This window comes from Schistocerca gregaria, chromosome 8 (genome assembly GCF_023897955.1).
Source record: "Schistocerca gregaria isolate iqSchGreg1 chromosome 8, iqSchGreg1.2, whole genome shotgun sequence".
Classification (NCBI taxonomy): domain Eukaryota; kingdom Metazoa; phylum Arthropoda; class Insecta; order Orthoptera; family Acrididae; genus Schistocerca; species Schistocerca gregaria.
This window is the reverse complement of record NC_064927.1, coordinates 406,045,376-406,189,554: the sequence shown is the minus strand read 5'-3', so window position 1 is coordinate 406,189,554 and position 144,179 is coordinate 406,045,376.

Below are 144,179 nucleotides of genomic sequence, written 5' to 3'. Positions count from 1 at the left end.
TGACGAAAATTTAATAGTCATGGGTGACTGGAATTCGGTAGTAGGAAAAGGGAGAGAAGGAAACGTAGTAGGTGAATATGGACTAGGTCAAAAAAATAAAAGAGGAAGCCGTCTGGTAGAATTTTGCACAGAGCACAACTTAATCATAGCTAACACTTGGTTCAAGAATCATAAAAGAAGGCTGTAAACATGGAAGAAGCCTAGAGATATTGACAGGTTTCAGATAGATAATGGTGAGACAGAGATTTAGGAACCAGGTTTTAAATTGTAAGACATTTCCAGGGGCAGATGTGGACTCTGACCACAATCTATTGGTTATGACCTGTAGATTGAAACTGAAGAAACTGCAAAAAGGTGGGAATTTAAAGAGATGGGACCTGGATAAACTGAAAGAACCAGAGGTTGTACAGAGTTTCAGGGAGAGCATAAGGGAACAATTGGCAGGAATGGGGAAAGAAATACAGTAGAAGAAGAATGGGTAGCTTTGAGGGATGAAGTAGTGAAGGCAGCAGAGGATCAAGTAGGTAAAAAGAAGAGGGATAGTAGAAATCCTTGGGTAACAGAAGAAATATTGAATTTAATTGATCAAAGGAGAAAATATAAAAACGCAATAAATGAAGCAGGCAAAAAGGAATACAAACGTCTCAAAAATGACATCGACATAAAGTGCAAAATGGCTAAGCAGGGATGGCTAGAGGACAAATGTAAGGATGTAGAGGCTTATCTCACTAGGGGTAAGATAGATACTGCCTACAGGAAAATTAAAGAGACCTTTGGAGATAAGATAACCACTTTTATGACCATCAAGAGCTCAGATGGAAACCCAGTTCTAAGCACAGAAAGGAGAAAGGTGGAAGGAGTATATAGAGGGTCTATACAAGGGTTATGTACTTGAGGACAATATTATGGAAATGGAAGAGGATGTAGATGAAGATGAAATGGGAGATACGATACTGCGTGAAGAGTTTGACAGAGCACTGAAAGACCTGAGTCGAAACAAGGCCCCTGGAGTAGACAACATTCCATTGTAACTACTAACGGCCTTGGGGGAGCCAGTCCTGACAAAACTCTACCACCTGGTGAGCAAGATGTATGAGACAGGCGAAATACCCTCAGACTTCAAGAAGAATATAATAATTCCAATCCCAAAGAAAGCAAGTGTTGACAGATGTGAAAGTTATCGAACTATAAGTTTAATGAGCCACAGCTGCAAAATACTAACATGAATTCTTTACAGACGAATGGAAAAACTAGTAGAAGCGGACCTCTGGGAAGATCAGTTTGGATTCCGTAGAAACACAGGAACACGTGAGGCAATACTAACCTTACGACTTATCTTAGAAGAAAGATTAAGGAATGGCAAACCTACGTTTCTAGCATTTGTAGACTTAGAGAAAGCTTTTTACAATGTTGACTGGAATACTCTCTTTCAAATTCAAAATCTGGCAGGGGTAAAATACTGGGAGCGAAAGGCTATTTACAATTTGTACAGAAACCAGGTGGAAGTTATAAGAGTCGAGGGACATGAAAGGGAAGCAGTGGTTAGGAAGGGAGTAAGACAGGGTTGTAGCCTCTCCACGATGTTATTCAATCTGTATATTGAGCAAACAGTAAAGGAAACATAAGAAAAATACGGAGTAGGTATTAAAATCCATGGAGAAGAAATAAAAACTTTGAGGTTCGCCGATGACATTGTAATTCTGTCAGAGACAGCAAAGGACTTGGAAGAGCAGTTGAATGGAATGGACAGTGTCTTGAAAGGAGGATATAAGATGAACATCAACAAAAGCAAAACGAGGATAATGGAATGTAGTCGAATTAAGTCGGGTGATGCTGAGGAATTAGATTAGGAAATGAGACACTTAAAGCAGTAAAGGAGTTTTGCTATTTGAGGAGCAAAATAACTGATGATGGTCGAAGTAGAGAGGATATAAAATGTAGACTGGCAATGGCAAGGAAAGCGTTTCTGAAGAAGAGAAATTTGTTAACATCGAGTATAGATTTAAGTGTCAGGAAGTCATTTCTGAAAGTATTTGTAAGGAGTGTAGCCATGTATGGAAGTGAAACATGGACGATAAATAGTTTGGACAAGAAGAGAATAGAAGCTTTCGAAACGTGGTGCTACAGAAGAATGCTGAGGATTAGATGGGTAGATCACATAACTAATTAGGAAGTGTTGAACAGGATTGGGGAGAAGAGAAGTTTGTGGCACAACTTGACCAGAAGAAGGGATCGGTTGGTAGGACATGTTCTGAGGTATCAAGGGATCACCAATTTAGTATTGGAGGGCAGCGTGGAGGGTAAAAATCGTAGAGGGAGACCAAGAGATGAATACACTAAGCAGATTCAGAAGGATGTAGTTTGCAGTAGGTACTGGGAGATGAAGAAGGTTGCACAGGATAGAGTAGCATGGAGAGCTGCATCAAACCCGTCTCAGGACTTAAGACCACCACAACAACAAACGCTTTTGAATACAGCTTGACCAGAATGTCTCTAGGAATATTTTTTCGAACTGCTCTTGTGTATCAATAGTCTCTGCCATCTGTGTGGTCCATAATGCTTATTCACTTTGACTGTGAGACAAAATAAATTGGATTTCCTACCTCTCACTCCAGACAGTAGGTAATATATTTTTAAACCTTGAATGAAGACAATGGAGTGAATAGAATTCTTTCCATTAGTATTAGGGTGAGACCGTTTATGTTTAATTAAGCTCTCTTCAAGCAATAAGTCAGAAAACGGAAGCACTGCCTCCCCCTCACACCCCCCCCCCCCCACCCCTCCCCACCATTGCAACTGATGCCTATTGATTGGACGCGACTATCCGCAGTGCATGCACGGAAAATTGCGCTCGTTACCATACATATTTTCATGTGTCACTTCACAGTTCACAATACGTCCGTTAATGTATACTGGACTGCGATTCGTGTCAAACAGTCTGGAGCGCTTCGCTGCTGGAGGTGTTGCTACGTTTGTTTTTATGCGCTGGCTCAGAGCGGGACCCGTTTTGCCAACATTATTGCTTTGTATTTCGCTTAATAGGCGCTGTCTCACACACTTTACTTGAGCTTCTACTCGATCGGTAATCTCGTTACCTTTGTTACGTAACCATTTGTTGAAATATGATTCTCTGTTCGTTCCTTCCTCAGCAAAATTTTGTTCGATATTCTTATTTGCGTCGACTGCAAGATTCTCAAACCGTTCAGTTAGTGACGCTAGTTCTCCCTCTACAGCCAAGTGACCGGCTTGTGAAGTTTCTAGTTGCGTGTATAAGGACTTTACCAATTCTGGTAAACCTTTGGACGTCCTTTATTTCTTTCGTTTCAGCGACTAATTGCCTAGCATGCTCTATCTCACGTTCTACTTGTAAGTGATCGCGTTCTTTTTCACATTCGACTAATTCACTTAGGTAGTCTTTCCCAGTCAGGGTTACAGTATTTTACCTTGAGCAATGTCGTACGTATTTCATGAAAATGGTTATACTAGCTTCCCGAGCAGTTGCGAATTGTAAAGAGAACTATTAAAATTCTAATTTGCGGCGTCATGGCGGCTGTTGTCTTGTAGCTTCTACGATGCTACGTTGTCTCGATTCCCCAGAGTGCTAGGATTGCAGTAAATGCTTCGTTTTTTGATGCTTGGCGATTACAACTAAGAAATAAATGCATTAAGTAACAGTTTAAGTTAAAAAGCTATTTCACAATTAATTACATATTATTCGGTCATACAGACCTGGAAGACACAGAGCGATAATATGAGAAAGACAGAGTTAGAGAAAGAGCGCCAGAGAGAAAATGTCAAGGAGAGAGACGCTATAACAATGGCGCTTCTACACATATACTACATTATAGCTGTCACAGATATAAATATACTGCTTCGTAGCACATTATATCAAGTCTCTGTTGTCAAGTAACATTTCGTATAATTAACAAACTTATATTCCATGTCCATTGATTTTATTTTTCACTGGTTGTTATACAAAGTTCCTTGTATTAAAGCCACTCACTTCATTAATACGTTGCAAATAGAAAAATGTTTGCGGCAGATACATTGGAGACGCTATACACTTGCGGTACTGCTCGCAAATTTCAGGCTTCATCGCCGATGAAGGGCACTCAGCATGGATGTACGAAACAGGAGTCTGTGCGGAGGCCCATACACAGCAACTTTCGCTGAACCGTCATAGAGGAGTCTGTGCGGAGGCCCATACACAGCAACTTTCGCTGAACCGTCATAGAGGAGAACTGTTGGTAGACCCTTGGTACACCTGAGCGGTCAGTTGTTCGGCAGTTGTACACATCTCCACAGCCATCGTATAGAAGCCACAACAATATCAGGCACAGACTTCACTTGGGAAAAACCAAATTAGTAATGTACATAAACTTAGGCATTTAAAAGACTGAATGTCAAGAGCTCAAAAAATTTTACATAGGACAGACAGCGCGAGACTTCAGTATGAGATATCAAGAGCGCATGAGAACAAGCGAAAGTAATCCGATTAAAGAATGATAAACACAACGCAGAACGGATGGAGCCAGCAATGAAAATGTTACGTTTGTTACCTAAAGGTTTAACAAGGAAAGTAAGGTCCAATCGGTCGCAAAATGAAAATCGCAGCGAAAATCAAAAATGTTTTATTTCCAAGAGTTAGTTACACCTTTCAACTAATTTTCTACACAGTCACCGCTCTAACTGAGACATTTGTCGTAGCATTCTACCAACTTTCCAATAACCTCGTCACAGAAGGTGCTTGCTACCAATTCTCTATGTTGATCTGTAGCTTGTTCTCTGTGCCAAACTGTTGTCTTCATATGCAGGCGGTTCATGTGAGCAGAGAGGGAACTCTGAGGGAGCCAAATCCAGGTTGTCTGGTGGGTGACGTTACGCTTCCCATCGAAATCGCTGCAGGAGCCACCTCACAGCCCCTGCAGTGTGCGGCTGAGGATCGCCTCGAAGAAGGCAATGCATGACAGTTACGTTGAGTGGGCTGCATGAAATCAGGCGAAATCTCTCACAGGCACTCAAACTTGGTGGTGCAGACCGTTTTCCAGGCTTCTTTGCGTGTTCACTATGCGATCAGAATTGAAAAGAGCGATGTGATGCGATCAGTGGTCATACTGCAGACACTGTCCAACGCATCTGCGTGAAGCTTCACCGGGTTTTCACTGTGGTCTCCATTTCGCGATTAATCGGACCTTGCATTCTGAGTATCCCTAGTACCTGAACAGACAAAAATCTATATACATACATCAGAACGCCCTGATGACATTTTAAATGAACAAACGGATTTAAAACAAGCGTTTCAAAAAAAATAAAAAAATGATGAGTTCCTAACTGAAGGTAGTGGATAGACACAGACAACTATCCACAAAAGCATCAATTACAAAGATCATACATACAGCAGGAAATAAAATCAACAGACCATTGGAAATGTAACCATACAGCATGTCTGGTGTGCGAGATTAGCCGAGCGGTCTCGGGTGCTGCAGTCATGGACTGTGCGGTTGGTCCTCGCGGAGGTTGGAGTCCTCCCTCGGGCGTGGGTGTGTGTGTTTGTCCTTAGGATAATTTAGGTTTAGTAGTGTGTAAGTTTAGGGGCTGATGACCTTAGCAATTAAGTCCCACAAGATTTCACACACATCTGAACATTTTTTATAGCATCTCTGGCCAGCAGTCAAAACTGTGAGTCTGTCAAATCTCTGTATGAAATGTCGAATTACAAGAATTAGAAGAAAGGTGCGTTAACGACAGGAGCAAACTTTAAAACACCTAATGGCATAAGAGTCCTAAACCTACACCATGTTGTAATACAATACAGAGTGATAGTAACCACTGATGATGTATGTACGTAAGTATGAAATCTGTATGCCCAGAAGTGTGGTTAACCAACCTTATGCCGAAATCGATCCATCACAATAACTACATCACTAAACTACTATACCTGAAATATGTATTTTATTACGTCATATCTCTGAGAAATATCTTCTGTGCTTGGGCCCATTGGATCGTACATACCGATTAACTTCACAAATGCTGAAGGTGAGATCTGAAACAGAAAGGGACGAAGTGTCGAAGCGATTTGTGATTTTCGTGAACATATACGTACTTCGGTTTTACGCACAGTCAGGATCTCGCCATGCTGAGCTTCCATAGCGACGCAGAGGTTCAGTTTCACACTTTCCTGCAGTGAGGGCATCCAGGCGACATCCAAATGTCGCCAAATTAAACCTTACATTCCTTCACCAATACTTATATACGACCTATTGCTTGTAGCTTCACGAAGGCTTAACGTCTCGTCACCGGTGAGGTCTCTAGAGGTGGATCATTGGCTCGTATTGGGAGAGTATTGGGAAAGAAATGGGCCATGTCTTTATCAAAGGAGCTATATCGGCATTCCCTACAACAGATTTAAAGCAGCCCCAGAAAATTAAATAGGACACGGTTTGAACCTCACTCCTCCTGAACGCAAATCCACTGCCTTAAGAACTGCGCTCCGTCGCAGGGTAAGGAGATACTCGTACACACCACCAATGCCTGTTCATCTTAGCAAGTAAGGTAAATTACGCAGCTGTGGATAAATTTCCGAATGGCTGTTAGATGGAATAAGGCTCTGCTGAGTGACTTGGGCCCATTCACTTAGCCACGGGGCCACAGTGTGTCTGCAGCGGCGGCCACCGCTCTGCCCTGCACGCCATGCCAGGCCTCGCGGTGCGAGATGCGGAGAGAAGAGACGGCCGCTCCGAGCCACGTCGGTGGCCTTTCTTCGCCGAGGACCACTCTGCTGATTACGGCCCCCCACCTGTGTTTTTTTGCCAACAGTTGCAGAAGGACGAGTGCAGCTCCTGCGTACGTGTTCTCTGCTCCGTCGACAGGACCTCTGCTTCCATCCTTGTACAGCAGCAGCGCCCAGCACTGCTACTGAAAATGTTACGTCTCGTATTCCTGTCTCGTCTTCCGCCGAAACACCAGCCGCGTCCGACGAAAAATACTGGTTTCCGAGACGCTTTTTCATTTATCAAGCAATATATATTATTACACTGCAAGAGAATATGAACCAAATGGATAGTGGCCCGAGGACAGGTTATAAAATGAACATCAAAGAAAGTAAAACAGAAGCAATGGAATGTTGTCGACTTATGCTATGCTGAGAGAATTAGATTGGGAAACGAAGCACTAAAACAAGTCTCTACATTTTGCTATTTAGGCAGGAAAATAATTGATGGTGGCCGAAGTAGAGACAATACGAAATTCAGACTGGCAGTAGCAAGAAAAGTCTTTCTCGAAAAGAAAACTATCTTAATACTGGATATAAGTTTACATGTTTGGAAGTCTTCTCTAAAGGTATTTGTGTGGAGTGCAACCTTGTATAGTAGTAAAACGTGGATGATAAACAATTCAGAGAAGAAGAGAATAGAATCTTTAAAAATGTGGTGCTGCAGAAGAAAGCCGAAGATTGTATGGCTAGATCGATTAAATAATGCGGAGGTATTGAATCGAAGGGGCGAGAAAAGAAATTTATAGCACAGATTGATTAAAATATGTGACTACTTAATAGGACACCGGTATTTGGTATCAGAATGACATAAGGGGGGGGGGGGAGGAGGGGGAAGGGGGAGATCATACAGTGAGAGAGATTACGAGTCGAATAAATGGGCGACTTGCTCAGGTGGAGAGTTAAATCAAACCAGTGTTCACAGTAATGACCAAGAAACCACGTCAGAAACAGCATGACATTTTTCATCGACCAGGCAAAACAAAATTTCTGGCCACAGTGAAATATGCTGCATGGATTTGTACAAACGGGTTAACTTCCTTTGTCATAATACCGGTTCCCGTAGATATCTAACAGCCACAGTTAAACAGATCGTACTTTTTAGGGGAAGGTGTGGAGGTACGCAGTATCAAAAATATTGAAGTGTTACACATTACAGCACAGTGGCTTATAAGCACCATCGCTACAACACAAGTCTGAAAGCTGCGTCTGGAAATAACATCCTAAGGAAGACAATAGGCAGTACACAGGGCTCTCGGCCACGAACTTAAAGAACAATGGCATTATCAGCCGCTTACTGCTTGGTAGAATGTGTGTACTCCGTCTGTTACAGGTCTGCCGTCGCCAGAGGAGTTGCCAAGGCTCTGGATGAGACCTGCAAGTTTATTACTGGATGTGTCCAGACTATACCACTTGTATAGGTATATCCTCTGGACGGTACTGATCCCTCAGGATGATCCCTGAGGATACTGCTAATTTGGGAAAGGCAGACCTAGCCACTAAGGCTAGTCGTCCATTACACGGGCGTACAGAACCGCCCAGAGTATGAGATCCAGGAAAAACAATCAACATCTTGCAAGTGACCCCATCCAAAGCAAATGTGGAAAGCACAAGCTGTGAAAGATTTTTATTGGCTTCAACCTTCAGAAAGTCTCCCTCCTCACCACCAGCACAAACGAACTACTCGTATGTCTCGTTCTCGCAGTCACTTAGGTTTCGGAATCGGTAAATGCATTTATAATCTAGGGAAATGGTACTTCCAGACGTCGCTACCAACTGCAACCGCATTGTTGTGTAATCTTGAAACGCTTGCTCTGCTGCCGTCTGTGTTCCGTGTCGTTTACCGAGGATTCAAATGGTCCAAATGGCTCTGAGCACTATGGGACTTAACATCTGAGGTCATCAGACCCCTAGAACTTAGAACTGCTTAAACCTAACTAACCTAAGGACATCACACAAGTTTACCGAGGGAAATCAGCTTCAGGCGGCTGTGAATGCTCTGAGGTTGCATGTGTTTGCTCTTCCGTGGTCCATTCTTCCGCACACTTACACACGGGCATGTTCACTCTAAGCTATTTTTTATGAATTGTTATTTTCTTGTGTTTATTTGTATTCATGTTTCTGACAACAATAAAGAAACGATGGCTGTGCATATTAACCAAGAATTGGCGAGACTAGTATAGCGGAGAGAATTCATGGTTAGAAAAAAGGTCTGCTCTGCACTTTTACATACATTATGGGACTTTTCAGATTTGTGAAAATTGTTCACTGAACAGAACAAAAGTAATTACACAAGAAAAGACACCTTATGTCTACATTTTATTTTAGACGTCGCATGCTGCATATTGTACGTGCAATTTTTCTGTTTCAGTTATGTTATTCATGTTTTATCATAAACCGTTAGAAACAGTAATTACGATTAAAACTATCTGGTCTTAGTTTCTCCCAGGATACACAATGTTCAAATAACTTACCGGAATGCAGCCGGGTGACTTCGTCGATGACCACTGATATTTCGACAGGTGTACACCCTGTCATATTCATGGCAAAAATGCAGCAAGTGCATAAAATTTATTTACGCCAGTTTTGCCGTGAAAATGACAAGGTGTGAACGTGTCGAAATATCGGCAATTGTCAATTGCCTCACCCGGCTACATATTCGTAAGTTATTTGAATACTATCAAAACTGTATTCCTGACTGGAACACAGAACCAGAACATTCCCCTTAGCGGACGTTGCCTGCAGAAGAGAACGTTTTGCGTTCGAGTCATGGTCCAGCACACAATTTCAGTCTGCCAGCAAGTTTCAGAACAGCGTAAATTCCGCTGCAGAATGGAAGATTCGTTCTGGAAAGTAAAGCTGAGTTAGCAATGCGAGAAACACAACGCTTAAAATGAACTTTAATGAACATAGGCCGAAAACTATGTTGATTGAGAAATTATTTGCAATGTTCCACCGTGGACCCTTCCTCAAGTGAATTAAATTGTAGAAGAAAAGCAATTAGTATTTTATTTCCCTTATTGTTACAGTTTTAAACATAGCCGTTTCTCAGCAACCGTACACTAGTTTCAATATAGTATTATAGGCTACAGCCATCCGGTTGCAAATAACTGTTCGGTACGGTGACCTACGTTTCGACACCTACTAACGATGTCTTCATCAGAATGAAATTTTGAGAAACCCTATAAAATAATACATAGAAAATTAACAATGACAAAAGTATATTAACCAAGATGACAATTGTCAAGACGTACAAAGTTTACTTAGGTAAAATTATATTGCGAGAAAGCAATGGTCAGAATTTAGAGCAGCTACGCTACAGTCAAAAACAAAATGAAACGCGTTCCAGGCTTTGCTACGTGTGCCCAGCTAGGAAGAACGTCAGACCGATAGGCCCAGTGGCTTACGTTGCTGCCATGAAAACAATACAAATTACGCCGCCTATCGCGCGCGAAAAGAGACATGTGCCCATTCGAAACATTATAACAGAAATAACTGAAAAAAAGACACTTGATTTTAAAAACAAAGAACAAAAGAACAGAGCTTCATGTATTTTTGAAAATACACAGTCAAGCAGATTAAGAGCCATCTATTAGGCTTTACAGAAATCACTGTTACGTAAGAGACAGAATAATATAGAAAAAAATATACAAATAGCTGTAGAATCCACCAAACATCTGCACGAAGGAAACTCCAACAGCGCACATCTATGAGATTGGAAGAAAATGATGTTTCGGAACCAGAGGTAGGAAAATACAGTAAAAATACAGGAATCAAAATTCTGCGAGTAATGCATTAAAACCACCGAAAAAATTTTGTTATGTGGTTATAACTATTCATTGAGGCTGAGGCAAGTGTTCTTGGAAATCTGCTTGAAAGTCTCCAACTCTTGAAGGACGTCGAACCTATGACTTTTCTTTTATCTATATAAAATGGCAATTCTTGAACCCATTACAGTTTGTGTCCATAAATTAGTAGTGTAACTGGGTAACCTCTTTTGATGCTAGTCAATTGTCAGGATGAGCATTACTGCAAAGGGCATTTGATTCTAAAGCATTATGTCAGGGTGAAAAAACTAAATAAATTACATTTTCTCTCTTAACAACATGTGGGCAGGGCGGGTTCTTCCTTGGTTCAGGTATGAGGTAGAATGAAACAGCAATTTACATAAGAAAACTTTTATTGAAAGATTTGTACAATGGTTTCCTTACTGGGTTGTTCTGGCTGGGAGAGCGGCAGCTGTGTCGTTTGCGAAGCCTCTGCTGCGTGAGAGGCGGCGTCTGATTACGCGTGGCAGTGTATATCTCGTGTCGCTGTGTCTCCCAGTTGACTGGAGACGCACATCGTGAGATGGCCCGTTTAATTATTGAGAACGAAGTCGTGAATTGGGTGGTGATACCTTGGATGTGGCGTCCCAGTGTTTCTCTTCTCTATGCGGCCGCGTCTGTCCGTGTTGTGCGTCGGCCAGCGGAGCGGCGCGGCGGGGGAAGGCCAGTGTCCTGGACTCGAACAACGGACTCCAGCTTGCCAGTCTTCTTCTGTCAGATCTCCATCACCACAGGTGACTGCTTTCTCTTCTTTAGACCAATGGCTGGATTGGTGAATCCAGTTAGCATCGCATGTGGGGTGCAGGGATAGCTTACTATTTGTGGTGTCATACCCAGAGGTTAGAGGAACCCCTTGTTGCAATTGGTGATGAATTGCCCCTCAAAATCAAATGCACATCAACTACATTTCTCTAAGAAATTTCTTTCTTGTAGATCGAATGAAGGAAATGTTAACATGATATTAGTAAACTGCAGAATGATTTGTTGTGGTAGAGTCCCAAAATTAGTATCACAAATTGGAGGTAATAATGCCCAGAAAGTATTAGGAACAGGACATGAATAGTAGCAAAATCCTGAATTCAGAGTGGAGTACATATTGCAAAGCTAAGTTGGATGCCAAGGATAGCAATTTATTTGGTAACGTAAAGAATTCTATAGTATCTAGTAAAGTTATTACAGATTACAAAATTGAAATAATCTTGGTGAAGTTAAGTATCAAAGTTGGTTCAAATCTCTGCAGGAGAGACACTCAGTAGCCCGGTACGGGCTTTTGTTAAAGTTACGAGAACATACCTTCACCGAAGAGTCAAGCAGTATATTGCTCCCTCCTAGGTATATCTCGCGAAGAGACCATGAGGATAAAATCAGAGAGATTAGAGCCCACACAGAAGCATATTGTCGATCCTTCTTTCCACGTACAATACGAGACTGGAATAGATGGGAGAACCGATAGAGGTACTCAGGGTACCCTCCGCCACACACCGTCAGGTGGCCTGCGGAGTATGGATGTAGATGTAGATGTAGATGTGTGGCCGTCTCCTTCCCGTTCTCACGAGTCACCCGGGTACATAAAAATCAAATACCGTCTAACTTCAATCTTCTGGCGGCGAGGCTGCTGCTTGCTATTCCATTATAGCATCGGACTTGGTGCTTCTGTGTACGATGTAGTCTATTCCTGCATGACGGTCTTGAGCACTGAAAATGAGCTCAAAACTATCGTCGGACCCACTGCGTCTCGCGTATTTATTTACTTCAGTTCACTGGAGGCGAACGACTTCACGGTCATTGCCTCTTCTGTCACGTTGAAAAGCTCCTCGAAGAATCTTCTTAACGTCGGTCATTGGCTCTAGAAATGTAGGCGAGGACCTTTGATCACATGTGACAATTGAAAGACACGTGAGCCGGTCGGGCGATGCCCTGACGGATGAATCGACAGCTTCCGCTTCTGTGGGGAGGGCAAAGGTTTCTCCTGAACGTGCTGACTTGCAAGCGCATGCGGTTCCCACTGCTGCTCTGCCCGCTGTTTGCCAGTATTTTAAGAACCACTCATCAGTAGATGATAAGCAAAAGTGGAATTGTGTACTTTAGTGTCTCTTTTCCCAAGTAAATGTTCCTTGTACCTGACATAAAAAGACCTTCCAGTTTGTCATATATAATAATAAGCGGTACACGTTTTTATAATCTCCAGAATTGTTTATAAAAACAACTGTGGAGCTGAAATTGTGAATCAGATTTTTTTTGCAAGTTATTGTTAGTGGGAAAGCTAACTTTGAATCCATGATTTTTAATCAGAAGACGATGAATTTTATACGAAATAGGGCCTGAAATGAAATCGAGAAAACATTTTTTGTTCTCTTTACTGACAGGATTAGCACTGCTGCACAAAGTGGTCACTTTAGCGTCAGTTTTAACTTTGAAGATCTTGTCAACTGACGTGGGATGATAGCCGTTACTAACTGCAATATTTTTCATTATATTCATCTCTTCATTAAGCTTGTCAGGTGACAAAAGTACAAAAACTGCGTGATGAATGGCTGAATGGAACATTGCTTTCTTATGGGAATAAGGGTGCACAGGCACAATTTGATCTGTATTAGTTGCTATTCGAAAAATACCGAAGCATAGTCATGTGTAGTCGTCCATCCCTTGTCTCCTGGAGCCTCCCAATTGTGCCTGTGAACTAGTTGTGCACCATTCATGTGAGCGCCCTGGTGAAAATCGCCTGCCGGGCTGTTGCCTGGCTGACCTTTACCACGGTTACAGTCAGCTGGCGTGGGTCTGCTGCTCGCCCCTCTGTTTTTGGGCCGTGTTATGTGTTGAGTCCCTCTGGGCATGGCCCTGCCACACAGTGCTCCCATATGTCGGCCATCAGCATGCCGCAAGCCTTCATTGGGTCTCCACGGCTTGTGCCCATGTGCCTCTGAACAGTTGGCAAGACCTGGCTCAGTACAAAGTTATTTTACAATGTTAAGTACATCCTGATATTATCTCCATACAAACTTATACAAAATGCAGTGGCTCTAATAGTAAATACAAACGACATAGTGCCCACAAGGATGGGCCCAAGTGAAATCAAGTGTGAATAAAAAGAACGCACAAGTCTTTGCAACATCAAGTATTATATGGTGTACACTATAGTTTGCCTTTCATAGCAGTGCTCATAATGGCACTGATGACAACTTGACATTTGTATTTTTTGTCCCTGTGATACTCTCATAATTTGATAATGAATTACCATCTGATTAACAAACCTTTTAGTAAATTAGATTATTCCCCATGCCTTAGGAGTATTGGGCACAGTTAATGTGCATGTGTTGTAAATCTTGTTTTTCCTATAGAAGGTACTAGAAAGCATCATGGATAGTGAAATAAAACCAAGACACTTGTATACAGACTGGAGTTTCTGCCGTTCGATTGCCCATCCTTCCGTATCTACATAACTGGCCTTTACTTTTGAGGATTTTCTTCATTATCTTCATGTGCTACGAGACTTTCTTGGAGACAAAATATCACAGACAAAACAAGATCTTATCTATCTATGCATCGAATTATCTTTCAATAATGACTAGTATGTGAAAAGCTGAAATGGGAGGCTCATCACGTTATCTTAAGCACCACATGAAATTATGTACCTGTATTTGTATGACTTTAATATACTTTAGGTGGTGTGCGTACTGTAAGAACTGCAGTACATACACCATCAGATTATTTGACTTGTCGCGGTAACGAAGTAGGCGAGTGTCAGCAGTATGTCTCGTGATTTTATCGTGGCGTGTTTATCTTCTACCGTTAGGTCAGACTAAATAAATGCCACTTGCACGCTTAGAGTAGCAGATTGATGGTGATCAACTTTAAACAGAACTTGATAAATTTTCACACACATTTATTAAAATAATAACAAGCATAAAAATTACTTTACTTGGTTCTGGATGCTACTTACAATTGACAATCTAAAGTTCCTTTGGTATTGGTACGTTAATCTTATTCTCACATATACACTCCTGGAAAGTGAAGTAAGAACACCATGAATTCATTGTCCCAGGAAGGGGAAACTTTATTGACACATTCCTGGGGTCAGATACATCACATGATCACACTGACAGAATCACAGGCACATAGACACAGGCAACAGAGCATGCACAATGTCGGCACTAGTACAGTGTATATCCACCTTTCGCAGCAACGCAGGCTGCTATTCTTCCATGGAGACGATCGTAGAGATGCTGGATGTAGTCCTGTGGAACGGCTTCCCATGCCATTTCCACCTGGCGCCTCAGTTGGACCAGCGTTCGTGCTGGACGTGCAGACCGCGTGAGACGACGCTTCATCCAGTCCCAAACATGCTCAATGGGGGACAGATCCGGAGATCTTGCTGGCCAGGGTAGTTGACTTACACCTTCTAGAGCACGTTGGGTGGCACGGGATACATGCGGACGTGCATTGTCCTGTTGGAACAGCAAGTTCCCTTGCCGGTCTAGGAATGGTAGAACGATGGGTTCGATGACGGTTTGGATGTACCGTGCACTATTCAGTGTCCCCTCGACGATCACCAGAGGTGTACGGCCAGTGTAGGAGATCGCTCCCCACACCATGATGCCGGGTGTTGGCCCTGTGTGCCTCGGTCGTATGCAGTCCTGATTGTGACGCTCACCTGCATGGCGCCAAACACGCATACGACCATCATTGGCACCAAGGCACAAGCGACTCTCATCGCTGAAGACGACACGTCTCCATTCACGCCTGTCGCGACACCACTGGAGGCGGGCTGCACGATGTTGGGGCGTGAGCGGAATACGGCCTAACGGTGTGCGGGACCGTAGCCCAGCTTCATGGAGACGGTTGCGAATGGTCCTCGCCGATACCCCAGGAGCAACAGTGTCCCTAATTTGCTGGGAAGTGGCGGTGCGGTCCCCTACGGCACTGCGTAGGATAGGATCCTACGGTCTTGGCGTGCATCCGTGCGTCGCTGTGGTCCGGTCCCAGGTCGACGGGCACGTGCACCTTCCGCCGACCACTGGCGACAACATCGATGTACTGTGGAGACCTCACGCCCCACGTGTTGAGCAATTCGGCGGTACGTCCACCCGGCCCCCCTCATGCCCACTATACGCCCTCGCTCAAAGTCCGTCAACTGCACATATGGTTCACGTCCACGCTGTCGCGGCATGCTACCAGTGTTAAAGACTGCGATGGAGCTCCGTATGCCACGGCAAACTGGCTGACACTGACGGCGGCGGTGCACAAATGCTGCGCAGTTAGCGCCATTCGACGGCCAACACCACGGTTCCTGGTGTGTCCGCTGTGCCGTGCGTGTGATCATTGCTTGTACAGCCCTCTCACAGTGTCCGGAGCAAGTATGGTGGGTCTGACACACCGGTGTCAATGTGTTCTTTTTTCCATTTCCAGGAGTGTATCTCTGATACTTGACAAAAATGTCTATACATTTATCTTCATGGTTATGTACAGGAGTATGGTAATCTTATTAGGCGCAGACTGAATCTTGACTATAGACTGGGAGAGACAATTGTATAACTTGTACAGACTAATGCAGACTGGTACAGACTAGTGCAGACGAATGCAGACTGACAAATCGGAGGTCTGTTCACTCGTTAAATTACCTCGCGCGTTCATGTATCACTGCGCGAGTGTGATCTGCGAGTTGAAAAGGTTCTACATTAGCAGCAATCTCATTGGCTGCGTTACATATTAATACGCGGATCGGCGGAAGCAGTACTTTGTCCGTCTCTATGCGCCATCTTGTAGTGTGGAGACGGACGAGCGCTGCGCCTGCACTGTTGTGCTTAGAGGGGCGCTCTCTAGTGGGAAAGTTGGGTACGCGCTGACTACGCGGAACTATGTACACAACACTTCACCATTACTGCGCAATTACAAAACACCCAACATTCCCTATGTGACTATCCTTCTCCTTGATAGTCCTTTTATCCATCGAGATTCCCGTCTCCCGCAAGCTTTAAACAAATAAAACAACTTTAAGAAGTCCTATACGCCATATTTCATCACATAATGTCGCTGGAGACCAGACTATCGGATTGGTGAACAGGTGAAGGTTGTGCGGCGCAACACGTATTACCATAGCTATCGATTTTCCATTTTGTCCATCACTCCACAAACAACTTTGTTTGCTGCGTCATCATGTAACACTCATGCTCCTATAAAAACACACACAACTGTTCACAGAGAACGACATGTCGTTGGACGACCTCTGACGTCGAACGACTACAGAAACATAAAACTCGCTTAGCACCTTTCTGTTTGCTTTACTTTTACTTTACCGTTGTAACAGGCGATTAGTACATCATTTTAGGGTGGTGGACCATCTAACTATTAAAACCAGGGCTGGTGTCTGACGTGGGCATCCGGCCTGGGTGGCAAGGCGGTTCTAGGCGCTACAGTCTGGAATCGCGCGACGTCTACGGTATAGCAGGTTCGAATCCTGCCTCGGACATGGATGTGTGTGATGTCCCAAGGTTAGTTAGGTTTAAGTAGTTCTAAGTTCTAGGGGGCTGCTGACCTTAGAAGTTAAGGCCCATAGTGCTCAAAGCTATTTGAACCATTTTTTGATATCTGCATCTACATCTACATTTATACTCCGCAAGCCAACCGACGGTGTGTGGCGGAGGGCACTTTACGTGCCACTGTCATCACCTCCCTTTCCTGTTCCAGTCGCGTATGGTTCGAAGGAAGAACGACTGTCTGAAAGCCTCCGTGCGCCCTCTAATCTCCTTAATTTTTCATTCGTGATCTCCTAGGGAGGTATAAGTAGGGGGAAGCAATATATTCTATACCTCATCCAGAAACGCACCCTCTCGAAACCTGGCGAGCAAGCTACACCGCGATGCAAAGCGCCTCTCTTGCAGAGTCTGCCACTTGAATTTGCTAAACATCTCCGTAACGCTATCACACTTGCCAAACAACCCTGTGACGAAACGCGCCGCTCTTCTTTGGATCTTCTCTATCTCCTCCGTCAACCCGATCTGGTACGGATCCCACACTGATGAGCAATACTCAAGTATAGGTCGAACGAGTGTTTTGTAAGCCACCTCCTTTGTCGATGGACTACATTTTCTAAGGACTCTCCCAATGAATCTCAACCTGGTACCCGCCTTACCAACAATTAATTTTATATGATTATTCCACTTCAAATCGTTCCGCACGCATACTCCCAGATATTTTACAGAAGTAACTGCTACCAGTGTTTGTTCCGCTATCATATAATCATACAATAAAGGATCCTTCTTTCTATGTATTCGCAATACATTACATTTGTCTATGTCAAGGGTCAGTTGGCACTCCCTGCACCAAGTGCCTATCCGCTGCAGATCTTCCTGCATTTCGCTACAATTTTCTAATGCTGCAACTTCTCTGTATACTGCAGCATCATCCGCGACGTTGGCAAATGTCGCAGCATCAGTGGTCGAAGACAAGTGAGCGAATTATTTGTAACATTTCTTGCTTGAAATGAATGCAAGCTACGTTAAGATGATTGACATTTAATCTCAGGGCAGCTGATTGCTGTGAGAAAAGACAAATTAATGAATGAACACAATACGTGTTCGGGCGTTATGTCTCTTCAACGTGATCTGCGACCTCGCTGGTTCCAGTCTGTAACTTACTATACAAGAGAGAAAGACGTAACTATTCTGAATGTGACTAGGATTATTGAAAGTAATTACAACAGTTCTAATCAGATATCACACTTAATTGCTTTAAGCCAGCGAACGACATATTTTACACACAACTTACATAGCATATCTGTTCGACACTGACGGTCGTGGCAATCAGTCGCGTTCACTGAATAACAAACAACATTTCGAAAAGTTCAACCTAATGTCTGTCAGCGGGAATACAACTCCTCGAAGTCTGTCGTAACAATTCTGGGACAACCTGTATAGTCAACTGTTTGCTGGGGACCAACTGATTGTAGCCGAGGATGAAGAAGATATAAGTTACATGTTTAGAGAATTAGTGCAGAATTATGAGTACTGGGTTATGGAGATAACTGTTCGTAAAACACAATATCAGTGACACATTGTAGAGTGTGTTGCAAAACAAATTAATCACTACCTTAGGTAATAAAGACATCAAGCGAATGATGGGAACAGATTGAACATTGGCACAGTGGACAGAAAGCAAACAAGTAAAATAGTGTGGACCTATGATAGACGCAGATGGTAAGAGACAATGTGGTCTTGGAGAGACGGCGGGAAAGAGGTAGACCTAGGAAGGAATGGAATGCAGATATTGTACAGACGTTGCAGTAAAGACAGCTGGCAGGAGATACTAGTAAAGCTGAAAAGGTAGGAGGATTAGGTTGATGTAGACGACCGTGGATGCTATAAAAATTACCGCTGCGATCACAGGGAGTTTCTTTTTAACGTGAGGTAACTGATAATCTCGAAAACGATGCATCACACGAAAAAATGTTCTACAAAAAAACAGAATGTCAGTAAAGAGGACATCTGTCTTTGCTGCAACTGGCCACCTCCCAAGTACCCCTCGTTGGTGGACGGGGTCAAATTCGTGTTTTCAAATGAAGAACGGCCATTTTATTCCATATTCGAATTCTACCCCGCCCCCCTTTCCTCCCCATCCAAAAAAGAAAATAACAATGTTTACTCAAGCCATTGTTTTCCATTCGTTGTAGATGCCTTTGTAATCGACAGATGTCAAGTGTGCCTGTTTCTGCAATTAAGAACGCACGCATTTTATTCTGCATATTTTCATTTACGATGTCAATATAAAATATATATCTGTCAGATAAGCTACTTGTATGGTACAGCTTTCTGTTCTCTACGTGGTTGAGAACACAAAGTTTAATATTTACAATGTAAATAAAATGTATAATTCAATGTGTAGGTTCTTAATTTTCAAAAGCAGCCACTCTCGATATAGGTTGATTACGGCGCCATGTATCACGAATGGAAAACAATCGTTTGCGTAAACTGTTCATATTTTTGGGCGTATAATTCGAGTACGCAGTACAGTTGCTGGGGATTCCCATTAGAAAGTACACGCCTGATCCCGTCCACGCAGTAGGGGTGGTCAGGACGTGGCCAGTTAATAGCACAAAAAATTTACAAACGCTTGTGAATTTCTAAGGGACCAAACTGATCAGGTCATCGGTCCCTAGACTTAAATACTATTTAAACTAACTTATACTAAAAACAACATACACACCCATGCCCGAGGGAGGACTCGAAACGCCGGCGAATTGTAGCATAGACGGACGTTTCCTCTACTGGTACTAACATTTGATCTAGAACATATTTTTCGTACGACATGTTTAGTTGTCTCAAGTTGAAACAAACACTGTGACGGTACGTCACATAAATATTGACATTTCTAGCGGTTGTACAGCGTAGTTTACGTATTTTATGAATATAATTAGTGTAAAACATATAGTTAATGTTCTTGAAACAACTGATATGAAGCGATAGCATCTTTATTTAATGTCTATGAAAATAAAAAAGAATCGAAAGAGACGCAGTTGTACGGCCGAGGAGGAAGGACGTATTTTGTGGTACACACACTTTTGTTTCGCTATACGGAAGGCAGCCATTGAGCGGCTACACATATTTTATGTAAATTATTCGTATTTTGTTTAAATTATTATTACAAAATGAATTTCTTTGTAATAGTTGTCACCTCAAATTCTCGCAGTGGCTAATTATTTTTAATAAGCATTTTTTCAGTAATTTGCGCTGCGAGAAGCTCATCTTCCGATGCAGCCTCTCGTCGGCCATTACGCGCCGAAGTATTAATTTATTTTTCAGTGTTAACAGTAAGTGTAAATGCGAGACATTTCGTTATAAGAACCTTTTTAAATTGCAACAGATAATTTACGTTAAAGTTCATGTTTTTAAAGTATACAGATTCCATGAGTTCAGTAAGTTTAATCTTGGCCGCTCCACGGCAACAATCGAAATTCTCTCAAGCCTTGCTTTGCAATCAATAAATAGGAATTAACAAAATTACATTCAATTAAGTTAACGGGAACTATATTTTAGTCATCACGTTCAAAATCTAAAGTTGGTACATGAATAACTGAGGCCCTTCAAGAACCCGTTTCATATATACTTGTGCACATAAATAAAAGTGATAAGAAAAGACAATATCCCTGAGAGAAAAAATCATGCAGATAAATTAAAAATAAATATATATAAAATATATATGTAATTTTTTGTATGTGACGTAAATAAATGACAACGACGTTACAAGTGACGTCACAACACCCTTTATACACCGGTTATAACCGTAAAGATACCATAGCGATAAATTTTTCTCTAAATCGAAATTATTTTAAAAGCTATTTCTTGCTATAGTAAATTTGTTTATGCGTCTTGCGCTCACTAATATGACAGAATTGCGTTGTATAGTGTTAATCTTTACCATGCAGACCACTATGGCAAAACAGAAAACGTGGTCAGCTCTTTAACGTAATGCAGGACGTTAACGAGCATCTTGATGCACATTCTTCGCTATCATAGGTTCACCTGAGCTTTTCTCATTCTTTGTAAATGTGTGACAGGCGTCTTGTTTTTACTGCTTAATTCAGGTATTATAAGGCTTGTTGCATGACGAGCAGCACCGTAACTTTCGTATTGAAAATCTCAACAAACTAATGCGATCTCTAAGTAGAGTTACTTTTCGTAGTCTTAAACTGTGCGTTTACAAAACGTGGTGGCTGCTATCCCCGCTCTCCTGGAGCTCTGGCTGACTTCCAGTACTTTCAGAGCTGTACCCAGACTCGTTTATGTTTGTTCGGGCACTGTGGGAGACTGGGGTAGTGTGTGACCGCGGGCGCGCGCGCCTGCCTAGAGCAATGAGCGTAAATCTTCCAGCTCCAGTGGCTGGAGGCCCAGCTGGAGGAAGGCGTCCTCTCCGGGGACAGGAGCACCCTTGAAGTCGCTATTCGCAAAGTGCCTTCTAGTCAGGCCTGCTCCAGTGACTACTGTTACTATAGTGCAAACTGCAGACTTTACTCAGTTCTGTAATGTGTGCTCGTCTAAGTCTCAGAAACACTTCCAAGCAGTTACGTTGCAGTAGGTCTTTCATTTTTCTTTCGTTCGTCGCGTTGAAGGACTCATGTGTTACAGGATGTTACAAAAAGATACGGCCAAACTTTCAGGAAACATTCCTCACGCACAAATAAAGAGAAGATGTTATGTGGACATGTGTCCGGAAACGCTTCATTTCCATGTTAGAGCTCATTTTAGTTTCGTCAGTATGGAGCACGTTATCACGATTTCATATGGGATACTCTACCTGTGCTGCTAGAACATGTGCCTTTACAAGTACGACACAACATGTGGTTCATGCACGATGGAGCTCCTGCACATTTCAGTTGAAATGTTCGTACGCTTCTCAACAACAGATTCGGTGACCGATGGATTGGTAGAGGCGGACCAATTCCATTGCCTCCACGCTCTCCTGACCTCAATCCTCTTGACTTTCATTTATGGGGGCATTTGAAAGCTCTTGTCTACGCAACCCCGGTACCAAATCTAGAGACTCTTCGTGCTCGTATTGTGGACGGCTGTGATACAATACGCCATTCTCCAGGGCTGCATCAGCGCAACAGGGATTCCATGCGAAGGAGGGTGGATGCATGTATCCTCGCTAACGGAGGACATTTTGGACATTCCCTGTAACAAAGTGTTTGAAGTCACGCTAGAACGATCTGTTGCTGTGTGTTTCCATTCCATGATTAATGTGACTAGAAGAGAAGTAATAAAATGAGCTCTAACATGGAAAGTAAGCGTTTCCGGACACATGTCCACATAACATATTTTCTTCCTTTGTGTGTGAGGAATGTTTCCTGAGAGTTTGGCCGTACCTTTTTGTAACACCCTGTATAGACCATTCACTGCAGTAATCGCACAATAAAAAAAATATTTTTGTGTTAGGACCGTAGGTAAAATCATCCCGCCGGCCGGTGTGGCCGAGCGGTTCTAGGCGCTACAGTCTGGAACCGCGCGACCGCTACGGTCACAGCTTCGAATCCTGCCTCGGGCATGGATGTGTGTGATGTCCTTAGGTTACTTACGTCCTAAGTCTAGGGGACTGATGACCTTAGAAGTTAAGTCACATAGTGCTCAGAGCCATTTGAATCATTTTTAAAATCATTCTCATACTCACTTTTGGCCTGTTTAATCTCATGAGTAAAGCCCAAGTTTTATTAAATCGATGAACATGCATGCACTCACGCAGTGTCGTGTCACTATACATACAATATGAGGTAACAAAACAATAAAAACATGCGGTATCGAAATTCAGTTCCAGAGTTATTTTTGTTTTCTTAAACGGTATGAAACAACCAATTTCTCCAAATTTTCACTTCGACTATTGCGTTTGTCTGATAGAACATGTCTGTACACAGAACACTGCTCAAGAGCGCTCGTTAACACCTTCAGTTTCATTATAAGCACCACAATATCGTGGCGCACCAGTGTTCCTGACTTTCCAACCGTGGAAAGGCTCTGGTCGAAAATGACTTGGTGAAAAACTGGATGACCGAAAGTGTAACGGTTCCTGCGGCACCTAGAAAAGGGTCGGAGAGGCCATGGTTCGAATACGGAGGCGTCACGCCGCTATAGGACCCAAAAGAAAATGGCACAGGGGTAATTCGTTTTCGGCAGCAGCGAAAGTATTGCAGATGTGACTTGGCAATCCAGACGACCGCGAAAAAATTAATTAGCTAATTTTTTCGAGATGATAATTAACACTTTATGACTATCCCTTACACATATGTAGAAACAAACTGCCGAAATATCTCAGATTTTCTTTACTATTAAATGGGCTTCGGCTTTAGCCATTTATTCAGAGAAACGAGTACTGAAAGCACTGTTATACAATATCATATGTACAACATAGTTATCTTAAATTACTTTCTCTTACAGAGATTACAAACCGAATAAATTTCAAAGAATAATGTAGAGGAAATACACGATGAAAAATTTAAGGACCAGCAATTTTTTGACAATGAATCTAAATTTTGCTCTACTTCTACTACCATGGCAAGTGAATATTCCTGATTGTGAAATAATCTAAATATTTTTCATTTTATGCATATTTTGTATCTCTATTTAATCTCATGTTTCTCCATATTTCACAGAATGAGAACAATGAACCTAAATGTCATAACTATGCTACTTGTTTGTGTACCGCTGAAGAAATAGTAATTTTCATTTGTTGTTGTTGTGGTCTTCAGTCCTGAGACTAGTTTGATGCAGCTCTTCATGCTACTCCGTCCTGTGCAAGCTTCTTCATCTCCCAGTACCTACTGCAACATACATCCTTCTGAATCTGCTTAGTGTAGTCATCTCTTGGTCTCCCTCTACGATTTTTACCCTCCACGCTGCCCTCCAATACTAAATCGGTGATCCCTTGATCTCAGTACATGTCCTACCAACCGATCCTTTCTTCTGGTCAAGTTATGCCACAAACTTCTCTTCTCCCCAATCCTATTCAATACATCCTCATTAGTTATGTGATCTACCCATCTAATCCTCAGCATTCTTATATAGCACCACATTTCGAAAGCTTCTATTCTCTTCCTGTCCAAACTATTTATCGTCCATGTTTCACTTCCATACATCTCTACACTCCATACAAATTCTTTCACAAATGACTTCCTGACACTTAAATCTATACTCGATGTTAACAAATTTCTCTTCTCTTTCGTTGCCATTGCCAGTCTACGTTTCATATCCTCTCTACTTCCACCATACTCAGTAATTTTGCTCCCCAAATAGCAAAACTCCTTTAATACTTTAAGCGTCTCATTTCCTAATCTAATTCCCTCAGTATCCCCCGACTTAATTCGACTACATTCCATTATCCTCGTTTTGCTTTTGTTGATGTTCATCTTATATCCTCCTTTCAAGACGCTATCCATTCCATTCAACTGCTCTTCCAAGTTCTTTGCTGTCTCTGACAGGATTACAATGTCATCGGCGAACCTCAAAGTTTTTATTTCTTCTCCATGGATTTTAATACCTACTCCGAATTTTTCTTTTGTTTCCTTTACTGCTTGCTCAATATACAGATTGAATAACATCGGGGAGAGGCTGCAATCCTGTCTTACTCCCTTCGCAACAACTGCTTCCCTTTCATGTCCCTCTTGGTGTGTAAAGTAGATGTTTACTAGTATAGTGGATTTTGTGGAGGGAAGGTTTAAGGAGGGGGAAAGAGGGAAGTAATAAGCTGAAGTGCATTCATGTACAGAGGAAGGCATTACTGTTGCTTAAGTAGATACGTCATTAACTGTTTTTTGAAGCCGGACATGTTTTTAAGTTCTCTAACATAACGAGGGAGGTTATTCCGGAGTCTGTTTCCCGCTGCTGTAAAGGATTTGGAGAAGGTGACTGAGCGATACAGTGGAACGGAGAGGATTTTATTATAATGGGAACGTGTGTTTCTGTCATGTTGTTCCAACATGTGCGTTAGGGACGAGGAGAGATATGAGGGACAGTGTACATTTATAAGGCAGTAGATGAGACAGAGTGTATGGAAATCTCTGCTTTTGTCTGCACGCAGCCAGGACAATTTTGCATATGCTGGTGAAATGTGATCAAAAAGTCGAACGTCACAGATATATCGGACGCAGGTATTCATGACCAGTTCTAGACGTCGAGAATTTTCCTGAGAGAGGCCTTGTAGGATAATGTCGCTGTAGTCAATGATTGGTAGTATAGGCGTTTGTACTAATTTCTTTTTCAAATCGATAGGGAAGAGTTTTTTATATTTTTGTAGGACATGAAGGGATGCTGATGCTCTTTTGCACACTGCAGTTACGTGTTCTGTCCAATTTAGATTTTTATCTACACTCCTGGAAATGGAAAAAAGAACACATTGACACCGGTGTGTCAGACCCACCATACTTGCTCCGGACACTGCGAGAGGGCTGTACAAGCAATGATCACACGCACGGCACAGCGGACACACCAGGAACCGCGGTGTTGGCCGTCGAATGGTGCTAGCTGCGCAGCATTTGTGCACCGCCGCCGTCAGTGTCAGCCAGTTTGCCGTGGCACACGGAGCTCCATCGCAGTCTTTAACACTGGTAGCATGCCGCGACAGCGTGGACGTGAACCGTATGTGCAGTTGACGGACTTTGAGCGAGGGCGTATAGTGGGCATGCGGGAGGCCGGGTGGACGTACCGCCGAATTGCTCAACACGTGGGGCGTGAGGTCTCCACAGTACATCGATGTTGTCGCCAGTGGTCGGCGGAAGGTGCACGTGCCCGTCGACCTGGGACCGGACCGCAGCGACGCACGGATGCACGCCAAGACCATAGGATCCTACGCAGTGCCGTAGGGGACCGCACCGCCACTTCCCAGCAAATTAGGGACACTGTTGCTCCTGGGGTATCGGCGAGGACCATTCGCAACCGTCTCCATGAAGCTGGGCTACGGTCCCGCACACCGTTAGGCCGTATTCCGCTCACGCCCCAACATCGTGCAGCCCGCCTCCAGTGGTGTCGCGACAGGCGTGAATGGAGGGACGAATGGAGACGTGTCGTCTTCAGCGATGAGAGTCGTTTCTGCCTTGGTGCCAATGATGGTCGTATGCGTGTTTGGCGCCGTGCAGGTGAGCGCCACAATCAGGACTGCATACGACCGAGGCACACATGGCCAACACCCGGCATCATGGTGTGGGGAGCGATCTCCTAACTGGCCGTACAACTCTGGTGATCGTCGAGGGAACACTGAATAGTGCACGGTACATCCAAACCGTCATCGAACCCATTGTTCTACCATTCCTAGACCGGCAAGGGAACTTGCTGTTCCAACAGGACAATGCACGTCCGCATGTATCCCGTGCCACCCAACGTGCTCTAGAAGGTGTAAGTCAACTACCCTGGCCAGCAAGATCTCCGGATCTGTCCCCCATTGAGCATGTTTGGGACTGGATGAAGCGTCGTCTCACGCAGTCTGCACGTCCAGCACGAACGCTGGTCCAACTGAGGCGCCAGGTGGAAATGGCATGGCAAGCCGTTCCACAGGACTACATCCAGCATCTCTACGATCGTCTCCATGGGAGAATAGCAGCCTGCATTGCTGCGAAAGGTGGATATACACTGTACTAGTGCCGACATTGTGCATGCTCTGTTGCCTGTGTCTATGTGCCTGTGGTTCTGTCAGTGTGATCATGTGATGTATCTCACCCCAGGAATTTGTCAATAACGTTTCCCCTTCCTGGGACAATGAATTCACGGTGTTCTTATTTCAATTTCCAGGAGTGTATTATTACTTCCAAACTCTTTGCTGAGGGAGAGAAGTTAATATTTGTTCCATTTAGGATAAGAGGTGGTACGGATTCCTGATGTTTTGGGCTAATGAGCTTAGAGTGACCAACAAGTACCGCTTGGGTTTTAGATGGGTTTAGTTTTAGACCTATGTCCTGTGCCCATTTTGACAGTGCATTGAGGTCAGTATTGAAATTTTCAATAGCTTTCTTGAGATTGCTTGGTTTTGCTTTTAGATACAACTGAAGGTCATCAGCATACATATGATATTTGCAATAGTTCAGAACCGATGACACATCACTGACATACAGAGAGAAGAGTATAGGACCTAATACTGAGCCTTGGGGAGCTCCTGACACTACCTGCCGCCGTTGTGATTTTATATTCCCGGACAGTACGCGTTGCTGACGAGACGTCACGTATGAGCGAAACCATTGCACTGCACTTGGTGAGAAATTTAGACTGTTAAGTTTGGCTAGTAAGATATCGAAGTCGACACTATCAAATGCTTTGCAAAATCTAAGAAGCAAATAATAGTCGCTTGTCTGTCCATGGCAAGTTTCAAGTCATCAGTCACCTTTATCAGTGCGGATGTTGTGCTCCGATGTTTACGGAAACCTGATTGGTATTCGTCTAGTATGTTGTTAGTAGTCAGGTAGTTGGTGAGCTGGTCATGGACTATATATTCTAAGGCCTTTGATAGTGCAGGAAGAAGGCAGATGAGGCGGTAGTTAGAGGGTGCTGTGGCGATGTCCTTTTTTGGCAGTGGCTTAATTTGTCCCAGTTTCCAGGCTTTAGGGAAAATACTTGTGATTAATGCATCGCTGAAAATTTCTGTTATATAGGCAGTAGGTGATCAATAATAAGTTTTACCATCTGGATAGTGATGCCATCATGTCCAGTACATGCTGATCTATCTGCATTATGGCTTTCTTGACAGTATTGCAAGTGACGTGCTGTAGATATTTTTCTTTACTACAGTCGTTCATCCCCATGAAGTAGTCAATGATTTTTTTTTAGGTTCAGTTGTGGTTGTAGGTAATGTGAAGAATCGGTTTAGTTCTTCAGCTGAGACCATGGGATTTTCTGCAACTTTTATTTTGCCTAAACCGAGACTATGGAGATTTTTCCACAGAATATTTGGTCTACATCTATTGTCGGCTAATGTACGAGCACGCCTGAGCTTAGTGTTTCTCACCGCTTGACTGACTACGTTTCGTTTCTGCTTGTATATAGTTTGATTTTCAGGTGTAGGGTGTATCTTGTATGCTCGATGTGCAGCGTCTCTGAGATTCATGAGCTGTTTTAGTTCAGTAGTCAGCCAAGGCGTAGGTTTCCTTTTTACTTTTCTGGTCTTTTTTTGGAGAATATTTGTTATATAGTTGAGTAATTTTGTTAGTGAAATCCTAGAGTTTGTCGTTTATGTCCATGAGGGGAGTAGAGGTCATCCCCCAAACTATTTCTTGTGCCTCAGTTTCGAGTTCAGGCAAATTTATGCGTTTGAAATCCCGGTATGTAGACATTCTAGTGAATACGTAATGAAAATGCAGATATTTGAGAGGTGCGGATTATTCTGTTTGCGAATATATCTATGAAAGTGTGACTGGTAGTAGTGTGATGAGTAGGTGCCAGCTGAAGTAGCGTCATATTTGAGGACTAAAGCATCCTCTAAAATATCCCAGTGGAAGTACTATTGCGCAGAAAATTAATGTTAGTATCGCCTGCTATAATTACATGTTCATATGACGATTCGAGCCTAGAGAGGGCAGTTTCGAAGCAGGCGAACCCACCTACTTTAGGAGGTTTGTAAAGGATACATATTAAACACTTTCTGTTAAGGGGTCTCTATGAATATATATTCCTCTTGTTTATCTACATTGTTGTCGGATGTATGTAGTGCAGCAAGTGACAAATCAGAGCGTATGTACGCCCCTACTCCGCCCCCTCGTCTGTTGCATCTGTCGTGCCTGAGAAAGATATAGCCATCTAGGTTTACGGAAGGTGTGGGAATACTTGGTTTGAGCCAAGCCTCTGACAAAAGTATTACGTGAATATCAGTAGTTTGAAATATATATTTCAACTCGTCGAAATGAGCTGGCAGAGATTGGACATTTGTATGTGCAATATGCAGCGTGCTGCGTTCGGGTGTTGATTACCCGAGGAGGCTGCCGACAGATGTTTGCTGGTCGTGGTTAGCGGTGACCAGAGGGTCTGGCATGAGGGATGCGGAAGGCTTACGAAGGAGTGTTGGTGGAGGGGGGGGGGGGGGGGTGAGGGAGTGTCCTCCAGTTCTGTGCAGTGAAAGCGGCCGGGAGGGGGTGGGTCCCCGGGGAGGCAACGGGATCTGCGGCCAAGGTCAGCGAGGTCTGCTACGGTTCTGGAAGTAACTGTGGGCTGGCAGGGGATTTTCTGTCATACACTGTAATGTTAAAAGAGATTATCCTGTAACTACGAGATATGATCTGAAGGTGAGATGTCATTGCCAGTAACCAGTAATTTTAAGATAAAAACAGCGATCGTCAGACAGAAAATAAGCCTTTTTTTTTGTATAAATAAGGATCATGGATATCTCACTGTGACAAGTACGTATAGTTTTGGTAAAGGAATTAACTTTTCCTCTATTCTCATAGTTTACTATTTTTCTTTCTACTTATTTGGCATTAGTTTCAGTGGAAAGTCCTCCCCTTTGATAAAATGTATTAGTTTCTCGCAGTATTCTTCAACACATCTTAAGAAATGATAATAATACTGTTTTACAAGCTTATCACTCAGAACGCGAAATTCCACTTTTCATTCAGACCTGTATCTCTTTCACTAATGACATAACTGTAGATAGGAAAGATTGTTGTTTTGATCTCTCTTCTTTTTTAACAGCGACACATTTCATTTCCTGCTCTGACTGAAAAAAATGCCGTTAGACTGTCATAATACACACTAATACACACTAAAAGAGCTTTTTGGGTTAAGATAGGCTGCAAATGTTATTATCTAATATTAGATACTTTATATGATGTGCTTTCAAGCAAATTTAGTGAGAAACAATTTCGGACTGTTGCGTCAAGTTATTACAAAATAAATTTTTGAATTGGTCCTCTTCAAAAATCGTCGTTACTTGACGGAGAGTGCATAATGTATCAGAATAATTCTGGTTGAATTCGAGAACGACGCATAAGAAGAAGTACTTCCGGTACGTATCTGCGTAAACCAATATCAAAATTCTTTATGAACATCACATATCTGGACTATAGTTCTTACGTGTCTACTATAATAGCGTCTTATTAGCTGAGGATGAAACAATCGTGCATCAGCTTCCTATACCGTTTACTCGAGTCACGACTTTCAGGCGGAGAGGCCGTGGCTGATACATAAAATTATTCTTTGGCGTTTCGTCTCCAAATGCAGGAGACATTTCGGACGTAAAACCGCAGCTGAATGAAGGGCTTGAGTGCTCTCCAAATTTATAAAGATATATAGTGCGCACTACCATTCATCACGTGCTACAAAATACGCGATTATCTCTGGCCGGCACCTTCTTTCTCGATTAAAAGTAATCGACTTTTATTCTGCTGGCGCAAAGTGGGCATCCACGTTATATTAACGGTGGACTCCATGGTGGAAACCATGAAATTTAATTTATGAGAGTAATGCTTTGGCAAATACAACGCATTAGCTTCTGCGCATGTATAGAAAGGTCATAAAGATTTACAAAAAACTGTAATAATTTTAACAGAAAAGAAGAGGGAGCTTCGATAAATGAAATATGACTGCCAACTTCGCGCCAACAGAAGGACTATCGATCACTTTCCATCGAGGACGATGGCGCTAGCCGGAGATAATCACGTATTCGGGATCACCTGATGAAAGACAGGAGAGGTCCAAAACGATATTGTGGACATTATTTACGAACGTTACAAACAATGTGAGTTTTTTCAGATTTTTTGACGCAGTACAATTTTCGCTATGAAGACTATTTCGCGAATTTGTTCACAATACACTCTCGTTGTCGAACATACGAAGCAAAGATGCAGTGAATGTAACAACCATATTCCAATGATTTATTATAAGACGACGATTTCATTAGTGACGGGTATGCAATGCTGGAACTGTGATATTCAGCTTAGAGAACCCAGTATTCACAACTTGGAGGTACAGTCAAAAGTCGTTGTACGGGGCGTGTGTTAGGATAATTTAATTTTCATCTCGATCACTATTACATAAGCAAAAATTCACAACATGCACGCTATGGACTCTGTGTAGTGACAAATACCGCTAGGTCCTATTTGTATCCTTGGCTTTGATGGTCAGGCGCTCTACGTAACAACAGGAACTTTTACGACTTCCAGTTACTATGAGGAAGAGTATTGTAGGTTTTGCTGTGGATAGTGGCTTGAGGGAATTGCTAGTATGGAAAGTTGCTAATATGGATAGGTTGTAACTCTCAGTTCTGATTAATGAGCAGAGAGTTTGAGTTCGCACAAATGGGCGTTTGTGTAGAGTAGGGCTCACTATAAATTCGCTTACAGGAGAATGATAAAGGTTAGGGGAACTGATGAGGCAGTAAGAATACTTACAGTCAGGTTGTGTAGGCGAGTTCTAGTCTTTTGAGGGACATGGACCATTAGCAACCTTCGGAGTCAACTTCTGACACTCAACGTTTAAGTCTGTTATGGGGAAACAGGAAACCATCAGATTACTTGACATGGATGAAACGCAAAGGAAGTTAAGGGCGCCGGCCGGGGTGGCCAAGCGGTTCTAGGCGCTACAGTCTGGAACCGCGAGACCGCTACGGTCGCAGGTTCGAATCCTGCCGTGGGCATGGATGTGTGTGACGTCCTTAGGTTAGTTAGGTTTAAGTAGTTCTAAGTTCTAAGGGACTGATGACCTCAGCATTAAGTCCCATAGTGCACAGAGCCATTTGAACCATTTGAAGTTAAGGACAAGGCTGGTGACCGAGGACCGTAATTGATATGCTGTTTAACGTACTTTCAGCTAGAGAACGGAACTCATTTCTGCTTCAGTATACTATATGACTATGTAAGAGCCTTTAGTGACAACATATACACTAATGGCCATTAAAATTGCTACTCCAAGAAGAAATGCAGATGATAAACGGGTATTCATTGGACAAATATATTATACTAGAACTGACATGTGATTACATTTTCACACAATTTGGGTGCATAGATCCTGAGAAATCAGTACCCAGAACAACCACCTCTGGCCGTAATAATGGCCTTGATAAGCCTGGGCATTGAGTCAAACGCAGCTTGGATGGCGTGTACAGGTACAGCTGCCCATGCAGCTTCAACACGATACCACAGTTCATCAAAAGTAGTGACTGGCGTAATGTGACGAGCCAGTTGCTCAGCCACCATTGACCAGACGTTTTCAAATGGTAAGAGATCTGGAGAATGTGCTAGCCAAGGCAGCAGTCGAACATTTTCTGTATCCAGAAAGGCCCGCACAGAACTTGCAACATGAGGTCGTGCATTGTCCTGCTGAAATGTAAGATTCGCAGGGATAGAATGAACGGTAGAGGCACGCGTCGTAACACCGCGATGTCGCCAAACACTGATGCGACCATCATGGTGCTGTAATCAGAACCTGGATTCATCCGAAAAAATGTAGCTTTGCCATTCGTGCACCCAGATTCGTCGTTGAGTACACCACCGCAGGCGCTCCTGTCTGTGACGCCGCGTCAAGGGTAACCGCAGCCATGGTCTCCGAGCTGATAGTCCATGCTGCTGCAAACGTCGTCGAACTGTTCGTGCAGATGGTTGTTGTCTTGCAAGCGTCCCCATCTGTTGACTCAGGGATCAAGACGTGGCTGGACGATGCGTTACAGCCATGCGTATAAGATGACTGTCATCTCCACTGCTAGTGATACAAGGCCGTTGGGATCCAGCACGGCGTTCCGTGTTACCCTCCTGAAGCCACCGATTCCATATTCTGTTAACAGTCATTGGATCTCGACCAACGCGAGCAGCAGTGTCACGATACGATAAACTGCAATCGCGATGGGCTACAATCCGACCTGTATCAAATGCGGAAACGTGATGGTACGCGTTTATCCTCCTTACACGAGGCATCACAACACCTTTTCTCCAGGCAACGCGGGTCAACCTCTGTTTGTGTATGAGAAATCGGTGGAAACTTTCCTCATGTCAGCACGTTGTAGGTGTCGCCACCGGCGCCAACCTTCTGTGAATGCTTTGCATATCACAGCATCTTCTTCCTACCGGTTAAATAGCACGTCATCTTCGTGGTGTAGCAATTTTAATGGCCAGTAGTGTAGGTAGGTAGGCGGTAATGGTGGTTTAGTAGTAGGCCTATTTTCCACGGTTGCTAATAATTCTACTCTCTGGTCGTGTAATAGAGATCATCGGTATGTAGCGTAAAGACTAAGAAGCAGTTGCGTATTGTTTTACTTGTCATTACAGTTTGAATTACCTTACACAGTAGAATAATAACAAAAAGGGAAGAGAGGAGAAAAAGAAGATAATATATGTTTATGCCAAAGGTGGGGTTATATCACTTGCCACGCATCTTACGTGCCTTATTTTCCATTGATCACCATGTGATACATATATGTCATGTGTTACACGCTGTAAAAATCTAGGACGTTGTCGCAATAATGACCCTTTTACAGGTGAGGTATGACCACATAGTTCTTCAAAAATGTTCAGATGTGTGTGAAATCTTATGGGGCTTAATTGCTAAGGTCATCAGTCCCTAAGCTTACACACTACATAACCTAAATTATCCTAAGGACAAACACACACACACCCATGCCCGAGGGAGGACTCGAACCTCCGCCGGGATGAGCCGCACAGCACGTAGTTCTTACCCGTCCGGTCCCGGAAGGGCATAAACAAAACAAAAAGTCGTTCACGCTCACCAAGTTGTTGAAACAGGAAAACATATTGATACAGACAGTGAAATTGCCGCGCTCATTTTCAGCTTCTCTAGACCATTATGCGAGGCGAGAGAACAGAAGAAGGCTGAGGAAACAGGCAGTCGGCAGACCTCTCAAGATGGCGGTGGTAACGCAGCAGCTGCGCCACGGAGAGCCGCAGAGAACTGGTTGCATTCGTTGTCAAGACGGTCTCGCCTCCACGCAAAAATATGGGCGAGGGCCTTCAGAGAATCCCTAGCTATTAGCGGTTATGGCGAAGCACTTTGCCTTTCCCTTGCTCCGTCTTCAGCCTTTCTGGTTACACAGTATAAAAAGCAGACGGCAGGACGGAATGGTCTCCAGAACGTTGTTACCTCAGTGCTTGTGCTAGAGACTTGAATACATCTGCTCGATAGTGATGAGACCATTTGCGTAAATGTGTACGCGTGGCAGTAACAATTCTAAAGGGCTTAAGACCAAAAACAAGCTTCTTCTAGCCTATATACGAGCGGTAACTGTCTCTCCTAAGAGTTATCAGGCGCACTGTCTGAAACCTGGTAGTCAAGGGAAGGCAGGATTCGATTACGATTGTGGATGGGGCCGTAATCAGTTACTATTAGTTGCCTTTTACAGTTACACACGTTTATTTTTAAAACAGTAATTCCAGACTCAACAATAAATAAAAAAATACCACACGTTATTAATGAAGGAATAAACAACTGGGTAAATAATAGTGTTTTCAGAGTGTTACAATTCAGCAAATCACCATAAGATACAGATAACATTTTTTAAAACAATAAACAAGCCACTGTGATCACGGCTGAAGGCCTTACACGCCAAGAATGGCAGTAAATTAAGAATGTTTAAGAACTCGCTGCAGTTACAACTTACTGGTATTGAAATATTAAAAGAAAGTTGCCACAAACACAGCAGAAGGTATCAGACGCCAGGAATGGCAGTAAATAAGATTTTAAGGCTTACTGCTAAAATACAAATATCATTTTTTAATCAAAATATTCACGGGTGTACTGCCGGTCTACAGTGTCCAACGGGCTCAATATTTCGGCGATCATACATGTCACCATCATCAGGTGAACTGACGGACTGAGCTCCTGTGAACGTGCCGGCACAGAGATCCGTACGCTATGGATGCTCAGAGGGAACTGGGTTCGGTCGCGGCGACGGCCGATTTAAATACCCTCCGCCAGCGGCGCGCTCCGTCAGCAGTCTGCGCCCCGCGCCACGATCGCGCGGTGGAACAGATTGCGACGGCGTCTTAGATGACGTCGGTGTGATGGCTCTGTCCGCAGTGGTCGTCACAACTATACGTTTGCCCGATTTACTCTTGATTAACCCAATCGCTGGTTCCCAAGCCTGGCTAAGATTATAGCCACAGTCACGGTTTATAAGGTCGTCATTGGTGCGAATTTCGATGGCCTCTCTAACAACGCTGTCCCATTATCTCGACGTCTGTACCAGAATCCTCGTGCGTTCATACTCCATAGCGTGATTTTCCGACAAACAATGTTCAGCGACCGGCGACTTGCTCGGATACATCAGTCGAGTGTGCGTCTAGTGTTCGTGGCATCGATCCTCGACGGTACGCATCGTCTGACCAATATACGACTTGCCACATTGACACGGAATCTGGTACACGCCGGCCTTCCTCAAACCGAGGTCATCTTTGGCGCTCCCCACCAGTGCACGAGTTTTATTCCGAGGACAAAACACAGTTACAACCCAGTGTTTCTTCAAAATGCGGGCGATTTTCCCCGAGAGTGCGCCTGTATATGGAATAAACGCACTGCCTAACTCCTCCCTCGTGATTTCATCCATCTCCACAGGTTGTGCTATAGTGGTTGGGCGGAGAGCACGTTGAGTCTGCCACTTTGAGTACCCATTTTTTCCGAAATACAGTTCTCACATGTTCCAACCCCTGGGGTAGACTTCTGCGTCAGAGATAGTGCGCGCCCTATGTAGTAGAGTTTTAAGTACCCCATTCCTCTGTGAAGGGTCGTGGCAGCTGTCTGCGTGCAAATACAGATCAGTTTGCGTTGTCTTCCGATACACCCCATGACCTAGGGTCCCGTCATCCCTTCTCTTGACCAAAACGTCAAGGAAAGGTAATTTACCCTCTGTTTCAGTCTCCATAGTGAATTTGATGTTGGGGTGTATGGAGTTTAGATGTGTAAGGAAGTCAAGGAGCTTATCCATACCATGTGGCCAGATGACGAACGTGGCGTCCAAGTAACGGAAAAAGCAAGAAGGTTTCCATTCGGATGACGACAGGGCTTCCTCCTCGAAGTTCTCCATGTACAAATTCGCTACCACCGGTGAGAGTGGGTTACCCATGGCCCCTCCGTTTGTTCGTAGTATTCTCCATTAAAAAGAAAATACGTGGAAGTTGAGGCATGCCTAAAAAGTTCAGTGGTCTTCTCGTCAAACTTCTGGCTAATCAGATCAATTTTTTAATGATCCTTCCGCAGGATCTGGTTTACGACGAGGTCATGCATCCTCGTGACCACAGCCCTTCCATCCGGCAGTCCATGCTCGCCTTCAGTGGTTCCGGTGTGTTCTCGTACTGTGCGGACCAGGCTGTTCCTGAGTCCCCAACCTAACTTCCTCACTCACACGACCTGGAAAAACAATGACATCGCCCCAAAGATAGGGCAACGGTTACTACATATCGATAACCGCCGCTGCTGCCACTAGCGGAAAGGCAAGAGTGGCAAAACGAGTGGCGCCAGTCAAGACGAGAACAAGACAAACAACCACAACCATGCCAACTATAGGATACGGTCTGGCCTCCAACAGAGGGCGAAAACCTACAAACAGCACCAACGCGAGCTGCACCACGGCTCATTGTCGCTCGTGTTTAGATAAGTATTTGGAGTTTCGGTTTTGTAATGTGTAGTTGGAGCCAGCCGAACTAAATGCTGCTCATCGTCGGCCGTGGTGCCTAAGCCGTTCTAGGCGCTCCAGTCTGGAACCACGCTGCTGCTACGGTCGCAGTTTCGAATCCTGCCTCGGGCATGGATGTGCGTGATGTCCTTAGGTTTAGATAGTTCTAAGTCTAGGGGACTGATGAACTCAGATGTTGAGTCCCATAGTGCTCAGAGCCATTTTTTGCTCATCAGTCCCTTCACGTGACGCCCACTGTTGAAGGAAAGTTTCGGTTTGTTTCTCATTACGAATAAAATGATTTTTAAGCGGAATTTTAATAGCCCGTTCGACTGAGCGGTTTCGACTTGGTGTAGCGCGATATTCGTTTTATCGATATGTATTAACAGGGACCCTACTACACGAAGAATAACTGGTACTCCAGCAGCAGCTGGAAAGCGCTGCTGCATTGCAGTGGCAGATAGCGTGGGCATGGGTGATGCTGCCAGTTCTGGAATACCTATTCTTCGTGGTTTACAGTTCTTAAATACACATAAATAAAACGTATACCGCGCTAGACCAATCTGGGATCACTCAATCTAATGAAAACATAAAATTCCGCTTTTAAAACAATTTTTCTCGTAACGAGAAAACTAAAGCTCTCTGTCGGCACTGGGCGTCGCGTGATGTGCATTACTTGTTTGTGCTGACTCCAGCTGCATATCGCAAAAATTAATTCCAGCTATTTACTGAAACACCAGAGTAAAAGCGCCTTACGACACATGATGTCCCAGAAGGAATGGTCTATATTCAAGGATATGACAGGAAAGATAGTTCGAAGAAAGATTGTCAAGTAAACATGGGCTCTAAAATGCTTACCTTAAGAGCTATGATTACGTCTTCATCTTCGACACTGCGAAACAAATCTCTTCCGTTGCACGCTCTTTGCTTTCCATATTTTAAGAGGTCGTAGTATGCACCAAAACAAAAAACAAATGTCCAGTAAACATAGACTCTGTTGTGACTGACAATTCGCAATTTTTCACAAACACAACTTTTATTAATGTAAGTTTACAAGACTGATGACTGAACAATAAAAGATGAGGCAAACAAAAGTTCACTTCTAATTTTCCACAAAGGTTCGTGGTAAGACACACACATTAGTAAAAGTCCAATTAACAGACGAAGACGTAATCTTCAGTGATCGAAGTCCACGTGGTCGGCACCCAAAGTGAACTAAACTTTGGGGCTGGTTCTAGCTCCTAAATAGCTGTCTACAGCCAATCAGGTTTTGGTGTAGTGATACTTCCTGCAGGTTGTGGCTCGAGGTCCCCCTGCCGGAAGTAGTGCTCGGAAGGTCTGTTTCCATTATCTTGTATGTAAATAGCCGGTGTTTATCATGGTGCTTTTGGTACGCCTTGGTCATAGACATCCACATCCTCTGTAGTGTAATATGGGTTGCCGGCCCTCAGGGGCTACCTTGGCTCTGGCATAACATACTCTAAAGATTATGCCTGAAGAGCTGTGAGCCACGGTGTGAAAGACGTCTGTTCAACTGAACAAGTGGTCGAAGCTCTTAAGGTATCCACTTTAGAGTCCATGTCCACTGGACATATTTTACTTGTTTTGGTCCATACTAGTCTACCACCGCTCAAAACATGGAAAACAAAGAGCTTGCAGTAGAAGACATTTGTTTCACAGTATGGAAGCTGAAGAAATGAAGAAGTACTCAGAGCTCTCAGAGTGTGCGTTTTAGAGTCCATGCTGACGAGACTTTTGCTTCGAATGACCGTTTGTGTTATATTCCTGAATATTGACCATTTCTCCTGTGATACCCTGTACATGCAGTGTACAGCGTGTAATGGGAATAAGTGCACAAATTTCTACTGCCGATTGAGGAATGCACTGGGCAACATTATATCAGTAATTACTTCATTTGCAGACTAATAATTATAGCTATTAGGAGTAGTATGCTTTTAGGTAGGTTAGTACTTCGAAGTACTTGTGACAAGAGAGTGCCAATAATGTTTATTTTCATCTGGGCAGCTGGTCAGGTGTTGAGGTGTGGACACGTGGACGCCAAACAGACGTTGTGCACGTAGTGGTGCAGTTAAGGCCACGCAGAGACACCACATCGTAGGGTTCGTGACGTGTTTGTGGAAAGACTGTTCTATGAATAGAAAAAACAACTGACACCCTGATGTATGAACATATTAATGTACTGCGTTGCAAAAATATCTGCACTTATAACTGTTACACCCTGTATAACTTCATGTATTTGTTTATTTGCTTGTACGTCTGCATATTCAGAGTGCATGCACCGACAAACTTTCGGAGATGGGTCAGGGATATCTTCTGAGTGCTTTGGAACAAGGGACCCACGTCTTCGGTGGCTCGTTACAGAGTAATACCATAATTATCATTTATTCAGATTGTTGCCACAATCGCCTCTGTTTCTCTGAAAGTACCTTCATAAGAAAGAAAATTACTGTAATATTCACTCTTTCTAACACAGAAGGATCTTCTTTCTCGCAGGCGCCTTCGTACAAACGCGAAACGTCTTTGATGAGCTTAAAGTTGCAGCAGGAATAGGTCAGCATAGCACTGCTGCACCGCTCTTCCATTGCTTTCAGTGAACCCACATACGATGCCAAATATTCATCACAAAATCTGTCTCAACTACTGTGTAACACTGTTAACGTACGACACACATTGTCGAGGAACTGTAGCATTAGATGAGTATGTCCAAAATGGTCGACTCTACTTTGCGTCACGTTAGTGTAGGGGAGTCGAAACAAGTAGTGACCCATGACGTCATATCAACTTGAGATTTTTTTAACATGTAATTCAAAGAATTTAATTATGTACCACGTTTAATAGGCAATGAGTTTTGATGAGATAGATATAAATATGTTTTGACATAGCAAATCACCTTGTTGCATTATGCATGATTTTTTTCTCTTTGTAAAGAAAAAGAAAAAAAAACTTCCGTGTTCCTCGTGTGCCCGATTGAGTAGTCGTCGAGTGCGGATTTTGTGTAACTTTCATGAATGGGCATATAATTGTTAGTTTACAACCCGGAGTTTATTTAAATATTCTAGGGAACCACTGCCCGACTTCGGTACAAACAAATCGCGCTCGAATTTTCAAATATCGACGCGGAGGTTAAGGTACGTAACTAGATATCGGGCGTTATCGTAGCGTGTGTGATTCAGTAACATTAACTGCAAGCGAGGAGCAATTTTCTGTCGAGGTAAGACAATATTAATCATTGCAGTAAGTTTGTTGATATGTTGCTTAGCAACTCATAAGCGGACAGATAGAAATACTGAAACGATCTATTAACTATCAATGACCACTACACAAACATCAGAAACTAATTACTCTAACTGTGAGTGACTTCTGGATTGGATGAGTTTTTTTTATTTCAGATAATTATATCGAGGCTGAAGCTTCATCATCAGTGTCGCCCTCATTCAGTTTAGTAGAACGATAGATAGTACTAACTACGCTACTATTTATAGTTTTAAAAGAAAAGAGAGCACATGCCTGTTTTTTTTCTTTTGAGAAATATTCGTACTTTAGTCATCAGTCTTCTCAAACCAGAGGCACGAGCGACACTCCCTCAGAGCACTACGATATCGAGAAGCACCACACACATGTGTCCCTTCTCACTATATTTCTGCATTGAAATTCCTGAGATATAGTCGCGGTACGAAGAAGGAAGAAAGAAGAGGAATGATCAGCGAAAGAAACGGAGCAAAGGGAGAAGGGGAGGTAACAAAACCAATAGGAGACATAACCGAGAAGTACTGTATGCAAGTTTGAGGGCGTAGATCAAAGTAGGCCTCAGTGAGTTCTAATCTCACCCCATGAGATTTCCACATTTCTGGAGCCCTACAGAAAGTCATTCGTGGCCGTCGATTTACTTCAGACGAAGAGGTGCACGCCTGGATACAACCATGGTTCCGTAGGCCACCGAAAACACTTTTCTATGAAGGCATTCACTATATTGTTTCACAGCCGGATACATGTGTTAACAAACATGACGATTACTTTTTAAATAATAAATAGTTGATTCACTTTTTTCTACGTGTGTAGCTTTTATTTGACTACCCACGATATTAAAGATCTATAATCTGATAAACGACTGTTGATTGTACACCGATTTCGTCATTTCACATGTCCGCCTCGTGTCATTTCCGCGTATGCACACTCCTCGTAAATATACAAACTGTGCTTTCTTTCTGGAGACAGATTCTAAAGCGCTGCGAAGATCTATGATTATTTCATTACTTCGAACACGCAGCATTTCTTTCACTGTTTATCGCCATCTGCCAAACGGTAATATTTGTCTTTCATTGTATATCCTCGTAACTACAGTTCTTTATTCTTCCTTGAACACTGTTTCAGCTTGTTCTGACCGTGTAGCAATCCAGATGAAATTAAACACTTTTCTACTGATTCCCATAAATGCTGGCTGGAAACTTAATAACGCACACAGCTTTAACTACTCACAGATGTTGTAAACATCATGTTTATTCACTGAAGAGTACCAAATTTCACTTGAGACAAAGTTTTTTTTTGCAGTGAATAACAATATAACAGCAATATTTCATATCGTATATATCAATGTTTCTAGAGTCACGGCATTGGCGCAGAGAGTATAGTGCATATTGTACTTCTTTACTATGCTGTACAGATGGCTCGCGGGAAACAAGTTATTGTTACACTTTCGTATAAGCTCCAGTTCCACTACTTTTCCCATCACGGTCATTATTTAAGAAATACATGTGTGGGAAAAGCGTGCTTCTTCGATCATCTTGGATGTTTCGACTTTGTAATTTTTGCAGTATGTTTCTGTGCAATGGTCACTATCTTCCCTATAACGTTACTCAATGAAGAATGTTAAGAGGTCTGAGTACTGGTCCGTGAAGTAATCAACGAGGAATGACTCAGCGTTTCTCTGAATCTTCTCTTGTTCTTCTGTTAATTGAACTTTGTAATGGCCTCACAATAAAGAATGATTGAGACCGTTATGTAAGCAGTTACCTTCGTAAATTAATTACTACATTACAATGTTTTGGGTTGGCAGTGCTTACGTGACTATTTTAGATCACTCAATACAGACCAAAACTTTCTCCGACATATGTTGTGTTGGTGCATAAGTTATTAGTGCTTTTTCATAAGTTTAATAATAAACACAACAGATACATAGAAACTTTAGTTCTCAGTAATATAGTCTTCTTCACTTTTTACAACAGTCTTCCAACGATGGGGTATCTTACGATTCTGTGACAGTAGAAATGCGAAAAACTTATCGAACCATGTTCGGAGCGCATTTTCATCCGGTTCAATTGAGAGCGAGGAAGGTGAGTATCAAAGGGTGCAGTATCAGGTGAATAAGGTGGTTGCGGAATGAATTCCCAACCAAACCCCTATACACTGTTTTTCGTCAGTCTAGCGGGCGTTGCCAAGATATAGCATCACTTCACGCAGTCGTTCTGGCCGTTGTTCTTGGGTTGCATCTGCAAGAAGTCTCAGTTATTGTCAATAAATGTTAGTATTGATGGCTACACCTCGAGGAAGTAATTCCTAGTACACCAAACCGTCGCTCTTCCAACGGATGCACAACATTATCTTTTGTTAGTGTGTGCAGATCTTTGCACGGGCAGATGCTGCTTTGTTTGGGGTCCGCCATTACTTCCTTTTCCTTATATTAGCATAAAGAAACTATTTCTCGTCACCAGGAACGATACAGGATGGCTGGTATTGTATACGAGTCAGTTGATGATGAGTAAGCACAGATGCACGTATGGCCACCTGCTGATTTTTGTGTTTTTGGCTTAGAGCGTGCGGTACCCATAGACCCGATTTTTAAACCTTCCTCACTGCATGAGAATGTTGCACGATGGTGGAATGATTACAGTTCATCTCACCTGCAAGTTCTCGAGTACACCGGTGTGGATCATTGTGGATTAAAGTGTTTAAAAGATCTTCATCGAACACAGGTCTCCCTGAACGTAGAGAGTGACTGTGTGGGAACGATCTTTCTTGAAACGAGAAAACCGTTTTATTACCGTGCTCAGTCCAGTGGCATTATCCCCATGCACGGTCCAAAAGTTTCCGATCACCTCCAATGCTTTCACTCCTCTACTGAACTTACACAGAAGAATATGTCGCACATGTTCTCATTTCTCCACCTGACATTTCAAGTTTTAGCATCCGCACCTCCACTCACTGTCACCAAATGACAAAATGAATATGTTAATTTCAATAGCAACAGTGAACTGTAAATAGAAAATGACAATCGATAAATAAACCCGTAGCAACTGGAATACTAACATTAAAAACTAAAACGCTACGAATTTATGCATCAACCTAATTTTACATTAACCTTAGTCCATGGCTCTACCTTATTCCACGTCAGCTGGCCACAAATGCTTTTCAAAAATGAACTTTCATTGTCATTCGACGGAGTAATGAGAGTCTGTTCGCCTACAAAACCAGTTCGTAATCAGAGTGGTCAGCTGAACAATCGCGAACAATCGAAGTAGTATCTGTGAAGTCCGGATAGCTTAGGAGAGTTTGTCGTTGTCAAAACAGTCTTGTAGATGTCGTAGGTAGGCCTTATGCAAACATCATTACCACAAGTGATGAGAACTGTCGTGGTGTCCATCTTTCGTCTGTGTAGCTCATTGGTGAGGTCCAGATGACGAAACGAGGCCGAAGAAATTTTCCCGTAGTACGCACTCGGTAATGCAGGTTACTTGTCAGTGCTTGCAACCATCTGCTTGTGGTCAGCACACTGAACTTGCATTCGGGAGGACGAGGGTTCAAATACGCTTGCGGGTATCCCCATTTACGTTTTCCGTGATCTCTTAAAATCGCTCCGGCAAATGTGAGGATGTTTCATTCGGTAGAGCGTGGCGAATTTCCTTCCCCTTCCTGAAACAAATCGAGCTTGTGCTCCGTCTCTAATGACCTCAGTGTCGGCGAGACGTTAAACCTTAATCTTCCTTCCGTCCCTTTTTCGTACTGGGATCCGTCTACCAAACCTACTAATGTTGTTGCAGACGTATACGTAGACGGACAAAGAGAAGGGTGGAGCTTTTGTTTCAGCATTTGAAATTCTCACTCGCGTTGCTCTGGCATCGTGAACGTGACGCCTTTGCAGTACGTTTCTCTGAGGAGATGCGTGAAATCACCTGCTTGTAGAGTAAATTTTGTACGGTAATGGACCTTTCCTAGGAAATCTTGCAGTTCTGTTTTACTCTCGGAGCCCAGCTACACATATTTCTGTAAGCGTGATGCACTTCGCACAATATCTGAGATATCAGTAGTCGCTAGGTTTGATTGCCTTAAGCGAGAAAATATCCGTACAGTCCAGAATCGTTACGTTAATCAGGCAAAATCGCCGTAAGCATGGAGACAATCACACATCCGCTGCAACTGGCTGAAGACACGCGTTTGGTAAAACACCGTGTTCTGCTGCCTGAAGAAGTCTGCAACTACCTGCTGCACATCCTCGTCTGGCGGAATCGTCAACCCTTCAGGGCCATCTTTAAAGACCCGAAAGCGCGATAATCGCATTGGAAGAGGACTATAGAGCAGGGGTGCTCGAGTGTCCGCACGTGCTGCAGTCATGGACTGTGCTGCTGGTCCCGGCGGAGGTTCGAGTCCTCCCTCGCGCGTGGGTGCGTGTGCTTGTCCTTAGGATAATTTAGGCTATGTAGTGTGTAAGCTTAGGGAACAATGACCTTACCAGTTAAGTCCCATAAGATTTCACAAACATTTGAACATTTTTCTGCACCTGCGTCGTCGCAAATTCTGCGTTACATTTACAAGATGGGAACGTCCATCGATGAAACTGCATCGCACCTTGTCGCGGTTTTTCAACACACATGCTGCCCGATACACATGCTTCATTGTCCCATGGATATATACCGGTGGCTGTCCTTAGGAAGGCAAGAAAAGAAAACATGTGATCAAAAAGTCAGCATAAATTTGAAAACTTAGTAAATCATGGAATAATGCAGATAGAGAGGTAAAAAATGACACGCATTTTTGGAATGAGATGGGGTTTTTTATTAGAACAAAAAAAAAATTCACAAAATATCCGACAGATGGCGCTGGACACCAAACGTAACTGCTACCGTGACGGGTGAGAGGTACGCTTGTATGTTACAGAACCCCATCATCCCCAGCCTGGCTGATAAACATCTGCTGGAACGTAGGAGGTTTATGCAGGATGGCGCTCCACCCCACATTGCTAGACGCGTGAAAGATCTCTTGCGCACCTAGTTTGGTGATGATCGTATGCTCAGCCGCCACTTTCGTCATGCTTGGCCTTCCAGTCCTCAGTCCTCAGTCCGTGCGATTATTGGCTTTGGGGTTATCTGAAGTGATCGACAGACAGCTCTAGGGATGCTGAAAGACAACATCCGACGCCAATGCCTCACCATAGCTCCAGACATGCTTTACAGTGCTGTCCACAACATTATTCCTCGACTACAGCTATCGTTGAGGAATTATGGTGGACATATTGAGCATTTCCTGTAAAGAACATCATCTTTGGTTTGTCGTACTTTGTTATGCTAATTATTTCTATTCTGATCAGATGAAGCTCCATCTGTCGGACTTTTTTTGAGCGTTTGTATTTTTTTGGTTCTAATAAAACCCCATGTCAATGAAGCATGTGTGTCAATGTTTACCCCTCTATCTACATTATTCCGTGATTTATTCAGTTTTCAAATTTATACCGACTTTTTGATCACCCTTTATATATATATATATATATATATATATATATATATATATATATATATATGTGTGTGTGTGTGTGTGTGTGTACGCCTGAAAGGCACGAATACTACACTAACCCCTTGTATACATGTCGGTTCTCATATACCATCATCGGAGTCGCCATATGTTGCATATACACTGTAGCAAACTTCCTCAAATGGAAACATTTTGATCAGCCTTATATATATATATATGGCTCACCGGCCATTAGACCGTCTTTTTCCCTGCGGGTGCACAAACTGTGCCCGAGCTTTTACGGTAAAAGGCTGTAAAGCCGCGAGTAATGAGTATGATGGGCAGGGGCACTATGAATATAGTGCGGGAGAATAAGTTGTGAATGTGGGTCTCACGGGAGGCTTGCCAGAGATACGTCCCTGCAGTCGCACTATTCTCTGTGTCCTCGGTGGTTCAGATGGACAGAGCGTCTGCCATGTAAGCAGGAGATCACGGGTTCGAGTCCCGATCGGGGCAGACGTTTTCAACTGTGCCCGTTGACTTATATCAACGCCTGTATGCATCCAAGGGTATTCATTTCGTTCTAATTTCAAGAAAAGAACAACAGCTCATTGTTCATGGTTGGACACATTTGATAATAACGTCACCATACTTCACGTTTGCGCAATTACCATATGCAGGTCAAAAAATGCACGAATACCACACTAAAACTTGTGTACATGCCGGTGCTCATATATCAGCATCGGAGTCGATATACACTCCTGGAAATTAAAATAAGAACACCGTGAATTCATTGTCCCAGGAAGGGGAAACTTTATTGACACATTCCTGGGGTCAGATACATCACATGATCACACTGACAGAACCACAGGCACATAGACACAGGTAACAGAGCATGCACAATGTCGACACTAGTACAGTGTATATCCACCTTTCGCAGCAATGCAGGCTGCTATTCTCCCATGGAGACGATCGTAGAGATGCTGGATGTAGTGCTGTGGAACGGCTTGCCATGCCATTTCCACCTGGCGCCACAGTTGGACCAGCGTTCGTGCTGGACGTGCAGACCGCGTGAGACGACGCTTCATCCAGTCCCAAACATGCTCAATGGGGGACAGATCCGGAGATCTTGCTGGCCAGGGTAGTTGACTTACACCTTGTAGAGCACGTTGGGTGGCACGGGATACATGCGGACGTGCATTGTCCTGTTGGAACAGCAAGTTCCCTTGCCGGTCTACTAATGGTAGAACGATGGGTTCGATGACGGTTTGGATGTACCGTGCACTATTCAGTGTCCCCTCGACGATCACCAGAGGTGTACGGCCAGTGTAGGAGATCGCTCCCCACACCGTGATGCCGGGTGTTGGCCCTGTATGCCTCGGTCGTATGACTGTGATGGAGATCCGTATGCCACGGCAAACTGGCTGACACTGACGGCGGCGGTGCACAAATGCTGCGCAGCTAGCGTGATTCGACGGGCAACACCGCGGTTCCCGGTGTGTCCGCTGTGCCGTGCGTGTGATCATTGCTTGTAAAGCCCTCTCGCAGTGTCCGGAGCAAGTATGGTGGGTCTGACACACCGGTGTCAATGTGTTCTTTTTTCCATATCCAGGAGTGTATGTTGCAAACACAATGTAGCAATGTCTTCAAATGGAAACATTTTGATCATCCCTTATCAGTTCTTCAGATATGCTTTGACCTGTTACTATGATACCTTCAGGGCAGTTTGAGAAACACGGTAACTATGCCGCAACTTGCTGAAGATAACGCTGAAAACTTACTGGTGCACTTGTGACACTTGAAAGAATTTGTTGAAGCCGGAAGGCTTATTGATTACCACTACATTCGTTGATTTTTCCTCCAACGGGAAAAGAAGGTGGCCACCTGGCAAATCTGTTCTTGAGAAATGCGTCCGTCAAGTTAGTAATTCACTGAAGCGACAAGACAAAACTGATAGTTGCTACTCGCTAAAGGTTCACGTAACTGCATCAGTACATATCAGCTGGCGTTCAGTAGCGGGTCGCCCCGCCAGCAGGCTGCAGCCAGTTGCAGCCTCTAACAGCACCAGTATTGGCTCAACATTACTGGACTCAGCAATCAGTCACGGTTCGCATCCCGAGTCGATTGGCGGGGATGCAGCTTCCGATCCCTTCGGGCAAGCGTGCTCCGCTAGTCCTATCCGATAAGACCCATTATCCGAGGCAGTGTGTCGCTCATGGCGATGCTGCAACCCTCACGAGCCCGAAACCGCGAGCAGAACAGCTTGTTGCCATTTCTACATATATCAGGCATGCAGAGCAGAAATGATGTGAGTCCTAAAACATTTCTTTTTTAATTTTTTTTACTAAACAACATATTTAGATCACTATTAATAGTCTTCAGACATGAAAAAATTCAATTCAATTGGTACCGTACAAACATTTTACAATAAGTGGAAAAAGAATCATTTATAATTGTAGAACGTACCTAAGTAGTTGCATAAGCAACCTGTATAGTCCAGTCAAAAACTCGTATCGGAGTGCTGCGATTTGCAGCTGCGGTTAATTTTCGTAAATATGTATCTCGTAGAAGTAGGGGAGAGGTATGGGAAAAAGGGGGAAAACTAGGGGAGCAGGAAGGGATAAACGGAGTGACGGTGATTAAGGGAGTGGTCTTTCTAACTCTGTAGAAAGTATATCATCATCATCATTTAAGACTGATTATGCCTTTCAGCGTTCAGTCTGGAGCATAGCCCTCTTATAAAATTACTTCATGATCCCCTTTTCAGTGCTAACATTGGTGCCTCTTCTGATGTTAAACCTATTACTTCAAAATCATTCTTAACCGAATCCAGGTACCTTCTCCTTGGTCTGCCCCGACTCCTCCTACCCTCTACTGCTGAACCCAAGAGTCTCTTGGGTAACCTTGCTTCTCCCATGCGGGTACATGACCCCTCCATCTAAGCCTGTTCATCCTGACTGCTGCATCTATAGAGCTCATTCCCAGTTTTTCTTTGATTTCCTCATTGTGGACACCCTCCTGCCATTGTTCCCGTCTACTAGTACCTGCAATCATCCTAGCTACTTTCATATCCGTAACCTCAACCTTGTTGATAAGGTAACCTGAATCCACCCAGATTTCGCTCCCATACAACAAAGTTGGTCTAAAGATTGAACGGTGCACAGATAACTTAGTCTTGGTACTGACTTCCTTCTTGCAGGCGAGAGTAGATCGTAGCTGAGCGCTCACTGCATTAGCTTTGCTACACCTCGCTTCCAGTTCTTTCACTATGTTGCCATCCTGTGAGAATATACATCCTAAGTACTTGAAACTGTCCACCTGTTCTAACTTTGTTCCTCTTATCTGGCACTCAATTGGCTTATATTTCTTTCCCACAGACATTACTTTCGTTTTGGAGATGCTAATCTTCATTCCATAGTCCTTACATTTCAGATCAAGCTCTGAAATATTACTTTGCAAATTTTCAATCGAATCTGCCCTCACAACTAAGTCGTCCGCATATGCAAGACTGCTTATTTTGTTTTCACATAGAAAGTATAATTACGTAAAAATTGTCGCCAAAAAATCGTGTACAATAATGATTGCGTAAAATGCAAACAGAACTTCTACATCTACGTGATTACTCTGCTATTCACAATAAAGTGCCTGGCAGAGGATTCAATCAACCACCTTAAAGCTGTCTCTGTCTCTGTCTCTCTCTCTCTCTCTCTCTCTCTCTCTCTCTACTGTTCCACTGTCAAATGGCGCGCGCGGAATACGAGCACGTAAATGTTTCTGTGCGAGCCCTGGTATCTCTTATTTTATCGTGATGGTCATTTCTACCTATGTAGGTGGGTGCCAAAAGAGTGTTTTCGCAACCGGAGGGGAAAACTAATGATTTGAATTTCATTATAAGATCCCGTCGCAAAGAAAAACGTCTTGGAATTAGTGATTGCCACTCCAATCCAAGTATCATGTCTTTGGCACTATCTCTCGTATTTCGCTATACTACAAAACGAACTGCCCCTCTTCGTACTTTTTCGACGTCATCCGTCAGTCCCACCTCATGCGAATCCCACACCGCACAGAAATTTTCCAGAATATGGAGAACAAACATGGTGTAAGCAGTCTCTTTAGTAGACCGTTTGCACCTTCTAAGTGTTTTGCCAAAGAATCGCGTCACACATATCCACGCCCGAAGCAGGATTCGAAGCTGCGACCGTAGCGGCCGCTCGGTTCCAGACTGTAGCACCTAGAACCGCACGGCCACTCCGGCCGGCCATGCTCGTACCACGCCGTATTGCTTTGCAACGTGACTCTCAGATATTTAAACGACTTGACTGTGTCAATAAGAACACTAGTAATATTGATTCCGAACATTATAGGCTTGGTCTTCCTACTCATCCGTATTAACTAACATTTTTCCACATTTAGGGCTAGCTGCCATTCATCCCACCAATTGGAAACTTTGTCTAAGTCGTCTTGTATCTTCCTACAGTCACTCAACTTTGACACCTTACCGTACACCACGGCATCATCAGCAAACAACGGCAGATTGCTGCTCATCGTGTCCGCCAAATAATGTATGTACACTCCTGGAAATGGAAAAAAGAACACATTGACATCGGTGTGTCAGACCCACCATACTTGCTCCGGACACTGCGAGAGGGCTGTACAAGCAATGATCACACGCACGGCACAGCGGACACACCAGGAACCGCGGTGTTGGCCGTCGAATGGCGCTAGCTGCGCAGCATTTGTGCACCGCCGCCGTCAGTGTCAGCCAGTTTGCCGTGGCATACGGAGCTCCATCGCAGTCTTTAACACTGGCAGCATGCCGCGACAGCGTGGACGTGAACCGTATGTGCAGCTGACGGACTTTGAGCGAGGGCGTATAGTGGGCATGCGGGAGGCCGGATGGACGTACCGCCGAATTGCTCAACACGTGGGGCGTGAGGTCTCCACAGTACATCGATGTTGTCGCCAGTGGTCGGCGGAAGGTGCACATGCCCGTCGACCTGGGACCGGACCGCAGCGACGCACGGATGCACGCCAAGACCGTAGAATCCTACGCAGTGCCGTAGGGGACCGCACCGCCACTTCCCAGCAAATTAGGGACACTGTTGCTCCTGGGGTATCGGCGAGGACCATTCGCAACCGTCTCCATGAAGCTGGGCTACGGTCCCGCACACCGTTAGGCCGTCTTCCGCTCACGCCCCAACATCGTGCAGCCCGCTTCCAGTGGTGTCGCGACAGTAGTGAATGGGGGGACGAATGGAGACGTGTCGTCTTCAGCGATGAGAGTCGCTTCTGCCTTGGTGCCAATGATGGTCGTATGCGTGTTTGGCGCCGTGCAGGTGAGCGCCACAATCAGGACTGCATACGACCGAGGCACACAGGGCTAACACCCGGCATCATGGTGCGGGGAGCGATCTCCTACACTGGCCGTACACCTCTGGTGATCGTCGAGGGGACACTGAATAGTGCACGGTACATCCAAACCGTCATCGAACCCATCGTTCTACCATTCCTAGACCGGCAAGGGAACTTGCTGTTCCAACAGGACAATGCACGTCCGCATGTATCCCGTGCCACCCAATGTGCTCTAGAAGGTGTAAGTCAACTACCCTGGCCAGCAAGATCTCCGGATCTGTCCCCCATTGAGCATGTTTGGGACTGGATGAAGCGTCGTCTCACGCGGTCTGCACGTCCAGCACGAACGCTGGTCCAACTGAGGCGCCAGGTGGAATTATTTCAATTTCCAGGAGTGTATATAGAGAACAAGAGTAGTCCCGTCACACTTCCCTGGGACACTCCTGACGACACCCTTGTCTCTGATGTACACTCGCCGTCGAGGACAACATACTGGGTTCTATTAATTAAAAAGTCTTCGAGTCAATCACATGCCTTTGAACTTATTCCAAGTACTCGTAACTGTATTAACAGGCTGCAATGGGCCACCGTGTCCAGTACTTTCAGGAAATCTAGAAACATGGAATCTGCCTGTTGCCCTTCGTCAATAGTATATCAGATGAGAAAAGAGCAAGCTGAGTTTTGCACAAGCGATGCTTTCTAAAAACATGTTGATTCGTAGACATAAGCTTCTCAGCCTCAAGAAAGTTTATTATATTCGAAGTGAGAATATGTTCAAGGATTCTGCAGCAACTGAAGTTAGGGATATTGGTCTGTCATTTTGCGGATCCGTTTTTTTACAATTCTTATATATTGGAGTCACCTGCACTTTTTGCAGGCGCTACGGACTCTCTGCTGGGCGAGAGATTCACGATAAATGCAAGCCAGGTAAGGCTCCATTACCGTAGAGTGCTCTTCGTAAAAGCGAAGTGGGATTTCATCCGGACCTGGTGATTTTTTTAAAAAATCTTTCAGTTGTTTATCTACGCCAGGTATGCTTATTACTGTGTCGTCCATCTGGGAGTCTTTCCGATGATCAAACGGCGGTATGTTTGTAGGGTTGTCTTGTGTGAATGATTTCCTGAACATAAAATTGAAAACTTCGGCTTTCGTTTTGCTACGTTCAACCGCCACAGCAGAATGTTCAGCAAGGGACTGAAAGGAAGCCTCACACCCGCTTAGCTGTTTTACGTAAGACCAGAATTTTCGCGGGTTCTGTGCCAGATTTTTTCCTAAGGCGTGTCGGTGGTAGTTATATGCTTCGCACACAGATCTTTCCACAGACTCCCGAATCTCTAGTACCCTTCGCTTCTTGCCATTTTTGTGTACCATTTTGACCCGAGAGTGCAACAGCCTCTGCTTTTTCAGCATCATCCGAATTTCGTTATTAAACCATGGTGGGTCTTTTCCATCTTTTATCCACTTACTAGGCACCAACTCTCTTAACCACTACTTAGAGTCTGCTTATACTTTGCCCATAATTCCTCTACATCCACGTTACTGGAACTAAATGGGGCCAGTTCACGAAGAGAGATGCTTATGACCGCTTATCTGCCATATCTAGCAGAAAAGTTCTCCTAGCCTGCTTGACTGATTTATTGACTTTCGTAATCGTAGATGCTATAATGACATCATAATAGCCAATCCCCGTTTCTGTATTGACATTGTGGATAACGTCCGGCCTATTTGTAGAATCGAAAAAGTTTATAGAAGGGCAACACGTTTTGTAATATCGTGAAATAGGGGAGAGAGTGTCACTGTAATGATACAGGATTTGGGATGTACATTATTAAAACAAAGGCGTTTTTCGTTGGGGATGAATCTTGTCACGAAATTCCAATCACCAGCATTCTCCTCCGAATGCGAAAATATTTTGTTGATGCCGACCTACATAGGAAGAAATGGTAAAATAAGGGAAATCACAACTCGTATCCAAATATATAGGAGTTCGTTCTTTCTGCGCGTTATACGAGATTAGAATAATAGAAAACTGTGAAGGTGGTTCGATGAACAATCCGCCAGGCACTTAAATGTGATCTGCAGAGTATCCATGTAGCTGTAGATGTAGCTATAGCTGCCAGGTCTACGTGTGCCGGAATGACAGCCCATTCTTTCTCAAGTGCCGATGCCAGTGACGATAGAGACGTTGGGCTTCGGTATATGGAGCAAAGTCGATCTTATAACTCGTTCCAGAGGTGTTGCTTTGGGTTCAGTGTGGACTCTCGGCAGGCCTGTCCATTTCAGTAACATTATTGGCAATAAATATTGCCACCCAGATCCCGCTTTATAATACGAAGCATTGTCTCCTAAGAGCACACAGTTGTGTAAAATGCGCTTATATCCTTCAGCGTTTAGTGTTTCCTTAAGCGCAATGAATGGACCATACCCTAACCACGAAAAAAAAAAAAAAACATACGGTCACACCACCTTCTCCCTACTACTCTGTTGGCACTACACATGTTGGCAGGAAACCTTCTTCAGGCATTCGCCAAACTCAATCCCAACTACCGGCATTCCAAAAGATTAGCGTGATTCATCAGTCCGAATCAGCTGTTTCCAGTCAACCACTGCCCATTTCTCTTTGCGACACGCTTACAGATGGCTATAGAAATGTATGGCCTATGAGGAGCTTGTCGCCAACTGTACCCTGTTCTTTCTAACTCCCTATGCACACTCATTGTGCTAGCCGGATTGCTGGAAGCACCTTTAAATTCATGAGTGATTCCTTCAGCTGACTTAATGAGATTTTTTACAACCGCCGTTCTCAAGGCTCGATTGTTGCTGTCTATCAGTACAGTTTCCTCGATCTTGATTTAGTTGTGCATGTTCCTTCATGTGTTCACAATCACCAATGTCGACTTTCACAGTTTTACAGGTCTGAAATATCCCTGATGGGTTTGTTAATCAGGTGACATCCAATGTTTAGCCTTCATTCGAAGTCACTCCGCTCTCGTGACCGATCCATTCAGATGTTAGTCACATACTGACTAAGTCTGGCGCTTTGAAGGGAGTGTGGTTCCCTTGTGGTCGATGGACAGGCACAAATGTTTGGGAACTACCTTCACACGCGACATATGGAGAATGACCACAGCTAATTATAAATGCCTTCTTCAACTGACGCACACGAGCAAACATAGTAATCGACTCCAAGCTTTGGATATAGAACGAGTTGATGTGTCAACACTAATTTGCCATTTAGGATAACCTACTTGGCCTACATCTTACCAACGACAAAAGTGATGGTGAATAGATTGCTGGCAGCGTTTGGCCATTTTGTGAGTATGGGTCTTATCTTTAAGGTTAGTTATGATACACTTACTCTTCCCCCTCGGAATGGATGTCTTGGCCTGATTACCGTCCATGTTAGAGCGACTGCCCTGTACGTCGGCATGATGATTAAGTCGTGGACCCGCCATCAGACCGGTTTGTCGGGAGGCCTGAACTTACTCCTCCTACCAGAGTGCCACCTGGTGCATTATCGTATTTTTCTACTTCCTTGTCTCACCTCAAGAACTTTTTCATCGAGTAAAGCTATGTCCATGCAGACTCTCCTTGTACCAGGTCTCCTACAGCATATAACGTTTATCGCATAATCGCATAACGTCATAACGTTTGGAGGTAACACACGGAACATGATGGAGAAATGGCATCTTGGGATGTCATGGCCCTTGATGTGGCGTTTCGAACATCTTGTCTTCCTCGCTACGGAGGCAAGTGCTGCATGATAATTGGATGTTAACAACGCACACATTAGATGACTCTGGCTACATGCTACTAATATGGCAGTGTCGCACAACAAACACGAATGAACATAGACTTGTGTGTCGACTTTTAGAGGTGTGGTTCCTGATACTGAAAAATCTGCTTTACTTCTTCGTGCTGCTCTACACGCAGGTGTCCTACAGCCGTTTCTGTTACCAGATGAGATGTTCTTCCCTCGCACGCAGACAAACGCAGTGAATTTGATCAAAGCATTGTCAGTTGATTGATTGTTTCATCACGGCAGCAAAGAGTGTTCTTGAATTTTGGATGTTTCTCCAAGAACGTCGTACAGCTTTAATGCACCATTCAAGATATAGTCAATATTTTCTCACTTTTTACTGTAGTGTTTTCATGAATCTTCCCCCGCAGTTGGGATGTGCCAGGTATGAGAAGGTTAAATCTTGTTTGGTGTCGTTCCGTAACTTGAACCATGTGATAGGACTTGGAATACTAATCGTGATGACGTGCCCGTAACAAACGTGTTGGAACTCGGGAATCTAGTCGTCTTTTGTTGGTATGTGGTCGCTGTTTTGTTTTGTTTCGGCATGAGGGTGTTCCTGTGTTAATTATTGTTGAATGTTATTTTGATGATATTCCCAGTTCTGAATGAACCTATTGTAAGTTGATGCCGGCCGCGGTGGTTTCGCTGTTCTAGGCGCGCAGTCCGGAACCGTGCGACTGCTACGGTCTCAGGTTCGAATCCTGCCTCGGGCATGGATGTGTGTAATGTCTTTAGGTTAGTTAGGATTAAGTAGTTCTAAGTTTTAGGGGACTAATGATCACATAGTGCTCAGAGCCATTTGAACCCTTTTTTTTTTTGTAAGTTGATACTCTGTTTTTTTTTGTTTTTTTTTTTTAAAGAAAGAAAGAATGGTAAAGGCGACGTCTTACGACACGCAGAAAATCCTGGTTCGAAACCTGGTACGGCACAAATTTTCAATGTTGTCATCCTATTCTACAGTCGGAGGTTAGCAGTATTCGTAAGTGCGAATACTTTTTCTGAGTCCAAAAGCTGTTCGGACAACAGTTTTATTTTTCCCGCCACGTATTCGTAACGAGGGTTTTCATGTGATCGTGCGGAACAGGCCTATCTTGTTTTGTTTTCTTTTTTCTAGTATAAATTGCGCTTCAAGAGTGGTATGTCACGTGCATAGCGTCTAGAAGCGAATTTTTTGCTGTATGTCTGGAGAGCATCACGTCGCAGAAACCTCTCAACACTGAGAGCTATGCGACATTTCTCTAATAGCCAGCAGAGGTGCACTGGCTTCATTTTAGATTCTCTTTCTGCAGAAGTAGCTCCCCACGGCGTAGTGCCACAAACGTGCTGATTTGAATAATTGACGGCAGCGATAGTGCACCACGCTGATCTAGCGTTGCCTTTTTAGATGACCAGCTAGATGGAGAATTCAAATCAAGTGCTAGCTAAGTAAAAAGTCAGGCTACCGATAAAAGTCACGAACAACAGCTTTGTGTCAGAACAGACGTCTAGAGCACGAAACGTCATTATAAAGTTCCATTTTCTCATGCAGCCAATTGGAGAGGCAACACCCTAGATGTGTTCTATGAATATCAACGTAAACTTGGTTTTCTGCATACAGTAACAAAAAAACAATGTGCCCCTTTTAGAGGCTTCAAATTCGCTCAAGGTATATTGTTGCAATAGTGTACATGGAATACATGAAATGATTACATTGAAAGTCTACCCCTTGTTTGTTATGCTGATTATTTTTCATGTAACAAGTATCTCCCTTTAATATAAGCGGACGCAGTGCTCCATGGTTCCCATTTCTACCGCTGTGTGTCTAATTCTTTCAATCAGGCCCGATAAATTGAGATATGGGTAATCAAACCCGCTAGAAAAGATAGTGTTCTAAGTTAGAAATGAAGCAACAGATAACGCAACATCGGTGAATGGCCATGGAACAATACGTGCACATTAGGGACTGTAAGACTTTCTTTTTTTGATACTATGAATTCAGTTATTCGCATAAAGTGCATAATGCATACAATGGATATGCCTGGATTGAAAATTCATAGAATATAATCAATATCCCAGTGGTATGGATGAACGATACTGAATAACGCTAAGAGAGAATTTCAGTTATCATTCCCATTTATTTCCATAATATTTAAGAAGACTACTACCCTCCGTGAAAAAAATACATGAAATCTATTATATTTAAGAAAACTACCACTTTCGGTGACAAAACATTCATGAAGCACTCACTACCTCTTGCATCTCGTCATATCGGAAACACAGACAACACTGCGTCGCCAGTTACATCTACTAATGATTAAAATGGGTAAAAATGAATGTTACTGAATGGTGGCCTCTTAAAACCATTTAATTATTGTCACACCTATTTAACGCGCGGAGTAGGGAAGGATATTACCTTTCACTCTCTCAAACATTACTTGGGTTACTACACATGCAGTACCATGCGGATAAGTTCATGTTGAAAGCGCGTTAATGCAACCGCAATGCAATGTGAGCAAACCAGGCCAGGCTTCATGACTCCACATTAACGAAATGCAAATCCAGTGGCTACCGTTATGAATGCTGGCAACACGTGGCCAAGTTCGCCAACAAAGAAACTAGTAAAATAAACCGTTGAATCATGGAAAATTTATATTGGTTGTATCCAGAACTATACTGTGCAACAAATGAAACATTAATGGACCTATCCGCTATTGACCTAAGAACAAGAACCGTTGGTTCATGCCCTCAATCACCTCGCGCCCAAATCCGCTAGTTTAAACACATTAATCTGAAAAAATTCTACAAATAAAATATCGCTGAACGTTTCCAGGTACTAATTCACACCCGAACATGTTTCATAATCAATGTTACCCCAAAAAACCTACATTATGGATAACTTTTCTCACCAGGCATGGCGAGCGCCGCACCCTTGCGTCCGTCTCGTTCAATCGGAGGCCCCAGAGTCCTAACATGGCGCGTTCCAGGACCAACCGCCAACCGTTAAAAAAAAAAAAAACAGGTGGTGGGGGTAGGACCTCAGTGAGAACGAACCTCACAAACTCTGCCCTGCTCATCCTCACTATCTTTGGAATCACGAACACTCTGTTGAATCTGTTGACGTTGTTATGTTGGTGCTAAACTACCCTAGTGCTACCATCTTTGACTAACCCAGATTATTATATATTCCATGCATAATTACGTTTATCCATCCACATACATCACGGGATCAAAGGATGAGAGAGGTGGCGTGACACCAACAGAAGAAAAAAATACACACGGAAGCATTCTTGAATCCAGAGGTTGATTAGCTAGACGAAACATCGAAAGGACGTTCTCGGCGCAAGATGAATTATTAAACACGGAGAAATTAATCAGTTAGTTAAATGAAGCGTAAACCTGTGACATTTCAACATTTACAAATCAACAGCACAGGCGATTCTGAGGTACCAGATATTGACCCATGCTGAAATGTCCGTATTAGTACCTGGTGTAGCTTCCCCGGGCGGCAATGCAGACGCTGACTCTGGCATCTAGTCGACGACACAGACAGCGAATACTTTCACGGAATACTTTATGCCAAGCCCGCTCGATCTATTCACGGAGTTGTGTGCGTATGCTCACACATTGCCCGAACTCTTAGGGTAAGCCGGCCGCGGTGGTCTCGCGGTTCTAGGCGCGCAGTCCGGAACCGTGCGACTGCTACGGTCGCAGGTTCGAATCCTGCCTCGGGCATGGATGTGTGTGATGTCCTTAGGTTAGTTAGGTTCAAGTAGTTCTAAGATCAAGGGGACTAATGACCACAGCAGTTGAGTCCCATAGTGCTCAGAGCCATTTGAACCATCTTAGGGTAAGCGCGAGTAATGAGTGTAGTAGGCAGGGGCACTACAAATGTAGTGTGTGGACAACAAGTTGGAAGTGTGGGGGTCACTGGTAGCGTGCGAGAGGAAAGTCCCTGCAGTCGCACTATCGCCTGTGTCGTCGGTGGCTCAGTCGGACAGAGCGTCTGCCATGTAAGCAGGAGATCCCGGGTTCGAGTCCCAGTCGGCCCTCTCATTTACAACGGTCCCTGTTGATATTTGTCAACGCCTGTAGGCAGCTAACGGTCTGGTTTTCGTTGTAATTTACTTTTGTAAGAGTTGCTGTTTCACGAGTCGCACGAATCACTTTTCGACCCGTCATATCCCACACGTGCTCGATTGGAGAAAAGGAATGTTGGGTTTATATGATGTCTCATTAGAATTTGATGACTACAATGTGATGACTAGAATATGTGGGGCCCCATCATGATGGAATAACATATTCACCCTTGTAGGTAAAGGAACTGATTTTGATAATTCTGGAAAGTACAGATAACTAGGTCCTGTAAGAAGATGCAGTAATGTAAGAGGCTCCATCAGCTGATTGTCTGTCATCCTACACCTCTCATTTACAGAGAAACGTTCTTGAAAAGGTGTCTCCACAGAGTCTTGTGGGTTTTTGTTGCACTGCCAGTGTGATATATGAGTGTTATAGATACTGTCATGTGTGAAAGTGGCTTCATCAGTAAACAGTACTAATAGACTAGTTGCTGAAATGCAATAAGCCAGAGATAAAATTCCAATCATCTACAGTCATCTCCTTGTTGAATGCCATGATTAGTATCCCAGGCAAATTCAGTAATCTGTGGTGGCCGGCAATGTTCGTACTGGCCAGGGAAGATGCTGCACGGCTTTCAGAGCACGTTAAGTTTCACGGGCAGTGTGTGGGCGAGCATTATCCTGTTGGAAAAATGAATCACCTTCCTCTTGCAAGAACGGCAAAAGAACGGGTCTAACAATATTGTAAACGCACTGAGCGCTGGTTAGCGTCCCCCGCCCTCCCCCCGAAAAACCAAAGGTGACAGAAAGTTGTAGTTTATCGTATCCCAGACCATAAGCATGGTGTGTGGCAAGAGAGCGCAAACGACCGTCACTTGCTGATCTCATCGCTGCAGACCACGGGGCGCCATTCCATCTACCGAGTGATCCTCTGACGGCACCAGTCGCGCCGTGCACATAGATGCTGTGGCTTGAGTGGAAGAAGAGGTAGAGGCGTGCGTACCTGTAGGCTCACTGCTAATAACCGGTTCGCAACATTTCGTGTGAGAATGTGCATGCGAACACTGATACCAGCTTCATTACACAACCTACGCAGCACATTCAATTTGTACGGTAATTCTCCGAAAACATTAACCCGACATTCGTAAGGCCACAATCAGACCCCTTTCAACTCGCTCAGTTGGCTGTTGGAATTACAGTTGCGTCTCCATGGAATGGACGTCTGCCTGCTTCGCAAGATTACACCACCGTGAGATTTCTGACTGTGAGTATTTCCTATTAAAGGCGTACACAGTTGATTCTCTGGTAGCTATCTATGCTAATAAAAAAAACGTAAAACCGTCGTGTCTCAACGCATTGAACTCGGAAACTACTATACGAATTTTCATGGAATAAATTGAGCGTTGTGGCAACATATAGGCATTACATCATCACAATAGATTCACGCAGTATATATAGATAAGTGTGTGGGTGCGAGTTGTTGGAAAAATGAATCACCTTCCTCTTCCAAGAACCGCAATGTATATACACTCCTGGAAATGGAAAAAAGAACACATTGACACTGGTGTGTCAGACCCACCATACTTGCTCCGGACACTGCGAGAGGGCTGTACAAGCAATGACCACACGCACGGCACAGCGGACACATCAGGAACCGCGGTGTTGGCCGTCGAATGGCGCTAGCTGCGCAGCATTTGTGCAGTTGACGGACTTTGAGCGAGGGCGTATAGTGGGCATGCGGGAGGCCGGGTGGACGTACCGCCGAATTGCTCAACACGTGGGGCGTGAGGTCTCCACAGTACATCGATGTTGTCGCCAGTGGTCGGCGGAAGGTGCACGTGCCCGTCGACCTGGGACCGGACCGCAGCGACGCACGGATGCACGCCAAGACCGTAGGATCCCACGCAGTGCCGTAGGGGACCGCACTGCCACTTCCCAGAAAATTAGGGACACTGTTGATCCTGGGGTATCGGCGAGGACCATTCGCAACCGTCTCCATGAAGCTGGGCGAACGGTCCCGCACACCGTTAGGCCGTCTTCCGCTCACGCCCCAACATCGTGCAGCCCGCCTCCAGTGGTGTCGCGACAGGCGTGAATGGAGGGACGAATGGAGACGTGTCGTCTTCAGCGATGAGAGTCGCTTCTGCCTTGGTGCCAATGATGGTCGTATGCGTGTTTGGCGCCGTGCAAGTGAGCGCCACAATCAGGACTGCATACGACCGAGGCACACGGGGCCAACACCCGGCATCATGGTGTGGGGAGCGATCTCCTACACTGGCCGTACACCTCTGGTGATCGTCGAGGGGACACTGAATAGTGCACGGTACATCCAAACCGTCATCGAACCCATCGTTCCACCATTCCTAGACCGGCAAGGGAACTTGCTGTTCCAACAGGGCAATGCACGTCCGCATGTATCCCGTGCCACCCAACGTGCTCTAGAAGGTGTAAGTCAACTACCCTGGCCAGCAAGATCTCCGGATCTGTCCCCCATTGAGCATGTTTGGGACTGGATGAAGCGTCGTCTCACGCGGTCTGCACGTCCAGCACGAACGCTGGTCCAACTGAGGCGCCAGGTGGAAATGGCATGGCAAGCCGTTCCACAGGACTACATCCAGCATCTCTACGATCGTCTCCATGGGAGAATAGCAGCCTGCATTGCTACGAAAGGTGGATATACACTGTACTAGTGCCGACATTGTGCATGCTCTGTTGCCTGTGTCTATGTGCCTGTGGTTCTGTCAGTGTGATCATGTTATGTATCTGACCCCAGGAATGTTTCAATAAAGTTTCCCCTTCCTGGGACAATGAATTCACGGTGTTCTTATTTCAATTTCCAGGAGTGTATCTTGTAATGTTATGAATGCACAAGTAAACCCATTATACTTCCACCACCAAGCTGTTGAACCGATTTTAAGGAAATCTGGTATGGAAGTAGTTTAAACTCTGAGGGACAATAGACGCTTCTTTAGAAAGTGTAAGAAAAGATGGTCGACCTCTAACAGGAAGAAGTAGGGAGTGGAACATCTTTCTTTTACAGCAGTTACCCGTATTAAGAAGTTATAAAATTTCTTGCTTAACATACATGTTGTATAATGTATAGCACCTTCAGTAGCACGACGCGTATGTGCACGCACCTGTCCATGTCCCTCTGCACGCATCGCTCGGAAGCAATGGTGTGGGCGCTGCGCCGCCATGCATTGGAGCAGCTCGATGAGAGAAGGGTGTGTTTTTGGGGTGGGGTGGGGGTTGGGGGGAGGGCAGGGGTATATCACGAGCTTATCCAAACAGACAAACACATGTGAGCGTATCCTACTTGCTGATCATCACTCATCACAACATATTCTTCGTTTTTGTGACTGTACGTGATGTATTAATTTTATACATTTCATGTAAATTGAGCTACCATCATAATACACTATTGGTTATTAAAATTGCTGCACCAAGAAGAAATACAGATGATAAACGGGTATTCACTGGGCAAATATATTATACTACAACTGACATGTTATTACATTTTCACGCAATTTGGGTGCATAGATCATGAGAAATCAGTACCCAGAACAACCACCTTTGGAAGTAATAATGGCCTTGATACGACCGGGCATTGAGTCAGACAGAGCTTCGATGGCGTGTACAGGTACAAATGCCCATGCAGGTTCAACACGATACCACAGTTCATCAAGAGTAGTGATTGGCGTATTGTGACTAGCCAGTTGCTCGGCCACCAATGTCCAGACGTTTTCAGTTGGTGAGAGATCTGGAGAAAGTGCTGGCCAGGGCAGCAGTCGAACATTTTCTGTATCCAGAAAGACCCGTACAGGACCTGCAACATGCGGTCGTGCACTATCCTGCTGAAATGTACGGTTTCGCAGAGATCGAATGAAGGGTAGAGCCACGGGTCCTAACACATCTAAAATTTAACGTCCACTGTTAAAAGTGCAGTGAATGCGAACAAGAGGTGACCGAGACGTGTAACCAATGGCACCCCATACCATCAAGCCGCGCTGGGCGATACGTCAGTATGGCGATGACGAATACACGCTTCCAATGTGCGTTCACCGCGATGTCGCCAAACACGGATGCGACTAACATGATGCTATAAACAGAACCTGAATTCATCCGAAAAAATGACGTTTTGCCATTCGTACACCCAGGTTCGTCGTTGAGTACACCATCGCAGGCACTCCTGTCTGTGATGCAGCGTCAAGGGTAACCAGCAATCATCGTCTCCGAGCTGCAAACGTCGTCGAAATGTTCGTGCAGATGGTTGTTGTCTTCCAAACGTCCCCATCTGTTGACTCAGGGATCGAGACGTGGCTGCACGATCCGTTACAGCCATGCGGATAAGATGCCTGTCATCTCGACTGCTAGTGATGCGAGGCCGTTGGGATCCAGCACGACGTTCCGTATTGCCCTCCTGAACCCATCGATTCCATATTCTGCTAACAGTCATTGGATCTCGACCAAAACGAGCAACAATGTCGCGATACGATAAACCACAATCGCGAAAGGCTACAATCCGACCTTTATCAACGTCGGAAACGTGATGGTATGCATTTCTCCTTCTTTACAAGAGCCATCAAAACAACGTTTCACCAGTAACGCCGGTCAACTGCTGTTTGTGTATGAGAAATCGGTTGGAAACTTTCCTCATGTCAGCACGTTGTAGGTGTCGCCACCGGCGCCAACCTTGTATGAATGCTCTGAAAAGCTAATCATTTGCATATCACAGCATCTTGTTCCTGTCTGTTAAATGTCGCGTCTGTAGCACGTCATCTTCGCGGTGTAGCAATTTTAATGAGCAGTAGTGTATGTGCCGCGGACTAAACAGTTTTTCACGGCAGATAACAATTAAAAATACTGAAAGAACACTAACTTATTAAATACTTGGGAACCAACTGTAATGCAGGGACTGGGCTGAAAGAAACAATTAAGATGATGTAGTGAAAACGAAAATGTATGTTGCAATAGTTCGGACGAATTACCGTCGACCTCAATATTTTTGTTTCGACCTTCGCAAGCTTCGGAATAAGCATGAATGAAAACAGTGACAGTTTACTGAAACCAACTACATTATGTGGAAGGGCACTGAATTACATATGGTGTTTGAGGTTTTACCGACCTAAGCTAATAACTGCTTGAAAGATTCTCGACTGCTGTGTTGAAATTGCGTAAAGTTTCTACGAGGTATCAGCTCATCACCTTCAGGTGCGACTCGGTGTCACCAGAAAAAAGCAGGCGACAGGAAGATGGACGAGGAGTGATATGTCAACTGAAACAATTCCAAGATGAGACAGTTTCTCTTCCCCAGTAGAAATTCCAAAGTAGCTTTTGATTCATCTCACCACTGAAAACTATCTGTCTGCTGAAGACGAGCTCACTGAAATTGTGTACAAAAACTACACTAACATATGAAACTGCTAAAAACTTCTGACTGGCAGTGAATTAGTACTCGGTAATTTCGCGAGTCCATTCATGATTTTATTTCTAAGCTTTCGTGTACTGTAAACTACATTCATGTCATTTTTCAATCGAACTCTGGGGCACTCTGGAAGCTGCTTTCGGGGAAATGTTAGAGTATTGTCCACAGTTTTCATGTCGCAGCATATGCCATCAGGGTGAAAGGAAAAGTAATGATGGTTTCAACTTCGTCCACCAACAAGTAGCGCAGTCGCATAGCTACCAGAGCGTCATTTAATAGTAAATGCTGAAAGCCAAAAGAGTCAATGTGGTGCTAACGTATGAAGAAAGCAGGCAACCTTGCTAAGAGGGCACACTGGTGCTTCCTACAGCCAACTGAGCGAGTTTGCAAGGGGTCAAATTGTAGGCTTCTGAGTGGCGGGAGGACTGCCACATATGTGGACGCGTTGCGTCTGTCGTGCAACGATGAAGATATCAACTGTCACGTGAGCATTCTCACACCCACAGACGAGATTCTGGGCGCCCACGTAGCACAGAGGCCCGCCACCATTGTCGTATTGTAATGGCAGCAGCAGCAGATCGTACAGCTACCACAGCACAGATAAAAGCGCTTTTGAAGTCAGACATGTCAAAACGAACTCTTGCGAACTGGGTATCAGCAGTGGGACTAGGGGCACGCAAAATCTTTAGTACCTCTTCCATATGCCACAACGAAGACGTGCACATCTCGACTGGTGTGGCCGGCTGATGTGGCTGAACTGCTCTAGGCGCTCCAGTCCGGAACGGCGCTGCTGCTACGGTCGCAGGTTCGAATCCTGCCTCAGGCTTGGATGTGTGTGATGTTTGTAGGTTAGTTAGTTTTAAGTAGTTCTAAGCCTAGGGGACTGATGACCTCAGATGTTAAGTCCCATAGTGCCTAGAGCCATTTGAATAATTTTTTTAAATCGAATAGTGCCATCAGAGGAACACTTGGAAGATGGAATGACGCACCATGATCTTCAGCTAAGAAAGCAGCTTCTAACTGCGTGCAAATGATGGTCGTTTGCATCTACAGTATACAGAATGTTACAAAAACGTACGGTCAAACTTTCAGGAAACATTCCTCAACACAAATAAAGAAAAGATGTTATGTGGACATGTGTCCGGAAACGCTTAATTTCCATGTTAGTGCTCATTTTAGTTTCGTCGATTCACCGCCAGTTGGCCCAATTGAAGGAAGGTAATGTTGCCTTCGGTGCTTGTGTTGACATGCAACTCATTGCTCTACAATACTAGCATCAAGCACCTCAGTACGTAGCATCAACAGGTTAGTGTTGATCACGAACGCGGTTTTGCAGTCAGTGCAATGTTTTAGCCGTGGCGCGGTACGTTTCTATCGAGACAGATTTCCAGAACGAAGGTGTCTCGACAGGAAGACGTTCGAAGCAATTGATCGGCGCCTTAGGGAGCACGGAACATCCCAGCCTATGACTCGCGACTGGGAAAGACCTAGAACGACGAGAACACCTGCAATGGACGAGGCAATTCTTCGTGCAGTTGACGATAACCCTAATGTCAGCGTCAGAGAAGTTTCTGCTGTACAAGGTAACGTTGACCACGTTACTGTATGGAGAGTGCTACGGGAGAACCAGTTGTTTCCGTACCATGTACAGCGTGTGCAGGCACTATCAGCAGCTGATTGGCCTCAACGGGTGCACTTCTGCGAATGGTTCATCGAACTATGTCAATTATCATTTCAGTGCAAATGTTCTTTTTACGGACGAGGCTTCATTCCAACGTGATCACATTGTAAATTTTCACAATCAACATGTGTGGGCTGACGAGAAATCGCACGCAACTGTGCAATCACGTCATCAACACAGATTTTCTGTGAACGTTTGGTTAGGCATTGTTGCTTATGTCTTGATTGGGCCCCATGTTCTTCCACCTACGCTCAATGTAGCACGTTATAATGATTTCATACGGGATACTCTACCTGTGCTGCTAGAACATATGCCGTTACAAGTATGACACAACATGTGGTTCATGCACGATGGAGCTCCTGCACATTTCAGTCGAAGTGTTCGTATGCTTCTCAACAACAGATTCGGTGACCGATGAATTGGTAAAGGTGGACCAATTCCATTGCCTCCACGCTCTCCTAACCTCAACCCTCTTGACTTTCATTTATGGGGGCATTTGAAAGCCCTTGTCTACTCAACCCCGGTACCAAATGTAGAGACTCTTCGTGCTCGTATTGTGGACGGCTGTGATACAATCCGCCATTCTCCAGGGCTGCATCAGCGCATCAGGGATTGTATGAGATGGATGGTGGGTGCATGTATCATCGCTAACGGAGGACATTTTGAACATTTCCTGTAACAAAGTGAAGTCACGCTGGTACGTTCTGTTGCTGTGTGTTTCCATTCCATGATTAGCGTGATTTGAAGAGAAGTAATAAAATGAGCTCTAACATGGAAAGTAAGCGTTTCCGGACACATGTCCACATAACATATTTTCTTTCTTTGTGTGTGAGGAATGTTTCCTGAAAGTTTGGCCGTACCTTTTTGTAGCACCCCGTAGACCTGGTAAGTGCTCTCTCGTAGAGTGCAGTCGTTCAAGACACTCTGGCCCGACCCCATGCCTTATGGGCTGTGGTGTATTGAGCTACAACTCTCGTTCACCTTGGGTGCCTCTGGAGGGGACGCTAACCAGCGTTCGGTTTGTGCAGAATGTTAGACCAGTTCTTTTGCCGTTCTTGCAACAGGTAGGTGATTGTTGTTTCAACGAGATAATGCTTGCCCGTACACTGCCCGTGAAACTCAACTTGCTGTACGTGTAACAGCTTCTCCGGCCAGCATGATCTACGAAATTGTCTCCATCGAGAACATGTGATATATAATGGGAAAGAAGTGACTCACCAATCAACAACTCTTGCAGGTGAGCAGATCGAGCAGGCATAGCTTAATATGTTCAAAAATGGTTCAAATGGCTCTGAGCACTATGGGACTTGACATCTGTGGTCATCCGTCCCCTAGACATAGAACTACTTAAACCTAACTAACCTAAGGACATCACACACATCAATGCTCGAGGCAGGATTCGAACCTGCGACCGTAGCATTCACGCCGTTCCGGACTGAGCGCCTAGAACAGCACTGCCACCACGGCCGGCACTTAATATGTATTCCAGGACATTGTTTGTCATCTGGACGATCGACCATTACCATCCGTGGAGACTACGCCACGTAGTAATCTGCGTGTTTCAGCAAGAGTCGATACATGGTACCTCAGAACCGTCTGCGCTATTGATCTGTGAATGTAATCATTTTATGTACTCCATATGAACCGTTGCAACAATAAATCTCGAGTGAAATGTTAATCTGTAAAAGGGTGTACAAATTTTATTACCGACAGTGTAGTTGGTTATTTTTCCTCTTCGAAGATTCTGCTAATTGAGACATGGTTTCTTGGAAAACGTGTTCTGAGTCATAACGCATCGCAGCTATGGAGCGGAGAGGTTCTTGAATTTTTTATTTACAGAACAAAATAATCACATACTTGGCTCTGAAGGACGCTGTGCAATAGATCGTTGACGGTAAATACTTCGTCGAATATGTTAAAGAGAGAAACAAATTTGGATCTTCCAACATTGGCAAAAAGCCACTAATTGGAGAGATAATACGTGAATCATTTTCTTGAGGCTGTAACAGCGTGGCAGTAAACAGGTAACAAAGTTTAATTATGTTCCTGCACACAGTGTTCACCAGTCTTCACAAGTAATTCAATCGCGTTAAACAGACGTGTGGAAGACCAAAGTGTAAATGTTTATCCAAATATTTAACAGGTTTAGATCTCGAAAAAATCCGACAAATCTGTGGAGTGGGTTAAAAAAATTTATGCTCCGATATTGTGCTGGTGTTTTGAGACAAAACGAGGTTTAATATATGGCTTTAGCATAGATGACTTTGTTTAATGCTTGAACCCCTTCAGATTTCCCGCTTAGTCGTCGCACCATCAAACGTTCCTGCAATTAATTTTTCAGTACATTCGAAATCCAGTAACAAGTGCCGAGTAAGTTCTACAACCGTCTGGGCATGTGTGACGCTACCTACATCAAAGAATCCCTGCAATCTTTTCTTTATCCCTCCTTAATATACATAATGCAGGACAATAGAACACTGTGACGGATTTGCTACATCTGAAGTTTCGTCAGCCATGGCGGCTACGAAAGGTGCATCCACAGTTACCAGCTTTATAGCTGATGCACGCTCGACACTACAACTTGAATTAGATCATTTTAAATTCGATTAGAAATTCCTTTAAACACAGTAGAGGTTTCTAGGTGCTCCGCTAAAAGAGGAAAATATTCTACAGAGTCCTTCAACAATTCCACGTAATTTCCGTGATTAATAGAATATGTTGTTTCACCTTGTCATTGAAAGGGCAACTCTTGTTTTCACAGAAAACATCCTGCGTTTCCAAGGCTTTTAAGGATCTCCCTTTTCCTCCCTATCTTTTGATTGGGTAGAGGTATTACAATTTGAAGCTAGTAGTCAAATGCAGTTCCTATTCTATTTTCTCCAAAACCAGCTATGGTCATAGACGATCGTAGATGGTTAACAGCATTTCCATGGTCGGTTACTAATTTCACTAAATTTGCAATGCATGTACCCAGGTTTGGTCCAACTAATATTTCTGTCAACAAGAGACAATACCAGCAAAATTCCGCATTTAGGTCAATGCTTCCAACAAAACAGACACATTTGTTATAAATATTACACTGACAATATCAAATGAGTTTACTCGTCTTTCGGAGGAAAATTGATAGTTCTAGTATTTGCCGTCCAATTTTAATTATCTACTTCTTTCTGAGAAAGAATGCGGAGAAAAGGGCTTGTTTATAATAAATGTAGACATAGTTCTGTATTATACTACTGGATACTATCTGCTGTTCCTGGCACACTGGCACCTTGACGTACTTTTATAGAAATTTGGCAGATCTGCAATCTGAGCATAGGAACACTGAACTATTATTCATATACTCCATCAGTCTGTCTCTGTTTTTATGCCCATGCGAAGCTAGCATCGACTGCGGCCAAAAACACGCACATGACCTGTGGCAAACAGAGGTACACGCACCAGTTCTCTCGCTGCTCAAGTAAGCTATATGGACATTGCTTTGGTTCAGCTCAAAATGATCTTTAAATAATATAACGTAATGCTATTAGTTCTGCGTGTTACAAAGAAATGTAACGTTTTCTTAGGCGTTGTTGAATGAATGTGTGGTTATAATCACATAATGTATCATTATAGGAGTTTAGGATTGACAGGAGAACAAGGTCAGTTATTCAACAGGCATTAACAGGTACAACCACCAAAGTTAAATTCATGGAGAAACATCAGAAGCATTTCATATCAATACTGTTGTTCGCCAAGGAGATGGAATGTCTTCCCTCCCCCCTCCCCCCCTTTCTATACAACGTGGTGCTGGAAGCCAAACTTACATTGGAAAAACTACACGAAATCTCACAGAAAACGAGGCTACAAATCTCCTACCAGAAATCACAGTACATGGAAAACAAACCTGTAGATAATCTCTCCATCACTACTCAATACTGGCAAGTGGCACAATTTGCCCAGATATCTGGGAGAGATAATCCAGCCATCATGTCTGAACTCAAAGCCAATAAAGATAGAATCTCGAGATTACAAAAAAGGATATAAGGTCACTTGGAATCACTATAATAAGAAATCTATTTCTGTCAATGCGAAACTAAGGCATTACAAGACAGTAGTCCTACCTGAAGCACTTTATGTTCCAGGAACTACAGTGATTCATGGTCATACGAAGATCAGAGAGATTGAAAAGCAGGAAAGAAAAATTCTGAGGAAAATATATGGACCAGTGTTTCGGGAATGAATTTGGATAAAGAGGCCAACTAGGGAGTTTTACAAAGACATAGAAACAATAACAGACACCGTGAGAAAGAGAAGGATGAAATTTTATGGATATATCAGCAGGATGAATAAAAGCAGACTCACAAGACAAATCTTTGAGATAGTAAACAAGAGCAAAAACAAGACAAAATGGATCACTGAAGCAAAAGAATACATTAAAGAACAGGGGATCACACAAGACAACATGAACAATACAGGACAGCTTAGAAACATCATGAAGAAACACACACTTAAACAAGAACTTACTGGGAAAACTTGAAAGAGACGTTCGTAAGAACGCAAGAGAGAACACAGTGATTGTATGAAGAGAATATGGGAAGAACGAAGAAAGAAGAAGAAATCATGACGACCCAAGTTCAATCGGTCTCTCAAAAAGTAATAATCGAAAATAATAATAATAATAATAATAATAATGTATCACTACAGCCATTGATGTCAAAACAATGCCTTTGTTACTTATCCTGAGTGCATGCCACTGCTGCGGTAAGCTCGCTCGCAGACCGAAGTAGCGGCCTCGCAGAAGGATACAAGGGGCCTATTTTCTGCATGTGATCCTGCGGATGTAGAGGAAGGTGCGGTACGCCAACGACCTCTTGCGTCACTGTGCACGCCACCTGGTGACCAGGCCGGAATGCTGTTGTCGCCACCTGGTCTGGCCTTGAGTTCTAAAGTTCACAGTTCCTGCGGCGTGGGGTCCGTAGGGGTGGAGCTTGCGGCAACCCAAACGACTTAGAAGTTGTGCGGGGTGCCGTCAGCGCCTGATATTTAGAGCACGATGGCAGGTGGATTTAACGTCATTGCCCGCACCCTTGGTTCATTCCTCTGGTAAGGGGGCTGTGTAAATCGCGTTCTTTACGATGACATTATAGCCAGCTTCACCTCTTGCTGGTGCTTGATATTTTCTGATAATCTAGCATAAATATTGACTCACCACTACAGTTCTGCATAGTAGACCCTGAAGACAATTTGGAGCTTCTTCGGTGAAATATTTTGCAGTTACCACGACAGCATCCTACCTTTTATCCATGAATCTTTCACGTCATAATAAACTAAATGAATTGCAGCCTGTGGAGGATATTGAGTGATGAATGTTAAAGTTGAATTTATTGTCAGGTACCTAGTAAGGCAATGTACTTCGAAAAATGTGAGAACCTTGTGCTATTGTCGTCATCATGGCCCTAGTGAAAGTGCGCTGACATAAAATATCCAGTATCCATCGATATCGTTGAGTGGCAGTAGTGAATGTTTGTTCAGTGCAGTGTTTTATTTACATCATTTTCGATAATCGTGGAGAGAAAGGACGGAAAGGACCTTCTGTCGGCACTTTATCTCTTTCTATTGGCTAGCAACAGGTCAGAAAGAGAAGCTGAGTGTCACCATCCGAGAGTCGGGTCATAATCAAGAGGGTCACATGTCTCACTTTTTGAGTTTTTGGATTTAACTGATGATCAGGATTTTAACGCCACATTCCGTATTCCTCCTTCCGGACAAATGTTGACGAAGTAAATTTATTCTATATTTAAGATACGATCTGATTACCTTCAGCTGAAACCCAATGCATTAGCTGAAGCTAGCAATTTCGATCACGAAAAATAATACATATATATGGAGAGACGAAGAGATTAGCACATCAGGAACAGTTGGACGACAGCATCAATTTATTCGAGGCTGTTGACGATAAGAGTAGGGAAACAAGCTGCCTATGCGTCACGAATGGCATACGGCTCACTATTAATGTGTAAAGTTTCTCTCAAATGCAGTCTTTATAGCAGACTGTCAGCATGAATCTATACGTGTCAGAGAAACAGCATTTAGTCTGTTGAAGGACTCCTGACGATTGACATAGTTCTAGATCTCTTTCCTAGGGAAGGGAGGATTTTTTGGTTGCCATTCTTTGTGATCAGATTTCACCACTACTACAGAAGTTGCTACTCTCAGATACAAACCTTACATCTAGGAACGTGTTCTTTAAAAATTCCATCAGTTTGGTATCTCAATGACGCAGTTTCCCAATGAAACGTTAAGCAAAAATGTCTGAAAACTTTTCGTTGTTGTGGAGATAAGAGGTGGAATTGGTCCAAATAAACGATTCAGTAAACTGGACGTAAGTACTGGGGAACGACTTATAAGGAAAGGGCGTCCTCCATTTCCTTCAGGTCGGTCGCCTCAACTCGTTCGGTAGGTATCGTCCGTTTTTGGGTGTTACTCGTTTCTGCCGTTGCCTGTTCTCTTACGGTGAACCTCGTTGTTTATCCAATGGTAACACGTTCCTCATTCCACTTCCGCCGTTCTCAGTTCAGTACCGAGTTGTAGTGCCTTCCGATCATAAAGTTCATCTGTTCATATTCTGTTGCAAATCGTTTTCGAAATACAGGTTTCTTTGCGTACATATTTCAGCGTCTACAACAAGCTGTTATATTTACATATTAAAATTAAGACAAGAAGTCCTGAGTCGGGGGAACCTGCTTTTTAATATGCTATTATGTATTTTAAAACATAGTGCCCATAATTTCTATTTTGGCTTTCAAAAATATTATTAATGGCAATATTATATATCCATAACAATGTTTACATTCGTATGTATACATGTTCTACAAGCTGATCTTTTTATTCTGCTGTTTATTACCCAGGCAAGTTTCGCTGCAGTTACAGCCTCTTCAGTGACTTTTATGTTATCTTCTATAAAACAAAAAATGCTTTTCACTACTAGTTCTCGAATAAGTTTGACTTTATAAAGTCAGTATATGCATATCTGAAAAACGAATGAAATTTTGTTTTGCTTCACAGTTTGTCATGTGCAACCATACACAACTAATTGTTCTACATTAAGCTCTACACAGTTGCAGATGACAAACTGTGAATTCCAGGAAGGATGGTGGGGGAGAAGCAAAACTACAATCCTCACCCTCAGAAAAAATTAATTTTCACGAACCACGAAACTAATACCATTTGCCCCCTCCCTCCCCCCGCCCCTCGGTCCCTCCTCCCACCATTGCTCAGACCTCGTATATGTTCCTTTTATTGGGTACAGTATTTCTGATTTTCCATTTTGACTTTTTAAAACCTACACAGCATTACACAGTTAGATAAAAAACAGATAATAAGGAACAGTGAATGAGTAAAAATGAACTGGTCCGAGAAACCATCGCCGGCCAGTGAATTAGTTCCCAAAGATGAACGAGTTTGTAATTTATAACGCAGACGTCATCAGGGCTCGACTGAAACGGGGCAACTCTTAGCTCGCTTGTCCACAGAATTTACATTGTCTTCTGATCTTCCAATCAAACCTGTGTCCAGGAATTTGCTAGTCACTGATAAGATCAAACAGTCAAAATCTTACAGTTTGGTAACACACCTAATCATTGGCATTGTATCTACTATAACCCACTGTTAAATATCTTCCTAATATGTTCGCTTACTGTGACATCTGTACCTTCATGACTCTAAAAGGACGTACGCTGTTATATGGTGAGTTTCCATGTTCTTTGCGCCTAATAAGGTATCCCCAAAACGAGCAGAGGCACTATGTTGCGCTGAGAACAGTCTGTGGAAATATAGTACTGTACTTGTAACTTCAGAATTCATACCAGTGGAAAATAAAAACTGAACACTTCCGGAACCTTCTTCTTCTTATTATTGTTCTTCTGTACATCATGGCTCAGTCAATATTGCCTCTTCCGGCTTCAAAACATATCTGACCATCGCTAACTTGAACTACCTGGGTATGTTGTTCCCTTAGGCCTACGGTACTCTTCTCTGAATCCTCTATTTCATCTTTAAATCAAATGCTGTTCCCAATCATTTCTATAGCGTACAATTTTTTTCTTCGAAAGAAATTACTGCTAGTCGTTTCTCATTTCCAATCTTAGCTGAAAGTATACATCCTTTTACTGTTCCTAAGAGCCTCATTTCGGCATTCTGTATCTCGTTTTTATCAGCTTTTTTCAATGGCCATGTTTGCTGGAGCATGGATGATTTGTTTTTAAAATCCTTTTCCTATTTATAACTGACCTATGTTCCTAAGTAACCATGTTACTGATTACAATTTAGGTTCTAACATTATAATTAAGCTTGAACGCCTTTGTTTTTGTCTTACTTACGGAAATTTTAATATTATAATTTTCTCATACTACACTTTTCAGCTCGTCTTCAGTTTTACTTATAATAATATGATCATCAGCAAATATTATCGTGTTAAGCGTGTAACTTGGTGCGAATTTATCAATTCTCTAATCTGATGGTCTATAAAAACTGTAAACAAAACAGAAGACAAGCAACAATCCTGCCTTATACCTTCGTTTATATGTTTTTTTTTACTGTACTTTCCGTTTCAGACACGTACGCTTATTGTTGTGTCACTATGTACCGAATATCTCTCCTTTCTCTAGTGTTTCAGTAGACATCTGGAATTTCGCTTTTGCATTACGTAGCTGGAACCAGTTGAAACAATTACTGTTTGTCACGTATTTCGCACGTCGTGCAGTGACAGAAGAAAACGTCGGTTTGTTTCTCGTTACAAACAAAATTATCTTTAAATCAGAATTCTAAGTACCCACAAATTAGCCTTGTCCAATATTCGTGTTATCGATATGTATTAACATGGACAGTACAGCATAAAGAATAAACAGCAACCCAGCAATAGCGTTGGATGCTTGCAGGTAACAGTCAGCGTAGGCCAGGATAGTGCTGTCACTGCTGGAATGCTAGTTATTCTGTGTGGATTGCTGTCCCTTTTAAAACGTATTAATGGAAGGAATATCGTACTAATATAACCTGGAACCGCTCTATCGAATGGGCACATCAAATATCACTTAAATAAAATTTGTTTGCAATGGGAAACAAACCGACGCTTTCCATCTACAAATGGGTGTGACATGAAAGACGTGATGAGTAGTAATTGAGTTAACTCCAGCTACACAATGCAAAAATGAATTTGCTAATATCTGATAAAACAGCAAAGAAAATGAGCCTGGCGACTCTTAGGTGAGACACCCGGGACACATTTTCGTACTTTAATTAGGTGATTCTGATATCATCTCTCTCATCTCTCCATTCCGAACACGCGTCGGAAGGTCCAGCGATACCAACCGACCGCCATGTCATCCTCAGGCGACAGGCGCCACTGGATGCGGATACGGGGGGGGGGGGGGCACGTGGTCAGTATACCGCTCTTCCGGCCGTTGTCTGTTTTCGTGACCGAAGTCAAGTAGCTCCTCAACTGGTCTCACAAGGACTGAGAGCACCCCACTTGCCAACAGCTCTGTACAACACCGAACGGTCACCGATACAAGTGTTGGCCAAGCCCATCAGCTTTTAACTTCTGTGACTGACGTGAACCGATATTACCACCGATACAATTTTTCGTAATTATTCCCTACTCGGTCGAATGCTTTCTCGTAATCAATAATGCTATATGATTTTCTAGGTTATTTATTACAACTTTGACGATATTGCAGTGGCCGTGTTATTCCGAATTACGAGCCTTGCATGCATGGCAGAATGAACTTTGCATTGTAATTCGAAATAACACAGGCACTGCAATATTGTGTTTATCCGCTGACACCCATCAAGCGACTTTCAAGGAAAATGTTTCCCCTGTACAGGAATATAAATAATGGATATACAAGCACAGGTCGCAGACAGGTGGAAGTTTGGGTCTGACCGTGATTCGTCCTCAGATAGCAAAATTGTAAGGCGACCGCTAGTGATAAGCGGGAAATTGGGGTTTGACTCCTGTCCGTCACTAATTTTCGTTGCTGCTATTCCATTATACATCTGATGGTGGTCCATATTTGCAGATGCGAATACATTCATGTCTTTAATATAGTCATAGTCCTCCCAGATGTTAGGTAACATATAAGTGGTGGTGGTGAGTTGCTAGGAGACCAAACTGCTGAGGTCGTCGGTCCCTAGGCTTACACTCTACTGAATCTAACTTAAACTAACTTACGCTAAGGTCAACACACACACACACACACACACACACACACACACACACACACACACACACATGCCCGAGGCAGGACTGGAACCTCCGACAGGGGAGCCACACCAACCGTGGCGAGACGCCTTAAACCACGCGCGGCTACCCAGCGCGGCCACATACAAGCGGAGATGGAATCCATCGCGTCTGTGATTCGCTGCGGTAACTTGGCAAATATAGTGGCAAATGTTGGACAAACACTTACTCTTTAAAGAACACACATAAAGATTCACACAGTGTTAAGTCTGGTGGTCGTGTTGGCCCCCCGCATTACACATTATCGCCGGCACCTGCATGGATGAGCCATCATTTCCAGGAAAATGTGTGTTTAGGTGCTCCTGCACAACCAATCGGAAGTGTCAAGCTGCGCCATCTTGTTGCAGAGATGAAGTCCTTTGGTTCTTCTTGCAGAAGGTACAAATAAAGGACATCGAGGTACCAAATGACTGTGACGGTTTTCTCCATGAAAAAGAAGGGGCCCCTCAATCTTTTCTGTCCATATTGCGCACAGCATATTGACGTTTAGTGAAAGAGAAATGGGGGTTACCTATTCTCCAAAACGAACATTGTGCTAATTAACTTTAGCATTAATGCGTCAACAGTAAAAATTAACCTCTTTGACGTGTTGTTGTAATTTTATATTGTTGCCAACATCTCTGTACAAAAGTCAAATCGAGCAGCATACTCGCCTGAAACAGTTGCATTCAGAACTGTTTCATGAGCGAGCGTTTACACAGGATTTTGGAAACCCTTGTTTATGGGATCTGAAGCACAGGACATTCTCGACATGTTAATTTCTGTGGGATCCGCTGTAATGCTGCTCGGACGCGATCAGCTCAGCTCTGACACAAAGTTCGACCAGAACTTTAGCCTTTGCTATTGCAGCCCTTTTCTTCAAACAGTGTGTACCAGGAATAAATCAAGAGTCTGTTGGGTACCTCTAGGTGAAATGATTGAATAGCTCTTATTGACTCCCTTTTTGCTAACTGAAGAACATACCTGCTCTTCTGTTGTAGTGTACTTGCGATTTTCTTCCCTAACACTCTCGGGCGACGGCAAATTGCCACAAAAGAATTGCGTTAATACATTAAAAAATGTCAGAAATGCTTTGTTAACTGGTTAAGGTTGGAAGCGAAGAAGTTGTACCGTTCCGTCCGTTCCGTTTATATGAATTTTTGAAAGTGTAAAGTTCTTTTGTGCTCACCCTGTATAGCCCTCCACTCAGCACTCTATATTTATGAGAAGAAATGATTACCTCTTTTTGAATTTCTGTTACAATTAAATTGCGAAAAAAAAGAGAAAATCGTTGAATTTGTTTATGGGCGTCTGGCATACACCATTGGGCAATGACTGAGGACTGAATGTGTTACCAAATTATATCTTTTTCATTCACACAACCAAACATCGTTACATCCTCAATCGTCTATATAAAAAGAATTGAAATGTTCACCAGGTGTCGAAAACAATGTGGAAACAATCTTTAATCCAGTCATCCTGGATGCTTTTCATTAGATTTTGCGAGTTTGAATATCGTGTATGCCCTCCGTCAACGTTTATCACAGCCTGACACCTACGTGTCTTTCTCCGTATGAGTCTGTGAAGGTAACTGTGTCGTATCCGTTCCCATTCCCCGATGAGAGACCATAAGACTTCTTGGAGGATCTTTGGTGGAACAGACCGACCACAAACATGGCTGTCAAGCATGTCTCACATATGCGCTATAGGATTTACATCTGGACTCACCGCCGGCCCTTCCTCAACTTCAGTGTCCTGGTTTCGCGAAACATCACTGATGGCTTCCTCCATATAGGCCCTGGCTTTATAAGGAATTCAGGGCGACCACCATATGCAGAAGCCACAACATGGTCCAATAGGATCTGTTAAATGTACCGCCTGACGAGGCGACCATGGACAGCGACAAGATCCGTATGGCTGTCAACACTAAAGCCTCCCCACAACGTCACACAACACTGGAACTCTGCCAGTTTCCTGGACGACACTTGAGAGGTACCGCTCAAAAGTGTTCAAAGAGCTCCAAGCACTATGGGACTTAACATCTGAGGTAATCAGTCCCCTAGACTTAGAACTACCTAAACGTAACTAATGACATCACACACATCCATGCCCGAGGCAGGACTCGAACCTGCGACCGTAGCAGCAGTGTGGTTCCGGACTGGAGCGCCTAGAACAGCTCGGCCACAGCGGCCGGCAGGTACCGCTCACTTCGGGTCCCCGTGCACGAGCACGGCAGTCACCTTGCGTCAGAGGACGTCTGGACTCGTGTGTGAATAACGCATTTCGCCAGTGACGAAGTTGCCAGTTGACACGGGAACAGCAAAACCTAAGGCGAGCTGCAAGATGTTGCGTCAAGCGTGGTACCTCTAACTGGGAATCTGGGTCGTAAGGTCTTTTCTCGTAACTTATTAATTATGGTCTGATCAGACACAACGTCTCGTCTCCAGTGGCACCTTCTGAGCTCTTCTTCCGCTATCCAGGTGCTATTAGTAGATGCCACAACGCAGAGATGGCCCAGATGTCAGTCTTCACTTGGGGTCATAATGCGTCGGCGACCATGTCCACCTCGCCTTATGTACTGACCAGCCTCCCTGTAGAGTGTCTGCAACTTGTGGATGATGCATGGGGAGGCATTGGCATCTGCAGCAACACGAACGAAAGTACATCCTTCTTGGATCAAACAGACCGTCCTTGCAAATTTGGCATTGCATTAAGACGTCACGTACTTGATTGATTACAACGTCCACAGATGACAACCGTCACCTGCCTACCTCACTGGAAAACACTGGAACTCCACCACTCACTTCCTTCGGAGGGACCACCGGACACTACAATGCATAATACAGCCAACAGATGGCTAATAATACTAATTGTTGCCTACGTTGAAAGAGAAGATTTGAAGCTACACAAAAAAAGACCACAGCTACCGCCTGTATCAAAATAGATATAAAGTATCGGACGTTGACAAAAGTTTACCCCTAATTCTTTTGAAAAGTGTATATCGTGCTCCTAGCTATGTAGATAATATGAATGTTTCTTACTATCTCTGCTATCTTCTCATCTCTCAGTATTTTCTTCTATATCAATGTCGAGGGGGAAGGAAGGATATTCTGTTTTTACTGTGACTGGACAATGAGCGTATAATGGAATAACGAGAAGGTAAATCAAGGAACAAATGTAAAGGTAATGCACTTATGGAAACGTCCATGATAGCCACACGGATTGGTAACGCCCCTTCCTAGTGATTACATGGTCCGCAGTTTCTCTCCCTTCCCACTCGCAATATACTCGCGATATCTTGTTGTGGCCGCGAATACAGCCGCAGCACTGCAAATGATGTGTTGGACGTGCGGAATTACAAGCGTTTCCAATTTGCGTACCCAGTGAAACTTATAATCAAATTTCCCTGCGTTTGTGTGCAATGCATCCTCATAAACATCTCATCTCTCTAGGGTGAATCTGTTCTGTAATTATCACGAATTAGTCTGCTGTTTCTGGTGAAACAGTCCTACAATTCTACAGGGGCAGCTGTTTTATTCAAGAAATTTCGTTTTTTCTGTTGAGAACAGTTCCTGTTCGAAGAATGGAGGGAAGTCTAATACAAGGGTCGTTCATAGCTGACTGAGGTTTTCCTCAGTGTATCGGAAACGGACCATGGAAAACTCAATGTTGTATATCGGACAAGCCAGTGGCCCAAAAAGCATTAACGCTAAACTTTGTAAAGATGTTGGTACGTTGCAGAAACATTACTTTTACATTTGCGTAGGTGAGATGCAAACAGAGAAGGGTCTCCGAAAAATGAATGCCAATGAAATTTATATTCATGTTCAAGAAAGGAAATTAAATGGACAGAAGCAACTACAGAGGAATTAATTTACTGAAAATGGAATATAGCACTTATGCCAAATAACTGCTGCGCAAAACAGAAAATTTTCTGTAGACCTTTTCGACGAATATCGTATTGGATTCCACGGAGGTTGCTGATCTATCGACACTATATTCAGCACGCGACAGAGGATCGAGAAAAGTCAGTTATGAATTCCGGAAATACACAATAATTTCAATGTTCAAGTATTCGAAAGAGTTATAGGACATAAGCAGTGGGAAATACTTCCTCATAAGATCTTCCGAAGGCATATCAGACCTAGAAGGAGAACCGGGTTCGAATCCTGATCTTGGAACGAACTTTCATTCGTCGCGTCAGTCTGTATATATACATCAAATCATAGAAGTTGAAAAAGTGTGAATAGATGCATAGCTATTTTAATAGACAACACTGATGAAGTTAATATGTTGATAAACATGCTTTCAAGCCTGGGCGTCTGTACAGATTTTCCCTCCACGTATCCTTCTGTTAACAAACTGGCCATTCTCTGAGGCCTCAGTATGTGTCTCATCAACCAAATCCTTTTTTTAGCAAGTCATGTCATAAGCTACTTTTTTTCCAACTGCATTCAGTGTCTCTTAATTAGTTATTCGATATGTCCGGATAATCTTAAATATTCTCCTGTTACTCTAATGAGACAGGCGAAATACCCTCAGACTTCAAGAAGAATATAATAATTCCAATCCCAAAGAAAGCAGTTGTTGACAGATGTGAAAATTACCGAACTATCAGTGTAATAAGTCACAGCTGCAAAAATTCTAACGCGAATTCTTTACAGACGAATGGAAAAACTGATAGAAGCCGACCTCGGGGAAGATCAGTTTGGATTCCGAAGCAATGTTGGAACACGTGAGACAATACTGACCCTACGACTTATCTTAGAAGAAAGATTAAGGAAAGGCAAACCTACGTTTCTAGCATTTGTAGACTTGGAGAAAGCATTTGACAATGTTGACTGAAATACTTCTCTTTCAAATTCTGAAGGTGGCAGGGGTACAATACAGGGAGCGAAAGGCTATTTACAATTTGTACAGAAACCAGATGGCAGTCATTCGAGTCGAGGGGTATGAAAGGGAATCGGTGGTTGGGAAGGGAGTGAGACAGGGTTGTAGCCTCTCCCTGATGTTATTCAATCTGTATATTGAGCAAGCAATAAAGGAAACCAAAGAAAAGTTCGGAGTAGGTATTAAAATCCATGGAGAAGAAATAAAAACTTTGAGGTTCGCCGATGAGATTGTAATTCTGTCGGAGACAGCAAAAGGACCTGAAAGAGCAATTGAACGGAATGGACAGTCTCTTCAAAGGAGGATATAAGATGAGCATCACAAAAGCAAAACGAGGATAATGGAATGTAGTCGAATTTAGTCAGATGATGCTGAGTGAATCAGATTAGGAAATGAGACAAAGTAGTAAAGGAGTTTTGCTATTTGGGGAGCAAAGTAACTATGGTCGAAGTAAGAGGATATAAAATGTAGACTGGCAATGGCAAGGGAAGCGTTTCTGAAGAAGAGAAATTTGTTAACATCGAATATAGATTTAAGTGTCAGGAAGTCGTTTTTGAAAGTGTTTGTGTGGATCGTAGCCATATATGGAAGTGAAACATGGACAATAAATAGTTTGGACAAGAAGAGACTAGAAGCTTTCGAAATCTGGTGCTACAGAAGATTGCTGAAGATTAGATGGGTAGATCACATAACTAATGAGAAGGTATTGAATAGAATTTGGGAGAAGAGGAGCTTGTGGCACAACTTGACTAGAAGAAGGAATCGGTTAGTAGGACATGTTCTGAGACATCGAGGGAACACCAATTTAGCACTGAAGGGCAGCGTGGAGGGTAAAAATCGTAGAGGGATACCAAGATTCAGATTCAGAAGGATGTAGGTTGCAGTAGGTACTGGGAGATGAAGAAGGTTGCACAGGATAGAGTAGCATGGAGAGCTGCATCAAACCAGTCTCAGGACTGAAGACCACAACAACAACAACAACAACATACTCTAAATTAATTTCTTGTCAGAATTGTCATCTAAGTTCACTGCCAATCAAGGCTACACATCATGCAAACACTTAACTTCATATTCGGTATTAACAAGTTTATTTTTCACAGAAACGCTTTTCTAGTCATGGCCAGTGTGCATTTTATGTCCTTTTTGCCTAGGCCAGTATCAGTTACTTTTTGCCCAAGTAACAAAACGCTGGGACTGTTTTTAGTGTCTCAGTTCCTAATCTAATTCTTGCGGTATCGGCTGCTATTCGGACCGCCGCACTTTCTAAAACGCGCGACGCCAATGACGCGGCATGATGGCCATGGCACAACCGATTACGCTGCTGGCAATGAGCTGCAAGCTCCAGAACTTGAGCGGCGGGTGTACGCAAGTTCCAACATTCACGCACTGACCCCGTTCCATGTGTTTGCCAGTTGAGTAACATTTACAGTGGTCAGGGCTCGATATCTTCTGATTGGACACCTTCATAATTTTTATGTGTTGCTGTTGTGGTCTATCCATGCAACTCTATCCTGTGCAAGCCTCTTCATCTCCGAGTAACTACTACAACCTACATCATTCTCAATCTGCTTAGTGTATTCATCTCTTGGTCACCCTCTACGACTTTTACCCCACACACTTCCCTTCAGTACTAAATTTGTGACCCTTTGATGTCTCAGAATGTGTCCTGCCAAACGATTCCTCTTTTTGGTCAGGTTGTACCACAAATTTCTCTTTTCCCCAATTCTGTTCAGTACCTCCTGATCAGTTACATGTTCTACCCATCTAATCTTCAGCATTCTTCTCTAGCACCACATTTCAAAAGCTTCTATTCTCTTCCTGTCCAAACTATGTATTGTACATGTTTCACTTCTATACCTGGCTACACTCTGTGCACATTCTTTCAGGAAGGACTTCCTAACACTTAAATCTATACTCGACGTTAGCAAATATCTCTTCTTCAGAAACTTTTTTTTTGCCATTGCCGTCTGCGTTTTATATCCTCTCTACTTCGACCATCAACAGTTAATTCGCTCCCTAAATAGCAAAACTCATCTACTACTTTAAGTGTCTCATTTCCTAATTTGATTCCCTGAGCATCACCTGATTTAATTCGAATACATTCCATTATCCTCGTTTTGCTTTTATTGATGTTTATCTTATATCCTCCTTTTAAGATACAGTCCATTCCGTTCATCTGCTCCCAAGTCCTTTGATGTTTCTGTCAAATTTGCAATGCTGTCGTCAAACCTCAAAGTTTTATTTCTTCTTCCTGGACTTTAATTCCTACACAGATTATTTCTTCTGTTTCTTTTACTGCTTGCTCAATATATAGATTGAATAACATCGGGGATAGGCTACAACCTAGTCTTACTCCTATCTCAACCATTGCTTCCCTTTCCTGCTCCTCGACTCTTATAAGTGTCCTCTGGTTTCTGTACAAATTTATATAACGTTTTGCTCCTTGTATTTTACCTCTGTCACGATTATAATATTTTGTATCTGCACATATTCCTGCATTCAAAGCTATTGTCAACAACTGACACTGTAAATACAGCAACAATGGTATGTATTATTTTTCCTATTTGATATTTTATGTAGAATGAATTACTATCTGAATTCTCTGTTCATGAACTGCATCTGTTCCTCGCTCCTAAGTTCCACGTCACAAACTCGAGCAGGACGACATCGAAATAATTTCCAAACTACAACGTGAAAACATGTGGTTCACTGTCCGCTTAATCCTTACGAAGGGCGTAACCGAACCAGATCGAACTTCAAAAGACCACGAACCATACCCTGTTTACTTATTTGAATGTGATCTTCACACAATTCAAACATATCTAACATAGTGTTTTGACAATTTACAGGCAAATAATTCTTTATTACTTGTTAAATACAGAAAAATCATCAACTGCAATTTATTTTTTATACATCTCAAAAATTTGACGTATGTGAACATTGTATTCCAATAGGCAAGCAGAGCATGGTTCGTAGTGTTCTGAAGTTCGGTCTGATTCAGTTAGGGCGTTCGTAAGGATTAAGCGGGCAGCGAGTCATCTGTTTTCATGCTTTAGTTGGGAAATTATTCCTGTGTCCACCTATTCGGCTGTAGGACGAAGAAAATGTTTGAATATTTCAGTTTTAAATATCGTTGACTGAATTCTGTCATGCTAAATTTGTTATTGTATATAATCTCGACTGAACTTAAAAAATTCAATTAAGTTTGAGGGATTTGGGTGCACGTCACAGTGCTATTGGCTTACATCCATTGTTGCCTGCGAACTGTCTGCTAGCACTGCTTTCATTTAACTGACATCTTATTGCATTCTGTGCTTTAATAAAATACTCATCGATCATCCATTTGACAACCATGTGAATAATCGATGCTCTAATAAGGTCTTGAAGGAACATTGCACAAGTGAACCACTAATCTTTGCAGATGAACCACATACAAATTTAAGGTGATGTACTTGCCCACTGATGGTTAGGTAATCTATCTCCTCTTAACTGTTTACTGATTTGACTATATTTATCAGTTACCAATACCCCAAGTAACGTAGTAGCTTCAGCTCCAGCGATAGGCCAATGAAGCGTTTGAGTACCTTTGTGTGTAGGGTGTAGCTCATGCAGGTTCTGGTTTGGGGGTGTTTTTGAACCACCGGATGCTTATTTCAACATTCTCGATGACGAAATGTTGTCGTACCTTATACATTATCGTGATGGCTATGCTGTGGTCACTTCCATTTTCTAAGACGAGGCCAGCCATATTCACAGGGCTGCACGGATTCATTCCTAGTCTGACGAACATGTAGGCACCCTGCCGTACCTCATCTAGGCTTTTAAAAAACGTGATGGTAATTCACAGAAAATATTTGGGACTATTTGGAACAGAGAGCGAGATGTAGTTTCCGATTTTTTTTTGTCTGTGGACAAATGAGAGGCGAATTAAAGAAACGGCTGAATAACAGCCGAGCTTTGCATGTTGAAGGTGTGGCGGTAGAACTGTGCCACTCTCCGACGGTGGAAGTACAGTCCAAAATCATAGCAGTGAGAATATCTGAAACACTTTTCAGGTTTTCGGCTGTACAAGTAGTAGGCTAATACTGCGTTTCAGAACATATTTTTAGTACGAATTGAGGTTGATTAAAGGATATTTTCGGAAATGGTTTCCATGATTTTTAGATTCAACCCTTTGAGTATACATATTTCACTTACCAGGTGTATAGCATGAAACGACCGACGCCGTTGCAAGAGAGAGTCATCTAGTGGTAAGCTGAGGTACTTCTACGAATGTAGCAGTCACACGGTTCAAAGCAACAATTGGCGCGGAGAAAGTGCTATGTGACTGTAGGAGATTGAGACAAGCCCTTTTTGTTATGGTGGTGATACTGAGGAGACAATTTACGGTGAAGGTAAGTATACGCAAAGCTGTTATAGCGCAACTTTTTTTAGGAGTCGTTTGGAAATGAAACCACTGGGGCAGCGTGTAGCTTTGATGCAAAACTTACTCAATTTTAGGTTTATTTTGCATATTGTTTGGGACTATAATTTGTTTTAATATCATGAGTTCATGAAGTTTCGAGACGGAGGATTGTGCCTAAGAGAAACGTGAACTTGTTTTCAAAAATACCGCGTGAAATGGTGGGTGGTTGAAAACTAAATGTCCTAGTGCTTAGAAAGTGAAACAACCTTTTGAAACAACTTATTACTCAATTTTCCCAATTTGTTACTGTATTCGTTGATTACTACGATAATTAAAGTTAATTTTGTGAAATTTTTTAAGTTATATTCTAAACTGAAGCCACGTCCTTAAAACAACTGTTCTACAGTTGTTCATCTGTTTCATCTTGTATCCGTTGCTTACTATGATAATTTTAAAATTTATATTTATTTCGTGTTGTTGGAACTCAAAGGATTAATAAAATAAAGCACTGAATTCTTGCAAGTACATATTGCAGTTGATCCACAGCGTACACGAAACTTGTCCTGGTTAAAAAAAAGCACCTATAACTCTCTTCAACGCCCACCTGTGGACAGTAATGCGACCATTGCAGTTCTCTAAATTAGCAGCTACGATAACAATTGCACGAATGTGCTAATGTGCTTTATCTGACACCAAATTCCATCCGACCAAGGTGTTTATGTTCGTGCCAGTTCTGTGTTGCCATTCTGAATTTCATTTCAGCCTGAGCCTTCACAACAAACAAAGCGCATTTTTTTTCCAAATGACAGAATGCATTTCGCTCGCTATTTATCAGTCTCAAATTGTGTTTACGTTCTACATCAGTTAGTTACTTTGTAAGCATTTCTTCGTCACACAGGGATTTACAATTTGTGTTGATTACGTCGATGGCAGAGTAAGAGCTGCGTTTATCAACTGTCAGTTTATTTATCATGGCAACTCTCATCTGTGTTATTTATGTTGAAATAAATCGATTTCGGAGTAAACTGGCTGTTTGGGAACAGTATGTACGACTGTAAGAGGCGTGATTATCACAATGTGCGGGGAAAGACTGTTTTTTTCAGATGTAACATCATAATCTCTTGCAGAATATCTGCGACAATGAAATTTAGATGAACTGATCCACCATCCGGTTCAGGAGTTGAACGCAGACATGTAGATTTCATGGGTAGTGCTGAAAATTATGCAATCTAAATGCGGAGTTTCACACAGCCATTAACTCCATTACTTCTTTATGTCTACCAACCTGTACCTTCCTTGTGGATTAGAGGAACTACTGGAACCTAAATCAGGGACGGGAGACTGAGATCTGAGCTCATTCATTCTGTACAAGAGAACGTGGTTTGAACCACTGTGGCACCTAACTACTATGGAAGAGTAATCTTTCCACATGGTTACCACGGTTACATTTCTTCTGTACGTTACATGGATCGCGTTCTACACTCCTGGAAAAGGAAAAAAGAACACATTGACACCGGTGTGTCAGACCCACCATACTTGCTCCGGACACTGCGAGAGGGCTGTACAAGCAATGATCACACGCACGGCACAGCGGACACACCAGGAACCGCGGTGTTGGCCGTCGAATGGCGCTAGCTGCGCAGCATTTGTGCACCGCCGCCGTCAGTGTCAGCCAGTTTGCCGTGGCATACGGAGCTCCATCGCAGTCTTTAACACTGGTAGCATGCCGCGACAGCGTGGACGTGAACCGTATGTGCAGTTGACGGACTTTGAGCGAGGGCGTATAGTGGGCATGCGGGAGGCCGGGTGGACGTACCGCCGACTTGCTCAACACGTGGGGCGTGAGGTCTCCACAGTACATCGATGTTGTCGCCAGTGGTCGGCGGAAGGTGCACGTGCCCGTCTACCTGGGACCGGACCGCAGCGACCATTCGCAGCGGCGAGGACCATTCGCAACCGTCTCCATGAAGCTGGGCTACGGTCCCACACACCGTTAGGCCGTCTTCCGCTCACGCCCCAACATCGTGCAGCCCGCCTCCAGTGGTGTCGCGACAGGCGTGAATGGAGGGACGAATGGAGACGTGTCGTCTTCAGCGATGAGAGTCGCTTCTGCCTTGGTGCCAATGATGGTCGTATGCGTGTTTGGCGCCGTGCAGGTGAGCGCCACAACCAGGACTGCATACGACCGAGGCACACAGGGCCAACACCCGGCATCATGGTGTGGGGAGCGATCTCCTACACTGGCCGTACACCTCTGGTGGTCGTGGAGGGGAAACTGAATAGTGCACGGTACATCCAAACCGTCATCGAACCCATCGTTCTATCATTCCTAGACCGGCAAGGGAACTTGCTGTTCCAACAGGAAAATGCACGTCCGCATGTATCACGTGCCACCCAACGTGCTCTAGAAGGTGTAAGTCAACTACCCTGGCCAGCAAGATCTCCGGATCTGTCCCCCATTGAGCATGTTTGGGACTGGATGAAGCGTCGTCTCACGCGGTCTGCACGTCCAGCACCAACGCTGGTCCAACTGAGGCGCCAGGTGGAAATGGCATGGCAAGCCGTTCCACAGGACTACATCCAGCATCTCTACGATCGTCTCCATGGGAGAATAGCAGCCTGCATTGCTACGAAAGGTGGATATACACTGTACTAGTGCCGACATTGTGCATGCTCTGTTGCCTGTGTCTATGTGCCTGTGGTTCTGTCAGTGTGATCATGTGATGTATCTGACCCCAGGAATGTGTCAATAAAGTTTCCCCTTCCTGGGACAATGAATTCACGGTGTTCTTATTTCAATTTCCAGGAGTGTATATAACATGTGGAGAGAAGTCGTCAGCCCTTGGAAAGAAGTCGAAGATACACAGCAAACTTAAGTACATTAAAATAGTCACACGAAACGTCTTGAATATTAGAGCAGTGCAGTGTTAACGCTACAATTATTATATTATCTAATCTCTGTAAAACTACTCTTCGGCGGAGAAGAAGGACTTGTCCAGTAGAAAGTTTATGAATTTGTCCTAGAAGTCCACTATTTTACGGAGAAGACAATATGCCCTGGCAGGATGTTGAATACATGTATACCCGAGTAGGTGATTAATTCTGTGCTAATGGTAAACCTCGGAGGACAATCTGACGTTACTTTCATGCAATATATTCGTAGTTCCGAATATGGACAGTCATCAGATGTATAAGGAACGACGACACAAAATGGACTAGAACCATGATGTCCTGCTTTACGGGAGCAGTCGCTTTAGTCGCTTAAGCCGCTTTGGCTGTCTACTTCTACATCTACATCCATACTCCGCAAGCCACCTGACGGTGTGTGGCGGAGGGTACCCTGAGTACCTCCATCGGTTCTCCCCTCTATTCCAGTCTCGTATTGTTCGTGGAAAGAAGGATTGTCGGTATGCTTCTGTGTGGGCTCTAACCTCTCTGATTTTATCCTCATGGTCTCTTCGCGAGATATACGTAGGAGAGAGCAATATACTGCTTGACTCCTCGGTGAAGGTATGTTCTCGAAACTTTAACAAAAGCCCGTACCGATCTACTGTCCGTGCTCGACTCACGGCTAGACACTAACTTCTACATGTCATTTTTACTGCACAACCTGTACTTGTTCAATCGTTATCTAATGCATGGATCTCTGAAGGAAATTTGCATCGTTCTCCTTAACAGCGCGGCCACTGCAATATCGTATAGTGATGTAACTTACTATGTGTCATACAGTTAATTGTGGAAATGGTAAGCACGTACTTTTCTGGAGAGAGTGAGAGAGAAGAAAACTCAGAGCTCGTGTGAGAGAGAGAGAGAGAGAGAGAGAGAGAGAGAGAGAGAGAGAAGGAGAGAGTTAGAGAAAAAGAGAGTGACATTGAAGAAAAAATGCTGAATTTTCTATGTTTCTTTGATACGACGATTTGAGCCAGAGTGATTAAAAACAAAGTGAAGGAGAATTAGTATGTACACACGTTGCAAATCATTCAGAAGATAAGAAAGAGATGCACAGCATGTGTGTGTGTGTGTGTGTGTGAGGCGTGTGAGTGTGAGAGAGAGAGAGAGAGAGAGAGAGAGAGAGAGAGAGAGAGAGAGATAGAGGGAGGAAGTTAGAAAGAAGGTGATGTTCGAAAACAAAGGGACTAACAGTAAGTGACAGCTCACAGCAAGAAAATAATTGACACGAAATTATTGTATCGGTGTGATAGAGACTTTGAGTCTTCGAGCGTGATGAACGCCAGTGAGCCTAGGATGGAAAGCGGACGCCAAATTAACAACACGTTTACTGGAGCGGCAGAAGTCGCCGTTTTGTAATGACGCAGTGTGGCCGGATAAAATTAATTCAAGTGTATGGTCCTTGCCTTGCCTCTACCTGCACTTTGTGCGCTACGAGGGATAATTAAATTTGCCTTCGTTTGTTTTCCGGCAGACTTCAATAACAGGGGGTGGATTTTACTCTGAACTGAGAAGGATTTTATTTCTAATGAAACTGCGAAAGTCGCATAAGAAAGAGGAGAAAGCCTCACAAAGAGATGGCTTGTCTGGGCTTTCTGCTTATGCAATTCCATCAGCATACTGGCTGTGCTCCGTGAACGCTTCGGCGACGAAGCTGTGCGTTCTGTAATTCTTGTTGAATACTTTTTTGTTGTGCGAGTGCCATAATTGGAAAGTAATCAGCATATTAAATCCAGCTGATGTCTCGAATCTTCATGCTCTACAGAAAAGTTCTTTTCTGTGACTTAAATTGCTTGTTGTCTTTTTTTGATACGTTCCGTGAGTAAGTCGGACCAAGTTATCTTCAGCTCTTTACTGATACTGACTCTAGAGACCACGCTATCCAGTCCAAAAGGTTCGCAGATTGCCAACTAGGCAGTTACAGCATTGAATATTGATGATGGTGAAGTCGTTTTATATTCTGATTTCAGAAAATGTACTTCCCATCTCCAAAGAGCCACGTTTCTTGAATTTTCACGTTACCAAATATTCCACTTAACTGTAGAACCGCTTATGGTGACAGGTTCACTTAGTTACGTTCAACATACATAAGCCAACAATCTCATAGCTCAGTTGGTCGTAGTTTCATAAGGACGAACTCAGAAACTGGACGAAATATTGTTTGTCCGTGACTGTAACGATACCAAGGTTGACGGTCTTTCAAGCTGTGTTTATTGGCGCGATTTCCGGTGAACTACTGCCGCATTTGCTGAAATCTCACTAATTCAGACTGACGCGAGGCCCAGTTCGAATTCGTGAAAGTCTTTTTCCTAAAACCATTGTCTGAGACTATAATTACGAATACAACGTAAATTGCGTGTTATGGTTAAATAAAAAGTAGGTGAACTACTATTCTGCCTGAAATACTATACAGTATATTTAATTTAAAAGCAACTAGTGCAGTGATATCATAAGAATAAACAACAGTGTTAAAGTAAAGCTAGAATCAGAAAAAGAAGCGCAACCACCGGAAGTTGATGGCGTGGCAAGCGTTTTCATGTCCAATATCTGGATTAAAGTTGAGACTTAGTTGTGGTTGAAACTGTTTCGTGCACTGTTCTGTTACCACTTGTTCTCGCATATCCTTCAGTGCAAGATATAGTTTTCGTAATCCGTATTAATTCCAATGTAGTTGGTAGGTGTGTCCTAATTTTTGCAATATTTTTGACAGTTTGACCATTGATCCGTTACCTGTTCATTCAATGATACCACTGACTTCTTCTTCACTTCGAGCTCCATAGATCTAGGTCCATTATTTCGTTCTTTGTCAACAAAAAATCATCTTCATATCTGTCCAGACAGTCCACGGTTGCTGGTGCTGATGTACCCTTGGAAATTTGAATAAGTTATAAGATCAGACTATGTTATAAAATTCTGGGCAGCAGCGCCAACTTTTAGTTTACCAAGCACTTTACGATGTATCAGACAATATCTCTGATAATGCCTCTAGCACTGAGGCGCGAAACATCAAGAATAGAAGTGAGCCTGGAATCACATGCTCAAGTCCATGAAACGAAAATGACCATTAACGATTTTTACATGTTTTTGGAGAACGTAATAACGAAAGTAGCTTTCATGGGATGTATCATTGACAAGTAACATAGCTTAGCGAAACTTGGGCCATACATCGAAAGACCTGGTGTTCGTATGGTACAGAGAGCAACTGAGAGATACGGAATCAAAGGAACTAAAATGACATACTGATCCAACGAAAATAATTACAGTGAAGTCACCGCGATTTGCGAGTGTCCCATGGACATTACAAAAGGAGGTACCTGGTTCTTAATGCGGTATGTGGTCACTACGGCAGCAATGCATGCTCTGCAAAGTTCTGCCATGCTGGCCATGCGGTTGGTAATGAGTTCTTGCTTTACGGCCTTCCATTCTTCCACCACCGCGGTCGACAGCTGTTAGACGGTCGTTGGTGGTTGTGGACGTACTACAATACGTCTCCCCATCGCATCGCACACGTGCTCGATGGGATTTACATAAGGAAAGGCAAGCTAATCCAATCCGATTATCCTCCTTTTCCAAGAGTTCATCCGTCTGGGCAGCTGGACGCGACCCGGCATTGTCATCCATAAAAATGAAGTCTGGGTTGAATACATCCTAAAAAGACGCACATGGTAAGGAGTACAGTGTTACAATAACGTTGACCAGTGGGTTGTAGTCGAACGCGCCAATTCCACATGTGACCGATTCACCTTCATATTTTATATGCTCGAATCGCGTGTAATCGATCCATTTTTAACGTTATGCAGCAGGGAAAGGAATGCTTTTGAACTTTGAATGCGGCATATTTAGCTGTATGACCCGTTAATGTTGCTTAAATTGGGATTAATAATGTGCAGAATAATTTTTGTATCTCCTCAGAAGTGAAATTATGGCGTTACCCGCGCTACGGGAAGTGTATGCAGTTAGCGGTAGGGTCTATGACACCCCGCTATCTGCCGGGACTGACTGACAATAAAGAAGAACCTTTCCCCCTCCCACGCCGACTACTTGTCGCTTCTCAGAAGAACACAGCTTTTAGTTAGCCCATTAGAGCATTTACATTAAAACTGCACAACATTACACTGTTTTTACTAACATTAACAACACTGTTTAACACAAATTTTGACATGTGTTACCTAACAAAGTACTATTATTAACAATGCACCTATTATGCTTTAAACTCTCTCCAAAGCGAGGTGTAGATATTGTAGTTCAATTTTCAGAACTGATACACCACACAAGTTAATACTCGCACAACATTTTATATGGCCTACCGGATTTGGATATATTTGGACCCCTGTAGGAAAAAGCTTGCAACTAAATAGCCTTACCTTACGACAGATCCACTGAAAGAAAACTATATCTACGAAAATTGTGTAGGTCGCCAGCTCTGAAGAAGCAATTTCAATACTTCATTTCAGTTTATATATTTCTTTGTTGCTGTTGTTGTGGTCTTCAGTCCTGAGACTGGTTTGATGCAGCTCTCCATGCTACTCTATCCTGTGCAAGTTTCTTCATCTCCCAGTACCTACTGCAGCCTACATCCTTCTGAATCTGCCTAGTGTATTCATCTCTTGGTCTCCCTTTACGATTTTTACCCTCCACGCTGCCCTCCAATACTAAATTGGTGATCCCTCGATGTCTCAGAACATGTCCTACCAACCGTTCCCTTCTTCTAGTCAAGTTGTGCCACAAGCTCCTCTTCTCCCCAATTCTATTCAATACCTCCTCATTAGTTATATGATCTACCCATCTAATCTTCAGCGTTCTTCTGTAGCACCACATTTCGAAAGCTTCTATTCCCTTTTTGTTTAAACTATTTATCGTCCACGTTTCACTTCCATACATGACTACACTCCATACAAATACTTTCAGAAATGACTTCCTGACATTTAAATATATACTCGATGTTAACAAATTTTTCTTCTTCAGAAACGCTTTCCTTCCCATTGCAATTCTACATTTTATATCCTCTCTACTTCGACCATCATCAGTTATTTTGCTCCCCATATAGCAAAACTCCTTTACTACTTTAAGTGTCTCATTTCCCAATCTAATTCCCTCAGCATCACCCGACTTAATTCGATTACATTCCATTATCCTCGTTTTGCTTTTGTTGATGTTCTTTAAGTGTACTAGAAGTAAATTTATGTTATTGACTTTTGTGGCAGCTATTTTAGTTGGAAACAAGATGGTTGCAGACTGAGATATCCTAACATGGCTTAATGTTGCATAAAGTTAATATTACGATAAAACTAATTTAAAGATAAGAAATCTCATCAAAATGAACTTAACAATGATATATCAATGCGACCACACTTCTTGTCTCTTCATATTGGAAGTAAACAGCTATTCTTGGAAGTTACTTGTGTATGACACTGCAAGATTATCGTAACACTAAAATTAATAAACTACGATCTTTTGCCCATACAGAGTGACACAAAATGTAAATTTAACAAAATGGACAGGGAATTTTGGATCGGTGCATGACTTCTGTACAAATATTCTAGCAAAAACTTTTAACAAAATTGTATTAGAGCTGTGGCAAACCATGTGGTTGAGTGTAACATTCTGATACATTCCTAAAGACTGCTAATACGAAAATGTCTTGCCTTGTTCGTGGCAGTGGTACCATTGTTGACGTTGTTACTTGCTGTATGAAAATTTTTTTAGGCTCTTCACGTCAACAGAGGTGGAATTAATTCATAACTACAATACATTTGCGGTAGCTATGTCAACTTGCTGTCTCATCGGTTCCATATTCCATCATATAACACGAATAAGGCGCAAAATAAACTGGAGACGACCTCAGGAACTAGAGCACGATACCATACTCGTCTTTTCGCTAGTTCCTATGTTCTTGGGACCATCGTAAACGTTGCCACCGATATGCGGGTATATAAGGAACCCAACGTCCTGGTCGTCAAGCGAAGAAACCATCCATTCGGGAGTTCAAATCCGTTTAGGTTTACCGTGATTTCCCTAAATCGCTTCAGGCAAATTCCGGGATGTTACTCTGAAAATGTCACGGCCAACTTCCTTCCTCATCCTTCCCTAATCCGATGAAGCCCATGACCTCGCTGTTTCGTCCCCCCCTCCCCGTAAATCAACAAACCAACCAAAGAAACCATCCTCATACAATCGGTGTGACAGTAGAGCGTAAGAGTACGTGTCTTGCTGACCTTTTAAATGTGGTTGTAATTGCAGCCACTGTTTTACATGCGTCCATTCTTACCTGGTGCACAGTGTGACGGACATGTGCTGTTATTGACTGTGGTCAACCACCCCCTGTCCGCCCCGATAGCTGATTGGTCAGCGTGACGGATTGCCGTCCTACAGGACCGTGTTCGATTCCCGGCTTGGTTGGGGATTTCCTCCGCTCAGGGACTGAGTGTTGTGTTGTCTTCATCATCATTTCATCCCAATCCGGCGAGCATGTCGCCCAATGTGGCGTCGAATGTAATAAGACCTGCACCAACGCGGCCGGACCTGACCCCTCTCCTTTGAACAGTAGTGGTTGTCTTTTGGAGCACTCCCCACGGACATGAAACAATGAAGTGAGTAATAACAAACTCCTGGGCTACACTCGTCATACTTCGTCCTCCCTCCAGTTTCCTATTGATTGTTTCCAGTATGAGACCATCCAGGTGTTGTCTCCGGCCATGTTGTAATGAAGACCACCACCACACGGCACAGTAATTACTCGCTGATTGACACACACTGTCCTTTCCCGCTCCTTCAACTGTCTCGTGTTGCACTAGGCTCTAGTCACACTGATGTGCGCCTTCTAACCAAACTGGGTGCCTATGGAATATCGCCTCAGTTGTGCTGCTGGATTCGTGATTTCCTGTCAGGTATGTTGCAGTTCATAGTAATAGACCGAAAGTCATGGAGTAAACACAAATAATATTCGGCGCACCCCATGGGAGTGTTATAGGTCCTATTGTTCCTGATCTATATTAACGATATAGGAGACAATCGTAGTAGCCGTCTTAGATTGTTTGCAGATGATGCTGTCATTTACCGTCATGTAAAGTTATCAGATGACCAAAACGAATTGAAAAATGGTTTAAATAAAATATCTGTATGGTGGGAAAAGTGGCAGTTTACGCAGTATAAAGAAAAGTGTGAAGTTTTCACATGAGTACTAAAAGAAATCCGCTAAATTTCGATTACGCGACAAGTCACACAAATGTGAAGGCTGTAACTGCAACTAATTACTTAGGGATTACAGTTACAAATAACCTAAATTGGAGCTATCACATAGATAATGATGTGGATGGAGTAAACGAAAGACTGCGCTTCATTGGCAGAACACTTAGAAGGTGCAACAGGTCTACTAAAGAGACTGCTTACACCACACTTTTCCGCTTATTGTGGTGTATTAGTGTGCGGTGTGAGATCCTCATCAGTTGGGACTGACGTATGACATCCAAAAAGTTCAAAGAAGGGCAGCTCGTTTTGTGTTATCGCGAAATAGAGGAGTTAGTGCCACAGATATGATACGTGAATTGGAGTGGCAATCGTTAAACCAAAGGCGTTTTTCGTTGCGATTTGATCTTCTCATGAAATTTCAATCATCATTTTTCTCCTCCGATTGTGAAAACATTTTTTTGGCATACACCTACAAAGGGAGAAATGATCATCACGACAAAATAAGAGAAATCAGGCCTCGCACAGTAAAATTTATGTGCTCGTTTTACTCGCGCGCCGTTCGAGAGTGGAACGGTAGAGAGACAGCTTGAAGGTGCGTCATTGAACCCTCTACCAGGCACTTTATTGTGAATAGCACAATAGATGTAGATGTTTATGTCATGCCATGTGACGTCCAACTTTCTATGCGTGACTAGAAGACCTTTGTCAACGTGCTCCCGCGCTTTCATTCATTTCCACCGACTAGTTAATGTGGATATCCATCTGTTACGAATGGACAAATCAAGATTACCACTACATTTTTGGCGATATAATTCGCAAGGTGAAAGGTGCATTGGAAGACCTGCAAAACGATGGAAGAACCAGGTGTATCTGCAACAGGCTCAGATGAGGGAAAGCCTAATGCATGACGGAAGAAGAAGAGGAAGAAATTAATGTGCTACGTTATTATATCCATCTCGTACTTTGTACAGCAGTGTATTTACACGTAACACTCATCTCGGTTACTGTATAGGGCTGTACGACTCAACAACGCAATTTTATGCGATCAGAAAGATGGAAATTAAAGCAACTTACCATGTGGGCTTCAGCAAGCAGACTGCAGAAGTTCTGACATTGCTGCATCCTTGTGACCAACAATGATACGTCGTTGTACATTACCGGCCAAAGACGAAGTGTTAATCATTTGATACGGTATGCCGGCATTCACCTTCACGGTGAAAAGAAGCCCGAATTATCATGAATTCCGAATTAGTATGGTTCTAGTTAGTAGCTACACAGTTTTACGTTGTGCTCGTATTAGATATAAGAATATTGGTAAAAGCCAACGAAGAAAATTGGGATTCAATTTTCCATCATGAAAAAAGTTGTGACAGACGGAGCAGAAGCTCGCGTAGAACCGGAACTGGGAGGGGAAATCAATGCTGTCGATACCAAGGAAACCAAGATGGTATTTTCCAGTTATGATTAAGGGAAGCTAAATATAGATGCCCCTTATACGAATCCAGTGTCTTATCTTCGAATATTGTGACCGTTTTACAAGATATCTCAAACAGGGCAATGTAGTTTTAAAAAAAGGAAGATATGACGTAGTCCCCATAGACTGGGCACAAGCTCATACTGGCGACGGAAACCGGCCACGCCCCTCCAAAGCCGCCATCCCGACAGTCACCTTAAGCGATTTAGGGAGACAACGGGAAAGATCAATCCGGATCACGGGCAAGGGTTTGGAGCCGCTGTCTTATCGAAACGGAATCAGTGAAAAATGAAATGATCATATAGCACTGATGGTCATGAGTCTCCGCCTGGGGATGTTCGGCAGCTGAGTTGCAAGTCGCTTCAGTTGATGCCACATTGGCCGACTTACCTGTAGATAATGATGAAAAGGTGATGAGAACTACGCCACACCTAGTCCCCGAGCGGAGACAATCTCCGAGCCGGCCGGATTTCGAACCGGGGGCCAATATATGGCTGTCAGAGGCAGTGACCACTCATCTAGCGAGACGGACATTGGAATCAGTGTCTCACCACCACGCCATCGCCCTCTGTGTCGCTGTCGTACTTAACAATCACACTGTTAATGGCACATTGGTCCTATACACTACGAAACCTAATGGAATCGAGAACAATTCGGCTTAAATTAAGCAACTTCGAGAAAACAGTAATTTGCTGTCAGAGTAATGCTGCGCGAAACTACGATATATACACTGCCTGGCAAGGAAGAAATGAAGCACACAGAAGGTATAGTCGGGTGCACACAACTCCGTACACGGGCACGCCATCGGCGGGTATATAAATGATCAGAGTTGGAATTCACTGTGACAGGTAGAACGGCTATCGGAGAGCATTTATGTCGTCCGCGTGTAGTGCTATCACCAAGCCTGGGCGTGAACAGTGTCGGATACTGAGTGATCACTAAAGGACACAGAGAGGCCGCTTACTCGTGTGAGACACCGTTATCAGCAACTGAGAGATCTCCCGTTAGTCCGCTGGTCGAAACATGGCCTATCCAGATTTGTGAGCAATTCGGATGTGACAGTAGCCCAATGTTGGACTGGACGTGAGAGTAGGTATATTTCTCGTCAAGGTTCTGATCGACCACGTCTTATCGTGCGCCAAGCACATCGTATCCTGCTTTTTATCTGCGCCTGTTATCCTAAAACAAATAATGGATTCCCTTCAATATGATGTGTCAACTCGCGCCTTTGGTCGGACTCTAGCAACAATGCGTAAATTGCGTTTGGATTGGTGTCTTGACAGGGAAGCTTACACCGTTGATGAATGGTGTCACATTTCGTTGAAACGCATTCATCACTGCCCTGGACGACCATCGTCGGCTAGTAGGGCGATGAGGTAGTGGGAGTTCTCATTTTTCCAGTGTTTTGGGGAAGCACAGCAGTGTTAGGCAAGGCGTCATGATGTAGAGAGCCATCGGGTATGGCTTCAGGTCGTCGTTCTGAATGACCGACGGTAGTCTTAAGGCACAGTGGTGCTCAACGACATCCTGCGTCATCAAGTGTTACCTCTCATGCTGCAGTATGTTGGTGCAGCTTTTCAACAGGACAATGCTCACCCACATGTGGCCCGTGTCTCCATGAACTGGCTATGTGATGTTGCGGTTCTCTGGTGAACAGATCGATCTTCAGATCTTTCCCCATAGAACATGTATGTTGCCAGTTATGACGTCAGCTCCGTGCCAGTGTCATTAGAACAGCTGCTGTGGGTCAGCTGGCCTCAGGAGAGGCTTTATGACGCCCTTCCGAGCAGAATCATTGGGTGCTTCCAGGCCAGAGAGTATGAACGGACATAGTGATAAAGCGATCAACACTGACAAATTATTTGTAAATCTGACTCCGTTTTGTAAGGGCTGGGATAACATCACATGCACTGAGGTAACAAAAGTCACGCGGTGGTATCGCGTACATAAGGTATAAAAGGGCTATGTACTGGTGGAGATGTCATTTGTACTCAGGTGAATCATGTGAAAGGTGTCCCGCGTCATTATGGCCGCTCGACGAGCGTTAACAGATTGTGAGTGAGGAATGATAGTTGGAGCTAGAAGCATGGTAACTGCATTTCGGAAATATAGATACCAGTGATTCGCGTGCAGCAAAGGGGCAGTTTCTTACCAGCCATAAACAGCACGGCATGTATAACTTTATTTACATATTTTTCGCCGCTTACCATCTTTCGTGGGAATAACCAGTTCTGTTGAAAAATTTTATCCGCAATTTATTTCGCACATTACACAATGAGTTTTGTACAGCAATATAGAAGAAGGGCTCAGTGGTATTTGCAGCGAAGCTACACCTCAAGAATGAAGATCTACGGGGTAAGTAAATTTCACAACATTTTTGGCGACAACATTTCATATCTAAATTAATGAACAGTTCTGCACTTTTCAATTCAGTCAATATGTCGAGACAGTCGAGTCTTAGCTGGTGGAAGCTTTTCATTTCTTTTTCTTTTATTTTTGCATTTCGCGTAAGTATTGCGGCAACGAAACGTTTGGTATAAACTTTCAAATTTTGTAAGTCTGCAAATATTTTAATTATCAGCAATCCATATTATACACACCGCGCAGCATGTTTTACTTCTTCGCCGTCACCCAGGTCCACTTTAGTCGCTACTTCAGTTGCTAAGAACTGATGGTAGTGTGGCACGGACGCCACGAAGCAATGGACCCAAGTTGTCAACAAGACCCTGTACAAGCTGATGGTGGCTCCATAATGGTGTGGCCTGCGTTTACTTGGAATGGATTGGGTCCTCTGATCCAGCTCACCCGATCCTTGAATGGAAATGGTTGTGTTGGCTACTGGGACACCATTTGCACCTATTCATGGACTCATGTTGCCAAACAAATAGAGAATTTTAAATGGTTCAAATGGCTCTGAGCGCTATGGGACTTAACATCTGAGGTCATGAGTCCCTTAGAACTTAGAACTACCTAACCCTAAGTAACCTAAGGACATCACACACATCACTGCCCGAGGCAGGATTCGAACCTGCAACAGTAGCAGTCGTGCGGTTCCAGACTGAAACCTATAGAACCGCTCGGCCACAGCGGCCGGCTATGGAATTTTCATGGATGACAATGCCTCATGTCACCGGGCTGCAGGTGTTCGCTACTGGTTTAAAGAACCATCTACACAATCTGATTTGGCCACCCACATCGGCAGACGTGAATCCTATCGCAAATTTATGGGACATAATCGAGAGTTCAGCCCGTGCCCAACGTCCTGGACTGGCAACGCTGTCAAAATTATGGACGGCTATAGAGACAGTTTGGTTCAGTATTTATGCATGTGACTTCCAGCGACTTGTTGAGTGCATGCCACTTCGATTTGTTGCATTACGCCGGACAAAAGTAGGTTCAACACGGTATTAAGAGATATAGCATCGCTTTTGTCGCCTCATTGTAGCTGAAGATTTTTACACTACCGATCATTTTCCTTTTAACGCGTTTGTAATAGGTAATTGAGTGTACTCTGACTTTGAGCCATCCTCGGCCACTACAATAAAAATTTGTAAGAAAAAATCACAGTTATAATTTTGAACCACTCTGACCGGGAATGCTGGTATTCACACTCTGTTCGTGTACTCGAAAGTGATATTGCACTTCCTTTCCTTTTCTTTTTTCTTTTGTGTCAAGGTTCTCCAACGTTCTTCCGCTATATTTACCTGCAATTTTGGGCTCCAGTTTGTCACTGATTCGCCAAAAAGGAACTATTTTTGCTCGTTCTGTGACTCCATACCTAATTTCGAAAGCGCCTCACGGTTTTTTGGTTTATTGTATGGAAACAGGCGATATTAGGTCACCAGCACGCGGCGCATTTATTTTAACAGCGGACTGGAAATAAAGTGGTGTTAATGGAGTTGAACACGTCGGATCGGCATCGCCACGTCGCACTGCCCCGCCGCCCACGCGACACGTTGTCAATTATAGGCGCTGCGTGTAATGCAGCGGCGGCCCACCGGCCACGACCTGAGTGCCGAGTCAGACAGCTGTCCCAGCCACAAGAGTGGCCGGCGGAGAGCGCGCGTGGGCGGCCGCGGGCGGTCCCATAAACACAGCCTAAGCCAGCTCGCCGGCGGACCAATAAGCTAATGCTGATTTATTAATGAGCCCCGGGGCCCATCAGTACTCATTAGCCATCCGAAAGGCATTAGTGCGTATCGATGCCCCTGGAAGCGGACTGTTCGTGGTGGATAGGAATAGCCTAGCACTGCCTCTTCCCACTACGAGCTTTGCTCCGCGGTTGCTCCCGTTTTAACAAAATTCGGGTAAGATAATTGTGAGAAACAGCGCCACGTTACGGACGGGCTAAAATTTTTAATCGGGCTGGCAGCTTAAACCATGGACGTTTACAGATATTTTTTTCCCTTGTTCAAAACTTGTGAAACAGCACACAAGATCTGGAAAAAGCGACATTTTGTCTAAGTAGTGCATGATTCATTATTTGTAAAAAAAATTTATTTATTTATAGACGCAATCACATGTTTATGACACAGTCATAACCGGTTTCGGCCATACAATGACCATCTTGAGATTCTAAAGACGGCATACAATGAACACAGGTTCATGCGTTTGACAAAGGATGAACCTGTGTTCAGTGTATGCCGTCTTTAGAATCTCAAGATTGTCATTGTATGGCCAAAACCGGTTATAACTGTGTCATAAACATGTGATTGTGTCTATAAATGAAGAAAATATTTTACCACACAAGATCTGTTTTGCTAAAGTTATTACCAAAGTACGACAACATGGATTAATCTCAAATTCAGCTTTTGTAAATTACCAACTAGAAAGTTATACCGACGCACTTCCAGAAACCGTAGAAGTGTAGTGAAGCTATTAGAACAGCAGGTTACGAGTATGCTCAGCAACGTGAAGCAGAATGAAGATAACGCTTTAAACCTGTATGATAGTGGCTCTCTAAACTCTCTCCGACATTTTTTCTGTACTTCTTCCTGCTTCCAATAAATAGATTAATACCGGTTCCAATATGATAATAGAGATATTTAGGATCACGAAGGATAGTTAACTTTTTGGTCTGTCATCCAACATCTCACCAAGATTAACAAAACAAACACTAAAACCTAATCCCGTGTAGCCAAGAGCTACACTGAAGAGCTAAAGAACCTGTTACACCTGCCCAGTATCGTGTAGGACCCTCGCGAGTACGCACAAGTGTCGCAACATGACATGACACGGACTCGACTAATGTCTTAAGTAGTGCTGTAAGGAATCAACACCAAGAATCCTGAAGAGCTGTCCACAAATCCGTTGGAGTATGAGGGCAGGGATATTTCTTCTGAATAACATGCTGCAGTACATCCCGATATGCTCAAAAATGTTCGTGTCTGGAGAGTTTGGTGGCCAGAGGAAGTGCTTAATCTCAGAAGAGTGTTCCTGGAGCCACTCTGTCTCAATTCTGGAAGTGTGGAAGTGTAGCATTAGCCTGCTGGAATTGCCCAAGTCTGTCAGAATGCACAATGGACATGAATGGATACAGTTGATCAGATAGGATTCTTACGTATGTGTCCCTTGTGAGAGTCGTATCTAGACGCATCGTAAGTTCCTTATCACTCCAACTGCCCACGTCCCAGATTATTAAAGATCCCTCGCCATCTTGGATAGTCCCTTGCTGACATTCAGGGTCCATGGATTCATCAGGTTGTCTGCATATTCATACACGTCCATCCACTCGATACTAATTGAAACGAGACTCGGTCGACCGCGCAACATGTTTCCAGCCAACAACAGTCCAACGTCAGTGTTGACGGGCCAAGGCAAGGAGTAAAGCTTTATGTCGTGCAGTCATCAAGGGTGCCCGGGTGGGCTTTCGGCTGCGAAAGCCCATATCGATGATGTTTCGTTGAATGGTTCGCACGCTGACACTTGTTAATGGCCCTGCATTGATACCTGTAGCGATTTTCTTCAGTAGTCGTTGCACCCGTTCTTGCAGGATCTTTTCCGGCAGCAGCCATGTCGGAGATTTGATATTTTACCGGATTCCTTATATTCACGGTACACTCGTGAAATAGTCGTACATCGCTGCCTCGGAGATGCTGTGTCCCATCTCTCGTGCACCAACTATAAGACGACGTTCAGACTCACTTAAATCTTCATAACCTATCATTGTCTGGGGAGTTTGATGGGTAGGGGAAGCGTTTAAACTCAAAAAGTGTTCCTGGAGTCACTCTATAGAAATTCTAGACGTGTGTGGTGTCGCATTGTCATGCTGGAATTGTCCCAGTGCATTGGAATGCACAATGGACATGTACGGATGCAGGTGATCAGACAGAATGCTTATGTATGTCTGACCTGTCAGAGCCATATCTAAACGTACCATGGACCCCATATTACTCCAACTGCACACGCCCCACACCATTACACAGCCTCCACCAGTTTCAACAGTCTCCTGTTGACATTCAGAACGCAGGGACCCATGAGATTGTCTCCATACCTGCACACTTCCATCCGTTCGATACTATCTGAAAGGAGACTCGTCCGACGAGTCAACATGTTACCAGTCATCAACAGTCCAATGTTGGTGTTTACGGGCCCAGGCGAGGAGTGTAGCTTTGTGTCGTGCAGTCATCAAGAGTACACGAGTGGCCGTCTGCCCTGAAAGCACACATCGATGATGTTTGGTTGACTGGTTCGCACGCTGTAGCAATTTGCGGAAGAGCTGAACTTCTGTCACGTTAAACGATTCTTTACAGTCGTCGTGGGTTCCATTCTCGCAGGATCTTCTTCCGTCAGCAGCGACTGCGTGGATTTGATGTTTTACCGAATTCCTGATATTCACGGTACTCTCGTCAAATGGTCGTACGGTAAAATCCCTACTTCGCTACCACGGAGATGCTGTGTACCATCGCTAGAAAGCAGACAATAACACTATGTTCAAACTCTCTTAAATACTGATAACGTGCCGTTGTAGCACCAGTAACCGATCTAAAAAGTGCGCCAGACACTTTTTGTCTTACATAGGCGTTGCCGATCGCAGCGCCATGTTCTGCCTGTTTACATATATCTGTATTTGTATACGCATACCTATATCAGATTTTTTGGCGCTTCAGTGTATTTACCATCGACTCTTTACTTTCAGATTTCCCTCAGAGGTGGCACTCTGCACGCAAAGATATGCATATCTACATCCAAATAAAATTAGTATTAAAATTTTAAAATAAAGTAAGTGTTACCTCTAGCGAGGGGACCAATATCCCTTTTAAATATACACCGGTGAGCAGTATTTAAGGACGAAAGTTGATTTCGAATTGTGTACCACTACCAAGTAACATAGCTCGAGAAAATTGAGACTATACATAGAAAGACCTGCAACAGTATAGTACAAAAGGTAACTGAAACAAATACGCAATGAGACAAACAGAAATTATCCTTTTATTAAAAAAATGGTTCAAATGTATTTGAGCTCTATGGGACTTAACATCTGTGGTCTTCAGTCCCCTAAAACGTAGAACTACTTAAACCTAACTAACCTAAGGACATCACACACATCCATGCCCTAGGCAGGATTCGAACCTGCAACCGTAGCAGTCGCGCAGTTCCGGACTGAAGCGCCTAGAACCGCTCGTCTACAACGGCTGGCTACCCTTTTATTCAAAGCCATTAGTTATACTGGTGTTCTGACGATAGATGATGGTCCTCTGGATATTACGAAAGGTGGAATAAGGTTCTTAATGAGGTATTTGGTCACCACGGACTGCAATGCATGCTCCGCAAAGTGCTCTTATGCTGGTCACATGGTTGGTAAGGAGTTCTTGTGGTAGGTACTTCCATTCTGCCACCAGCGCGGTTCACAACTGGTGGATGGTCTTTGGTGCATGTGAGCGTGCTGCAACACGTCCCCAAAGCATAACACACGTACTAGATGGGAGATAAGTTGGGGAATGGGCAGAGCAGTCTTTTCGCCGAATATCCTCTAGTTCCAAGAACTCCTCCACCCATGGACATCGATGCTGTCGCTGTCAACCATAAAAATGAAGGCAGTGGCGAATTCACTTCGGGAAACACGCACTGGGAAAAGGAGTACAGTGTCACAATAATGTTGTCCTGTGACTGTACCGTGTGCGAAAATCTGGGGGTCATAACGCCCATGCAACATTATGTCTCCCGAGACCATAACGCCTGGGGCACCAAAACGTTTATATCTGACAATGCTGGACGTACGCTCACATGGCGAAAGGTGGAAAAACACGTAATAAACCAAGGAACATTGTCGAACGTGATCATTTTGTGAACCACATGCAGGTTAGCATAATGTTACATGAGCGTACTGACCCCAAACCTGAGCACGGTATCTTCACCTGTCAGTGTCATTGTTGTAATGTACTAGCTTCCCAGGTGCGACTTTTTATGGTTGCATTCGTCCATGATTTCATTTTTATGGATAATAATGCGGGATCTCGCCGAACAACTCGTAAGATGGAGCTCTTCGTACGAGAGGATATTCAGCGCATGGACCAGCCTGTCCGTTCCCCCTACTTAAGTCGAATCGAGCAGGTATGGCTTGCGTTGAGGAGGGGGATTCCAGCACATCGGCCTGTACCAACGACCATACGACAGTTGTCAACCTCGCTGGTGCAGGCATGGATCGCCCTGTCACATGAACTCCATAGACGGCCGCTGTGACCGAGAGGATCTAGGAGTTTCATTCCGGAATCGCGCTGCTACTACGGTTGCAGGCTCGAATCCTGCCTTCGGCACGGATGTGTGCCATGTCCTTGGGTTAGTTAGGTTTAAGTAGTTCTAAGTCTAGGGAACTGACGGCCTCTGATGTTAAGTCCCATAGAGCACAGAGCCATGAACTCCATATCAACCTCGTGGTCAAGATGGGAGCGCGTTGCATAGCTTGTGTAGCCATCCATGGTGATCACACACCTATTACGAACCACGTCTCGAATTTTGTAATGCGCATGGGACTGTTGTAAATCCTGGTGACTTATGGGTAATTATTGTCTTTGAATAAAAGTGTTACCTCCGTCCGTTACATTGCCTATTTCTTCAGTTATGTTCTGTACTATACTGTAGCAGTTCTTTCTATGTAAGCTCCACCTTTCATCGAACTATAAGGCCATCGATTAATATATTCGTATTTTTATTTTACTGCTATTCTATCACAGACGATGTAAGATCGATCACTCTACCATTATATTATGCACTATTCTATGCCATTATGTAATTGTTACGTATTTGTTGTTTCTTGCAGCTCTAACCACGAATTAAGTGAAGATGGCGTAGAGACTACGCATCTCTGACAGTGCTCGGATTGCAGCTAAGGTGGAAGTATGACGGTCGCCTCGCTGTCGTAGCGGCCCCTTACTGTTACAGGTACCGCAGACCCGACATGCGAGATGGGTTGCTAACCCCCTTTCAGCAACGTGGAGAAAAACATCGCCAGCGGATAGAAACAATAACATACTTTCCAAATAAACACGGAGCTACTTCGCCAGACAACATGTGACAGTGTTCCACCAATCGGAACTCATATGACTGATATAGCGTTCCGCCGATATGGCTTTATAAGCACGCCTAGTCCGTCAGAGCGGCAGTGAATACCAACCGCTAGGAACAGCTCGGCCAGTACTTACGCCGGCCCTAGCCTTGTATTCACTCGCCGTAGTCGTGTAGTAGCACTTTGTATTTATTAGAGTAGTTTTTGGTCAGTGTTTTCTTCAATTTTATTGTTCCCTTATCTGTTTTGCTACCAAAGAGTTGCGGTTTTTTATGTTTGCTCTACGTTTAACACTTAATGTACGAAGAAGGCTTCTTTTCTTTAATTGCAATAAAGTGTGTAGAAATTGACTTAGTTCTTTCTTGCCGCCCGCAGGACACTACAGGTGCAACGATGGTGGAGATGGGAGAGAGTAACATACGCGACTCTGGACGTGGAAGCAATAAAGAGACAGCATGTGAATTTTTTGTGTACGGGTTAGGTTACTCAACAAATGGCTGCTGGGTCCCGAGAGATATTTGTCACTGAAGAGACCAAAGCCAGTGCTGCTGCGGCGTTTGCGCAAAGTCCTACGAAGTCCCTGAGACAACAACAGAGGGGAAGTGGCTTATTATATCGTTCAGCCCAACGGATAATGAAGGAAATGGACTAGAGACTATGAAAATCACGCTTTGTCCAAGCAATGCCACCGGAAGGCTATGATGTTAGGGTGGAGTTTACAGTGGATGGAAGAAGAACCAGATACCCTGAGTAACATTTTGTGGCCATACAAAGACGTGTTCCATGTACGTGGGTTCATAAAACGCCGTAACTGCCATTACTGTGATCCTGGTAACGACGGTCCTGGGGTTAAGACTGAAAAATTGCAGTCACGTTCTTTATTGACTGTGTGGTGTGGTACTCACAGTGATACTCTTATCGGTTCTTACATTCTTTGTGTAACAATAAATGCACAGAAGTATGTGCATATGTTACAAACTTTTGTTCATCCCGCTGTTTTAACCTGGGAAAGTTTGGACATTGCGAACTTTATGCTCAATTGGGCATCTCCAAATTTTTGTTGATTTCGGGAGAATGGCTTGACAATGCTTTGCCAGGCCGCGTTGTTGGACGTCGCGGAAATCTTGAGTGGTCACTGAGAAGTCCAAACTTGAGGCCACTGGACCTTTTGCTTTATTTTTATTTATTTACAAGTCAAGTTCCGTAGGACCAAGTTGTGGAGCAAATCTCCAAGGTCATGGAATGTGTCAGTACATGAAATTAAAACATGAAAGTAATGAAAGATAAAAATAAAATGTTTATGAACCCGAAAAAAGTCAAGCCATAATTTTAAGTAAACGAAATCAACAATACAACAACAATCAACTTAAATTTTCAAAAAAAATCCTAGACAGAATATGAGGTGTGACTGATGAGAAAACTCTTCGGTTTCAATTTGAAAGTGCGTGGATTACTGCTCAGATTTTTGAACTCTTGCGGTAGCTTATTGAAAATGTATGCAGCAGTATACTGCACACCTTTCTGCACAGAAATTAAGGAAGCCCGATCCAAAAGAAGGTTTATTAACTGAGTAAAAGCTGTTTATTCTTGGGAATAAGTTAATATTGTTAACAAGAAATGACAGTAAGGAATATACATATTGAGAGGCCAATGTCAAAACACCCAGTCTCTTGAGCAGGTGTCGACGAGAGGTTTGTGAACCTACACCACTTATTGCCCGAACTGCCTGTTTCTGAGCAGAAATATCCTTCTAGGATGGGAAGAGTTACCCCAAAATATAATACCATACGACGTAAATGAATGAAAATAAGCAAAGTAGATCAGTTTTCGTGTCGAACGACCACTTACTTCAGATATCGTTCGTATAGTAAAAATGGCAGCGTTAAGTCTTTCAACAAGATCCTGAACGTGGGGTTTCCACGAAAGTTTACTATCTGAACACCTAGAAATTTGAAGTGTTCAGTTTCATTAATCACATGCCCATTCTGTGAAATTAAAATGTCACATTTTGTTGAATTGTTTGTTAGAAACTGTGAAAACTGAGTCTTACTGTGATTTAGCGTTAGTTAATTTTGTACAAGCCATGAACTTATGTTGTGAACTGCAATATTTGAAACCGAGCCAATGTTGAACACATCCTTTACTACTAAGCTAGTGTCATCAGCAAACAGAAATATTTTGGGGTTACCTGTAATACTACAGTGCATATCGTTGATATAAATAAGGAACAGAAGTGGTCCCAACACTGATCCCTGGGGCACCCCTCATTTGACATTAACCTACTCAGATCCTTCATTGCACCCTTTCTCAGCACTTTGAATAATGACCTTTTGTTGCCTGTTGCTATAGTAAGAGGTGAACCAATTGTGTGCTACACCCCGTATTCTATAATGGTCCAACTTATGGAACAATATTTTGTGATCAACACAATCAAAAGCCTTAGTTACATAAAAATATACCTAACGTTGAATCCTTTTGTTTAACCCGTCCAGGACCTCACACAGAAAAGAGAATATAGCAGTCGTTAGATGACTTCTAAAGCCAAACAGTACATTTGATAGCAAATTATGTGATATAAAATTATCAATTATCCTTACATGCACAACCTTTTCAGTAACTTTAACAAACAATGATGGCATAGAAATAGGTCTAAAATTGTCTACATTATCCCTTTATCCCTGTTTTATAAAGTGTCTTTACTACTGAGTACTTTAATCGTTCAGGAAACTGACCATTCCTAAAGGAAAAATTTCAAATATGGCTCTATCCAGGACTAACATGTGCAGCACAGTGCTACAGTATTCTACTAGGCACTCCATCACATCAGTAAGAGTCCTTAGTCTTCAGTGATTTAATTATTGACTCAATCTCTCCCTTATCTCTATCACAGAGGAGAATTTCAGAGGTCAAGGGATTTACCAAGAGAGTTATATGATCCCCTGTAAAAACTAAATTTTTATTTAATTCACCAGATTGTTAAATACTTTACATATATCTGATTTATCAATAACAGAAATATTTTTACTACGAATTGACTTTATATAGTCGAATTTGTGCTGCTGACATGAACGTTTCTTCGCAACTGACCATATGGTTTTAATTTTATCCTGTGAATTAGCTATTCAATTTGCGTACCATATACTCTTTGCCTTTCTAAAAACAATTTTAAGCACCTTACATTACTGTTTGTAATAGGCTACTGTAGCTTGATTGTGACTACTTCTAACATTTTGATATAACTCCCATTTTGTTCTACATATCCTTATCCCACCTGGTCATCCGCCCAGGCTGCCTTTTACTGCTAGTATCCCGTTTAGAACGTTATAATGGAAAACAACTCTCAAAGAGCATCAGAAATGCTGCTAGTATCCCGTTTAGAACGTTATAATGGAAAACAACACTCAAAGAGCATCAGAAATGTGTTAAGGAAGGCATTATATTTGTCATCTATCTTATCAGCACTATAAACATCCTGCCACTCTTATTCCTTGACGAGGTTTATAAACTCTCTATTGCTGTTGGATAAACTTTCCTACACAGTTTGTAATTATATGTGAAATTTGTTTGAGTACAAAAGCCTTTTTTTATTATAATTTGTGCATTATGGTCTGAAAGGCCATTCAACCTTTTACTAACAGAATGCCCATCTAAAAACGAAGAACGAATAAAAATATTGTCTGTTGTTGTGCCACTGTTACCCTGCACACTAGCTGGAAAAAACAGTCTGGAGCAGATCATATTAATTTAGGAGATCTACCATCCTTTTTCTTGCACCATCATATACTAAATTAATATTGAAGTCACCACATGTAACTAATTTCTGGTACATTCTATAAAGTGAATCAAGAAGCCTCTCTAGTTTCAGCAGAAATGCTCTAAAGTCAGAGCTAGAGGACCTATAGACAACAACAATTAGAAGTTTAGTTTTACGAAATTTAACTGCCCTTGCACAACATTCAAATATCTGTTCAGTGCAATGCTGTGATACGTCTATGGACCCAAATGGAATACTGATTATTAAGTAGATGGCCACTCCCCCACCCCGCAAGGAACTCCTTGAGAAACAGTTAGCTACTCTAGAATGAGATTTTCACTGTGCAGCGGAATGTGCGCTCATATGAAACTCCCTGGCAGAGTACAACTGTGAGCCGGACCGAGACTCGAACTCGGGACCTTTGCCTTTCGCGGGCAAGTGCTCTACCAACTGAGCTACCCAAGCACGACTGACGACCCATCCTCACAGCTTTAATTCTGCAGGTACCTCGTCTCCTACTTTCCAAACTTCACAGAAGCTCTTCTGCGAACCTTGCAGAACTAGCACTCCTGGAAGTAAGGATACTGCAGAGACATGGCTTAGCCACAGCCTGGGGGATGTTTCCAGAATTATATTTTCACTCTGCAGCGGAGTGTGCGCTACTTTATATCCTGGTAAAGTAAGCCTCTGAATTGTCAAATTATTTAAGTGGTGCTCCAATATACCAATAATTTTAGACTTAATATTTATAGGCAGTTCACTAACTTTATCTCTAATACCTCTTATATTCTGTTGAAATATGCTTATTCCTTCTCTACTTGGAGACGAGACGTACTCTGAAGGCAAGCCTTTAGTTAGAGGGACTTCCTTTAAGCAGGTATACCTATCTCCTGACTTCAATCTAAAAAAAAAAAGGTGCAGTTGTGACACCAACTACTAAAGGAATTTTTCAATGCGAGATCCCACCACCTGTCACAACACTGTCACATATAAGCGTTGTCAGCCGCCCATCCCATACTTATTGAGGTGCAGGCAATTCCTAGTGAAACTCGATCTACTGACAGACTCAAATGGCACCACTGCAATGTGACCCATGCCATCTGCCATAAGTGCCTTCACCAGCCCCACGTTAACGCACCTAACAGCCGCATTAATATGAAGCCGATCATGACGCTGAAACAGTTGAACAAAATGATCATTGGTGTCACCAGTTTGTTTAGCTCTCTTAACCAGGTCACTACCTACATCATATTCCCCGTCCCTATCTAGACTGTTCCCTGCTTCACCCACTATCACTACCTGATCCTCCTCGTAAAATTCCTACATAGCTCCCTTATGCTGTAAGCCACGTAGGGATATGTGAAAGAGAAAGTGTACGCCACTAAATCGCGCGAGTTACACACTTCAGAAGCAGTCATTAGGGTAGAATGTGCGTGGTTACTAAACGATGTGCTGCAGCGGCCTTCAGAAACAGTGCACTCCGACTGAAACTTTGTGTTACTAATACTATAGAATATGAAATGGCAGGGACCTTAATAAATAATTGAAAGCAAACGTGGGACACTGTTAAAGGACGAATACTTGTTAAATAAAAAGGGAATATAATACTGGATCACCCTATATCTTGCCGGCAGGAGTGGCCGTGCGGTTCTAGGCGCTGCAGACTGGAGCCGAGCGACCGCTAAGGTCGCAGGTTCGAATCCTGCCTCGGGCATGGATGTGTGTGATGTCCTTAGGTTAGTTAGGTTTAATTAGTTCTAAGTTCTAGGCGACTGATGACCTCAGAAGTTAAGTCGCATAGCGCTCAGAGCCATTTGAACCATTTTGAACCCTAGATGTTAGTAGCCACTAGTACATCATTCGAAAGTCACTTTTATCCTCAAGTTCTGCACACCACTGATCTTGTACGCGTCTCACACTGAAGTGCCTAAGAAATTGAAATAGCCGTAGGATTCAAGTACAGAGAAATGTAAACAGGCAGAATACGGTGCTGCAGTCGGCAACGATTATATAAGATAATTGTCTTGCGCAGTTGTTAGATCGGATACTTCTGTTACAATGGCAGGTTATCAAGATTTAAGTGAGTTGGAACGTGGTCTTACAGTTGGCCCTCGAGAGATGGGACACAGCATCTGCGAGGCTGCGATGAACTGGGGATTTTCCCGTACTACCATTTCACGAGTGTACCGTGAATATCAGGAATCCGGTAAAACATCAAATTTGAGACGTTGCTGTGGGACCAACGACGATTGAAGAGAATCATTCAACGTGACGGCAGAGCAATCCCTCCACATATTTAAACAGAGTAGAATGCTGGGCCATCAACAAGTGTCAGCGTACGAACCATTCAACGAAACGTCATGGATACGGGCTTTCGGAGCCGAAGGCCCACTCGCATACCCTTGATGGCTGCACGACACAAAGCTTTCTGTCTTGCCTGGGCCCGTCAACACCGACTTTGGACGTTGATGTCTGGAAACATGATGCCCGGTTGGACGAGTCTCGTTTCAATTTGTGTCGAGCGGATGGACGTGTACGGGTATAGAGACAATCTCATGAATCCATGGACCTGCATGTCAGCAAGGGTCTATTAAAGCTGCTGGAAGCTCTGTAATGGTCTGGGGAGTGTGCACTTGGACTGAGAAGGGACGCTTGATGGCTCTGAGCACTATGGGACTTAACATCTGAGGTCATCAGTCCCCTAGGACTTAGAACTACTTAAACCTAACTAACCTAAGGACATCACACATCACCCAGTCATCACGAGACAGAGAAAATCCCTGACCCCGCCGGGAATCGAACACGGGAACCCGGGCGCGGGAAGCGAGAACGCTACCGCACGAGGTGCGGACGGTGATTAGAACATCGTCGCTATAAGTACTTCATACTACGCATTAACTTACTAAAGTATCAAATCACATCACTTCACTCTTCACACTTATCTTTTTCTCTTTTTAATTAATGAATGTAAGAGGACGACTTGTCAACAGTTTTCATTTTTTGAGCTTCCTGTTTTGTATCCAAATTACAGTAATTGTTACTGACAACGATCATCATAGTTTCTAAATATGTTCGTGTTAGTCGTACATGATTAATACTTGGCTAAACCACAACAGTTTTCACGTAATTCCTTACTATGCCTTCACGTTCCATCTGATTATTCAAAAATTTTAAGCTACGATATTCCGAGCGAGATTTATTGACGTAATATCAAAAGCAGCGTGATTTATTCCAGCCCATTTTGTTACAGATGATTATAATCAAGGTAGGCATGCACTGCAGAGCAAAGCTACGTTTGTAGCCATATCCATCTCAGGGCCAGGTTCAGACTCTGTTTAATGTATTTGGGGAACAGTGAGTGTCTGTTCATTTTGTATAGATTTAGATTACCTTCAGCTACATTAGTTAGTCTAAACGTACTATCTTATTCAGAGTACTGTGTTAAAAAATATATTGTGGAATTCTGTACTCGTAGCAATGGACACTTACTCTTTCTAGTCAATGATCAGTTCAGTTATCTCACACAGCTACGAATGTAAACTTTGGTTTGCTTAAAAAAAAATGTTCAAATGTGTTTGAGTTCCTAAGGGACCAAACTGCGTAGGTCATCGGTCCCTAGGCTTACACACTACTTAAAGTAACTTAAACTAACTTATGCTAAGAACAACACAAACAGCCAAGCCCGGGGGAGGACTCGAACCTCAGGCGGGAGTTTGCTTAAAAGGCATACCGATGTTGTTCAGTTAAAAGATTGTACACACTTTCTGTATTAGCAGTAAAAATTTAAAAACTGTGCACAAAGTTCACACTGTTATACGACAGTCACATGCAGACGGTCAGATTTGTAGGTTTCATAGAGACTGCGTAAAGTGTAGACAACTATACAGATTGGAAGTCCAAATGTGGAAGTTTCACTTAGTGCTACTTACATATATAGGCAGTTAGAAGTAAAACGATTACACACTGTAGGCATTATACTTGACTTTATGGATAGAATAATTATTTACACAAATTTATAGTTTCCTTTTTAGTGGCATTCATACAAATTTTGACCAGATTTTTCAATTTTCAATTACATTCATCTTAAATTTTCTAAAATTTAGCTACTTGTTGGTAATATTTTTAACTGTGACGTGCAACTTAAACTGTTAAACAGTGTCACATGTCTCACGCAGAACTACCAAATTTGATGATAACTTTCGTATTTTTGTCTCACTTTTTCCGATTCAAAGATAAATAGTTCATGAGTTATGGAATTTATTAGTTCTGTTATGAAACTATAAAAAATTACAAAAAAATTTATGTTTTCATTACTCCGACTCATTTTAATCTTCACTGTTTTGAGCTTAGATTTTATGAATGAAAATTTTATATTCATGCTCAACTCGCGCGTTTTTTGTAGAAAAACTAAGACTAAAACAGTAACTTAAACAATGTGATTCAGCAAAATATTTGTGGATGTAGCTTAGATGCGACATTAGGGCTCAGTCAGGTTTCTTGTCCAAGTAATGACATTTTCAGGGATTCATTTGATCGACTTTATTTATAAACCGTCAACTGAAATATGTACATATATTTATTAAAATAGCCGATAATGTTCTTTTATTATCACACTTGAAAATACAATATCAAATATATGAGGGGACTTCCAAAGACCCCTTCAAACTCACACAGACCCATGACACAATTTTAACATAGCCACCAAGTCTATGAAAACAACGATCGGAATGTTAATAGTAACAGCGGGAAGGAACTAGTAAGGTGCTGGACCGAAATCAAGAAATTATGTTATACAAACTGAGCCGTCCGACCACCTTTTAACAAATTCTTTTGCTAAGATTTGCTGCGTCTTGTAACAGGTTTTCTTGTGGAGCGACCGCCAAGCTATTTGGGCTCGTGTAAGTTGCTGTGGTGTTCTCTTCGAGAGCGGCGCTGTGGGTCGTCCCTCCAGGAGATGACGCAGATGGCGACGACAGATGTCAGGGCAGTCGGCTGTAGTGTGTCTAACGTGGCTGTTACGTGTGTAGTAGCGTTGTTCTGCTTGTCATCGCTAGGGGTAAAGGTGTCTAGAAGGGCTCAATTGTCATTCTGAAGAGCAGATCAGGAGATTGAGTGTTATTTTGGTATTCGGCTAAGCGGACTCGTGTTGAGAATGAATTTGTGACATTGTGGCAGACCGTTCTGGGATTCTTGTCAGTTATTCTTATTCTGGTATCCTGCCACCCCGGTGTAAATTCTAGATGGCATAGGGAGCTATGTGCCGGTGATTTTCTGCTACCGAGCCATCCAGAAAACAGTGAGAATTTTTGCAATTTTTATACTATTCCCGCTACCGGAAAGCCGAGTTACATTTGTTCTCACGTCAACGTTTGAACAATGTTTGACCTCACATTCATCATGTTTTGTTAACATTCTAATCAATAGTTACTGCTCGTAACAAGCGTCTAAGTGCCATGCCGTATGTTTCAGTTATGTCGGTTACTTGTGGCAACAAATCTGTGATTCAGGTATATCTACCCAAAATTTCTTTTGTTAACGCATTGTAAAGGCCAACATCCTTGCTTACGGCATTTTAAATAACTGCCAAGAAAGTAATGTACTCAAGAGTGGTTAGCCATCTCAATAGTAACGGGACACTTAGTAAATCACAGTACGCATTTCAGAAATACTGTTCCACTGAGACGGCAACATACAATTTCACTGCCCACACAATAGAGTCTTTAAATAGTCAAATATCATCAATAGGAATTTTCTCTGACTTATCCAAAGAGTTTGACTGTGTGAGCCAGGACATTATATTACAGAAATTACAATTCTGTAGTATAAATGAAGCAGCGTTTTAGTGGTTCAGTCATATCTACAGAACTAGAAGCAAAAAGTTTCTTTATATGATTTAAGTGATTTTAGCAAGTTGCCACTTCATCTAGCTGGGGTAAAATTATATTAGGTGTTGCACAGGGTTCAATCATGGGTCCCCTTCTGTTCCTGGTATATGGGAATGACCTCCCTTATTATCTAAACAAGAAGTTAAACTGACTCTGTTTGCTGATGATACAAGCCTAATTAGTAATGCAGTAAAAGAAACTCAAATAGAAAATCATACAAATAATGTCTCTGGAAAAGTTATTAATTGGTTTTCTCCGAATGGACTTGCTCTGAATTTCGAAAAAACATAGTGCATCCAATTTTCTGCTGCATGGGGTACAGTTCCTTCAATAAACATAAAACATCAGCAGAAGTCAGTTGCCAGGGTAGAGCATGCTTAGTTTCTGGATGTACATATAAATGAGAATCTTAATTTAAAAAGCCATATTTTGGATCTCCTAAAGCGACTAGGTTCAGTAACTATTGCAATCAGAATGATTGCCAATTTTAAGAATATAGAAACTGGCAATCTAACATACTTTGTATACTTTCAATCTCTGATGTCATACTGAATAATATTTTTGGGATAGCTCAACACTTAGGCAAAAAATATTCATTGCCCAAAAGAAAGTGGTTAGGATAATGTGTGGGGCTCATAGACGCACATCTTGTAGGCATCTGCTTAAAAAGGTTAGGAATTCTTACAACGGCCCCACAGTACATTTACTCACTTGAAAAACAACAGTGACATTGATGATTGTAATACCATAAGAAAGAAAGAATTGCACTGTCTTCTACTTAAACTATCTCTGGCACAGAAAGGGGCAAAATATGCCACTGTAAAACTTTTCGATAAATTACCAAATGAAATAAAATGTCTGATAGAGAGCAGTAATAATTTAAAAGATAAATTGAAATCACGTATCCTTGACAACTTCTTCTATACTATAGATGAATTCTTGAATAGGAATAAATAAATCTATAGGTATAGTATATGTATTTTATGTCATTTAAGGGAATGAGGTATGTAACAAAAATATTAAGCTGAGAAAGAACCGTGGTTCCCGTATGCATTTTTTATGGATTTTACATGTTCCACATCATAACGGTTATCGTGAGATTGTTCAATGGAACACGTTACTATGTACCTATCTGACTAACTAGCCACCTGGAGGACTGACGTGTTATTAAAAACACTGGAAGCAGTCAGCTGACAGTGGAACTTGTAACCGTGTGTTATTATTTGGAGCCATGGAATTAAGTTAAATAATGTGACTTTTAATTTGTCGTTTCGTAAGTTAGTCATTTTTTTCTTGGAACTATTTCTAATGGGATGCATCAGCCCAAGTAGACACTGTTTGAGAGGGCTGGGTGCCTGAGATTTACGTTATTTGGTATTTGTCTATTTATTATTTAAATTTGGAAGTGTTCACTAGCTGAAGTAATGTAATTACTGTTGCTCCTTTTAAAATCTATTCAGTGCAGTGAACTTTGTTTTACATCTTTTACAAGATCTAGAAATTTGTATTGTATTATCAAGTTCGTTCTTCTGGAATGACATTAAGTTAAAATTTGCGAAAGCCTACTTACAGAGCCTGCTTGTTTGTTATTAATACAAGCTTCGCCATCCAAAATGAAATTTTCATTCTGCAGCGGAGTGTGCGCTGATAGGAAACTTCTTGGCAGACTAAAACTGTATGCCGAACCGAGACTCGAATTTGGTACCTTTGGCTTTCGCGGGAAAGTTCTTCGCCACTTACGCTCGTCATCAATAAGTCGAAATTGTGCAAAATCCGAAACCAGCTAATCTAATTCAGCGAATGTCTGTGGTTTAGAGAAGAAGAACACTTGATCTATCTTCCACCCGAATGCTATCAAATATATTTTCACAGCATCGGCCTCTGAAACGAGTAAACACTGGCCGATATTAGTACCTGGACCTCTTCAACATACAGAACGAGATTTTCCAAAGTTTACGATCTCATACCGACATCGTTCCGTAAGCCATCTGCTCAAGATTCATTTTCTAAGATCACTCAAAGGTAAATCCTCGTTAATGCGTTCCTTAATCACTCTTTTAAATTTACCTACAGCAAGAAGGTAGATGACCTTACTAAAATATTCTGACCGCACTGTGAGCCACAATAATTGAGTTACTTGCTAATTAGCTTCTATTGAAAGACTAGAAAATTTCTAAGAGCGGGGAAAGGATTTATTAACTTATTATATCTCCGTCAGTCCTCTAATAGTATATATACTATTACCGACAGTACTAGGTTTCTTCAGTAGTTCATTCGTCTGACCAGAAGCATGAAGACCTTCCCTGCTTTCCTTAAATTGCAGATTCAGTAAACTATTTTGCAATAGTAATTTATTACTTTATCCCTTAGTTCACTAATAACCTCTTTCTGTTTAGCATCAGCAGCTAAGACTTAAAAATCATGAATACGTTTAACCAAATTATTTACTTGCGCTCGAATTCGAAATACCTGCGACCTCTAGGAAGACACTCGTGCAACTGCGCTATCTGCGGTATACTAGCGTGCGAGCAATCAAGGAGGCTGTAGCGACGAGAACAGGTCTCAGTCACCTGGCCAACAGACTCGCTGTTGATAACAAGGTTGCGCCCTAGCATTCTGAGCAGACTCTGCGCCAGTTCCTCCACGTTACCGTCAAATATATGTCCGTGGATGGCTAGCGCGTAATCTAGTTGTGCCTTGTTCAAATAAGATACACCCAGTACGTCCTATAGCTTCATATTTCACCCGGGGGGTGGAGGGTAATTCTCGACATGTGACAGATACAGTTAGCTCATTCAACAATAAAACACTACTACAACAGAGGATCAGAACCCCACCGCCTCCTCGTAACGCTCTGCTACCTTTGTAGTGGCAGGAGCGAAATGGAACTGGTAAGGTGCTAGGCCGAACATATACTACACATTTTGCTTAAATTAATTTATTACACACAAATGCGAACTTCAATATGAAAACTGAAAAACTATGCTTTAACTTTCGCAGCACGAATACCACATGCTATGTACTTCATATTACAATTATTGATGACATCGTCCAACAAGAAATAACACTTCAACAGTGAGATGATAATCCACTTGAAAGTAAGGCGAAACCATAAATTTTACACTCTAACTACAGCTCAGGAAAATAGGGTTTCAAAACTGACATAAGTTTCATAGAGCTTAGGTAACAACTATACAAGTTAGAGCCTGAGTTAGAAAACAAAGCTGCACTTTCGCGAATATCGACTTAATTTAATTCCAGAAGAATGAGCTTGGAATAATGATGTAAATTATTAAAACTTGAAAAAGGCATTACAGCGATGTTCACTGCAGTGAACAGACTTAAAAGCAGAAACAATAACTGCTTAACTTCAGCTAACTAACACATCAAAATTTAAAGCTTAAATACACAAGTATCAAGTAACGTAAATCTCATACACACACCTTTTCAAGCAATGTATAAGAATAGGAGCTGATGCATCTCATTACAAACAGTTGTAGTGCCAAGAATAACTTCGACTAGCTTACGACACGACAAAGTAAAACTCAGCTTATGTGACTTAATATCCTTTCTCCAAATAATAACGCACGGTTACAAGCCCCACTGGCAAATGGCTGCTTCCTGGGTTTTTAATAAAACATCAGTCATCCAGGTGGCCTTTACACTTCGTTAACAAAGAAAACTTGAGTGGGAATACCTGAAACATAGATTCGTTACCACGAGCAACCAACATTACTTAAACATAAAGGATGGCACTTAGACGCCGTTACGAGCAGTACCTATTGATCAGAATGTTAATAAAACACGACGAACTTGAGATTACAGCAATGTTCTGACGTTGACGTGAGAGGAAACATAGTTCGGCTTTCTTTATAATTTGGATTAGTACTTTCTTCTTGAAGTATGAGGATATTTCTCCTGTCTCACACGTCTCGCACATCTGGTGAAAGAGTTTTGTCATGACTGGCTCTCCCGAGGCTATCAATAGTTCTGACGGAATGTGGTCCACTCCTGGAGCCTTGTCTCGACTTAGGTCTTTCAGAGCTCTATCAAACTCTTGCCACAGTATCAGATATTCCATCTCATCTTCATATACGTGCTCTTCCATTTACGTAATATTGTTTCAAGTTCATCTCCCTTGTACAGGCCCTCTGTATACTCCTACCTTTCAGATTTATCTTCTTTGCTTAGGACTGGTTTTCCATCTGAGCTCTTGATATTCGTGCAGCTGCTTTTCTTTTCTTCGAAGGCCTCTTAAATTTTCCTGTAGGCAGTATCTATCTTTCCCCTAGTGAAATATATTCCTAAATCTTTACATTTGTACTCTGGCCATTCATGTTTAGCTATATTTCACTTCCTGTCAAGCTCATTTTGTAGACGGTTCGTATCTCCATCGCCTAGTTAATTTGCTACATTTTTATATTTTCTCCTTTCATCAGTTAAATTCGGTAACTCCTGTGTTATCCAAGGATTTCTACTACTCTGTCTTTTATCCTATTTAATCCTATGCTGCCTCACTGTTTCATCCTTTAAAACTACCCATTTGTCTTCTGCTGTATTTCTTTCCTCTGATATGGTCAAATTACAAAGAAAACAGCAGCAGAGAGGCTTGAAAATGACCGAACTCTGAGTTTAACAAGTGATGGTTGCTAAATACTAACACGAATCTAAATACTAACACGAATTCTTACAGAAGAATGGAGAAACTGGTAGAAGCCGAGCTCAAGGCATATCAGCATGGATTCTGGAGAAATGTCGGAACACTGAGGTAATACTGAACCTACGACTTATATTAGAAGTTAGGTTAAGCAAAGGGAAAACTACATTTATGGCATTTGTAGATTTAGAGAAAGCTTTGGCAATGTTGGCCGTAGTAAACTCTTCGAAATTCTGAAGGTTGCAGGGGTAAAATACAGAAAATGAAAGTCTACTTTCGAATTGCACAGAAACCAGATGGAAATTACAAGTATCGAGGGGCATGAAAGGGAAGTAGTGGTTGAAAAGTGAGTGAGACAGGGTTGTAGCCTATCCCTAATGTTATTCAATATGTAACTGAGAAAGCAATAAATGAAACCAAAGATAAATTTGGAGTTGGATTTAAGTTCAGGGAGAAGAAATAAAAAATTTGAGGTTTTCCGATGACATCGTAATTCTGTCAGAGACAATAACGGATGCGAAAGAGAAGTTGAGGTCAATGGGGAATGTCTTGAAAGGGGTTATAAGATGAACATGATCAAAAGTAAAACAAAGATAATAAAATGTTATCGAATCAAAACAGGTGATGCTGAGGGCATTAGGTTAGAAAATGCACCACTAAAAGTAGTAAATGAGATTTGCAATGTACGCAGCAAAATAATTGATAAGGATCGAAGCAGAGAGGATATAAAATGTAGACTGGCAAAGGAAAGAAAATCGTTTCTGAAGAAGAGAAATTTGTTAATTTCGAATATAGATTTAAGTGTTAGGAAGTATTTTCTGGAGGTATTTCTCTGATGTGTAGCCATGTATGGACGTGAAACATGGACGATAAACAGTTTAGTCAATAAGAGAATAGAACTTTTGAATTGTGGTACTACAGAAGAATGCTTCAGATTAGATGTATAGATCACACAACTAATTAGGAAGTGCTAAATCAAACTAGGGAGGCGAGAAATTTGTGAAACAACGTGACTGAAAGAAGGGATCAGTTGAAATATTCTGAGATATCAAGGAATCACCAACTTAGCATTAGAATGAAGAGTCAGGGGTAAAAACCGTAGAGGAAGATCAATAGAAGAATACAGTAAGCAGATCCAGAAGAATGTATGTTATTCCGAGGTAAAGAGGCTTGCACAAGATAGAGTAGCATGGAGAGATACATCAAACCGGTCTTCGGATTCAAGACCACGACATCAACAATTACAAATACAATAAACCTCAATTAGGATGTAGCTTCTTCTTCAAAAGTTTAATTTATGTTGAGGAACCTAACACACAAAAGGCACTTCTACTAATTCAGTTGTAGGTGAGATTTTTTGACTGGTTATCACTTCTTTTTGCCACTCAAAATTCTTTTGGTCTTTCTTCTTTAGAAACAAGGAAGAAACGTGGAATTCTGTCAAAGGTACTCTGCGAAGACGAACGATTATTGACATGAAGAAGACTAAAGCTTTAAAATTGTGTTTTCTTTCATTTTATTGTCTTTTAGGTATACAAGCTAACTAGTGGTAGTGGGTAATACTACTCCTGATACGAGCTTGTCACTGCTGCTCTATCGATTGTACACTGACATGATTCGTTCATATAATTTAAATAGCGAAAGGGGGACATTTCTCCTTAGTTCAAACGGTTCAAATGGCTCTGAGGTCATCAGTCCCCTAGAACGTAGAACTACCTAACCCTAACTAACCTAAGGACATCACACACATCCATTCCCGAGGCAGGATTCGAATCTGCGACGTAGCGGTCATGCGGTTACAGATTGAAGCACCTAGAACCGCTCGGCTACAAGGGCCGGCTCTTCCTTAGTATCAGCAATTTATTTAACATTGCTTACTTTAGTCTACAGCGACTATGAAACTAAAAACTGAAATTTCTTGAGATTTGTAGAACCTTCGGAACCCAACGAACCGAATTTCTACAAAATGTAGGCAATTTATTTTAATGTAGCAGTCTCCCTATTTGACAGTGTCCACTTCATCAATGTTTTTTGCCTGTCTCTTGTGTTTTACTCACAGACGCCAGTGATATTCCTGTTAATTACTGGTAAGCTGTCACATGCCATGATACTGTTTCAAGATAACTGTATTCCGTTGTTTCTGTTCTGTATTTTCCAGGCCCGTAATTTATAACGAATTACTTGCCAGCTGATATTTTTTTAGTTACTCGTGAGTTAACTATTAATAATACTTAATCCGTTAACAAATTCATACATGTTGATATATACGTTGCTTACGTGTACACTTTCTCGGTCATTAACAAAATGCGTCGAATACAGTGGGATATATATAGTATCACAAACAGTTAGATTGTAACGCCGAAAGTAATGTTGCAGTATTGGTTCACTTCTAATCACTAGACAATAGCACACAGAAACACACGCACACACCATTTCATCGAATGTCAAGAAATGGCAATATCTCTCCCTTTCCATTACTTTTTTCATTACCTATTTATAAACTGGAAACACTGACGTGAGTAACACGGTGAAAGTAGAGATATTTTGTTATTCTTTGAAATTATGACTCGGTAATAATTCCTACCGAATTTCAAACACAATTTCCTGAAAACGTATAGAATACATTTCAGAGCAGCTTCCCACGTATGTTTCGATCTCGGAAAAACGTTGGCGGATTTATAATTTTGAGGGAGAACTACTCCTATGTGTCGCCTTGGCGCTGTCACAGACCCCGTTAATTCTCGAATTTTTGTAATAATCTTCTTTTCCCATCGTTTCCGTGACAGAGCGGATAAGGATCCAAACGCATGAAGATTTATCGTTGAGGGTGAACTGGCGAACAAAGACGATTAATCGCAAGAACGCGCTTCTGATTTACACAAAGGATTGAGAGAATGAAATATTTCCACTCTACAGAGAGGTGTGCATTGAGACGAACATTTGCGGATAACTATGTCTTCCAGTTCACATTTAGAAGTCCGGTTTCCACTTTATCTTAAGGATTCTGGAACAGTAGAATAGATGATATGTGTCAGTGTGACACTTTGCTTAAATTGTTAGGCGTTTCTCAGTACATATTAGTGCTCGTCGTGACATATTCTTCCAGTTTACTAATTCTTAATACTGAAGTTTAAGAGTTAGTTTACAGTCAAACAAAACAAATACACTTATGAACCAAAACATGATGAAGACTGCCCGCTGCTAGCCTGTATGATGCCTGACTTCGCTGCGGTTGTTGTTGTTGTTGTTGTTGTCTTCAGTCCTGAGACTGGTTTGATGCAGCTCTCCATGCTACTCTATCCTGTGCAAGCTGCTTCATCTCCCAGTACCTACTGCAACCTACATCCTTCTGAATCTGCTTAGTGTACTCATCTCTCGGTCTCCCTCTACGATATTTACCCTCCACGCTGCCCTCCAATGCTAAATTTGTGATCCCTTGATGCCTCAAAACATATCCTACCAACCGATCCCTTCTTCTAGTCAAGTTGTGCCACAAACTTCTCTTCTCCCCAATCCTATTCAATACCTCCTCATTAGTTACGTGATCTATCCACCTTATCTTCAGTATTCTTCTGTAGCACCACATTTCGAAAGCTTCTATTCTCTTCTTGTCCAAACTAGTTATCGTCCATGTTTCACTTCCATACATGGCTACACTCCAAACAAATACTTTCAGAAACGACTTCCTGATACATAAATCTATATTCGATGTTAACAAATTTCTCTTCTTCAGAAACGCTTTCCTTGCCATTGCCAGTCTACATTTTATATCCTCTCTACTTCGACCATCATCAGTTATTTTACTTCCTAAATAGCAAAACTCCTTTACTACTTTAAGTGTCTCATTTCCTAATCTAATTCCCTCAGCATCACCCGATTTAATTTGACTACATTCCATTATCCTCGTTTTGCTTTTGTTGATGTTCATCTTATATCCTCCTTTCAAGACACTGTCCATTCCGTTCAACTGCTCTTCCAAGTCCTTTGCCGTCTCTGACAGAATTACAATGTCATCGGCGAACCTCAAAGTTTTTACTTCTTCATGAATTTTAATACCTACTCCGAATTTTTCTTATGTTTCCTTTACAGCTTGCTCAATATACAGATTGAATAACATCGGGGAGAGGCTACAACCCTGTCTCACTCCTTTCCCAACCACTGATTCCCTTTCATGCCCCTCGACTCTTATGACTGCCATCTGGTTTCTGTACAAATTGTAAATAGTCTTTCGCTCCCTGTATTTTACCCCTGCCACCTTTAGAATCTGAAAAAAAGTATTCCAGTCAACATTGTCAAAAGCTTTCTCTAAGTCTACAAATGCTACAAACGTAGGTTTGCCTTTTCTTAATCTTTCTTCTAAGAAAAGTCGTAAGGTCAGTATTGCCTCACGTGTTCCAACATTTCTACGAAATCCAAACTGATCCTCCCCAACGTCCGCATCTACCAGTTTTTCCATTCGTCTGTATAGAATTCGCGTTAGTATTTTACAGCTGTGACTTATTAAACTGATAGTTCGGTAATTTTCACATCTGTCAGCACCTGCTTTCTTTGGGATTGGAATTATTATATTCTTCTTGAAGTCTGAGGGTATTTCGCCTGTCTCATACATCTTGCTCACCAGCTGGTAGAGTTTTGTCATGACTGGCTCTCCCAAGGCCATCAGTAGTTCTAATGCAATGTTGTCTACTCCGGGGGCTTTGTTTCGACTCAGATCTTTCAGTGCTCTGTCAAACTCTTCACGCAGTATCGTATCTCCCATTTCGTCTTCATCTACATCCTCTTCCATTACCATAATATTGTCCTCAAGTACATCGCCCTTGTATAAACCTTCTATATACTCCTTCCACCTTTCTGCCTTCCCTTCTTTGCTTAGAACTGGGTTGCCATCTCAGCTCTTGATATTCATACACGTGGTTCTCTTCTCTCCAAAGGTCTCTTTAATTTTCCTGTACGCAGTATCTATCTTACCCCTAGTGAGATAAGCTTCTACATCCTTACATTTGTCCTCTATCCATCCCTGTTTAGCCATTTTGCACTTCCGGCCGATCTCATTTTTGAGGCGTTTGTATTCTTTTTTGCCTGCTTCATTTACTGCATTTTTATGTTTTCTCCTTTCATCAATTAAATTCAATTTTTCTTCTGTTACCCAAGGATTTCTAGCAGCCCTCGTCTTTTTACCTACTTTATCCTCTGCTGCCTTCACTACTTCATCCCTCAGAGCTACCCATTCTTCTTCTACTGTATTTCTTTCCCCCATTCCTGTCAATTGTTCCCTTATGCTCTCCCTGAAACTCTGTACAACCTCTGGTTCTTTCAGTTTATCCAGGTCCCATCTCCTTAAATTCCCACCTTTTCGCAGTTTCTTCAGTTTTAATCTACAGTTCATGACCAATAGATTGTGGTCAGAGTCCACATCTGCCCCTGGAAATGTCTTACAATTTAAAACCTGGTTTCTAAATCTCTGTCTTACCATTATATAATCTTTCTGATACCTTTTAGTATCTCCAGGGTTCTTCCATCTATACAACCTTCTTTCATGATTCTTAAACCAAGTCTTAGCTACAATTAAGTTGTGCTCTGTGCAAAATTCTACTAGGCGGCTTCCTCTTTCATTTCTTAGCCCCAATCCATATACTATGTTTCCTTCTCTCCCTTTTCTTACACTTGAATTCCTGTCACCCATTACTATTAAATTTTCGTCTCCCTTCACTATCTGAATAATTTCTTTTATTTCATCATACATTTCTTCAATTTCTTCGTCATCTGCAGAGCTAGTTGGCATATAAACTTGTACTACTGTAGTAGGTGTGGGCTTCGTATCTATCTTGGCCACAATAATGCGTTCACTATGCTGTTTGTAGTAGCTTACCCGCATTCCTATTTTCCTATTCATTATTAAACCTACTCCTGCATTACCCCTATTTGATTTTGTGTTTATAACCCTGTAGTCACCTGACCAGAAGTCTTGTTCCTCCTGCCACCGAACTTCCCTAATTCCCACTATATCTAACTTTAACCTATCCATTTCCCTTTTTAAATTTTCTAACCTACCTGCCCGATTAAGGGATCTGACATTCCACGCTCCGATCCGTAGAACGCCAGTTTTCTTTCTCCTGATAACGACATCCTCTTGAGTAGTCCCCGCCCGGAGATCCGAATGGGGGACTATTTTACCTCCGGAATATTTTACCCAAGAGGACGCCATCATCATTTAATTATACAGTAAAGCTGCATGTCCTCGGGAAAAATTACGGCTGTAGTTTCCCCTTGCTTTCAGCCATTCGCAGTACCAGCACAGCAAGGCCGTTTTGGTTAATGTTGCAAGGCCAGATCAGTCAATCATCCAGACTGTTGCCCCTGCAACTACTGAAAAGGCTGCTGCCCCTCTTCAGGAACCACATGTTTGTCTGGCCTCTCAACAGATACCCCTCCGTTGTGGTTGCACCTACGGTACGGCCATCTGTATCGATGAGGCACGCAAGCCTCCCCACCAACGGCAAGGTCCATGGTTCATGGGGGGGTTCGCTGCGGTAAGAGAAGTATTTGAGCGAAGCGGAGACGAATGGGGAACCATTCTAGCGACATTAAGAGGCGCAAATGTGGAACTCCGCCGACATTGACGAAAGCCAGATTGTTGTGTCCTAGTGCCAGGGAGCGAGCATCACGGAAAAGGTGAAGCTGGTCATTTGTTCGTGTGCTACAGTCGCGAGTATCTATGGGAAGGGGTTGAAGAATGCTGAAACCACGAGTAGGCGACAAGAAGTTGGAAGTCCATACCTCATCACAGAACGTGCGGATCGGAGGTTTTCCTGGTCTGTAAAGCAGGACAGGGGGCGATCTGTGGCAGTTCTGGCGACAGAGTACAGTGTTTTGGAGCTCACCGTTCAGCACACAGTGTTGAACTGTATGTTCCGCAGCAGAGGACGCCCACGTGTTCTCGTGTTGAGCCAACACTATCGTCATTTACGATTGTAGTGTGCTCTGGATCATCGAGGTCACACAGTGGATCAATGGAATAGTGTTGCCTGGTGGGATGAATCCCGTTTATTTTTAAAACATATCGATAGTCCTGTCCAAATACGCTTACCATACAGGTGAACGGGTGCTCGAAACATGCAGCGCGCCGCGAACGCAGGCGGGTGGGGACATTATTATGTTATGGGGGACATTCACCTGGGCTTCCATGAGATCAGCTGAGGTAATCGAAGGCATCATGACAGCTGTGGACTATTTGAATGTTATTAGGGACCATCTGTAAACCCTTATGCTCGGTGTGTGCCCCAACAGCGATGCTAACTTGCAGCGTGATAACTCTCCGTGTCACAAGGACAGAATTGTGATGCAATGGTTTGAACAGAATGATAGTGAACTGATGTCTTGTTCATCAAATTCGGATTATCTGAATCCGAAGAAATCCAACTGGGATGCTATAGGGCGCCAGCTTTGCGCCCAGAAACCAACCATCCGTAAATTACGGCAAGTGTGTGAGCTGTGCAAATGCATCTGGTGCGACAAACTTGTGAAACCTGTCGAATCCATGGCAAGCAGGAACCTGCTCAGTTGAGTTACAGAAGGGGACAAACTCCATTTTAAGTAGGTAGTCATAATGTTTTCGGTCATCAGTTAATACAGCGTGTCCACTATAGAAATAATGGAAATCATAACGCCTCGTAATTCAAGATGTGGAGATCACGTTTCGTGAATGTGTTGGAATACTTGCGGGGCGATATTTTTCTGCTGGCACAATACGAATAATTCCAACATCGATATACAGAAGTAAATATGTTACTAAGTACACTCACATATTTCTGAATGAAGCTAAATCTCCTAAGGGAGCAGTGCAGCCGTATAAAGGACTTCTTGCAGCAAAGAATAAATATTAAGCGGATGTCTAGAAGCTTAAGTAGATACAAACTCTATAACGATGTAGGTAAAGGTTTAATCGCACACATGGACTCGTGCTGTTTTTGCGGTTATGAAATGTGATCAAGCAGAATATTTTGTACTACAGTTTTACCTTTAGTGCTGCAACACCTGAACGTGAAAAAAAAGAGACATCAAGCAATTAATATAATAAATATACTAAATATACTACTGGCCATTAAAATTGCTACACCAGTAAGAAATGCAGATGATAAACGGGTATTCATTGGACAAATATATTATACTAGAACTCACATGTGATTACATTTTCACGTAATTTGGGTGCATAGATCCTGAGAAATCAGTACCCAGAACAACCACCTCTGGCCGTAATAACGGCCAGATACGCCTGGGCATTTTGTCAAACAGAGTTTGGATGGCGTGTACAGGTACAGCTACCCATGCAGCTTCAACATGATACCACAGTTCATCAAGAGTAGTGACTGGCGTATTGTGACGAGCCAGTTGCTCGGCCACCATTGACCAGACTTTTTCAATTGGTGTGAGATCTGGAGAATGTGCTCGCCAGGGCAGCAGTCGGACATTTTCTGTATTCAGAAAGGCCCGTACAAGACCTGCAACATGCGGGCGTGCATTATCCTGTTGAAATGTAGGGTTTCGCAGGGATCGAATGGAGGGTAGAGCCACAACTCGTAATACAGTTGAAATGTAACGTCGACTGTTCAAAGTGCCGTCAATGGGAGGCGACCGAGACGTGTAACCAATGGCACCCCATACCATCACGACAGGTTATACGCCAGTATGGTGATGACGAATACACGCCCCCATTGTGCGTTCATCGCTATATCGCCAAACACGGATGCGACCATCATGATGTTGTAAACAGAACCTGGATTCATCCGAAAAAATGACGGTTTGCCATTCGTGCACCCAGGTTCGTCGTTGAGTACACCATCGCAGGCGCTCCTGTCTGATGCAGCGTCAAGGGTAATCGCAACCATGGTCGCCAAGCTGACGGTCCATGCTGCTGCAGACGTCGTCGAACTGTTCGTTTAGGTGGTTCTGGTCTTTCAAACGTCCCCATCTGTTGACTCAGGGATCGAGACGTGGCTGCACGATTCGTTACAGCTATGCGGATAAGATGCCTGTCATCTCGACTGCTAGTGATACGAGGCCGTTGGGACCCAACACGGCGTTCCGTATTACCCTCCAGAACCCACCGATTCCATATTCTGCTAACAGTCATTGTATCTCGACCAACTCGAGCAGCAGTGTCGCGATACGATATACCGCAATCGCGATAGGCTACAATCCGACCTATATCAAAGCCGGAAAGGTGATGGTACGCATTTCTGCTCCTTACACGAGGCATCACATCAACGTTTCACCAGGCAACGCCGGTCATCGGCTGTTTGTATATGAGAAATCGGTTGGAAACTTTCCTCATGTCAGCACGTTGTAGGTGTCGCCACAGGCGCACCTTGTGTGAATGCTCTGAAAAGCTAATCATTTGCATATGACAGCATCTTCTTCCTGTCAGTTAAATTTCGCGTCAGTAGCACGTCATCTTCGTAGTGTAGCAATTTTAATGGCCAGTAGTGTAGGTTCGGGTGGTTGTAGGCTGCAGTAGTTATTCAGAGATGATGAGCTTTGCACATGGTATTCGAGGGCGGATAGCTGCATCAAACCAATCTTTGGACTGTAGACCACAAAACAACAATAATATTCAACAAAACGTCTTTAACTACTATCTTTGTGTTCCGTACCGTCTTGTTAAGCTCAGCATGCATATTTGAGTTTCTCGTTGAGTGGCCGTAAGGTTGTAACCCCACTAATTAATAATGGCAGTAAACACTGACTGACGACCTGCTGATTGAGGATTGGGAATATACAGGGTGTCACAAAAAGGTACGGCCAAACTTTCAGGAAACATTCTTCACACACAAAGAAAGAAAATATGTTATGTGGACATGTGTCCGGTAACGCTTACTTTCCATGTTAGAGCTCATTTTATTACTTCTCTTCAAATCACATTAATCATGGATTCGAAACAAACAGCAACAGAACTTACCACCATGACTTCAAACACTTTGTTACAGGAAATGTCCTCCTTTAGCGAGGATACATGCATCCACCCTCCGTCGGATGGAATCCCTGATGCGTTGATGCACCCCTGGAGAGTGGCGTATTGTATCACAGCCGTCCACAATACGAGCACGAAGAGTCTCTCCATTTGGTACAGGGGTTGCGTAGACAAGAGCTTTCAAATGCCTCCATAAATGAAAGAGGGTTGAGGTCGGAGAGCGTGGAGGCCATGGAACTGGTCCGCCTCTACCAATCCATCGGTCACCGATTCTATTGTTGAGAAGCTTACGAAAACATGGACTGAAATGTGCAGGAGCTCCATCGTGCATGAACCACATGTTGTGTCGTACTTGTAAATGCACATGTTCTAGCAGCACAGGTAGAGTATCCCGTATGAAATCGTGATAACGTGCTCCATTGAGCATAGGTGGAAGAACATGGGCCCAATCAAGACATCACCAACAATGCCTGCCCAAACGTTCACAGGAAATATGTGCTGATGATTGCACAATTGCGTGCGGATTCTCGTCAGCACACACATGTTGAAAATTCACAATTTGATCACGTTGTAATGAAGCCTCATCCGTAAAGAGAACATTAGCACTGAAATGAGGAATGATATTGTTGGATGAACCATTCGCAGAAGTGTACCCGTGGAGGCCAATCAGCTGCTGATAGTGCCTGCACACGCTGTACATTGTACAGAAACAACTGGTTCTCCCGTAGCTCTCTCCATACAGTGAAGTGGTCAACATTACCTTGTACAGCAGCAACTTCTCTGAAGCTGACCTTAGGGTTATCGTCAACTGCACGAAGAATTGCCTTGTCCATTGCAGGTGTCCTCGTCTTTCTAGGTCTTCCCCAGTCGCGAGTCATAGGCTGGGATGTTCCGTGCTTCCTAAGACGCCGACCAATTACTTCGAACGTCTTCCTGTCGGGACTCCTTCGTTCTGGAAATCTATCTCGATACAAACGTACCGCACGACGGCTGTTGCGCCGTTCTAATCCATACATCAAATGGGCATCTGCCAACTCCGCATTTGTAAACATTGCACTGACTGCAAAACCACGTTCGTGGTTAACACTAACCTGTTGACGCTACGTACTGATGTGCTTGATGCTAGTACTGTAGAGCAATGAGTCTCATGTCAACACAAGCACCGAAGTCAATATTACCTTCCTTCAGTTGGGCCAACTGGCCGTGAATCGAAGAAGTACAGTACATACTGACGAAACTAAAATGAGCTCTAACATGGAAATTAAGCGTTTCCGGACACATGTCCACATAACATCTTTTCTTTACTTGTGTGTGAAGAATGTTTCCTGAAAGTTTGGCCTTACCTTTTTGTAACACCCTGTATAGCTAAGTACAGTATTCTGTTACCCAAATTAACTATGAGCCATCCTCATCCTATTTTATTTAAGTGTTCATCCGCTTGTTTTCAGTTTTCGTAAGTGAACCGTTTCTGTAACATCTGCATAAATTTCTCCTATTCATTTATTGACGTATGTGTTGTACGTTATTTTCGTGTTACTGTAATTAGCGTTTACTCTCATACTTGTTCAATTAAGTTCGTCCATCCTTTGCTGAGGTTCTTCTGGGTCCGAACCTAACGGAATTCTGATATTTTAGAAGCGGAGGTAACCCAAAAGAGATCCTTTTATGTCTATTATTTCTTTATCTTATTTTAAAAATTTCAAGTACTATTCCTAGGCATCAGAAAATAGTTTCGGAGAAATCGAATCCTCCTGCGTATCTCCATTCCAAGTCTTGAACATTTCACTCCCTTGGTGTAACCGAATGAAAACTGTCATCTCTTCATGAAGAGTGAGTCACTAACTATTGCCACCTAGAATAACTCCGAAAATATGATAGCAGCTGAAAAGTTTGTGGTACAAATGTTGTATGGGACAATGGGGGCCATAATATGACATTGGTTTTTTGTTGCTAGGTGCGGTCGCGTCAGAGGTATGAAGGTTAACTTTGTTTTCTAAATGGGATGCTTTCGGTTGGTACTTATTTTATGATAGCTGCTATCGAGACGAATCCAATGATATGTCACAGTAAGGTGTTTGAAGGGTCAACGAAGGTCAAAAAGGTGGCATGAACGTCCATTTACAGGTGTTGGAAGTGATGACTCTTAGTATCAATTCGGTACTGCAATCTTTTTATCATGGATTGCTTATCACTTCGGTACTTATCGAAGAACATGCTCTGATAATTGTCTCTCGTATGTCGTGCAAATAGTAAGTCTTCGCTGAATACATATACATCTAACGTGCCATTGACATGTAAACACCATTCGACGGTTTCGCAATAAAACAGTAATAGGAACGGTTGGACTAGTGTCGTTGAATCATGTGAATGGGAATGATGAATTCCTTCAAAGAACAAGTCGATATGCTTCTCATTTAAGAGGAATGCAACGAAATTCAGTGAGACCGAGAGACTTATAAGCTGAAAGATATCCTCAATATTCCCACCCTACCCGTCTTCTTATTGTGCTTGTGCCTTTGTCACACAGTTTTTTTTTTGGCAGAGTCGGCATGTTTACACGCGGATTTGGCACGGTTAATTTGAAGGGGTAGCTGGATGCCCTTCCTGTCGCCAACCCGTATCCCCCATTATGGAATCAGTGTACCCCAGAGGTGTGCGTCTAGTGTAAATCATGAAATAGTGGGAACATGTTTCAAATGTCTGCGATTCTTGGAACTGAGGCGCGACGTGGGGACCATTCCAGTATTCACCTAATGGGATGTGGATAACCGCCTAAAAACCACATCCAGGCTGGCCGGCACACTGGACCTCATAGTTAACCCCCGGAGGGTTCGATCTGGGGCAGGCGCGCCTGTCCGAGTACAGGAAACAGCGCATTAGCGCTCTCGGCTAACCTGGCGGGTCACGTAGTACATTTAAATACGCGAATGATAAATTGAGAACAACTGGATCTTTAACGAATCGGAAACATATCCGGCAAAGGAAAGTTACCAACGACGAAACGGAAGTTGTCACTGTGGTTCGACATCCTCGTGTTAGTTCGCGTCAAACCGCAAGGGAATCTGGCATGAGCCAGATTAGTGATGTATGTGTTCTGCATCGCCATAAATATCATCCTTACCGTATCAGTCTCCACCAAGAATTCACTGACAGCATTATTTGCGTCGCATTGACTTCTGCCGATGGGCTCAACTTCAGATTCAGAGGGATGACAGATTTATTAATTTGATTTTATTTACTGACGAGATTGCATTTACGAACCATGGAAATGCGTTATTGGGAAACCGAAAATCTATTTTGGCTGCGGCAAGTAGCACACTAAAAACCATGGTCTGTGAATGTATGGTGTGGGATTCTGGAGGACCGAATTACAGGCCCCTATTTCAATCGAAGGAAATCTTAATGGTAGGAAGTACAGCACATTCCTGCAGCAAACATCAGATCTGTTATTGGAAGAATTCCGTTTAGGAACAAGGAACAGAATGTGATATCAACACGATGGGTGTCCAGCACATTTTTTGCTGATGACTAGATATGAGTTGCAAAGACAGTTCCGAAATCGTTAAATTGGACGCGGAAGAGATGTGTCGTGGCCGGCTCGTTCGCAGACTTGACGCCTCTGGATTTTTTCTTGTGGGGATTCGTAAAATATATTGTTTATATAGACGTTCCAACTACACCTGAAGATATCCGAGACAGAACTGTCGGAGCATATGCTTTGATAAGTGGCTATGTGACAAGCAATACCACTCAATCCATGATAAGAAGATTGCAGCACTGCATTCATACTAATGGTCATCACTTCGAACACCTGTAAATGGATGTTCATGCCACCTTTTTGACCTTCGTTGACTTTCAGAGACTTTACTGTTACACATCATTGGATTCGTCTCCAAGGCGCTATCAGAAAATGAGTACCATTTAAAAGAACAAAAACGTCAACTATCAACAAAAAACCAACGTCATATCATGGCCTCAGTTATCCCATGAAACTTTTATCCCACAAACTTTTCAGCTTGGTGGCAACAGTTAGGGACTCAACCTGTATATACACTCATCAGAAAAAGTTTTGCATCAACCCGGTTCCCAGAGCACCTGAGGATATACGTTGACTGTGGACATTCTACCACAGACACAGTCCCTTTGACTGTTCAGAGATGTCACGAAACCCGCCCAAAGAAGTAAACAACCATGCATGAGCAGCGCCTATTAGGAGGAGGGGATCCGACAGCCCGTCAGTTCCAGTCATTCCCCCAAGAATGTGGCACACAGCTCTTGTTGTCTGTAGTTTCACCATGCCTAGATGGTCAATAACGCGCTTAGATCGCTTCCGCATTGTTACTTTGTGCCAGGTTCAAATAGTTCCTGCGACCGTTCCAGCATCGAGGTCCAGACTGGAGCGCCTAGAACCGCTCGGCCACCCCGGCCGGCTTTGTTGCCAGGAAGGGCTCTCAACAGGGGAAGTGTCCAGGCGCCTCGGAGTGAATCAAAGCGATCTCGTTCGGTCATGAAGGAGATACAGAGATACAGGAACTGCCGATGACATGACTCGCTCAGCCCTGCACTGGATGACCGCTACCTACGGGTTATGGCTCGATGGACTCCTGACAGCCAGGCCACCATGTTGAATAATGCTCTTCGTGCTGCCACAGCTCTAACTGTGCACAATAGGGTGCATGATGCACAACTTCACTCCCGACGTCTACGGCGAGGTCCATCTTTGCAACCACGACAAGACAGTGCGGTACAGATGGGCCCAAGAACATGCCGAATGGACCGCTCAGGATTGGCATCACATTCTCTTCATCGATGAGTGTCGCATATGTCTTCAACCAGACAATCGTCGGAGACGTGTCTGGAGGCAAACCGGTCAGGCACAACGCCTTAGACACCCTGTCCACCGAGTGTAGCAAGGTGGAGGTTCCCTTCTGTTTTGGAGTGTCATTATGTGGGGCCGACGTACTCCGTTGGTGTTCATGGAAGGCACCGTAAAGGCTGTACGATACGTGAATGCCATCCTCCGACCGATAGTGCAACCATATCGGCGGCACATTAGCGAGGCATTCATCTTCATGGACGACAATTCGCGCCCACATCGTGCACATCTTGTGCATGACTATCTTCAGGATAACAACATCGCTCGACTAGAGTGGCCAGCGTGTTCTCCAGACATGAAACCTATCTAACATGCCTGGGATAGATTGTAAAGTGCTGTTTATGAACGAAGTGGCTAAGCAACCACTCTGAGGGATGTACGCCGAATCGCCGTTGAGGAGTGGGACAATCTGGACCAACAGTGCCTTCATGAACTTGTGGATAGTGTGCCACGACGAATACAGGCATGCAGTCATGCATCAATGCAAGAGGACGTGCTACTGGATATTAGAAGTACCGATGTGTACAGCAATCTGGACCACAAACTCGGAAGGTCTCGCTGTATGGTGCTACAACATGCAATGTGTGGCTTTCATGAGCAATAAAAGGGTCGGAAATGATGTTTATGTTGACCTCTATTCAAATTTTCTGCACAGGTTACAGAACTCTCGGAACCGTGGTGATGCAAACCTTTTTTTGATATGTGTATTTTTCCATAAACCGAAGAAGGAAGGTGCTGTTCCTTTGTTCTCAAGTGCTGTTGGCACGGGTTTTACTGATACGAACGCTTTCTTGTAGTTTGTAAACTCTAGAAAAATGGTAGCTCATATTCATAACTTCTTTAGCAACCTGCAGATGTTACTAGTCTCTCCGTGTTTAGAAAGTGATGTTGCTGCTCAAATGTACACTGAATTAACGAAAAGCCGCCCCAGTTGCTAATACGTTCTTTATCGTTGCTCGTGATCAGTTTGAGCTTTTATATTTCCAAGTGTATCTGAGCTGCGCTGTGTGCCGTTAGCGTAAGTTAATTTAAGTTAGATTAAGTAGTGTGTAAGCCTAGGGACCGATGACCTCAGCAGTTCGTTCCCATAGGAATTTACCACAAATTCTAAATTTTCCAAGTGTACATGAAAACAAGGCTAAATGATTTTAACTACCCCGCTTTTACATTAGTAATGATCTGATGAACGGCTGTCAACGAACATATTAGGGAATAAATATTGTTGGGGTTGGGTTGTTTTGGGGGGAAGAGACCAAACAGCGAGGTCATCGGTCTCATCGGATCAGGGAAGGAAGTCGGTCGTGCCCTTTGAAAGGAACCATCCCAGCATTTGCCTGGAGCTATTTAGGGAAATCACGGAAAACCTAAATCAGGATAGCCGGACGCGGGATTGAACCGTCGTCCTCCCGAATGCGAGTCCAGGGTGCTACCACTAATAAATATTGTCCAATGCATTAATTCATTATCAAAATTTTAATTTTTATTTGTCATGTAATTATTTCTGGAAAATGTTTTATGTGGCCTATTATGTAACTTTTTCATTTGAATTTTTTAAAAGCGCATTTTTTTAAATTTGTCAGTAAGAAAATCAGTTGTCTGCAAATTCACATTAAAAAGTAAAAGTATTTATTTGCCAAAATTATGGGTTTTTTATTCTAATTAATTAAAGAAAAGGAATGCTAAGTATTTTACAGAAAATCTTATTATTTGTCTGTCATTTCTATGAAATAATAAGAGAGAAATGAAGTTATGGCAACAGCAAGAAATTAAAAACTTAACAATTCATTCAGGGTTTGCAATGAAAATAGAAAATAGCTCATCCACTGCCTGTGTCTACATAATATTCCTTTATCTGTTTGAATCCATTGGAAAAATGCAGGTTAACACGTTCCCCGACCTAAGTTTTCACCCTTTAGCAGAAATTTAAAGAAAAGTAGAAATAGTAGTAAAGTACTGGCGAACTGTTTTGTAGTGTTCAGCACCTTATTACTTGTCGAGAAAAACAGTGAGTTGTGGATGGAGTAAGTTTTCTTTTATTTAACTATTTTATTTGATATTTTTAGTGTATGTATCTGGCGGTTATTCTGGCGCTTTTAACATACTTGAACTGGAGATGGAAAAAACCCGTACAGCCTAAAAACTGTTGATTCAGCAGTAACAGCCATCCCTCTGTTGCGTGCCGGCTTCCGCTGCAAAGTTGCCAAGAGTCCTTCCCTTTGCAGGCTTCCGTCTGATAGTTCGAAGGTCGAACCCATGTCCTCCTAGTTACTGAACCGAGGGACGCTCTCCAACACTTGTCTCAGCTGGGTGAACCACGGCCACTCCATCAGCAGCGTACCAATAACATAAAACCGCTACATATGAAAGCACTGCCGAGTTAGGCCGGCTTCTGATAATGATGACTACATTCCATTATCCTCGTTTTGCTCTTGCTGTCTAAGTAGGCTGTTTATGCGTTTGTATGTTGGTAGCGCTATGTAGCGCTCTGTATTAAACCTCTGACAGCGCTGTGGCAGTCTGTAAGAGACACTCTGTGGCTGGTCGGACTTGCAGTTGGAGATGAACAGCCAGCAGTGGTGGAAGTTGGATGTGAATAGTCAGCAGTGATGGAGGTCAGAGATTAATAATTACCAGTGTTGGAGGTTTGCAGTATTAGTGCGAGTGGACCATCTGGACGTATCCGACTTTGAGACTGTAGACTACTCATGATTAAGTAATTTATGGAACTGGATGACATTCACGATTATGTAACTTTTGAACTGGTTATCACATTATTAAGGTAAAAAATATATACTGCGTGCTTTGAAACAAAATCTTTCCTTTGCAAACCACATGCGTTTTACTAGTTTGAGCCTACAGTAGTTAGAATCTTTTATTTAGCTGGCTGTATTGGAGCTTGCTGTATTGCGGTAGTTTGGGTAATGAAGATTTGTGTGAGGTAAGTGACTTATTTAATGTATAGGTAATTGTTAAGATATCTTCTTAGTCAGGGCCATTCTTTTGCATTAATTATTTGAAATCAGGTTATCATTTTTGAGCAGTCAGATTGCGTTGCGCTAGGATATTGTGGGTCAGTGCTGAGATGATCAAGAATAGCAAAGAGACAGTATAGTCAATTTCACTCAGGAAAATAAGCAGAAAATGTAAACAAACAAGTTACAGTTGATGTTTTTCTTGTATCCTCCTTTCAAGACACTGTTCTTTCAACTGCTCTTCCAGATCCTTTTCTGTCTCTGACAGAATTACTATGTCATCGGCAAACCTCTAAGTATTTATTCATCTCCATGGATTTTAACTCCCACTCCAAATTTTTCTTTTATTGCATTTACTGCTTTCTTAATGTACACTAATGGCCGTTAAAATTTCTACACCACGAAGGTGACGTGCTACAGACGCGAAATTTAATCGACAGGAAGAAGATTATGTGATGTACAAATGATTAGCATTTCAGAGCATTCACACAACGTTGGCACCGGTGGCGACACCTATAGCGTGCTGACATGAGGAAACTTTACAACCGATTGCCTGGAGAAACGAAGTTGTGATACCTCGTGTAAGGAGCAGAAATCCGTACCATCACGTTTCCGACTTTGATGAAGGTCGAATTGTAGCCTATCGCGATTGCGGTTTATCGTATCGTGACATTGCTGTTCGCGTTGGTCAAGATACAATGAATGCTAGCAGAATATGGAATCGGTGGCTTCAGGAGGGTAATACGGAACGCCGTGCTGGATCCCAAAGGCCTCGTATCCCTAGTAGTCGAGATGACAGGCATCTCATCCGCATGGCTGTACCGGACCGTGAAGCCACATCTAGATCCCTGATTCAACAGATGGGGGCGTTTGCAAGACAACAACAGTTTATACAAACAGTTCGACGACGTTTGCAGCAGCATGGACTATCAGCTCGGAGAAAATGGCTGCGGTCACCCTTGACGCTGCATCACTGACAGGAGCGCCTGCGATGGTGTGCTCAACGACGAACCTGGGTGCACGAATGGCAAAACGTAATTCTTTCGGATGAATCCAGGTTATGTTTACAGCATCATGAAGGTCGCATCCGTGTTTGGCGACATCGCGGTGAACGCACATTGGAAGCGTGTATTCGTCATCGCCCTACTGGTGTATCACCCGGCGTGTTGGTACGGGGTGCGATTGGTTACACGTCTCGGTCACCTCTTGTTTGCATTGACGGCACTCTGAACAGTGGACGTTAAATTTCAGATGTGTTACAACCCGTGGCTCTACCCTTCATTCGATACCTGCGAAGCCCTACATTTCAGCAGGATAATGCACAACCACATGTTGCAAGTCCTGTACGGACCTTTCTGGATACAGAAAATGTTCGACTGCTGCCCTGGCCAACACATTCTCCTGATCTCTCACCAATTGAAAACGTTTGGTCAATAGTGGCCGAGCAACTGGCTCGTCACGATACGGCAGTCACTACTCTTGATGAACTGTGGCATCGTGTTGAAGCTGCATGGGCAGCTATACATGTACACGCCATCCAAGCTCTGTTTGACTCAATGCCCAGGTGTATCAAGGCCTTTATTACGGCCAGACGTGGTTGTTCTGGGTACTGATTTCTCAGGATCTCTGCAACCAAAGTGCGTGAAAATGTATTCACGTGTTAGTTCTACTATAATATATTTGCCCAGTGCATACCCGTTTATCATTTGCATTTCTTCAGTGTGCAGAAATTTTAATGGTTAGTAGTGTACATATTGAATAACATTCGGAATGAACTACAACCGTGTCCCACTCGCTTCCCAACCACTGCTTCCCTGTTATGCCCCTCGACTCTTATAACACCCATCTCTACAAAATGCAAATAGTCTTTTACTCCCTGTACATCATCCCTGCCACCTTCAAAATTTGAAAGAAAGTATTCTAGTCAATATTGTCAAAAACGTTCCCTAACTCTACAAATTCTAGAAATCTAAGTTGGCCTTTCCTGAATCTACCGTCTAAGATAAGTCGTAGGGTCAGTATTGCCTCATGTGTTCCAACATTTCTTCCCTGAGGTCGGCTGTTACCAATTTTTCCATTCTTCAGTAAGGAATTAGTTTAAGTATTTTACAGCTGTGACTTATTAAACTGTTATTCGGTAATTTTCACACCTGTCAACAGCCACTCTCTTTGGGATTGGAATTATTATATTCTTCTTGACGTCTGAGGGTATTTCGCCTGTCTTATATTTCTCACCAGATGGTAGAGTTTTGTCAGGACTGGCTCTCCCAACGCTATCAGTAGTTCTGATGTACTGTTGTCTACTCACAGGGCCTTGTTTCGACTTAGGTCTTTCAGCGCATTATCAAGTTCTTCACGCAGTATCGTATCTCCCATTTCATCTTCGTTATGTCCTCTCCCATTCTCACAAAAATTGCCCTCAAGTACAATGCCCTTGTATAGACCGTCTATACAGGGTGGTCTATAGATAGTGACCGCGCCAAATATCTCACGGAATATGCACCAAACGAAAAAACTACGAAGACCGAAACTCGTCTAGCTTGAATGGGGAACCCACATGGCGCTATGGTTGGCCCGCTAGATGCCGCTGCCATAGGTCAAACGGATATCAACTCCGTTTTTTTAAAAATACGAACCCACATTTTTATTACATATTCGTGTAGTACGTAAAGAAATTTGAATGTTTTAGTTGGGCCACTTTTTTCTCTTTGTGATAGATTGCGCTGTAAATATCAAAAACGTATAAATACGTGGTATCACATAACATTCCGCCAGTGCGAACGGCATTTGCTTCGTGATACATTACCCGTGTTAAAATTGGCAGTTTAAAAATGCGGAAAAGGTCGATATCGTGTTGATGTATGGCTATTGTGATCAAAATGGCCAACGGGCGTGTGCTATGTATGCTGCTCGGTATCCTGGACGGCATAATGGAAGTATCCGGACCGTTCGCCGGATAGTTACGTTATTTAAGGAAACAGGAAGTGTTCAGCCACATGTGAATCGTCAACCACGATCTGCAACGAATGATGATGCCGAAGTAGGTGTTTTAGCTGCTGTCGCGGTTAATCCGCACATCAGTAGCAGACAAATTGCGCGGGAATCGGAATCTCAAAAACATCGGTGTTGAGAATGCTACATCAACATCGATTGCACCCGTACTATATCTCTATGCACTAGGAATTGCATGGCGACGACTTTGAACGTAGTGTTCAGCTTTGCCACTGGGCACAAGAGAAATTACGGGACGATGACAGTTTTTTGCACGCGTTAAAGCGTCATTCACGAACAGTGGTAACGTAAACCGGCATAAATTGCACTATTGTGCAACGGAAAATCCACGATGGCTACGACAAGTGGAACATCAGCAACCTTGGTGGGTTGATGTATGGCGCGGCATTATGGGAGGAAGGATAATTGGCCCCCCATTTTATCGATGGCAATCTAAATGGTGCAATGTATGCTGATTTACTACGTAATGTTCTACCGATGTTGCTACAAGATGTTTCACTGCATGACAGAATGGCAATGTACTTCCAACATGATGGATGTCCTGCATATAGCTGGCGTGCGGCTGTAGCGGTATTGAATAGCATATTTCATGACAGGTTGGTTGGTCGCTGAAGCACCGTACATTCAGTGTCTCTTCTATTATCCAAGGGTTTGTATTAGCCCTCGTCTGTTTACCTACTTGATCCTCTGCTGCCTTTACTATTTCATCTCTCAAAGTTACCCATTCTTCTTTTACTGTATTTCTTACCCCCTTACTTGTCAAACGTTCCCTAATGCTCTCTCTGAAACTCTCTACAACATCTGGTTCGCTCAGTTTCTCCAGGTCGCATCTAGCTTAAATTCCCACGTTTTTGGAGTTTCTCCAGTTTTAATCTACAACTCATATCCAATATATTCTGGTCAGAGTCCACATATGCCCCTGGAATGTTTTACACTTTAAAACCTGGTTGTTAAATCTCTGTATTTTCATTATACAATCTATCTGACACCTTCCATTGTCTCCATACGTTTACCACGTGATTTCTTTCATTGTTCTTAAACCAAATGTTAGCTGTGATTAAGTTACGCTCTGTTCAAAATTCTACCAGGCGGCTTTCTCTTTCATTCCTCACCCCCATTCCATATTCACCTACTACTTTTCCTACTCTTTCTTTTCCTACTATCGAATTACAGTCCCTCATGACTATTAAATTTTCGTCTTCTTTCACTATCTGAATAATTTCTTTTATCTCACCATACATTTCTTCAATCTCTTCATTATCTGCGTAGCTGGATGGCATCTAAACTTGTACTACTGTGGTAGGTGTGGGCTTCGTGTCTATCTTGGCTACAATAATGCGTTCACTATCCTGTTGGTAGTAGCTAACCCGAGCTCCTGTTTTTTTTTTTAATCGTTATTAAACCTACTCCTACATTACCCCTGTTTGATTTTGTATTGATAACCCTGTAGCTACCTGACCAGAAGTGTTGTTCCTCCTGCCACCGAATTTCATAAATTCCACTATAGCTAGCTTTAACTTATCCATATCCCTTTCCATATTTTCTAGCCTACCTCCTCGATTAAGCGATCTGACATTCCACGCTCCGTTCCATAGAACGCAAGTTTTCTTTCTCGTGATAATGACGTCCTCCTGAGTAGTCCTCGCCTGGAGATCCGAATGGGGGACTATTTTACCACCGGAATATTTTACCCAAGAGGACGCCATCATCATTTAACCATACAGTAAAACTGCATGGCCTCTGTAATAATTACGTCTGTTGTTTCCCCTTTCTTTCAGCCGTTCCCTGTATTTGCCTGACCAAAAGTCTTGTTCCTCTTGCCACCGAACTTCACTAATTCCCACTATATCTAACTTTAACCTATCCATTTCCCTTTTTAAATTTTCTAACCTACCTGCCCGATTAAGGGATCTGACGTTCCACGCTCCGACCCGTAGAACGCCAGTTTTCTTTCTCCTGATAATGACATCCTCTTGAGTAGTCCCCGCCCGGAGATCCGAATGGGGGACTATTTTACCTCCGGAATATTTTACCCAAGAGGATGCCATCATCATTTAACCATACAGTAGAGCTGCATGCCCTCGGGAAAAATTACGGACGTAGTTTCCCCTTGCTTTCAGCCGTTCGCAGTACCAGCACAGCAAGGCCGTTTTGGTTAGTGTTACTAGACCAGATCAGTCAATCACCCAGACTGTTGCCCCTGCAACTACTGAAAAGGCTGCTGCCCCTCTTCAGGAACCACACATTTGTCTGGCCTCTCAACGTACACCCTTCCATTGTAGTTGCACCTATGGCGCGGCTATCTGTATCGCTGAGGTATGCAAACTTCCCTACCAGCAGCAAGGTCCATGGTTCATGGTGGATGGTCATAGCAGCAAATATTTTTCCTGTCATAATAGTTAACCAAAGACTTTCAATTGAGCGCTGCCAAACATTGAACTTACGACCTCGCACTCAAGGGGTTCCTTGTCAGTAGCAATTTTTTCAAGTTTCATGTGAAACTTCAGGACGTTTCATTGCTCTATTATAACACTTATCATTTTCATGGCAAAACAAAGTAACAGCTAGCACACAAACGAAGGCCACTGATTCGTCTGCTGGCATCAGAGACGCCGCGTTCGACTGAGAATGGTTAGCGCTTCCCAGCTATCAGTCATTCATCTAGGTCGCAGG